Source organism: Rhipicephalus sanguineus, chromosome 3 (assembly GCF_013339695.2).
Source record: "Rhipicephalus sanguineus isolate Rsan-2018 chromosome 3, BIME_Rsan_1.4, whole genome shotgun sequence".
NCBI lineage: Eukaryota > Metazoa > Arthropoda > Arachnida > Ixodida > Ixodidae > Rhipicephalus > Rhipicephalus sanguineus.
Window position 1 is genome coordinate 48,314,843 of NC_051178.1, and position 144,179 is coordinate 48,459,021.

General features: G+C 46.7%; 1 protein-coding gene across 1 annotated transcript; it reads right to left on the minus strand.

Annotated features, from left to right (window-relative positions):
- Positions 1-42,694: 42,694 nt before the first annotated feature.
- Positions 42,695-119,417, minus strand: LOC119386627 (plexin domain-containing protein 2). The gene is made up of 14 exons (XM_037653916.1): positions 119,241-119,417; positions 110,824-111,311; positions 105,596-105,733; positions 103,411-103,480; positions 97,581-97,703; positions 92,825-92,878; positions 87,848-87,912; positions 84,086-84,176; positions 83,580-83,675; positions 71,055-71,197; positions 65,647-65,773; positions 63,364-63,441; positions 55,814-55,968; positions 42,695-50,786 (listed from the first exon to the last, which is right to left on the minus strand). The coding sequence occupies exons 1-14, from the start codon at positions 119,329-119,331 to the stop codon at positions 50,718-50,720; spliced, it is 1,788 nt and encodes a 595-aa protein (XP_037509844.1). The 5' UTR covers positions 119,332-119,417; the 3' UTR covers positions 42,695-50,717.
- Positions 119,418-144,179: the final 24,762 nt, after the last annotated feature.

Genomic DNA, 144,179 nt, shown 5'->3' on the forward strand with positions numbered 1-144,179 from the left:
GCTACCTTCAAGCTTCACGATCCTGAGCAAATCGGTGTTCAAAATTGTGCGTTGTGGGTCAGGAAAGTGCTGGAACGTTAAACACTCAGACCAATCACGTTTACCGTCGCTAGTAGGTGGACGCAGCGAGCGATCATCACAGTATCTTACTGCCTAAGCCGAGAAGTGGGTCATCACATTGCGATATCTGTTACATAATTGGGATCAAATTTAGGTCAATCTTCACCTAACTTCCCCAACCCAGAAAAGTTAGTGAGGGGTCAGTCGATTTTGCTTTACCTGAAAGGCGATAGCGAAATGAAAGCTTTCACAATCATCATTGGGCGCTTCCGGCAAGTGAAAATGCTTTGATGCCACTGGGAATTACAACATACGGTAGCTACCCAATCCAATGGGAATGGGCGTAGCCAGAACGTATTTTCGCGAAGCGGGGCCTGCTCAGCCACCCTTTGAGTAGATGAGAGAGAGAGAGAGAGAATTCATCTTAATAGAAGGCAGAGAGGTCGGCTTGAGCTAGGGCACCCTTGCATGCTGCTCTACAGGGGGAACAAGGAAAGCTGACGAAAAGTGTGATGAATGGTGATCATGGAGAGAGGAAGAAGTGATTCGTACATACAATACCCACGTAACGTAGTGGTTTCGCCGAAGGCTGGAGCCCAGTCTTGTGCTCTTGAGAAAATTTCTATGTATCTTTGTGCTTGTACTCGTATGTGTGCCTGTATATATGCAAATGCGAAATTTTAAATAATCGAGGGAGGGGGTGGGCTACACCCCCCTGGCTGCGCCAATGCTACTGGTTAGCTAAAGCTATGAATGTTGTCGCCTAGCCACTATATCATCTGCTTGACGGCTGGATAACCAGTCGTGAACGCTTCGCCCGTAGAGCGTGTTTGCGAATAAGTGTTCGAAGAGTATAGCGCTTCTGCACTGTCACATTTTTAAATTATTGGCCCTAGCACCGCTGCACAAGGGTTCTCGGCTACTTTCGACTCCCACAACGGTCTCTCCCGCCTGACCGATGAATACTTTTTACGAAGCTGCGGTATTTCTAACCTGTGTTGTGAATGCCGTGTTGTCATGTACACCTATTTACGCTGTCTAGTTGTGTTTATTCGGTGGCAGATGTGCGTCAGTCATGTTTCCTGTATATTTGAAAATGAAGGTTTCATCGAGTGAACTATCGTTTTAAAAAGTCACTGATTTCTGATCGTATAGATATCGTAGAGGCTAATTATTTGAGAAGTCGAGGTGTGGCAGTGGCTTCGGTGTATGCAACGATAGAAGTTGGCTGTCCGGCAATCTTTACAAGGGAGATGACGAAAACACTTCCGATGCATGCAACGGTAATCTGCGATGTGTGGAATTGGAATTGTTGTTAAGTATTCATATGTTAGCCTCCTGAAATGCTCTACTAACGTCTGCAGCAGGCGACGGTGTTATCGACACAAGGCGTTAAAGACAACTCTTTAATAAATATGTATTTCAGTTGGACGTTATCTTGGCTTAAAGCGGTGTAGATGATACTGCGCACATTCATTTGTAGTTCAAGCATGACTTCTGACTTCCATTGTTTGTGTAGGTCTTCGGCATCGATTAGGAAGGCGATAGCCTTTACGTCTGCGAGCATGGCCTGGAACGAAAAGTCGGCGCGTGAGAAGTAAGGCAAAAAGATCACGTGACGTCTAGAAGAGCAACATCCGCGGAGAAGCAAGTGAAAGCATGACTTTGCGTATATATGAGGCTAATCAAAGCAAACGAATTGGTTAGGGAAGTACTTAGTAAAAGCTAAAGAATGAGATTTACCCAGTGATGACTTATTATATATCACAGTAAAAAATGGAATGATGAGCGAGTTAATTAGTGAATTGTATCTACTAAAACTTCAGTATTGAAATTTGGATAATGAAAGCTAATTTCCGTACGTTAATGAGTGCTTGTCGGACGTCGATACCAGCACACGTTCTTCTGTACACCCCAGGCAAATGCAGCTTTGTTCCCACAGGCGCCTTTTACGTGCCCTAACTTGGTGCATTTGGAGGAATGAAGAGGCCTCGGCACGTACTGACGGACTGCGCGGCGGACGTGACCAGATCTGACCTGTGAGGCAAGGCTGACTCCCTCATACACTCGCATGATGTGCGTGATGAATGCGCATTCTATAGCTGGCTTTATTAATAGCGGAAAGTCGCCAGTTGGGATGGAAATATGGGCATCATAAATGGTGCTAACAGTGCCATTATAGTCTCTTGGGACCAATGATTGCCCTTCTACATTGTCGATTTCCTTCACGTCCGAAGGCTTTCCAGCACACTGAGGTGCAGAATGTCTACTGCCAGGGCATATTCCTGTGAGCTTATTCTGACGTCTTTCATCTCAATTGGCGCAGTTCTCTCCAGAAACGTGGATAGAACCTGTTCGTTTAAGAGTCGTAAATTGGACGCAGGGTCTATGTGCATGAAGAGCAATGTGTGCGGTCAGCGCTGTGGTCTAGTCTGTACTTTACCCTCCTCGGTCCCGAACTACCCAAATGGCTACCATTGTTTTAAAGGCTACAGATCACCACAATTTCATATTCGCGACTTCAATTTCATCTTGCCGTAATAGGCACATGTTGCTTTCCCTAAGTCCCGAGAAGTGGCGCGGTGTGTCCAGTCATCTTCGAAAAACGGGCAAACAAAAATGGCTGCGCTCAGCACGAGCGCTCGGCTGCGTTCCTGTGGTAAGTAAACGCTTTTTTTTCTTAGTTGTAGCATGAAAGACGCCATCTACAGTACGTTCCGTTAACTATGAATGCCCGAAAGGTCATATTGGAAGTCATTTCAGTGTGATACTCTTGTTTCACGCAATCATACAGACTTCCAAGTTCAGCATATCCATTTGGGTACTGCGGGTCTCAGTTGTGTTTCTATGGCTTTTCAGCTAGTTACCTGCCTAGCTGACTAGTCACGCTAGCTACTAGCATTTGTCTACTAGTACCGGCCATTGGCATTGCTAGGGGGTGGCACACCGGGCCGTGTCCCCCAACCCCTACCCCCGAATTTTTTTTGCTATGGGATATGAAGCACAAAACGACGCTCGGCTACACTTACCTGCCCGGACTCTACGGCGAATCAAGGGAATGTCCACCCCCGCCCCCCGAAAAAAATTTTTAGCTACGCCACTGGTACCAGTAGCTACCAGTACCTGCCATCACTAGTGGACTGCTAGTGGCTGCTAGTACCTTACGTCACTGGCTGACTAGTACCTGACAAGTCACTTAGCCAGACGTGGTCAGCAAGTACAATACAAACATGGGCGGAGTGGACCTAATTGATCGCTGCATCTTGTACTACGCAATATCCCTCCTGACACGCAAATAGGCACTACGAGTTTTTGCACATTTTTTGGATCTTGGTTGCTGTAACAGCTGGATTAAATACCAGAGACACTGCGAAAAGGCTCTGGCTCTCAAGATACAGAGACAGACTTGATCTTGTGGATTTCCAATCCAACATATCGAATGCGCTCCTCAAAGCTCACAATGAAAGGCAAGTATGGTCAAGCTTCACTTCAAAGACCGATGACCACCATCACCGAGCTCTGTGAAGCGGAGCAAGGTAATCCGGCTTTCACCTGATGAGGTGCAGTACGAGCAGGTTGGACACTTCCCGCAGCATGAAAAGCTGACGTCTCAAATGAAGTGCCGCTACCCAGAATGCGGTGGCAAATCAAGAGTGAGACGCTTGAAGTGCGATATTTTTCGGTGTTCGCCGAAGTGCAACTGCTTCCTCATGTTTCACACTCGTTGAGACCCAGAGTACCCAAATGGGTACCATCAAATTTTGATACAACCGTGTAATATTTGGGGTTCGTAATTTATCTGCGTTTGTTTCTATGGGCAGGAAGCGAAATAAAATAGTTTCACAAAGGTTTTTCTCAATTGTGCATTCTTGGGACTGAGGACGGTAGAGACACCTTCCAGCGATTACGTTCGCAATGGTCCTCTTTTTGGAGTTCGGCTCGTGGCAACAATGAAGTCGTCGTCTTATTAGTCGAAGCTGTCCGAGTGGAACTCGAATGCGTCGTTGTCCGTTTCGCTTGACGCCTTTCCACGTTTCCTGAAGATTCTGGGAGGTGCACCTCCGAGAATCTGCAGGAAAGCGAAGCGGAAAAGAAATCGAGATACTATAAGAGTGCTGGAGATTGGGTGACAAACTACACAGAATCCTAAAGGAGTGAGTCTCGAACCGCAGGGTGCATTGGGAGGAGGCTCTGCTCAGCTCCGCATCAGCACAGCGGTGGGCCGTCCAGCGAGCCGAGAAAGCCTCTAGAGACCAAGGGCTCGCGTCCGATGCTTTGGCCGTCGGTGAGGGCAACCCCGAATCAACTTCTCTGGGCTTTATAATAGAGAGAGAAATGAAGTTTATTTGTGACCAGGCTCTTTGTACTTCAGCCCTAGGGTGGGTGGCCTCCTCAGTCCAGGTAGCCGTGGCTCGCTGCCGCCGCCCGAGCCCTGTTCACTAATCGTGGCTGGTTTAAAAGGGTCTTACATCACCAGCAGAGCCTCCCACTGGTCTTCGAGTTCTTCCTCTAGATCCGGTCCTTCCCCTTCGTTTTCGCTTGGTGGTGATTACTGTGGTACGTCCGAACTGTTCTTGCACTCCCGCACCATGTGGCTCAGGGTGTTGCGCGTGTCCGGAGGCCAAAACTTGCATTCCCGGATGTAGGTCGCTGGATACATTGCGTGCATCAATGTTCCGTGCAGGTAAGTTCCGGCCTGAAGCCTTTTCCAGGTCACCGCTTGCTACCTACTCGTAATCTTGTGTGCCGGCGAGTACCGCTTCCTCTCCTTCCTGTAATGCGCCAAAATGTCTGAATACTTCTTTTGTATGCGTTCAAACTCGTTGTGGCAGCCGTGGGGTTGTGTTCTCTGCGTGTCGGAGATGGTTCGGCGTGCATGATCTCGAGCCGCAGCCCGCGCCGCCTGGTTCCCCACGAGAGACTCGTGTCCCGGTTTCCAGAAAATGGTCGTTTTTTCCACTCTGGTGCTTTTTAAGACATGGAGTGCCGCGTTTCCGATCCTTCCGTTCATTTACCTTCCGCACGGTTCTTGCGAATCCGTTATCACGGTAACCTACGTCTTTTTCCATGTAGTGATGGCCACGCCTATGCCCAGCTCTTCCGCTGTGCTTGCGTCCTTGGCACGTAGAGATGTTACTCTCAGTTTTTTACCGTTTTCATCGACCGCGCTGATTTCAAAACGGTCATTTGTAATGTAAGCCGCTGCGTCCGTGTGTCTGACCTCTTCTTCATTGCTGTTGGTGCGTTCTAGTGTTTGCTTGAGCAGTTTTATCATAGCCTGTCTTCTTCCATTATCGTACTCGGGATGCATGTTTCTTGGTATATTGCTTATACGTAGGTTGTTTGTGATCTCGTGCGGAATACGCTGAGGAAAGCGCATGTCATCTTCGACTTGGTAACCGAGATCTTGGAGTAGGGTTCTCACGTATTCGACAACTTCAGTCTCTCCAGCTAGTTGACATTGTGCGCTTCCACGAGCTGTTCCCATGTGTTGTGCGAACAGCGAATCTGAATATAGTTGCTTAGCATGGAGTTCTTTCCTATTACGCGGTGACTGTAACAGGCACGAGACAGCATGCGCGGCTATTGCTTTATTGCACTAAAGGAGAAAGTAAGCGCCACCATTTACATAGCTCTGGCTCGAAATGCCGGTAAATGTCGTTATCATTGTCCTTTTTTTCTTTGTGTGAAAAAACAACCGAGAAAGAAGGAAAATCTTCGTATCAAAAATCGCCAACCATCAAAAAAAGTCATTGCTTTTCGGCCAATGAATATTTATTGTCTTGAGATTCATGCATCTTGCATTTGTGGCAAGGAAAAAAAAACGCCAGGCCTGCGCGGAAAGCGCAGCACAGTCACATCAAAAGCTGGAAGAGCGGTATTTCTAGAGCCCGTTGTAAGCTCTCTTCTTGGCTACTAATACAAGTTCGCCAGAAACGTACCCACTACTCCACAAATCATCATTTTTGTGAAGTTTGTAAGCACCCACCATGACATTATTCGTCATTCTGCGGGGACGCGAGGTACCATCTGTAGGCATTCTGTGCGCTTTGTTGATGCGACGGTTGATGACGATGAAGAATTCTGGCTGAGCCCGTTGTAATGGGTTGGAAGCTTTAAGCGACCCAACAGTTAGGAAGCTTTAAGCGACCCAACTGTGTGACGCCCGGTCGTTATTTAACTTTCCCACCACGCTTTATAACATATGTTACCGCGAGAAAGAGAGAGAGTGAATTAACTTTATTGATACCCTGAGAATATTGATCATGGGAGCCTTATGGGCTTTCTTGGCAACGAATTGAAGTGCACTTGCGAGGAACACACAACGCTATAAATCATTATTTTTGTGAAGTAGGGAAGCACCCATTATGCAAATTTTCGTCATTCTGCGGAGAACCGTGGTACCCGCTAAACACCCGTACAGCATTATGCACACTTTGTTGATGCTATGGCTGATGACGATGAAGAATTATGGCAGAGTTCTTTGTAATAGTTTGGAAGCATATAACCCACTCGTCGCAATTCGCATCTTGTGATGTCTGGTTACAGAATTCGCGTTGCGTGACGCCTGGTTGTTATTTTGCTCTTCTGCCACACTACATTACAAATGTTAATGTAGTTCCATCCCGACATAAAGCCTGTATAGGGTCTTTTTTGCAAAGCAGTTTCAGGCACCGCCATCGCTATGAGGTAGAATACTGTGCTCCCACGCAGAGGGCTCTCGTTCGAACATCGTTCCATCCCGGATATTTTTTATGATTAATTTCTTTTCATATTTCGCGCGATAGTGGTTACGGACACCGGAAACGGCAGCAGCGGCAGACAATTACGGCGCCACAAAGGGCCCTTGTTATCTCATAACACCTTTCGCTGTACAATTAACGAGCGAACTTTAATCCATATACTGTTATTCTTTTCGTGCCTGTCCCGACTTGACTTATATGATGAAGCGATTATTCTAATTCACGCAGTTGCCTTTAAGTAGAGTCTAGAGCAAATGTTGCAAAGTTCTAGAGTTTTGACACATTTTACGACAATCGTCTTGAATGGTGAAAGTACTGGCTTGTCGATCTCGCATAACTTTTAGTGCAATTATTGCAACACAGAAAGGCATAACGGACAAAGGTAATACACAATAGACAGTCGCCATGCTTTGTTGGAGGGGTTTGTTTCGGGACATCAGCTTCACTCATGTGCTCTCCTCTCTACACTGAAGCCAGCCGACGCGGTGGTACGGCGGTTACGGTGCTTGGCAGTTGACCCAAAGGTCGCGGGTTCGATCCCGGTCTAGGCGGTCGCATTTTCTATGCATGCAAAATGCTAGAGGGCCGTGTACTTAGGTTTAGGTGCTCGGTAAAGAAACCCAGATGGCCGAAATTACCCAAGCCCTCCATTACGGCATGCCTGATAATCGTGTCGTGGTTATGCCACGTAAAATCCCAGATACCATATTTGCTCGAATCTAGGCCGCTCTCGATTGCAGCCCGACCCCTGAAATTCGCGAGGCCAGAAAAAAAATCTTACCTCGAATGCAGGCCGAATGCAGGCCATCGCTTCTGAAGCACCGTTGGTGCAGGCGTTTCGCGAGCACGTGTTTAAGGCACGACTGCACTGCACGATCGCTTCCAGAAAACTGACCAACTCTGCGCTCGCGCTGCTTGCGCCTCTGCCACCTCTGCGTCACGCGACAGGAGGAGAGAGGGTGTCAAAGTGCGTGGCATTCGCCGGCGCCGTCATCACGTGACCCGATCCACCTTCGCCCGCCTTTGCCGGCGTGGTGGTGGTAGAAAACATTTTTATTAGTGAAAATTTACCAAAGAAAATTAACCAAAAATTAACCAAATCAAGCATGCAGTGTGAGACACTGCATGCTTGAGAGGCTAGACCCTATTCCGGGACGCCAATGGAGCTGGCCGCTGCCCGAGCGCACGTCACCAAGGATCGTTGAGCATCCAAGGTGGAGCAGCCGAGCAGGTACTCCTCCCAAGCCTAGATCTCTAGTTGGGATGGGGAAGGGGGATGAGAACGGAAGTGGGTTGGAGGGGCACGAAGCTACGACATGATAGGTGTCGGCGAGGACCTGACAGGTAGAGCAGGTGCCATTGGTTTCCGGCAAAAAGTGCCTGGCGACCGCCGGACTGAGATAGGTGTTCGTCTGGAGGCGGCGTAGCAGTCGTTCGTCCGCTTTCTCCAGACCACGTGCGGGGTTGTGTAGAGGCGGCGCTAAGCACGGTAAGGAGACGTCGTACTCTTAAGGGATAAAGAAGCAACCCGCAACGATTGACCCATCGGTGTTGTCACCCAAAGCCTGCCCAGTGCAGATAGAATGGTACGCAAAGTGTGGGTGAGAATAACAAGGAATGGCGCAATCAAGACATTCTGCCGACCAATATCAGAAGTGGTGCTCTTGTTTTCACCTTCATTCAACAGTGGCGTCCAACAACCGCAGACACCAGACGGGGAGTGTTCTGTCCCCACTTGAAGAGAGCGGCCATCTGCTATGTTTTTCTTTGAGGTGCGGTCGAGGGAGCGTCCTTCCTTCAAATATGTCCCGACTGGGGGGTCCATTCTTATCTTCAAACCTGTCTTCCTTTGTTCCCCACTTCAAACTTCAAACGGGCGACACGTGCGGCCTTCAGAGTGCAGTTCGGCGTCGTCTTTGTCAGCTCATAGAGAGAGAGAGAAAACACTGCCGACGAAGGAAGAAACGCAAGGTTGCGGCAGTCTCACCCCACCAGCCCGAGCAGCAGCACCGCTTTTTTACGGGGACTAACTGAGTGCTTGTGAATGTTTAATGAAATGTAACCACCATTCCTACTACAAAGTTAGTTTTGTTTAAATGTTCATAAGTGTTCGACCGTTAACTGGCTGGATAGCGGACGGTTTGAACCGCCAAATGTGAGCTGCGAGACCAGCACAATGGACAGTACGAAGCAGACGACGCGGTCGGCCTGAGTAGCCATGGGGACCACCACTCTGCCACTGAGCCTGAGCGACCTCGTCACCAGTGTGTCGGAACGGAACGAAAATTGAAAACGAAAAGCGAAAAAAAAAACAATATTTTTAACCGGAACGAAAACGTAACCGAAACGTTATCTATTATTTCGTTCCGGAGTGAAACCGAAATTTTCTCCATCGTTTTTCGGTTCGCGAGAAAACTTCGCAATCCGGAACAACTGAGCTCATGCAATGTCAGCATATTTCAGGGTACAGTATTAGCGCGTACCTCAGGCTGGAATTCCAAAGCAAAGATATGTTAAAATTGTGCGAAAAACGAAAACAGTGGCAACCAGAGATGTTTATATTAACGCAAGTGGACTGTTGCGCGCCTGTCACGCAGGCCAAAGTAGAGAGGGCATTGTCGGCACTACAGCGAAAGCTGTTATGAGATCACAACAGCTGATTTTGGCACCATAGTTGACCGCCGCCGCCGGCGTCCATGACCACTATCGCATGATATTAGAAAAAATTAAATGAGAAGCAAATTTCTAGGATCGGATGGGATTTTAACCCGCGCCCTCTGCATGGCATTCGGGTCTTCCACCACAGTGGCACGCTGGTGCTTGTAACTCCTTCGCAAAAACACTCTATACGGGCGTCGTGTCGGGCAAGGAATCGTGTTAACATATGCAATATAGCGTGGCAGAAGAGTAAAACAACAACCAGTCATCACACAATGCTAATAGCGCAAAGAGTGTGTGGTTTAATGCTTCCCACCAGTGTTGCGGAGTCGCCCCACCACAACTGGAATGACTCCGGAATCATTCCACATTCCACATAACGCTTGGAGGAATGGAATGGAAATGGAATTAAGCGCCTTTTGCACGGAATGGGATAGGAATAAAATTACGTCTTTTTCCGAAAATAGAGCACGTTTTGGTCTACGTGCTGTTTTTCAAACTTCCGACATTAGTAAGTCAGAGCCTCGAAATAACCAAACTACACCTGCGCGTTGGTTTCCATTGATACCCCCACACGAAAGTGGCGAATACTCTATGCACAGCCTGATCTTTATCTCACGAGAAGTTAAGTACCTGACACACGTAAATAACATTTGCGACAAGGAAGACATTGCATACCTACGCACAGGCGAACACAGAAAGTTCTCCTCACCCCATCCTTGCTTGCGAGGTGCCGTGAGTGCTGACGAGCAGAGCGGCCAGGTGTTCCGTATTCGATGCAAAGACACAAGGTGCCCGAGCGGTACACTGTTCCAAATAGTACCAGAAGATATTGAGGGTTTCGTTCCCCATTAACCAAATCTTAGTTTTCTCCATATTCACGACCGCTCCAGACGCGTGGCAAAACTGCTTGGTCTTCTAAATACCACTTTTGTCAGCGTAAAAATACACTATGTGGTCATTTTAGCATTAACACATTTAAGCCTAAACAATATTAAAACACCGCCATTCCTTCAAACATGCTGAGCATGCAAATACTATAGGTATAGCGGGAGAACTGCCCCCATGGGAATTAGTAGGGTAGTTGCACAGCACGATATTCGCAATGCCCACGAACTATAGGTGGCGCGCCGTGCTTTTCAACATGGCGCCAGGAGGAGGGTCAACCCGTTTGTTAGCATAGGAACAGATAGGACGTGCGGACGTACGGACCATGCCACTTTCACCGGATGAAGTCATGAGCTGCGCTGAAATGGTTATGAGACTAAAATGCTTTCCCAAACCATGGAAAGTGCTAAGTACTCGCCACCTAATTATTTGCTGCGCAGTGAAAGGTTATGTTTCAGCTCCGTTACCGTGCATAACGATGCTTTGCGAAATCCTGTGCGTGCTACATAAACCCGTATGAATTAGAATTGACGTATGAGCTGAACGGCACTCCGAGGTAGTACGTACCGAGCCTGCCTGACGGATTTGCCGCAGTAGTAGGCCGCCAACGAGTAGCGCCATCGCTGTTGCGCGTGATGATTGCTTGCAAACATAAAAGTGTTCTGTGATAATACCCCTTCGTCATTACTTGCGCAGTCGGAAACGCGGAGTTACGTCTTCAACGGAACACAAGCATTTAACATGCCATTCAGTAGCGCTTGTGTCACAGCCATGTTGAGACTGTAGCCGTGTGCAATTGACTTCACTCGCATGTTGCAGGCTCGATCAGCACAATTGAGATATGAATATTGAAAAGAATGCACACGTGTCCTTTTCGCAACGTCGAAGAAGTTAGCCGAGAGGCGTGGATTGTGGCCGTGACTGCACGATCCATCGCTCTAACCATTTCGCTTCGCTGGTCGAGCTCGAGCGTGTTGGCGGCATGCGGCGCTCCATAATATCCACAATAATTATGATACATGCAATGCACAAGAGGAACTATGCTTTTATTTCGATCTCGCTCAAGGATATTATGCAATAAATACAATCAAAGTGACTTACGAGTTACGAGCGTGAAAGAACATTAACGCACGAGGGGACGTGGAGTGCAACTCGCTCGTCGTGAGTTAGCAACTGGTGGTTCATCGTCGCTATCACTCTCGGTGCTTTCACAGTCTTCTACGTCCAGTGAAAAATCCTCGTCGTCAAGATGGTTTCTTTCAACATCACTGCTGAAAGCAATCTGAAGAATTTCCTCCGCCGAACGACTTCGACCACTCCGCGTCACCACGTTTACAATTAGAGAGACGTCTGGGCGCGGAGAACGTTTTGCTCTCAGACCGGTCAACAAGCAAATCGCTTGCAGTGTGCTGCCACCTATCAACAAACGTACAAAAACAAGCGGCGCAGCGGTGGCTATGAAACCCAACACACCGGCGAAGGACGGCGTGGATGGAAAGCGTTCGCTGCACGAAAGGCGTCGAGCAGACGCGTCCTCGAATGATTGAAATGTCGCTCGCACGATTCGTAACAGCGCTTTGCTGACAAAGGATAGAGGCCCTATTTTAATGTATCGCCAACTTGAGATCGCTCAGTTATACATGAGCACATCGCCAGCCCGCGCGACCTCCCTCCCGCGTACAGTGTTATGGGACTCATGCAGTACAAGAAACATTGACCAATTATATATGCAAGTAAAACAGGGTGAGCTTCAACTGAATATGTCGGACGATAACATTTAACTTACCTACGTGGCTACAGAAAGCCTCGTGAGGCTGATAGTATGTGTACACTGTGGGCTAGCATTGAAAGCGCGAGTTGCGACGTATTTTCACGAAAACTTCGCGTCTCGCAAGAACGAATCAGATTTATCGTGTCACGGAGGGCCCGGTTTGTTCACTCATGCAGGCTACATGCAAAGTCGTAGTGTTCCTTTCTTGCCAACGCGTTAACACTGAGGCTAGCACAGCCGAACAAGGGAGCGACTGCATAGTGCCGCCATTTTGTCGTCCACTAACCCTCCTCGAGAGGACGCTCCTGAATTCCGCTCGGTGGCGCGACAGTCTATGGGCATTGCGAATATGTCACCAAGCTACTATCCCTGGACCTTGGTGAAGTGTTTTTCGTACTTTTGCAGTTCTTAATGCATATGATGACATCAGCTTTATGAGGCGTTCATTCTTAACTCGATAAAACTATATGGAGACGCCTTTCCTACGTTGAGGAATTACAGGAATTGAATTGAACTGCCCGGCCATTCCCAGAGTGCAAATGGGCTAACATTTTTTTTCATTCCGAGGAATTGAAAGGAATGAAATTGCGGCAAGTTCTAATTCCCCGGAATGGAATTGGAATGGAATAGAGGCGCCCGTTCCGCAACACTGCTTGCCACCCAGTGCAAAGTGCTTAGCCAGAATTCTTCATCATCATCAGCCACAGCACAAAGTGCACATAATGCCTTACAGATGTGTTGCGGGTACCACGATTCTCCGAAGAATGACAAAAAATGGCATAATGGTAACTTCGCTACTTCAGAAAAATTGCGATGATTTATGGCGTAGTGGGTACCTTGCATGTGTACTTGTATTAGTTGCCTCAGGAGACTCTATAACGGGCTCCACAAAGTCCGCTCTTCCAGCTTTCGCTGTGACTGCGCTGCCTGTTCCACACAGGCCTGGCGATCTTTTTATCAGAACAGCGGTCTCGCACATCAGAGAGTACACTCAATGACGTGCTGCTTCTGAGATCGTGCTCACTCCCTTGACACAAAGCATTGAGCCCACTAAATGTTTTTGTCTTTTGGGAAAATAAATATTATGACTCTCTTCACTGCCCCTCCCCCTTTCTCCCTTCCCCCTTTCCCCTTCCTCTCTTAAACGCGGGCTCGACATGCCAAAACGCTGCATCGCATCACCTCATGGTCCCCTTTAGCGAAGATGGTGTGTTTTTTCTCCACGATACTTACCGGCAGCTCGACTTCGGCTTGCTCACTTAGTGGTAGGTGTAAGCAACTTTTCGCAACTGTAGCTTTGGAGGTGCAAAAGTAAATTCTCAATTTAAGGCTAGTGAAACCGCTTCCGCTTTGTAATTTCTTCTTCGCGTTTCATTTGTTCATGACAACGGTCACAATATCGGGAAAATATGAAAAGAAGGTGAATGCACTTATTTACCCAATTACTGAAACGAATTGTTGGGCGCCTGCTAAGTAAGGCTTCATAGACTACAAATTAACGCTGCAGCACATCACACATGCGATAAAAAGACACCTACATTGTAAACGAACGATCGTACCGTCGCTATACTTCAAGCTTTCCGTCGCTATATATACTTCAATGACGGCAGCATTTACTTGGGAGCCTAATTCAAGAACATTTCTGTAAGTATTTTGTTTTAGGTGAACGCTGAAGAACGCAAGAGGTCGCAACTTTTCCGGACTCGCCCCCCACCGGGTACCTTATGGTGGTTTGAACGCGTACAACGGCAATGTTTATTTCGGCATGCTTCCGCCAATCGATGGCGTAAGAAGTTTTCTGACTGTTTCATGAGAATGCCAGCAGAGTTGTTGCTGACAACACTACCCGCGGTCCTAATTAATAATAATCGATCCCTTTCCGTTTCGTTTACAGGTCCCCTTTTGTCGCCACGGTTACAAATTGCAACGAAGTATTTGTTTCCCTCATCGTCCATGTCGTTCATAAACATATAATGACCTGTTTTCACACTGAAGCTTAGTTCCTGTACCGACAATGCATGCCTACACATGGCACTCCATCCCGGTCGCTGGGTTGTAACATTGTCCGCAGAACACATCAAAAGGCTCATTACACCATGTTGCCTAGACGTGATAGCTGGTGCACTTTTTCCAGCAATGAAAAGCAAGTACACTTTCATTCTTGCTGTTGCTAGGCGGATGAGTAAACAGCAAGCTGGTGTTCTGAACGTGGAAATGAATTGATTTGGGTAGGACGATAATAAAGGCAGCTCTGTTTCGAAGACAGCAACAACGGAAAACGCACTAATTGAAAACCAGTGCTGCCGTGTTCATCTCGCCCCCAGACAGTGATCCAAAGTGTTCGACAGCGGTCGAACAATAACGCAACTTCATCGTCGGCTTTGTACGCTGCATAGACAGGACATTGCTATTTATCGTCAACGCGGTGTTCGGGCGTCAGTAATATCGCGTCTGAACACGCTGCTGCTATTTGCCCTGGCGACTTAAACGTAGCGGATAACATACGTCAATGCTAACGATATGATGAGCGCCATTATGACAGCTGCAGCATTGGGCATAATAATGCGCCCATCACTTATGTTTCTGCTGTTTTTTGTCGCCATTGAAACTACCGCCGAATCGCCACTCGCCAAGCCCAGGCATATAAACATGTTGCCACTACCGCACAGGAACATCGAAATCATTCTTGTGACATTTGAGAAACAATGGAAAGAGGCACATACGTTATATTCTCGACGTATTATCGGGAAGGTAATTATGTGGCGCGTCCCAGACAGCCGATTGCGCTGGCATGTTTTGAGAAACGTCCGACAAGGCAGGAGATTCGTGCTGATTGCCGCTGATCCCAGCATGCCTCGCGAAGACATGCCGAACATCTTCAGTGCTACACAGCTCGGCGATGTCTGCGTGTCCTGGCTGTTCGTTCGACCAGAGTCCGAAATCATCTCCCACGCAGTTACCCACTGGAAACCCGCCCTTGCATGCCAAGCGACCGGTCTACTTGCCCCCAACGACACTGAAGTCCGCAAAATGCTGTGGCCTGTCACACCGCATACATTCCTCCATCCTGACTGGGCAGGTTTGCTCCAACGTGAGAAACCTGATGCACCGGCAACAAAACGTCTCAGCGGGGAGAAAATGACAGTGGCCTGCGCCAAGTACACCTCTTTCAGGCACCACAGAGCTTCCTGCGACCTCCCCTCCTCGGTGAGTATTTTTCAGACACTCAAGGACAGTTGCAACCTTTCCGTCAACTTCCATAACGTGTACTCTATCGACGAAATAGCGCGTGGGATCTACCTTCAAAAATGGGACATGACGTACCTTGTCGTTGTTATAGAGGAACATGAAGTCTTCTACTCTCATTTCCCGCGCATCTCTCTTCGCCACGAGACTTTCTTCTCTCGGAAAAGCTCCCTTCGAACCGTCACGCTCTCGGAAGTCAGCTGGCAGTCCCGGAGAATCGTGGCAGCCACGCTCACACTCATCGGCCTCGTCGCCTTGACCCAAGTGCTCATAACGAACGGAGTACGTCCCACTGTTGACCGTGCCAGCGGTGTGGTGTCCCTTCTTCTGGCTGCCGTACTGGCGACTTCGACGACCGAGCCCGCACGTGGAATTCGACGCGGAAGGGACATTCGCAGAGCGCTGTTCGGACTATGGTTCGTGTTTATACTGCCGCTTTCGACTTACCTTCGCAGTGAGCTGACTTCGATTCTGACCCTCAAGCGTCCCCTCGAGAGCATTGACACGCTGGAAGAGTTGGAAGACGCCCTGGACAGAGGAGCGGTGGCACCCTGCGTGCATGCGAACACAATGCCTCACTATCAGCTGATGAACGAATCGGACACGGCAGACGGATCGCTAATGCGCAAGCTTCGAGCTGCGTTCAAACTACACGACCCTGAGCAACTAATCACAAAGAAATACTCTCATTGTCTCGCTTGCGCTTTGAGAAACGACCGAGTCTGTTACGGGAATTCGGAGTTATCCCTTTACTTACGTGAGAGATTTCCGTACGTTTATGAGTTCCGAGAGCACTTCAACATAGTTCTGAGAGGGTTCAGAGTTCGCAAGTCTCTGCCATTTTATGCACCTCTAAGAAGATTCTTTCTAGCTATTGAAGAGGGCCACTTGCTGTGGCCGTTTCACGCCGAACGTAGCTCCAATGATACTGGGATTTTCGAATTTGACCTGAATAATTTGTTTTTGCAGCATGCGATTTTACAGGTAGCAAGCAGTGCTGTCCTGATAGTGGAAATATTGACTGTGTGGTGTTCGCACTTGAACAGACGTCTTCTGCGTGGTTATTAATAAACCACTTAATTCTCAGTATTATTTTTCAATGAGGCGTTCACCTTACACAAACCAGAACAAGTGAGCCGCGGACACCCGATCCCTGCTGAAAGGAATAGCTAGCTCCTGGCAGGTAACAGTGACGTAATTAGTGTTCTTACGTTTCTTCTTTTATGAACTGTGCCTTTACTGTTCAAGAGATGACGAAGATTAAAGGAATGAATAAGGGAAATTTGCATGCCACTTTTGTTTCAAGGCCCGTGTTAAAGTTAATGGCCTCGATACCTCTTTGGAAAGGTGTATTATACATAAGAGCAACCAACAACAAGAACACGCACCTTGAGCACGGTCGTTGGGTTTGGTGTCGCATTCTTAAATTTGAGTCTCTCAGTGGATTCCCACGGGGAGCACGACATTTTTTCGTAAAACTGTGTTTTGTCATTGATATCCGAGAGATGTCAGGATAAGTTTTGCGTGGCTCTAATGAGAAAAGCAGAGATAAAACTATCTGCCAGTCTTGTAAAGGGCTATGTACTATTTCATCAAGTGTAGCAAAAGAAAGAGATGTGGTGAAAGAAAGCCGGAAAACATAACCAGGAAGTTCTCCTGTCTTCAGCACTCTACGTTGTGGGTCAGGGAAATGTCTGTACGGTAAACACTCAGACCAGTCGCGTTTTCTGTCGCTACCAGCTGAACGATGCAAGCGGTCATCACAGTATCTTTCTGGCTAAGCCAAGAAATGTGTCGTCAGATCTCAATCTCTACCCGTAATTGGTATCGAACTTAGGCCAAACTTCACGTAACTTCCCCAACCCAGAAACGTCAGTGAGAGGTTCGTCGATTTTGCTTTACCTGAAAGGCAACGGCGAAATGAAAGCTTTCACTGTATTCATTGGACGTCTGCGGCAACTGGAAATTACAACTTACGGTGGGCACCCATCCCAATGGGAAGGGGCGTTGCCAGAGAGTATTTTCGCGGGGCGGGGGTGGTTCAACCCCTCCTTATGTAGGAGAGAGATAATTTACTTTATTAGAAGGAAGACTGAGCGAGAGTACACTAGCCTGCTTCTCTGCAGAGGGAAAGGGGAACAAAAGAGTGATGAAGGGTGACTATGGGGAGAGGAAGAAGTCATTCGTGCATAAAGTAAACACGTAACATAGTGGAATCGCCACAGGCTGGAGTCGAGTCTTGTGCTCTTAAGAAAATTAATATGCATGTTCGTGCGTGTGCTTGTGAGTGAGTGTAAAAATACAACAGAGAATTTTCAAAATTTCGAGGGGGCTACCCCGCGCCCGGCTACGTCAATGCTAATGAGTAGCTGAAGCTAGGAGTGCTGTCGCGTGGCAACTATACCATTTGCCTGACTATACCAACTATACCATTTGTTTGTTCTTCATTGACGGCACCTAACATGTCATGTACCTTAGAAGTATTTTATTCTCTTGTCCCAAGACATTTACGTTTTATTCGCTTGGTGTGGGTACCAGGTCACAAAGGTTTAACCCTCAATGAATGTGCGGACGCGCTTGCAGTTGCATCACGTGATGGTCCCGTAATTTCTATTTTACCGACGTTGTCCTTTGTCTCTTCGGCGCGATTTGAAAAGCTTGCCACGTCGGTTGACATTGGTAAATAGGCGCTTTTAGCTGACCGTATTTCGCCTCCCGCTCCGCTCAGCCAGTCGGTGGTGGCGTCACTGCGCATGCACCAGACGGTCAGGCGCTGAGCGTGTGACCGGACCGTCGAGCGAGGGATCACGTGACACCAGGAGAAACAACCAAAATGGCAGCCTCTTGTGCCGCGAGTCCGCGCTGCTCGGAAAACAGCGGTTATTCGGCCAACACGCAAAACATGACGGCACTTCAGGATACACGAGGATCTGTGGCTTCTCCGAGAAGTCATCACGGCCAATCCCTTTGAATATCCGCGCATGTGGGATGACGTTCTACGAAGCGTCGTTGCAGCGATACATCGAGAGCTGACACTTCGGGCCATGAAGGAGCGTCTCGAGCTGCTTCTTTGGTGCTTCCGTCAACAGGACTCCGCATACCTTCGCAAGTAAGCGATTTCATGTACAATAGTAACAATTTAGCTTTTAACCGCAGCCACTCTCCCGCCTATTCAGAAACGCTCTTTAGTTTGACTTGCCACAGGGCAACGCGCTGAACGCTGCCCCAGGGCACCGCGTTTGAAACGCGTTTGTGCTGCTTGAAAGCGGTGTCTAAGTTCAAGCGCTTCTGAATACGGGGGTAAGCGTCCATACTGCGTGAGCTCATCTGAGCTAACTCATACTTTGCATTGCTAGGTCTGGAACGGAAGAATTTTCAACAACTATAACGCCGGCCTTTCTCTGCTGCACTTGGTGATAGGACTCTGTTATTGCGTTGCATTGCCTTCGTGATTGGTGCACCGATCACAGAGGCAATGCAAATGACTATGTTATTTGATGAATTCGTAATGTGACGTGATGTAATAGGACAACATAGTGACGCCAGAGAATTTGGCGATGTGTGATGTCATGTTGATGTTCTATTCTTGCGAAAAAACTGCTAACGTTGTGTTGTTCTCATAAATGTTTTTCAGTGTTGTAGTGCTGGCTGCATTCTCATGGCTGTGGGTTATGTGAGCATTACGTTTTGCTTCCCATTTCGTGGTGCCTGTTCGTAGCAGTGTTCAGAGAGTCGAAAGCACTCAATCTAAATTTATGGTTTTTGAAGCGCCGTGAGAAAGGGGGACGAGCAAGTGCGTAGACATTGTTCATTCTCACTTGCTTTTCTCAATGTTTGTCAAACTCAATATCAGCTTAATGCGTTATGCGCAACCTAAATTTTCACACCAGCTCCACACAGGACGAGAAGTATGTTGTACCGGAAGTGATTTCCTCATTGCGAGATTTCATCGCTTATTTGCAATAGTGTTCCGCTGGGTAAGAATTTTTTAAAATTTCACTGCATTGCCCTCTATTTTGCTGCAGAAAACCAGTCACCGGCATCACTCCTCTTGGAAATGACTGGAGATGAGGAACCTGAGCCACCAGTCCAAGGGAGTGGTGACACTGCAGTGCCGGTGGACAACAGACAAGATGAAACCACTGTGCAAGAGCCAGATGATGTCCAGGCATTTGTGCCGCACCGTCACCGTATCTGTACCCTTGTTCACAATAAAGAAAACAACACCTTTGCATCTCCGGGTTCACTCCCACTTTCAGTGATGTCATTGATCGAAGCAAATTAACTCCAACTTCTGGAGCAGATAAAACACCGCTTTGGAGCGGAAAATGAGCTTTTTCCAGCATTATTAATCCAACACCTTCGAATGTCAATATTTATTTCTGTAACAGAAGCAGCTGCTCAGTTTTTAACGAAATGGAATACCCTTCTACTTGGATGCATGTGCACTTCAGGCAGAGAATGACGGGCCTGCTGTATCTCAGCAGTTAAGAAAATTGGTTCAAGAGTTTATAATCGTACTGCTCAGTGTAGTTAACGCAATAAGTCACACAAGATGCTGTCGTTAAATAAGAACTGTAGTTGCACGAAGTATTATGCATAGTGTCTCTACTCCGAACAAAGCTACCCTTTGGGCTGTGTGGATTGTATCCGGTATGAGCAATGCAGCCTTCAGTCTACGAGTACTCGCTATACACAAAGGGTACAGGAGAACACAGCGGAACTTGGGCGGGCACAATGTATACCTAACAGCACGAAGACACCATGCACATAAGATTGGATAATTGTAGCTTACATTGCAGTCCAGCGCTAAGCCAAGGTGACAAAAAAATAAAAAAGGCTGATGCGTCAAGCACCACCGTAAATCGAAAATAAATCAATTCACTCTGTTTTAAAACAGAATTTCCTTTCTTGCTGCAAGACAAGCACAATTTTTATTTCCATTTTCAACGTACTTGTGACTTTCATGCACAGGTGGCGTCGCGCTTGCCTTGACCGAAAGACGCTTGGCTAAAACCAAAAACGCGCGTTGCGCTCCGGTAACGTTGAGCGTTTGAGCGGAACGGGGAACGGACCGCAGAATCGGTCAGCTAAAAGCGCCTAATCTCCTTTGTCAACATCCGAATTCCTTCACCTTGACTTTTCGTGGAAAAATCGATGGTGCTCCAGCAGAAGGGCAGAAATATCTATCACCAGACTACGATGCCGAGTTCCCCCACTGAACTTTTACCTGCACAGGTCTGGTCTGTCTCAGACACATTTATGCCACCACTGCAACGAGAGTGAATCTCTGCACCATTTCTTTATAACATGCAGATTGTACAAAAATCAAAGAAAAAGACTGCTAGAGGAACCCCTCCGAAGGATGGGATTAAATTTATCCCTTCCGATGGTTCTTTCCTTTGGGGCAATTGAATTGGGCCACAGCCACAGGAACGTTTTCGAAGCCGTATGCGATTTTCTACGGGAGACAAAGCGAATTGCTTATTAGGTTATTTAATTTCATTTTATTTTTCATTCATACTGACTTCAAAAAATATATATATTTTTTTTTTCTAATGTTTTTCTAGCCTTGAATATTAGTGTGAGTTTTTCCTTACATATCCTTTTTACAAACATATTTGAAATGTAAAACAATTCTATCTCAAAAATAAGGTGCCGCCCGTTTCATGGCCGATCCCCCACAGTGGGTTGCGCCAGGTTGCCAAGGTCCAACCAACCAACCAACCAACCAACCTCTCTTATTCTAAAGTACTATAACATTTCAAAATACCCATCAATTTTTGGCTAATCCCTCACTGGGTGGGAGCCACAGATGTAGGGGAACAAGAACAAGAACGCCAGATGGAACACGTGCGTGGTTGGCTGTTCGAAGGTGTCTCAAGGCGGTTGAGTTCCGGACCGAACCCAGCAGACCCGGTGGCAATCACTTCGACCGTCAACGACGACGCCGGCTGTACCACGTTGCAGTGGTAGCGGTCTCCAGTGTGCACTTGGAAAAATGTCCAGTGACCGATTGACTGAATCTCCAGAGAGCACCTGCCCTCCTTTCTGCTGCTCTACCGACGCCGACATCACCGACATTCCACCGCAGCATCACCTCGACGTCTACCGAACTGTGAGGCGAAATATCCTTAATTTGTGGGACACTGACTATTGTAGTTTAATTTAGATTCTTCTATAATTTGCTTGTAGAGTCAATGTTTTTACCTCTTCCTATTTGCATCTTCTTTCTTTGATGTAATTTTAGAAATAATAGATAATTTGTCACCTCGCGGTTTCTTTTATTATGCCACACAAATCATTTTTCACTGACAGTACTTAACTTTAAGAAGCCTATGCACGACACATGTGCACCGATTTGCGCTGACTTGTGTTTATTCGATAGTGGATGTTTCCTGCATGTTTGAGAATAAAGGTTTCGTCGAGTGAACCGTAGTTTTATGTCACTGAGTTCCGCTAATTTTGTTCTGCTTCTAGAGCTATCACAGCCCTAATTATGTCATAAATCGATGTGTGATTCTTGCTTTTGTGTGTCTGACGATGCGCTGGCTGTCCGTCAGTCTTTAGAATGGATATGACGAAAAGACCTCCAATGCACGCAACTTTAATCTGGTGGAAGTGGAATTGTTGTTAGGTATTAAAATGTCATCCTCCTGAAATGCTCTACTAACATCTGCAGCAGGCAAAGGTGTTATCATATGTTTTGACTCTTGGTGAAACTTTAAGCTTCCGCCAGACTCCTCGCACCACATCCCATTCAGTTTTTTTTTTTTTTCGAAACATTTTCAAGCACTGGCGTGGCAATGTAGTAGAACACCAGCCTGCCACGTAGAAGGCCTAGGTTCGATTCTCACGTGAGCTGAAGATTTTCATTGTTTTGTTTATTTGCGTATTTCTCGATTTTAACGCGATAGCGTTAAAGAGCTCGTATCGCAGAAATTGCGCTGTCGGCGTCGGGGCCGTTGGTTGTGAGCGAAAAATCATCATCATGTCCGTGACCGAAAAATCGCAAAAGCTGCAAATAAAATAAATAATAAAAATGTTGGGTCCGAATGAGAATCGAACCCAGGCCGTCTGCGTGGCAAGCAGGTGTTCTACCACACAGCCACGCCTCTGCTTGGAGCTGCACTGAAAGTAACTTTCGTGCTTCCCAAAAATACGCGTCCTGTATACAGGTGTCACAGTACGAGATGTAATATCGCAGTAGTATTGCGTGGTACAAGTGTACATTGCCATAGGACGTCACACCATGCCAATATCATAACGACTTCGTGGTTTAAAGACAGCCACCCATTGCAAAAGGCGCACACATTAGTGCGCGTATTCCCTTAAAACCACGTAGTGGGTGCATCACAGCTTCGAAAAAGTTTCTCGCGCACATTTGCTCCTGGTTTAAAGCATGCTACCCATTACATAAGGCACACGCCTTAGTGGGCGCATTCTGTTAAACCCTCGTAGTGTTCGAACTGCGCACTAGGAACAGAATATCGCTATCGCGTTCAGCTCTTAAAGGCGAAGCTTAAGCGTCCCCCAATTTTTTGCGCTCGCGACCAACGACGCCGACACCAGAATTTCTGCGAAACGAGCCCTTTAACGCTGTCACGTTAAAACAGAAGCGCAGCATCTAAGGAAGGGGTACCGGGTGGGTCAGGGAAATGCCGCACTGTCAAACGGGCACATCAATCCCGTTTTCTGACGCCATCACTAGGACAGAGCAAGCGATCACTGTGATTGTGCGCATGATGAGCAACGTGCCGTCACGTCCCGGCCTCTTCCCGGAAAAGGAGGTTAAACTTGGGCCAATTTTCACATAACTCTCCCAACCCGGAAGCATCGGTGCATGACGAAAAAGGGTTTCGTTTTACCCGAAATCCGGCGCTAAAATGAACGATTTTCCCGTGAATTGATAGTCTGCGGAAAGAAGAAATGCTGTGATACCGCTGGCAATAATCACTAAACTGTAGCTAGCGATACTAATTAGCAGCTAACGGTAAGAATGATGCAGCCAAGCGGTTGCACTGTGCGACCTGTCGGACGGCATGACGAACAGCTATGAACGTTTAGCTGTGGAATGAACCTCTTTGAATGGATGTGTGTCCAGCTAGACTGCTACACTTTTAAAATTATTGACCGCACAATCGGCGCACGATGTGTTGTGGGGACACTGTCACCTCGCACAACTGTGTCTCCTATGTAGCTCTTCGCGTAGATACGTCTAACTCTTGATGTTGTGTTGTAGTGTGCACGGATCTTCGCTATTTATTCTCTATTCGATAACAGATTTGCGTGAGTCGTGTTTCCTGCATTTACGAAAATAAGATTTCTGGACTAATTCGTGTGTTTATGTCACTCAGCTCGGTTAATTTCGTTCTGCTGCTAGAGATTCCGTAGCCCTATTTATTTTAAAGGTGGATGAGTGAGTCTAGCTCCTGTCGAGCGCGAACTAACTGTCCCAGTAACTTATTCGTGTTTGGGCGGCGCGCTACAACCCAACGCTTTTAGATATTTTTTGTTTTCTTGAAAACTGCGGCGCGTGGAGTGGCCCTTCCGCGTCTCCTGCCGCGCAGTGGTGTTCGACAGTCGGGGAACCCGGGGAATGAGGAGGCGCATCGTGTATCCCGAGGTCTAACTAACCGGGAGGTGCGACCCTCGGACCCTGTTTTCCCAGGTGAGGCACTGATTTCTTATAACGACGTCACAAAGTACTACGCGAACGAACGGAGGCTTTACCCTCCGCCAGATGACGACCTCACGAGAGCGCAGGCCACAATCCTACGCCGCATACAAACGCACTCTTTCACCAGTCCTCATATACTGGCAATTATCACGAACGGAGAATTCGAACCAAACTGTCAAAATTGTAGTCAAAATGCACTAGCTACCCAAGATCACATCTTGTGGGGATACGGGGGTTTTCCCCCTCCAAAATCGCTCCTACCAGCTCCCTCAAAATTAACATGGGATGAAATTATCAGAACTCCCGACCGGGAGAAACAGCTGGCCATCGTTTCCTGGGCCAAAAGAGTCGCTTCCCGCGTGGAGCCACCCTGAGGCGTCAGTTGACTCTTAGTCAATTAGAGTTGATACCACCACCACCGACGCATTGCCTACTCGGCGTTCCACATCGCGTGTGGGTACAGAAATGGCCCACTTTTTAGTGCGCGTCTCAACGGCACTTTTCAAACAGAAGCCAAATCTATCATTAGGGAGTCGCGCACATGAAGGCTCCCTATCTATCATTAATCTATCATTTCTTTAAAGCGCACCCTGCAGGCAATCTCGTGGGTGACACTGCGCACGCGGAAGCACCTCCGAGATCTGCATACCGCCAGCGTTAAATTTTGTATATAAATAGCTCACCGTTATTGTTCCGCACAACCGGTGGCGCGTGGCCGAGTTGTTTCATCAAACTGTATTTTAATAGAGTTGTTAGTATTACTGATTATACACAGGTCATTAATTTGAATGCCTATTTTGTCAAGAAGGCTTTCTATAAGTAAAATTTGAGGCGTATGGAATCTCGACCAATATAATCTAAAATGCAAGTCGGGACGGGCAATAAAAACTGCTTCGGAACGCCTAACGGGGGATTCATACAGCCTTAGAAATGACTGTACTGCTAACAATTTAAACGGGGTAGCAAGTGAGGGGAGTCTAGCTTCCATATACAAGACCTTTATTGCAACAAATTTAGGAAGACCTAGGAATAATCTCAAAGCTTGTCTCTCCAGAACTACAAGAGAATGAAGCTTGTACGCAGCAGCTCCAGCGTATAAGATGCATCCGAATTCAAGCACTGGACGAACATACATGCAGTATATTGATAAAAGTGTTTGTCTCCTCATACCTAATCGGCAATGGCTGATCTTCCTTAATAGTCCGACTGCCCGAATACCCTTTGCTGCGATGTTTTCAATATGAGCCTTCCACGTCATATGTCGGTCATATATCACACCGAGATATTTTACCTTCTCTACTTGTGGAATAGGCACAAGATGATAGGAGAGTTACATATAGATAGGGTCTTTCAATGGAAATTTAAGCACGGCACATTTACTGACATTCAAATGTAGATGTATACGAATTGGCCAGGTTTCTACTGCTGGCAAGTACGATTGTAATATTTGAAACAGCTCGTGAATATCACCTGCTAATGAAAAAAAATGCGATGTCGTCAGCATATACATAAGTGTGGACATCGTCATGTAGTGGGATAGAACTCATTAGGATATTAAATAATACTGGGGAAAGGACTGCGCCTTGCGGGACACCTCTAGTTTGAGCGTACATAGAAGACGAGACGCCGTTTTGGAAGCAACGGAATGTTCTATTTCTTAAGAATTCCGCAATCCACGCCTGAATATACTTTGGAAAGTTAAGGTTGGGAAGCCGATTGATTAAAACTATGTGTTCAACACTGTCGTATGCTTTTGCGATGTCAAGACTCAAGAGTGACTAACGCCGCATGTTTACTTTCACGCCTAGCTAATAGTATACGACTTTCGAGATCTATATGGGCCTGCCATATAGAGCATCCTGATCTAAAACCAATTTGTGCTGGATTTAATACTTGTCTCTCATTAATGAAATTTATTATGTGGGTGTTTAACAGTGTCTCGATTAATTTTACAAAAATTGAAGCAAGCGAAATGGGCCTAGTGTTGTCCAATACATACCCTTACCGGAACCTTAAGTAATGGTATTACCTTAGCTAATTTCCAATCTGATGGTAGCCATGCCATTCTTAGCGAGTGATTTATTACATTTAATAAAAAGACTTCGAATTCCTTATATAGCATTTTCAGCATTGTCGACGTCACTCCATCCGGGCCAGGAGTAGCTGATGGTAAGCTACCTAACACCTGTGATAATTCCGAACCGGAAATTTCTGAGAAGTCTTCATCAAATAATGCTTGCAAAGGAGGTAGTGATAGTTGAGAAGAAAAACAATGTTCTAGCCCTCTACTAATTGCTTCCAACGATTCTTTTATTTCTTGCGGATACAAACTGAAAGAATCTGTAGGGCGTCGTGTTTGGCTTCTGATAATTAAGATACATGGTCCTACGTAATAACTAATGACATAACCAAGCTACAGCTTGTTTAAGTTGTTTTTATGATCTTTCAGGTATAAGCCAACGCGTACCCTATACCTGAAAGATAATAAAAACAACTTAAGCAAGCTCTAGCTTAATTATGCCGTTAATTATTGCGTAAGTGCATGTATCTCAATAATCAGAAGCCAAACATGACGCCCTAGAGCACCTCTGCAGGCCATTGACTACATTATAATTCTGCCCCTTTGGACGACGAAGCGGTTGAATATTACGTGCCCTTTGATGGTCCAAGGGGGTAGTACCGTTTCATACTTTTGGCGCTATTGCCATTTTTTACGTTATATACAGCAGTATTACTGAAATAGTGGCAAGCAGTTGTATGATTTGCATTATGCGCTGCGAAAAGGCCCCCGCTGGAATCCTGCGCTGACGTGGCATGCAGCGAAGGCGAGGCAAAGGAAAACTTCGCACGACCTTTTGGTTGTTTAGTTAGAAAATTTTTTTCTCGCTCAAAGCAAAAGCTACTCTTTTCAAACCTCCTGTACGCATAGGTCGGCAAAAATGTCGGAACTCCCTCAAACTCACTGAAGAACTATACTTTGCTGTGAGAGCTCACTCGGACTCAGACTCACCTAAATTTTCCTCAACCGGACTCACTCGGACTCAGACTCACTAAACTTTTTCTCAACCTGACTCACTCGGATTCAAATTCACCAGCATATTGCTCAGCCAGACTCACTCAGACTCAGACTCACAGCTCGATCTGAGTCTGAGTGAGTCCACTCAAGAGTGAGTTTGCCGACCTATGCCTGTACGTCATACCCACATAGCATACTACACAACGATGCAAAAGTCATATTTTTACTTGGACTGATACATTGTGAAAATGAAGCCGCAATATGGGCCAAAACGCTATTTTTGCCAACTTTGCCAGAATATTGTGACAACCTTTCTTTTTCTTTCGATCCCGAAGTATTTTTATCGCTTACTATAGGAATCTACAAAGCCCTCAATATGAATATATTACTCGCTGAAAAATCGGCGCTCTTGCATCTTGCGACTTTTCGTCAAGGCCAAAAATAATGAAAGTTGAAACAAAAATGAATAAACCATCATATTCATGAAAGAGCAGCGCCTTGAAATTAAGAAAAAAATTGTTTCGTACTAATGGCTCAAACCAGTCATTTTATATAAGTCGTTATGTACGACACAGTTTCACTTCCGTGCCCCAAGTTCGAAGCGCCCTTTAGGCAACACAATTTTTTCCTCCGAAATATAACGCCTCAGTAACTACTTCTGACATTCACACATACCAGCCCAATTTTTTCAGCATGATCGGAGACGGTCGAAAATTTACCTGGTACACTTGATGTGGAATGACCCAGATGAATGTAGATCAATGGTGGCATATAAAAAAGGAAAAGAAGACAGTAACAGTGCCATATATCACTTCTCAATCGAGAATCGTTGCTGAGAATGGCCCCGCCTTCAGAAGCGAACGTTTGAAGGAATGGGCGGAACAGCGAAATGTAGAACTACGTTTCGCAGCTCCACATCACCCTGAAATAAGCTAACGGTATGCCCGAAAGAGCCATAAGAGGCGCAGCTCATTTCACTTTATCCAGATTTTACAGGGGGTTGAAAATGTGCTCTTGAAGCTGCTGTTAGTCATCATAATCATTCCCATACAGCTGCTTTGAGATGTAGTCCGTACTACGCTTACCTTGGGACGTTAGACTGGCTTCCAGCTGATCATCACTTTGGCCTCACAGATCTGTTAGTACTTCACGAACACAATAAATGCGTACAAGAAAATCAGACGTATACAAGGTGGCCATGAAAAGGAACTACGACCGTGTTCACTCTACAAGGACACCTAACATGAAGGTTGGAGGTTTCGTTCTGGTCCGAAGAGGATTGCAAGGTTCAAAAGCTCCTTTCACCGGACCACATGTTGTAGTGAAGACAGCCCACCAACAGGGAGCACTGAAGTCCATTTGGTACCGCGCCACCACAACACGACTGAAATGGCATCTATCAAGAATGCGGTGCCTTATTGGATCGACTTGGTTGACGATAAAGGGGATCCTGTGTAACGGTCAGAGAAAGACCTAGAGAAAGAAAAGAAATGACTCTCGGCAGAGCAGAAGAGAAGGAGAAGTCTGGTTAGAGATGTTAAAGTTCGATGCCTCAGGCTTAAGTTATTGCCACAGGAATGCCTTTGATGCGGTGTGTAATTTCATTCAAGCTACGGAACGTACACCATTTTAATTTGAATCCAACAAACATATTTGTTAAGTAATTAACAAAAAGCATTAAAATCCAACAAATCTAGTCTAAGTTATTCTGATCAGGTTAATACGTCAGTCTCGTCCACCAGCGCAATCGCGCTGTCATTACAGTATTTATTTCATACGGTATCCACTATTCCACTTTTCGTTTGATTATTTTTTTAAATTCTTCATTTTTCAAATTATCTTCTAAATTTTAAACAACGAATTCTTGGCCAATCCTACGGAGTGGGTATGTGCCATGATGCAAAAGGTAAAAGAAACAAACAAAGAATGAACGTTTATGATGGTGAATTAAAACGAACTTTACAACACACAACACTAAAAGAAAGAAACAAAACACCGAGAGTCACAGCAAAACACAGGAGAACACCGAAGGAACGACCACAGCTCCGCTCTTTCCTCGGATTTCACTTCGTGGAACTGGTTTTTCTTTCAAGCTGCAGTAAAGTAGAGAGGTGGGCGAGTTGGAACTGATGCATTTTGAAAACTTTTCAGCGCGAACGGGTCCTCTTCTTTGTGCTCGGTCCCGTTCGTGCTGAAAAGTTTTCAAAATGCATTCTTTCAAGCGAAGGCTTTATTGACTGACCGACGGCAAAAACCAGCCGGAATCAGCCATGTTTTCCTCAGTCAAAGTATAGTCAATGTAGTCTGTGCGATAGGATATCTGTAGGTAACAGAGATGAAAAAAAAAAAAACTGTCATTTTACAATAACTTAAAGGACTGTTGGACGGGTGGGTAACTCCTTTAGCCAAATAGTCCAACTTGCTATTCAGTTTGCTTTCTACACTCATGCTGCAACTAAACTCGAGTTCAGGGGTCTCAAACAGGACCCGCCACGGTGGTCTAGATATGGTACTCGACTTCTGAACCGAAGGTCGCGGGATCGAATCCCGACCGCGGCGGCCACATTTTCGACGGAGGCGAAAATGCTTGAGGCCCGTGTACTTAGATTTAGGTGCACGCTAAAGAACCCCAGGTGGTAGAAATTTCCGGAGCCCTCCACTACGGCGTCTCTCATAATCATATCGTGGCTTTGGGACTTAAACCCCAACAATTATTATATATCAGGGGTCTCAAACACGCGGCACGCGGCTTCACAAGGAATAAAAAAAACCACAGTTTCGCCGCAAGGGCGAAGCAATGAATGCGATAGCAACAAATTGGAATCTCACGCGAAGAACTGCAAGCAGCTCGAAGCTTGCAGCGCGCTGCACAAGCACAAAAGACGCACGACAGGAACACACACAGGACGAGCGCGAACTAACAACTGTCACAACTCGACACTTGAAGCGCGATGCTCAAACACAAAGGACGCACGAAATCAACGCACAGGTATACACAGGACGAGCGCGAACAACTGTCACAGTTGTTACTTCTCTGTGTTTGAGCAGCGCGCTCCTTTCACAAACGCGGCCGCTGCAGCGAGCGAAGTGACGTTCGTGCACTATGTAACTTCAACGCAAGCTTTCCGGTGTAAGCACAAGACAAACAAACCGCCCCCATCACGACACAAGCGCGCGCGCGGGGGCGACTACACAGCTGTTTGCAGAGCGCGCGCATCGCAACGAGCGGGCGACGACCTTTCAATGCGCGCTCATCGCGCCAACTCGCTGGTAATGCAGATAACACGTTGAAATGCCCCCGAGATTTGCGTACCGCCAGCAGTAAGTGGTGTATATAAATAGCTCACTGTTAAAGGAGTACTGACACAAAATTTCGCGGCCGAGATAGCCTGCTGGATCGATTCCCGTGTACGTGCGTGTACGATCTGCAAAATATCGACAGCGAGCGCTATCCAGCATTATTCGCGATGCGCAGCGCCTATAGGGGCGCCACTGAAAGCCGCGTAGCGGCGGCCGTTGGAACCGCTGGCGGGTCGCGTAGCAGACGCCTCATTTGCGCGCGTGCGATTTGCCGTTTGTGTGCGCGTGCGATTAGCCGCTTGTGCGCGTCCCAGATAATTACTTTTGCGGCGATTGTGTGCGCAAAGGAGCCGCACTTTATAATAGTGGACATGTGTCCGATGTCACAGCTGTGTGGAACGACAATGTCACCATACGCGCCAAGTGTTTGTCACAGACAAGCGTCAACAAGCTTCCCTACGAAGTGTAGCTCATCGTAAGTACACCGCTTTCTCTATAACGTCCCGATCACTAACGCCTGCATGCGTTGACGCGTGAACCAACGTTTTTTCTCTACACAGTAGCTTCGTTTACGTGCCATGTGTTTATATAATAGATTCTGAGGGAGCGCTGTCGCACCGGCGTATAGATTTCACAGGGTCGGCCACGCGAAGGGTCAGCGTTGGTAAAACTTTGAAATCAGCACGATAAACTTGTGAAAAAGTAAACGATAAGGTTGTCGTCATCGGTGCAGAAGCGCACAGCGAACATTCTGCACTGATGATCGCATTCCAGTGCCATCAATACATAGTTTTCACGTGACGTCATATCCGGCGTGCGGGACTTTTGTTGGGCAGTCGCCGCCATCACCGGGCGCCTACGAGCACACGCCGTGGCCGCAAAGCCAGCGTGCGGTTGCGTCAGCGCACGTTCCGGCGGCATTTTCGCAGGCGACACTTGTGCACGAAATGGAATTTTGTCCCGGTTACTTCGACGAGCTCGTAGGACCCACCAGAGTGCGTTATGAAGCGAAAATTGCCATGTGCAGCAGTGTGGACCCGTATAACCTGCGCATAGGAACAGACGCGACCACGGATGCCGAGGTACTGCCACCAACGACGCACGTGGATATTATAAACTACCTGGCACTGTCAACCAGCTACATTTCGTTGCAGCGAAGGAAGTCTTACAAGTCCTTAGATGCGCACAATTATTTGACGAGCGGGTTCGTGAAGAACATTGCAGCGAAGAAGTTGCCGTCACAACGTGTCGTCGTGTTGGTCGATGCGAGTGTGTGAACAGCAGCCCAGGGCGCTTCTTGCGAGTTTGTGCGCGCTTCAGGCCCGTAGCCAGGGCGCAGGGACCCCCCCCCCCCGAAATTTGGATGGTTGTAAGTATTTTACCGAAAAAAATTAATAAAAATGGGTATTTTTTAAGGCCTTCAGCAAGTGCCCCGCTCCCCCCGGAAAGAAAATTCTGGCGACAGGCCTGATATGCTTACGCACGAAAAAAAAAAACAAAAAATAGCGGACTTCTTTTTCTTTTTATCTTCGTAAAAGTATATCGTACTCACTGCTCACGCCAGTTTTACCGTAAACTCGCAAGGCATGCACGAAAGTGCCTTCCTTCTTAAGCGAGAGCGTCGAAAAAAAAAAAAAAGGCTAGCATCTAACAGTGTGCAAGTGTGAACATCTGAAACAAGCTTAAATTGGTTGCTTTAGCAGAAATGCCAGCGGAGACATCATAAACACGCTTTTTTTTTGTTCGTGAAAAAGAAAGGCTCGTCGAGAGTTCAACTACCAAACTACTACCTTCTGGTGGCACATTTGTACTAGCGCAGATCTGCTACTAGCGGCCTACTGCCATTTTGTAATAAAGTGGCGACCACAGATGCGAATGTTGTCCAAGTTCTTCAAGACTTTCCGATTTATGCGGGCCAGCCAAACGCCCCAGCGCCTTTCTGAGAGAGCCCGCGTTTTCTCGCACTGCTTGGTGATAACCTTCGGCAAACAAAACATGCCGGTGCCTGACTCTCTGTGGGTCGGTTTCGCAGAAGCCTTGCTTCTGCTACGACAGCCGAACATCGCACAAATCGTCATGGCTGGGGCGCTAAGTACAACACTGGAAAATGCGCGCGCCAGCTGCCGCAACACGGTAGCCGGGTTAGCCACGTCTCGAAAGGTTCCCGAACATGGCGGCTGAGCAAAGCGGAAGTGGCTGTGGTGACGTCGCGTGACGTCCGTGAAAACTATGTATAGGTAGAATGCAGCCGATTTCGTACAGCACACGTGTGATTCCACGGCGATTTTGTAAATGAGCCGTCACCTTCCCTACATTATCTCGCACTGCGCTTCGCGCCATTCGTTTTTTCAAGAGAGCCTAGGTATCGCGTCTTATCAGTAATAACAACCTCATGTGAATTGTAGCGTCTACAATGCAGGCGAGGCGACCAAGTGGTAAGGTACATTCACACCGAAGGCGGGGCGGCAAAGCGGCAAAGCGGCCAAGCGGGCTTTTCAAGGCGGCGAGCGCGCGTACCTGTTCAGAACGCATAGCTCTCTTGGCTGCCCGCGCGGCCGAGGAGGCGGGGCCTCTCGCGCTTTAGCGCACGTGTAGCTATCACGTGGCACGGCTTCTCCCAAAGAGACACCCGCACCACCGCCGCGCCACCGCCGCAGCGCGTTCTGATTGGCTGCGGCAAAGCGGCGAGTAGCGGCGAGCGGCAAAAAATTGGTCCGAGAGCGATCGGACCTGCCGCCTCGTTTTCCGCCCCGCTTTCGCCGCCTGGAGAGGAGGTTTTCCCGCTTTCCGCCTCACCGCTTTGGCCGCCCCGCCTTAGGTGTGAATGAGCCTTAAACGTAGTAGCGTTCGCTGAAGACGTAGCGACATAAATAGAGAAATAAAAACACGGTAATCGTTCTAACACTGCCGTAAACAAAGCGCGATTACTTAGCTTCTACGTCGTACAGCTGCAATCCACCGCCGCCGTCGCTCTCGCTCATGAAATAGCACCGGAAACCTGTAGAAGTGCGTTCCTGGCGATTTTTTCTGTGTGTTTGAGCAGCCGACAACGCAGCAGTTATTTTTCGACATCGCTGAGGCCTGACAGAGTCGTTAAATCACGACGAAAACACATCCATCCGTGCACTCGCGTAGACGCTCGCGGGAACACTGCTCGCCGGGACCCGTCAGCGCTTCCGAGCCGTGGCGGCAGATGGCGTCGTCGGCGCTTTGCGCATCGCCTATTGGGCGCACCTGGTGCAGACACCCTCGGAGGTGACCCTAGGTGACCCCCCTACTTCCCTACGTAACCGTTGCGGCCGGTACAAGTTATGATGACGTCGTAGCCGCCATTTCTGTTTTGACGCGCTTCCCGACGAATCGCTCCTCGCCAGCGGGTCAAAGCTGAAGTGATTCGCCACGTCGAAAATTCCTTCCATCCCCGCCGCAAGAAAATCGTCGCCATCAGACGACGATGAGCCCGGCGACGACAGACCGCGCGGAAATGCGTCACTGTTCTGTGTGCTCACGTGACCGAGCGTTTCACTCACTAGGTGGTGATAGTTGCACCCGGCGGCTTGTCGTTTTTGGAGCTCTGTCAAACCGAAACTGAGGCTGTGTCGGTAATGAGGAGCTTGTAATTAATTATCTGTCACGCGCTGCAGCAAACGATGTGCCGTGTTATGACTAACAGGCCCCCAGCAACACATTGCAGCAAAAAAACGTGGGGCGAAAATTTTTGTGTCAGGACTCCTTTAAAATGCTGGGGCACGTACGCACCGTGGCCTAGCCGTCTAACGCCGCGCGCTGCGGAGCGAGGGGTCGCCTGTTCGAATCCGCGCGTCGGAAAGTATTTTACTGAATTATTTCTCCTTGCGGGTTATATATTTTACTATTTTTGAACTGGCTTTGCATTCGGGCACTGCAACATGAACTTCACAATTTGGACCTGACTACACAACCCCCCCCCCCCCAAAAAAAAAAAAAAACACTTGTGAAGCGATTGGTGTCGTTGTTCTAAATCCAGCGCTAAAGGCAGCTACACTACCGTGAAACCTGAGGAAGTGCGTAGCACGGGCACTCCACGATTCCCGTTCATAGAGTTCCCACTGCTCTGTTTACCAAACTGCCGATGACGTCAATGTTTGAGGTAAACATGTAGAATCTACCCGGCACGAGTAGAATCTGTTAAGGAGCTTAAGAGACCTTTTTGTTGGGCGAGTTGGTTTACGCTCATAATTGATTTTAAGGCGCGAGAGAACATAATCACAAAAAAGGACACGGGACAGAGTACCACTAACTGATTTATTCGCAGAAATACACGTACTATCGCGCTCAGTATGAGCTACATCCCGCGAGCGCGAGGCCGAGCGCTCTGCAAGGTTGTACAGTGACGCCGATCTTGGCATATTTTCGAGTTATTGGGAGAGAGTTTGGCTGTTCCTGCGAACGCGCATCGCCTCCACTTGCGTTCTCCCTCGCCCTCGCTTTTCCCTGCGGTGATATCAGCTCAGAAAATGATAACTTCGCTGGTAAAAGCAAGCAAGTGGGTGCGATACGCGCTCGCAAGAGCAGCCAAACTCTCTCCCGATAACTTGAAAATATGCCAAGATCGGCACCACTGTACAACCTTGCAGAGCGCTCGGCCACGCGCTCGCATGATGTAGCTCATACTGAGCGCGATAGTACATATGTATCCTTCTCAGTGCGTGCGCAGAAAACATGGTCGCGTCAATGGTGGTCAGGTAACGCATGCTCAATAACCTTTTTCTGGGATTTGTACAATTCTATGATAGTGTCGCTAACGCACATGTCACCTTTTTCGTCGATAAGAACGCTTCCGTCAATTCTCTGGCTGTTTTATCTTTGCTTCTGGCGATAACCCGCACGTCAGAAAAGCGTGGTCCACAGGAGCTTGAAAGGCAATACCTAATATGCTTAGGCAAATTTTGGCCCTCTTTATTTTGCTCGACATATCATTCATTCTCCCTGATCCGCTCATTTAAACATCGACCGGTTTGTCCTATGTAGGAACAGCCGCATGTAAGAGGAATCTCATAGACCACCCCTTCGGCACATCTCGTGTACGATAGCCCATGCTGAGTGTCACATCCTGTTAGATTCCCTGTTTCTTATTCTTTTTCTTTGAGAGCAAAGCCCTCCGAGCTTCCTGGGAGCTGAAAAGACGAGGAGAACACCATGTCTGCTCGCAACCTTCTTCAGGTTATGGGTCAGCTTGTGCACATACGGCACTGCCACCGGTTTGACCTCTTCATGAAGGCCCTCAGCTACAGCACTAGGAGCCCTTATAAGGTCATTAAGGAAGCGCCAAGTTCGCTAGCTTGAATGACCTGATACGCACTGCTTTTCAAGCGCAATATCCTCCGTGGCTAGCGGAAAGGAACATTCGCTCTGTCAAGACGTTGACTGGCCAGATGACGGAACAACTGTGGGTGTTGAACTCGTTGCTCGGTGAAGAACAAGACGAAAGTTGGAAGTGGCCAGAGAAGATGTCGGTATTTCAAAAAGGACCTAAGTCTGGTTTAGAACCGAAGGTGATCGCGCATGAAATAATCGCCGTGAATCGCCGAATCGAAGGCGGAGGCAGAAGAACAGCAAGAAAAATGCCTTCTTGAAGGAGTAGACTACCTCCTCAAATCAGGCCATTCGAAGCCTGCGCGTGGTAAGGAAATGCCTGCCAGATGTATCCTCTCGTTTTTTAGTAATACTTGTTTAACACTGCCTCAAGCTGATAAGGAGGGCGGGTTTGTCGTTATGTCTGATATCGACTTCAAAGAAGAGCGGCTCAGAAAATTGATAAGTATTTTTCACCTATTCCAGTTAAGTCTACGAAGGTAAAAAAGCAAAGCTCCGGCGTTTTGTGAGCGTCTCGGTTTGGCTATAAACTTGCTAAAGAGGTCAACGAATGCAATAGTAGTGCACTCAAAGTGTTCTTTTCAGCCAAAACGCATAAGGATGGCTTGCCGTTTAGAACCATTTTTACGGAGAAGGGGTCATGGCAGAAGCAGCCGAGTCTTTATTTGTTGAAACATTTGCGTACGTTAAACATAGAAGAGCCGTTTTTAACGAAAAGGTCCGCCGATGTCTATGAATTTTTCCAAACAAAACAATGGTGTTGGACGGGCTTTTTCTGTGGATGCGATTGATTTATTTTATTCCGTTCCTCACGAGGCCTTATTTGTTGCAGTTAGAGAGTGCACTGAAAGGAATGACCCCGTGTCCTTTCAAAACACTGCTGGTATTTCTATTGATGACTTTTTAAGTCTTCCAAAGTTTTAACTTAGAGTTTACCTGTATTACATTTGACCAACGGTTTTTTTTTTTTTTCTGCAGAAAAGCTGGTATGTGCATTGGATCCTCTGTCGCGCCAATGTTGTGATATATATATATATATATATATATATATATATATATATATATATATATATATATATATATATCATCATCATCATCAGCCTGTCTACGCCCACTGCAGGGCAAAGGCCTCTCCCATGTTCCGCCAATCAACCCGGTCCTGTGCTTTCTGCTGCCACGTAATACCTGCAAACTTCTTAATCTCATCTACCCACCTGATTTTCTGTCTCCCCCTCACGCGTTTGCCATCTCTTGGAATCCAGTCAGTTACCCTTAATGACCACCGGTTATCCTGCCGACGTGCTACGTGCCCGGCCCATATCCATTTCTTCTTCTTGATTTCAACTATGATGTCATTAACCCCCGTTTGTTCCCTGACCCACTCTGCTCTCTTCCTGTCTCTTAAGGTTACACCTATCATTTTCCTTTCCATCGCTCGCTGCGTCGTATTCGATTTAAGTTGAACCCTCTTTGTAAGTCTCCAGGTTTCTGCTCCGTAGGTAAGTACCGGTAAGATGCAGCTGTTATATACCTTCCTCTTGAGGGATAGTGGTAGATTACCATTCATGATTTGATAATGCTTGCCGAATGAGCCCCAACCCATCCTTATTCTTCTAGTTATTTCACTCTCATGGTTCGGCTCCGCGGTTACTACCTGTCCTAAGTAGACGTACTCCTTTACAACTTCCAGTGTCTCGCCACCTATCGCAAAGCGCTGTTCTCTACCAAGATTGTTCCACATTACTTTAGTTTTATGCATATTAATTTTCAGACCTACTCTTCTACTTTCCGTATCCAGTTCAGTAATCATGAGCTGCAATTCGTCTCCCGCGTTACTCATCAATGCAATGTCATCAGCGAATCGTAGGTTACTGAGATACTCTCCATTAACTCTTATCCCTAGCTCTTCCCAATCTAGGGCCCTGAAAACCTCATGTAAACACGCGGTGAATAACATTGGAGAGATCGTGTCTCCCTGCCGTACGCCCTTCTTTATTGGGATTCTGTCGCTTTCTTTATGGAGGACTATAGTGGCTGTGGATCCGCTGTAGATTTCTTCCATTATGTTTATATAGGCTTCGTCGATGCCTTGATTCCGCAGTGCCTGCATGACTGCTGATGTCTCCACCGAATCAAATGCCTTCTCGTAATCTATGAAGGCTATGTATAGGGGTTGGTTGTATTCCGCGCATTTCTCTATCACCTGATTGATAGTATGAATATGGTCTATTGTTGAGAATCCTGTACGAAATCCTGCCTGGTCCCTTGGTTGATTGAACTCCAATGTCGTATTAATTCTGTTAGCAATTACTTTTGTAAATAGCTTGTAGACAACCGACAGTAAGCTTATGGGCCTGTAATTTTTCAATCGAGGAAACCGACCTTAGCGTTGACGCAATGAATGATAATCTGACTAGTATCATCAAGGAGTGTGCAGTGGAAGTCGGGGGTACAGTTGTTAGACAGGACACTGGTAAGCTATCCCAAGAGACGAAAAACCTCATTAAGAAACGTCAAGCTATGAAAGCCTCAAATGCAACAGACAAAATAGAGCTGGCGGAGCTTTCGAAGTTCATCAATAGGCGTAAAGTAGCCGACATAAGAAAGTATAATATGGAGAAAATTGAGCATGCTCTAAAGAACGGAAGAAGCCTCAAAGCTATGAAGACAAAACTGTGCATAGGAAAAAATCAGATGTATGCATTAAGGGATAAGGAAGGCAAGGTCACAAACAATATGAATAGAATAGTTGAGGTAGCGGAAGAGTTCTACAGAGATCTGTACAGCAGCCGAGTCATTCAGGATGATAACGTAAGAAGGAGTAATAGCACAGAGGAATCTGACATCCCACCAGTATTGACAGGAGAAGTAAAGAAAGCCCTATAGGGAATGCAAAGAGGCAAAGCAGCTGGTGAGGATCACGTAACATCAGACCTGTTGAAAGACGGTGGAGAGATTATGTTAGAGAAACTGGCCACCCTGTATACGAAGTGCCTCTCGACGGGGAGGATACCAGAATCTTGGAAGAATGCCAACATCATCTTGATATATATATATATATATATATATATATATATATATATATATATATATATATATATATATATATATATATATATATATATATATATATATGTGTGTGTGTGTGTGTGTGTGTGTGTGTGTGTGTGTGTGTGTGTGTGTGTGTGTGTGTGTGTGTGTAATTTTTTTTCACAATCTGACCAAGCCCTGCATCAGCATTTAACTGCTAACCATGTTTGTAAAGTGTTTAGATATGTGGACGATTTTTAAATCATTTTAACCGAGCACGGAAGCCTGAACTTCGCAAATGTTGTGGACAATGTTTTATCCCTATTCAGACAGCATGGAAAACGCTTGGAATTTATGATTGAATTGCCTGACGGTTTCTAGATCTGAATATAGAGTTCTGTACTGATCGGGTCTGCTGGGGTTATGCCCTGTGTACAAAGAAGGCACTTCTGCCATATGACGCCTGCAATCCAAAGCGAGTAAAACGCGGTATTGCGTCGATATGTCTTGAATCCGCCCTAAGGAAGCCGGGTATCCACAAGGTGCAGTCCAGTTTTGTCAACCAATTGGTCAGGCTGGCTTCAGCTCGGTTCCCTGGTTCGCTTGTCACAGGTGTCGCTGAAAGCCCCTTACAAAAATTAACACTATCTTCCCAAAGGGAACCCTCATGGGATGCGAAGCAGCAACGTTGCGCACGGGTGGCGTCACGGGTTGAACGGCGCTAACGCGGGTGCTGCGGTGAGCGCTGGAAGATTCGTTTGAAGCGATGGCTAGCGTAGGTCTTGTCGTTTCTTCAGAGTGGACAAGGGCGCTGGACAGGAGCTGGCGCGCATTTCGCCTTGACTACCACGGCCTTGTGATCGGTGAAGTGCACGCTGAGAGGTTCCTGCAGACATTCGACGTCGAAGTTGGCAAAGACCAGATCGATGCACGTTCCCCTTATCGTGGTGGGTAGTTTCCGTTCCGCCGGCACGCACTTCAGCGAGTGCACGTCACGCATGTAATCGACGAGCCATTCCCCTCCTCCTCCGCTGACGTCAACGTTGAAGTCTCCCGCTACTATAAGAGGCGCGCGTCGACACGCCTCGCCGCAATCAGTCAGCGTCTCCTCCAGACAGCACTGAACCTGGTCCTTCGGCAGGTTGGGAGCGAGGTACAGCGCGAGGATCGCGACGTCGCCGACGCGCACGGCAACGCACTCGGAGCAGAAGCGTCTTCTAGAGGTTCCGGATCGTTCTTCCAGGTCGACGTTAAACGCGCGTATCGCACGCCGACTCCGAGCGTAAAACGTTCCGGTAGCGGCAGGTGTTGCGGGCGAACGGACGAGGCGGCAGCTGTGGGCGCTGCGGCGAGTGCGCGGCAGGCGAGGGAGAGAGTGACGACAGCGCCCACTGCGAGGGGAGCGTGACGTCAACGCGCAGCTGCGGCGTGACCTACTTGGCACCGCTCCAACACCTGCGGCGAGGGGAGCGCTTTGCGGCGCGTTCGTACGGACTAGGGACTAGAGCTGTGCACGGGCCGTATTTCCGAGCCCGAGCCCGGCCCGGGCCCGCTGACTTTGTCGAAGGCCCACCCGAGCCCGACGGCAAAGGGCTGCGAGCCCGCCCGGCCCGGCCCGACGTAGGAAAACACAATCCCGGGCCCGGCCCGGCCCGGCCCGGCTTTTTGAAGGTTCGCTGCGAAAACAAAGCATCGTTTTCCGGTAATTTGGCACTTCGTTGAGCATATCAAATATGATCAAACGACACACGAAGAAAAGTCTATAATACACACATTACAAATTTTCGAGCAAAAACAGCAAGCAGTCCAACAATTCCGGCTTCAACGAAGTGCGGCGCTCTTGCTATACAAGTATACGGCCTCATGCTAGCAACAATGGAGTTCGCTCGCCAAAGCCGTCACGTGTATGGGGTATGCCCATGCAAGCGTCAGCTTGCACGAAGGCGATATACATCGGGTCGCTCGTCGCTGTCGCGTGCATTTTCACTCATATGGGATTTGGCCTTAAATCAAACGCGAACAGTCGCGTGGCGCCGTCACTAGCTCAGGTGGTGTTACTTCGCTGTTTGTCGGAGTGCAACAGAGGCAGTGGTTTACCTGCTCCCCCGTTGTTTAAAGTAGCGAATGAAAAGGAAAAGCGGTGAAGGGCGGTCGCGGAAAAGGCGCTCTATGCGTGCTTGAAAACAGTTCCCGCTCATTCTCTATATTTCGGGCTTGAGTCGGGCTTTGCGCCGGGCCCGAGCCCGGCCCGACAAAACTCCAAGTAGCCCGGCCCGGGCCCGAGGTGAAAATACGTCGGCCCGCCCGAGCCCGGCCCGCGGGCCGGGTCGGGCTCGGGCTTTCGGGCTACCCGGAGCCCGTGCACACCTCTACTAGGGACGCACGGAGGCACAGCGTTACACAGGCTAGTCAGAGAGCTGCTTCGCATCTAAAAAATGAAGGGCTTCTAGTGCTGTAGCTGAGGTCCCTCGTGAAAAGGTCAGACCAGTGGCTGTGTTGTATGTGCACAAGCAGACCCATAACCTGAAGAAGGTTGCGAGCAGACATGGTGTTCTGCTCGTCTTTTCAACTCCCAGGAAGCTCGGAGGGCTTTGCTCTCAAATAGAAAAAGAATAACAGGGAATGCAAGAGGATGTGGCACTCAGTATGGGCACACGAGATGTGCCGAAGGGGTGGTCTATGAGATTCTTCTTACATGCGGCTGTTCCTACATAGGACAAACCGGTCGATGTTTAAATGAGCGGATCAGGGAGAATGAACGATACGTTGAGCAAAATAAAGAGGGCCAAAATTTAAGCATATTAGGAATTGCCCTTCAAGCTCTTGTGGACCACACTTCTCTGTCGTGCGGGTTATCGCCAGAAGCAAAGATAAAACAGCCAGAGAATTGATGGAAGCGTTCTGTATCGGCGAAAAAGGTGACATGTTCGTTAGTGACACTTTCGTAATATTGTATAAATCCAGAAAAAGTTTATTGAGCATGCGTTATCTGACCACCATTGATGCGAACATGTTTTCTGCGCTCGCGCTGAGGATACATATGCACGCGTCTTTCTTCAAATAAACCGGTTAGTGGCGCTTTGTCCCGTGTCCTTTCTTGTGATTGTGTTCTCTCGCGCCTTAAAAGCAATTATGAATTTGTTAGGGAGATTCACAAACTCGGTGTGCGACATGCGCGCTACTTTTTGTTGCGCTTTATCGACTTCCTGCCTGTTCCGGCAATTGAGATACGTGTCCTCGGCAGCGAGTTGTTAGCTTGTTTCTCCCTTCAGATGTAGCGACGAAACGCCGGTGGGAGGAGTAATCGCGCGCTTGGCGAAGCGGTGGCGCCCTCTCTTGCGCGGCGTGGGTGTTAGCAGCACGTTTCCGAAGCGTTTTTGGAGATTTTGAGTTTATTGTGATTACTTCTTGGCTATTTCAGTTAACTATATTATTTCAGACCTTGTTCGCTTATTTTGACCTGGTTTTGGGCATTGCCAGCTTTGTTTTAGCCTGTATTGAGCACTTAATCGTGAGCGTGATCACGCCCCATGAGACCTAAGCACGACAAACCGGGCCCCTACAGTGCTACGCACTTTAAAAAATCTTCGTGATAAGGATGTTTGCTGGCATACCTTTGAAATGGATGAACACAGTCGCTTTTGATAAAAACATTATTAGGTATTTTGACGCACTATATCTTCTACTAAACATATATCAGTACATTCTATAGAAGACGCTGCAGATCAAAGGCCACTTAACTAGGAACTGCACAGAGCGATATTGTAGCAGACACTCATTTCGTAGTAGATGCATATGTGACTACATAGAAAATAGGACACAATAATGCTCGCATTGTTTCCAAGTGGGAAAATATTCTCAATGAGCGAGCAAAGAATCCATAACTAACTCGGTGAAACTGGAGGCACGACGTGGGAGCGGTTGTGCCAGTTTTCACAAAGGACCAGTTTAAAGAGCATTCGTTTATTCATACTAAAAAAACGACATCTCAAACGTTACAAAAAAATGCAGAGGGAGGCTCGAACACACAGTATATACCAAATCTTGCATTGCATAAAATCTGTAACTGTAACGAACACACTTTTAAAAATGACCTCTCTCTATATATATATTTATATGTACGTATAAAATAAAAACACTTTTTAGCAATTGCCAAACTTTTTCAACATTTGTTACAAAGGGGCAAGGGCCACAGGGTAAGCTTCATAAGGAGAGCTTTGGAACCGGGTCACTGATTGTCACCTGTTGACAGGCACATCCTACTTGCCTAAACAGTAGCATACTTACACAACACCAGAGCACAACACACAGTGTGAAATGTACTCGCAATGACTGTTGCGACTTCCACTGAATGTTAATATCTCGTGTGCTAGCTACTGCCGAGGTGACAAACAGTGGGGCTACCTCTGGGCAAAGCCTTTATAATGCAGCTATCAAAACAAACAAATTCACTAGGTCCCGAAGTGAGGCCTTTGGCCATGGGTCGGAATGATTTCAATGAAGCGAGCTAAGAAACAGCAAGCTTTCATGCACTGCCCCACTAAAGCAAGGAATTGAGCTTTGCTTGCAAAGGCTTGTGTGTCCCTACTGTGAATGCAAATGTGTGAAAAATTACAAGTGTTAAAATATGGCAGAATAGGTTGCGAGAGGCGATTTTTCTTTTTTTCTATGCTTATATGAAGTGCCTGTCTTACGTTATGGAAAATGCTTGAATCAGTATTTCAATACCACATGCCACACAGGGCAAGTGGTATTGAAATACTGATTATTCGAGCCACCTAAGAAAGAAAAAAGAAACCTGTTGATTTAATTAATTGCTGGGGTTTAACATCCCAAAACCACGATATGATTACGAGGGATGCCGTAGTGGAGGGCTCGTGAAATTTCGACCACCTGGGGTTCTTTAACGTGCACTAAGCACAGGGGCCTCAAGCATTTTTGCCTCCATCGAAAATGCGGCCGCCACGGCCGGGATTCGATCCTGCAACCTTCGGGTCAGCAGTCGAGCACCATGACCACTAGACCACCGTGGCGGGTAAGAAACCTGTTGTATATAGGTAACAGAACAAATCTGGCATATTGATATGTTCTCCGGGACTTGTGCTGTGGCTCCAGGATCCCAAGACTGAGCAAAAATGTGCCACGCACTTGCTTTCCAAGCAGAGACTACTACCGCAGATATTAAAAGAACACGAATTCTACACTGCAAGCAGTCCACTGAAGTATATCTACGATGTTCATCAGACACACCCGACACCTCGCAATGACCCATTCACCCATGGCCAATGTCGGGACCTACTTCACACACGTATCTGCAGACACAGAGAAATCGGAAGGAAAAAAAAAAAAAAGAAAACACTTTTTCACTGTGGGGGCAACAGACTTCAGGTAGATTGAAATCAAGGAGGCACAGTGTTGGGTAACACCGTTTATAACAGTTTACAAGCCAAACAGCATGCTTTGTGGCGGAGAGCACAGTTTTATAGATTAAAACAATGCAAAGTTAAGATTCTTCTCACACAAACACATTGTAAAAGAGAGCAGGAAATGAGGCAAGAGATGCAAGCTGCACCAAGGCAGGAGTGAAATCGCACCGACATACTACCTTAATTACAAAACTTGGTATATATTCCTTGCATAAACATGAAAAAACAATTGGCAATAAAAAAAAGAGGAAAAACGTAAGAAACGCCTTTGAGATTCTGCAGCTACAGATCCAACACTGACTGACGTTTTTTTTTTTTTCTTCCTGTACAACGTGCACCGCTACAGTCATGACTTCTTGCAATAAGCACGAAACTCTGTTTCTCGTCCCTTCACTCATACAAGGCCAAGCCTATAGCCGGGTACAACTTTAGAAGTCTGCGGCATTTCCTCCTCACAGGCGGATGCGCACAAGCCTGCCCCAATGGTGCGCACTCCAGGCTGACGTCACAAGCCGAGCAGTTGGTGACCCTCCTACCTTCAGAGAATGTTGCTAAGCGCACGAGCAGGACTATTTCTTCAGTCACAGAGGTGACTGGCCATCGCACTTCAGTCAATCGGGTGGGGCCTCTCCGGACTTCTTAAGTTGTATCCAACTACAGTGAACTGCATTCCGCGAAGCGTGCGATGCACACTGGAAAGCGCCATTCACCACACGGGGGACTTCCACCTGGTCTTGCCTCACAAGGCTCGGGCGCCACTGTACAAAACAAAGCTATTCCCTGTATGCGGGTCACTCGAATGCTAGCCAACCACACATGTAGGAAGCGAGAAAGTTTACAACACGAAAAAAAAAGTCACACGCGGAGGAATGCTCGGGTATATCGACACATGCAAGCGTGCTTGAGTTCTGAACTGAACAAATATCTACAACGCAAGTACTGGCACAACTGTGAAACTGACAGAAACACAATGCGCTGCGATTTTTAACCAGGTCTCTCGATTAGGCAATGGTAAACGACATCGATGTTCCACCTACACAGCGGTTCACACGGCCACGCTTGTCCCCTTGTTCTATTGCTTTCCTTCTACACTTAGACACACTGCATGAATGATTGTTCATTTCGTCCTTCATACCATACAACGATCATGGAACGAGCCTGTGCACAACACTGCTGTTACACAAGAAAAAGGGGCATACGAAACAGAGCAATGTACAGGTAAGCTATTCTTAGCCAGCTCCAAACAGCATTAATGACTGCCCTGAATCCCATCATTCCAACTCTGTACAAACACACTCGGCAAACTTTAGTGCTTGCCACAAGAGCAAATAGATTTGACAGAAGCTGGCTCGCTGGTCGTTGTTCGTAAAGCTGAGTTAGGTGCACGAGATGCGACATGCTTCGTTAGGAGGGTGAGACGTGAGCACGCAGTGGCCTAGTAGCAACACATTTAACCAACGAGGGAACCCCTTCGACTGCTTCACAGACAAAGCGTAGGCTGAACCTCAATCTATGACTGTTAGGTTTGAACTTTTATCTGCTATGTTCGTTTCAATCCTTCAACACGACAGGAAAGTAAAACTGCATCCAATATGTCACACCCCCACTGGCCATGCAAACTGAATGACACTTGAAGAGACGGCCATGTCTCCGCATAGAAATATTCCGCGGGAAGTTGCGCGTCAAACAGCTCTCAAAATATACAGCAAACTGAACTCTCCCTCTTACACTACAGCACACTGTGGCAAAATGGATCATGACCGTAGTGCGGAAGCTAGTCAACCATATAAAGCTTGGAGCAAGATCCTAAATCGAACAAACCGAAAACTGTAGGGGAATAATGAAGCCATGTTCACCTCATTTCGCTTGTTCCAAAGAGCACTGTTGCACAAGTGTACAAATGTAAGCACAAATAAATGTCAACAATCTAGCAGTGGCAATGAGGCCAGTGCATGCACTGACCATTCAACCAACCTGTCTCCTCAATGCTCGACGGTGCCAGCATCCACCAATCCTAGCTCTCAGACCTGGCAGCTACACAACGTGGCGGCCGGCTTCCACGTACAGACAGGACGGCGTTAACCCTAGAAACGCTTTGGAAATACTCGCAGATAGGCCGTTGCAGGCATCTGTGCATGCAAGGAATTGATTTCATTATGTTGTAGGTTCGACAGATTTGGAAACCTGCGATGACTTCATGCGAGGTATTCAACGATATTCAGCAGAGGCTTTCTTTCAAGCCTTTTTTCTTTTTTTTTACTTGCTGCATAGGCTCACAAAAAACGAAAACTTGACTGAGTTTGAGCATCATTTTTTAGCTTACAGCTCAAGAATTGAACCTTTTCCAGGTGTGCTTCAAGCTGCGTGTGTCTAACTTTTACCAGCAACACAGGGATCTGCTCAATACCAAGCGACACCTAGCAACAGAAACAGATTAATGGATCATGCAATGAACCTGCTTCTGTAAGTCCAGTCTTTCTGTTGTTCCCATCAGCAAAAAAAAGGAAAGAAAGCAGGAATACGCAATAACTAGCATCACAGACATAATGTGGGCGGGAAGAGGGTAACAAGTTGTATTTTAAGCATAACTATAAACTATGATACTTTAACTACATATATCGTCTTATGTACATACTACTTAAAAAACACGCCCAGTAATGTCTTTGTCAAAACGAAGAAGGTAACATTAGGACAGAGAGAAAAAGAGAGAGCACAGACGTAAAACTAGCAGGAATAACCAAGGTAAAATAATGCGCGAGGAGCACTGTCAGAATGCTAGAACACTCCCCCTCAAAGATAAAATAACGGCCAATGTAGGTCATTGACAGCAAAAGCGCCTTAATATGGCAGGACAAGCTAGGACAACAGAAAACCGTTGCAAATAAAGAACAGGATATACTGTTCAGCCAGGTTGCTAGGGCTAGTGTAAATGTAAAAAAACAGAGAACACACCTCAGAAGCTAAACTGCTAGGCCTTTCCTAGAAGAAACTTTCAGGAATGTAAGTGCATGGTGAAGAATGCTAAATAAGCAGAGAGCAGAGGTATACTCAACCCAGCTAAAAACGGACAGAGACAGGTAGACACAGAGGAAGTCGGTTCTGCTAGCAGTTTATGAACATACCGTTCAGCGAGTTGCCAGCTAAACCATCATGTCACACCCTTCTTCCCAGTCGCTGCTGTCTTCAATCCTGTCCATTTTGTGAATGTTTCCATTTTTTTTCAACACAGCGTTTGTCCAGAATGGAACCACGCACAGCAGCTGCTCGAGGCCACGAGTCACCACAGCTGTGTCGTCCTTCGATTATCATGCTCACCGATATCAATCGTATTAGATTGTGGGGAAGTGGAAAATGAGACAAGTTAGGCTTGGGAAAATCAAGTGTGAAGTGCCGACATTCAGCCTGACCAGCAACCCCAGCCTGTAGGGAGAGAGCAAGCTGAAAAGTGCAAAACCCGCTACCTTCAAATGCACAGGCCCAAGGAAAGGAAAAGTGTGACGCGTGCATATGTTCCATGGTAAAGCGGTGAGAAGCTGTGACGGCAGCACGAAACAAGCATTCGCAACCAATGTCGCGAAAGCTGTGCTTTGGCCTACCTACGCTGATAAAGGCACTTTGTCGTGTGAGATCCGAGTAGCAAGAAGAAGAGGTTGTAAGCAAGAAAGAGATTGTCATTCAGCACACCCTCACTTACTGCAGCACCAAAACGTTGCAGATATGTGGATACAACTGGCCGTAAAGAACTCGCAGTTAGTGACTTTCGAAGCTGCACAATTGAGTTCCTCCACACAGGCATACTAGCAGAAGCGTAGCAACATCTTGCCTCGCGAATAAGGCAGACTCATCTCTTAAACTCATCTGTGGCGTCTTGGAATCTAATTTACACGCACTGTGAAGTGGAACAATCTTATGGCCCTGTTTGAAACACAGCTATCATAGCTGCACGTGTACTAAAAGTGGATTCACATGATGAACCAAAAACCAAAGTCAGTTCTATCCAAAAATGAGCACCAAATTGCCTTTGGACAGTGCTGCTGTGCACTTTACAATATACAGTAGACTCTCGTTAAATGGAACCTGAAGGGACCAAGAAATATGCTCCATTTAACAGTAGTTCCATTTACTGAAAGATGAACAGGGTTGCATTATTCAGGTACAAAACCAATCATAGTAGGAGCAGTTGTTCGAATTAAGCAGCAATTTCATTTATATCCGTTTACTGAGAGTCTACTGTTGTGCCAGTGATAGACATAACGTTCTGTCTGCAAGATGACCTTGCAATTTGGTAAGACTGCACTGCCAGCACAACCAGTCCAGGGCTATGGAAGCAGCTTTCTTTGTAAGGCAGGATGTTGCTATGTCTGCAGTAATGACCTATGTAAGGTTAGCTTGCATGCAAAATTTGGATCATCCGAGAAACCAGCATGTTGTATACAGACAGTGCTGTACAACCAAGTTACATGCAATGTGTCAGCATGGTACAACCAAGTTACGTGCACTGTGTCAGCTCGAACCACAGCAAAAGCCGACGAACCATGGTGGTGACTAAAGCTATACACAGCACTGCAGTAGTACATACTGTACCCAACTAATAAAACAGATACAAAGTGCCAGTGAAGTCAGTGCTAGTGCAGCGCTAGTTGTTAAACTAGCACAGAATTGTGACACTTTCTCCAAGCTGAACACATGATATAAAGAGCATGAGGTAACTGTGCTTTTTGATTCGTGTCATCTGCTGCCTGTCAGCGATTGTTGCAAACAGCGACTCGATTTACCTAATCTAGCATGAAACAGAGCCTGTGGCAATTCCCAAGTCTCCATTCCCTGCATCGCTATCACTACATGCTAGTAACAGCTGCACAAAGGAAGCATCAAGAACCGGGAAATAAGAGTAAAATGCAAAGACAAAACATGTAGCTATGACGACGGCCCCGGTAAAGTGTAGAAGCTTATGGGCAAAAAGCTCTGAGCAATCACTGAAGGCACTAGCAGTGGCAGCATGCATCTTGACCTTCGTAAACATATGAAAATCCTTGTCAAGTCTCTCTGTAATGGTCATCCGACTTACACGATACACAGGGAACACCCACATGCAAACCCTCGGGTCAGTCCAAGTGGACGCTAACTGACCACTGAGGTGAAGCTTTTTTTTGTCAGACCACAATGGAATGTAAATGTAGCAGTAGACTGAACAAATTAAGCTTTCCAACGTTGCAGCATTGGTTGCATCTATTTAAGGTCCCACAATGTGTGCCGATTAAGCTCATTGCATCAGTGTAAAGTGACGTTTACGATAAACTGGCGGTAGCACTGTGCCAGACTCAATAACAGCACTGTGACAGTTCTAGCAACAAGTCTGCCTATCCTTCGCACACTAGCAAGCACTCAACGTCACGTGAATAAAGGTGGCCTTGAATCAAAGCGGGCCCCAAGCTTACGAGTAGAAGACAGCGCTGCCTCTCGACTGTGCACTGGTGTTCCCCTGCGATTTTTGCAGGAAAGCATTGCAAAAGAAGTTCCTCCCAATTTTTGTTGTCTAGTACTTCGACATTTGAGCTGACACTACCAGGTTATAAAACATTGAGCAATGTTCTTGAAGTGCAATGTCTTCTTATGACAGGCTGAGCTATCCTCCTCCTTCTACAGTCGAGGACGGGTGCTATATTCGGTACTGGCTGAAGAGCGTAGGGGCCCCAACCTCTTCTACACACAGCGCCGAGTGCGTCAAGGTGTAAATGAAGGGGTGCAATAAGCAGTGTGCTATCTGTGATAACAAAGCAATAAATAGCTGCTGCTGCCAGTGATGTGCACGACTGCTCGGCTCGTCAAGCCTACTGCAATAGGCTTAATTTCTAGCATCAAGACGATTGATGCACAAATTTATTTATCTATTGGGCCTTGTGACAGCAACACTGTGCATTTCTTTCGAGACCAGAAAGTCTCTCGAGTCTCCGGTGCAAGCTTCTAACGCGAGAAAAGTCAAGAGAGCAGACGAGTCCTTTCTGGCCGAGCTACAGGTTGCCACTGGATGACAGATGCTATCAGCCCCACCACAATGAGCACCTGAAGTGTTGAGCCATACTCAACGTGGATCACTACAAAGGGACTTCCATCTCTATATCAACAAACACTTGTTCGCTATAAACTTCAGTTGCCTGCCTCATCAGAGGGCTTGAAAGCGCTGAAAAGAGGGATGCAGGCCCAAAGCTTTCTTTTGTTTGCCTGCTCATGCTGCCCAATAAAACTGCGGATATCCCCAAAACGGGTGATCAATGGAGAAGACGGCCATTGCTAGTGTCTTCCTCAACTGACTGCCCAAAGTAAGATGCACTGCTACATGTTTTCCTGCTGCGCAGAGGAGTCCAAGCACAACAAGAGGGAAGTGATTAGAAGAGGGGGAGGGGGAGAGTTGAACAGATGAGTCAGTGCTCGAAGCCAGTGGAGCCCCATGGGCAAGAACTGGCTCCTTGTTTCGATGTCACGTCTCTGCTCCTCGAGGGGCACGACATTCTTGTCAAAAGTCGTTGGCCACCGGCCAGCTTCCTCAGATATGGACCGATGTGGCGGCCGTATAGCGTGCTTCACCATGGAGCCTCCACTGACTCGGACGATACTGCAGGAAAGCAAAAGGGTTCGGGCACTTAAGGCATGTTCACTGATGAAGGTGAAAAAAAAAAAGTGGTCAGTTTTCATCGGCAATACTTTGATACAGTGACAAGAGGAAACACTACAACATGAGAACACAGTCGATCACGGATAAATAGAACGCAAGGGGGATAGCAAGATAGTTTGAAATATCGATAATTTGCTATACAAATTACCATATTTACCCGCATAATTTGCGCCCTCGATATAATTTGCACAACCCTAATATTTAGCCAGCTTTACTACAAAAAAAATATTTACTCGCATTTTTTGCGTCCCCGTCCCGCTCGAGCCAGCTCGCCGGTGCGCGCGGAGAGACTTTGGACAGGCACGCCCCTCGCCGAGCAGGCGAGCGCAGTTATACAGAAGACGGGCTGCGAGTGCGAAGTCCCTGCTTCCAATTACTTCGTTCTATTCTCCGAAAACCACCGAACTACGGAATTACCGTGCCGATTTGCTCACAATATGCAAAAGAACTATGTGACAACTTATTCTGCAAATTAGTGCACTTTATTTTGGATGAAGATATTCTGTATGCTTGTCTTGCTTGTTGTGAACTGCCAAGTTCATAAATGCATCCTAATTATCATTGAAGCTTTCCAGGCATGCAAATTCAGCACCTTCCATTCCACCACAAAAGCAGTGAATAACGCTGAATGTTGACACAAGCTATGCAGCGTGGTACAAGGCTTTGTAGCGGTGCCTTTGGCATCTGCATCACTGCTTGAATCCACTTCCCCGGCACTGGCAATGTCAGCCATGATCTTGACATCAGTGCGGTCAGAAACAGCTATGTCGCCATCTGCACCGATGAAGTCACTTGCTATGCCTTTGTCCGAGATGGTGCTGTGAATGCTGATAACTTGTGAAATTCACTGAGGCACTGTATGCCACTGTCAGCAGCCATAATGCACCTAAAGTCGTCACCTGACACCAAAACCCACACAGAAAGGGTTCCCGAAAGTGCTTTGACTGATGTCGCTTTAAGTCCAAGTCATCATTTTTACTGTTCCAAGCGGGTCACTATTTAGTTCCGACACCCGACTAAAGGTTTGCCAAGAACCAAGTGAGAAGTACACCAGTCCACAACGTCACAATAGACAATGCAATTCTGCTGTCTGCTCCGCTCCGTCGTAGCCACTGGCTTCCGTCACCTGGAGCATGCGCACATGGAGGCCGATCGGTGAACGATTTCCACTTGCCTGGACAGGTGGCACTACGTGTGTGTGTGTGGTCGGCCAAGAGTACAAGGAAAGGAGAAAGCACGTATGAAGGCATGAAAAGGAGTGGAGGGAGAGAGCACTGGAATGCATAGTGAATGAGCAGTTGAATGCATAGCGCAGCGGCTGAGCCGCCGCTCCTGCATACCGTATTTACCCGCATAATTTTCGCGCCCCTAATATTGAGCCAGCTTTACCAAAAAAAAATATTTAGTACTCACATATTTTGTGCTCCCCACTCCGGCCGCGCCACCTTGCCGGCGCGCGCACAGACAGACTTTGAACGGCTGCACCCCTCGCCGAGCGGGCGAGCGCAGTCATACACAAGACGGGCTGCGAGTGCCAAGTCCCTTCTGATTGCTTCATTCTATTCTCCGGAAACCCCCGAACTACGGTCCCTAGATTATTATATTCTAGAAACTGTACCAACCGTACCCGAACACTCAAACCTGTCCACGGGTTGTCGGAACTGGTCGAGCGTTCTCTCGCCGTGAGAATGCATGCATGCGACATGGCATGGACTATTTTTGGCATCAGAGGCGTGCGAGGGTCAATCGTGCCAAATTTTCCCCTCGCTGCCCCTCCTTCTCTGCGTCTGTGCCATGTCCGGGTTGAAATACAGCCTTCGTTGATTTCAGAAGTTTAGCTTTCACCATCAGCCAGTTGCGCTTTCACTGTTCTCTTGCGCTGGGCTAAAATAACTATTCGGCGAAATTCAAGCTCACTGTAATCGAGTTTGCCGAAGAAAACGGGAACAGTGCCGCCGCCAAGAACTTCAACGTGAATGAGAGTCACGTTCGGTACTGGATAAAGCAGAAGAGTTCGCTTTTTAATACAAGACCCGGAAGGAAAGCGTTCCGAGGACCGAAGCATGGAAAGTTTCCTGCCGTTGTAGAATACCTTTTCAATGTAAGCGAGAGCTTAGGCCCACCGGTATCGCCATGCCGTGGCACCTCGTTTCTCCCAGCATTGTCAAGAAGAGCTTCTTTAGACGGGGCTGTCGAACGCGCTCGACAGAACCGAGGACGATGTGCTTTGGGAGGGTGGTGACAGCGGCCGCGGCAATGATTCTCTGTCGGACTTCTCAACCAGTGATTCTGACTAGACCGTGCATGAGTGGATCTGGCTGGTTAAAGTACGTGCTAATTCTGTTAAGTAAACAAATACCCTTCGTTTGCACTATACTTTATTTTCCTTTTTAATGTATTATACCACGTGCATTAGGACTACAGTCAAATCCCGCTACAACGAAATTGACGGGACGCGCGAAAAAATTCGTTATCGCGGAATTTCGTTGCAGCGAAATTTCATCTATAGACCACAAATGTTAGGAAGATCTGATGATCATGACTCGTCATTTGGTCCCGTCAAGCGCATATGCATTGTCCTTTGCATTTAACTCTCGCTAACTCGGACGCACTTGGCCGCACACCGAGTGAATGTATTTTCTCGCGTATAACACGCGCAAAATATACAGAAAATTTGCGCTAAACTCAGGGTGCGGGTTATACGCGAATGTCGGTGCACAAGTTGGCTTCACGGTAATGCAAGGAAGGCGGCTTTGCGTCAACACGCGAGTTATACACGTGGGTTATACATAAGCAAATACTATATGCAGGCTACCCTCGATGCATGCCGAGCGCGTAGTGCCGTAAAGGAGCGTGCCAAAGTTCGCTAGAGGCTAACTGAAAACGAAGTGCCGAAGCTTCGCACTACCACAGTCATAAGCGAGCGAAGGGAAAGCTGAAACGCTTCGTGCCGTTTTACGACTTTATTGCCTTTAATCTTTCTTCCGGTCTATTAGCTGCGTACTTGAGCGTATTCGCTATCGATGATCGCGACGATAGCGACCGCGGTTTTCTGCGCAGCGGTTGCGGCAAACGGTGGTTCGTTTTCAATCCGTGCGCGCTGGCCGTGCGCGTGCCTTGAGAACTGCGTCGTTGCTATCTGTGATCGCGTCTACCGCAGTTTTGACCGCAGCATTGCTTTGAGTCTGTGCGCGTACGTTGGATGCGCGCGTACTTTCGTGGTCGCTCATGATCGCGTCGACATGATCGCATTTGTGTTCACAGCGTTTGCGGCAGATGTAGTTACGTTTGGACTAGGTGTGCGCTGGCCGCGCGTGTGCCTTCAAAACGCCGTCGATGTCATTCACGATCGCAGGGCATGTGACGACGAGCAGTAGTTTTGTTTTGAGTGCTTCGTGAAAACAATGGCAGGAGTTCTTGAAGAACGATTCTTCCGCGGCCCACACACGCATCAAACTCGCCGGCAGCATCATGGCGGATGGACGATCTGTCACCGGGCATCTCAATGGCGAATAATTTACCGGGATGTGCGTGTGGTGGCAGAAAGCATGTCTCCAATGAAAACACGGGTCTTGCGATGCGGCCACACGGCTCTGGCAACGAGAAATGATCGAGTTTCTAGCGGAATTTCGCGGCAATCCTAGGCAAGCTCCGTTTCCTTATGTGCTGGCACTCGCGAAAACTTCGTTCAAGCGGAAATACCCAGAAAAAGTATTCGTTGTGACGAGACATTTTTCGCATTGTTTTCTATGGGCGGCTGACGGGGAATCGAAAATTATTCGTTGTGGCGGAAATTTCGTTGTAGCGGTATTCGTTATAGCGGGATCCGACTGTATATATTGAGCGTTATTTCAGATGTGTTCCCGAAATCTCCAGTAATTTATGCACCCCCTCTTCGGAGCTCCAAATTCACGAAAGAAAGTGTGCAAATTATGTGGGTAAATACGGCATATTGCTCCATGCGCACTATGTTCAATGCTTTTTCACACAAAGGTGTTTTATGCCAGGGTCCACCAAGACTTCAGCGACGTATTTCCGCCACGGAAATGACGTCGAAAAATTTTACACGATCAGATGGCAGAGAAAAGTTACGTCAATGGGCATCGAACCCACAGCCACTCGGTCCGCAACAACAGAAGCCAGGCACGCTATCCACTGCGCCAAGGTTACAGACTCTAGAAGCTTTACAAACGTGCCCTTTTATATCTACCACTCTCCCGGTCGGCGGGGTGGTGTTGCCCTCTGGGAGCGGTAAAGTAATTCGACATTACTGTGGCCTCCGCGATTAACCCCTGCAACGCATTACACGAGCGTCCCATTCGGCGCATTTTCAATAGAAGTTCAATTTTGTCAATGCCTTATCACACCGCGAGGTGGCGATCTTAGCCCAAGCGTCGTAAAAGCATCGGCGTCGCTCATAGCGTCACGCTATTCCAAACCAAAAATAGCTCTGCGATGCACGCTTTGCTCGACTGGCTGTTACACCGCATTCCCCGCTCGCGCACTCGCCCCGAGAAAAATCGCGGCCAGGGGGCGGCCCGACGCGCTTTGCGTTTCCCTCTAGTCCGGCCGTGGTGTTGAATCACGTTTTAACATGCCGCGGGATGGCGACCAACTTCTGCGTCCAATATGCAACGCTCTTCTGGCTATCACACCTCGTTCTCTGATTACACTTTCACCGTTAACTACTGCAGCTACCACAAGGTTTTGTGTAATCGTTTAACATGGATGTTAGTCGTCGGGATGGAAATGTACCACCAATCATCAAAGTGGGTGCATCCACGTTGATGATAGCTGTCAGACATCAATATACATTGTGCAAACTCTCTTATATCAATGTACAGTAAACATTCAGTTATTTCTGTAAGGGCACGCTTTACTTTCGTGCTATTCAGATTCCTATGACAGAGAGCTCAACCATCTTTTTCATCTGCTTCTTTATTTTATTACGCTAAGGAGTGACTCACCTTGATAAGGAGCTGTCCGGCAGGTGTCTGGGGGTTGCGGTAGGCGTACAGCAACCACACACCGACGGCAACCACGAGCACAAGGATCATGATGACGGCGACCACCGTGCCAGAGCTGACAGCATGCGACGATGAGGAGCCCTCTGATGGCATGGCTGGAATGAAATCCAATCATTGCCTTCACGATCTGCCCTTCTATTTATCATCATGACGGTCTGGTTTTTATTGCAATAGCAACTACCATATTTTCATTGCCATATTTTCATTTAGCATTGTGAACAAGGCTCCTGTTCTGGGTGCCGAAACGTCATTACATTTTTATTCTCTTGTGATTGGCGTCTTCGTCTTTTTATTCAATATTTTCTCGCATATAACCCACACCAAAAAACTGAAAAAAATTCGGCAGATCCCACGCACCGTGGGAGTCAATGTTATGCGAAGCACGCGGCGGGTAGGTGACTGTGGCGTAACTTTTTTTTACTGAGCGACGCGTTACAAAATGACGCTAAAGATTTGTATAAATTTTATACGCACACATATATATGTTGAAGAGCCGCATATGCGTTACATAACAGTTGTTTACGGGTGGGTAACGCTGCCAATGGCAATGTGGGTATTACCAACACCAGAAGCGGTAAGCTGATATGTAGTGCTTATACGTGTCCCGAGAACGCACGCATGTTTCACGAACCCCTGTGCATGTGTGCAAGACGTCCTTGACAGTTATTGAACAAGGACATCATCACCGAGATCAGTGAGCACCAGCAGCTGGTCATGACTTGTTATAGGATCCGGTCGTGATCGTGGTGACGAGGGGTCCATGTGTAGTGAAGTATGTGGTATAGTAGAGCTGTTGGAATTCGTGGATGCCTCGGTCATTTCGTCGACAAATGGTCTGTCGACAGAGCCGGCGACATGTCGGAACCTGAAGCCACCCTTCGCGTTGGTGAAGTATAGGCCGTCGAGGCTGGTAGGCCTGGATAGTGCTACGTAGACCAACATCAGTGGATGGTGTCTGTCGTATTCGTAGACTACTTGGGCGTATGTGGCCTACGTAGCCTAGTCTACAAAGCGGCTGTCAATCAATCTGGCATCATCCTCGGTCAGCATGAGGCCATCGCCCAGCCTCATATAGAAATGTAGAGGACACTGCGTCGTTCTGGTGGACGAAGTGCACTTTACGGTGCGGTGATGTGGATATCATATGTAACTTTCGTTAATGTATTCCTCCGGGGTCGAGCAATGCTTCAATATAGCTTGCTAAATCATAAGAATACAAACGTAATGTTTATTAGACTGCTATAAAAGCGGAGCCAACACTGGAACTACAGACGTTAATCTGATATGACGCCGGTATCGTAGGAGTACACATCGTAGGAGCATCATGTAGTGTTTATTGCTTTCTTGTAAAATTAGATAGCCAGCACCACAACTACAATTGACGTTGCACCGATATTACGCCTGCGTAGGCGGTTTTTCCAAACCAGTTTATAGACCTGGCGTGGCTCAGTGGTAGATTGCCTGATTGCCACGCAGAATGCTTGGGTTCGATTCCTGCTGGGATCCTAATTTTCATTCTTTCCATTCGTTGAGTCAACGCTGCCGATGTTGGTTTTTTTTAACGCTCTAGCATTTAGGTTCCCAATGTCTGTTCTCGCCGTTCCTGGGTAGATATAAACTGTCAATCACCTGTGGCGCATACCCGTACACCGCGGCCCGTGGTAAACGGGTATGTGCCACACGTGTCTAGTGGAAAAGGTTTGACGACGTACGCGACAGGATTTCAACGTTATTCATGTCATGACCCGGCAATCATATTCGTAAAATCTTCTTACCCTCCCATGTAAATTTTGGTCTACACCAAGTTAAGGAGGCGATCATGAGAGCACCCAGACGTAGGCGGCTAGACAGATGGACAGACAGACAGACGGACGGACGGACGGACGGACAGACAGACAGACAGACAGACACAGACAGAGAGATAGATAGATAGATACGTAGATAGAACGCTCAAAGTGCCAGAGGTTCGCTAAGAAATGCTTCACATTTAAACTGTGCTTAAAAGGTGAAGGTGTGCGTTATATGCAGGGGTTACATGTATAGTTTCGTTTCTTTTTGTAGAGTTAAAGTTAGGGCTGAGGATTATATGCAGGCGCGAGTTATATGCGAGGAAATACGGTATATAGACACTCTCGGCGAATTTTTGCCATCGCCGCCATGTTCCGTATATAAAGTGCAGATCAATAACATCGCCCCGCGCATCGTATGTTCTAACAGCGAGTAGAAGTGTGCGAGTGGGAGCAATAAGCATAGCTGAAGAAGAGATGAAGTGAGCCGGCCCATCTCCGTCACACGAAGGGTGCATGCGATAACATCAGCCCACGTGCGAGGCCTGCCGTCGATTGCTCATGAAGCACAGAGGAAACACCCCACCCGCCTTTCCTCGGGCGAAGGACCATGGACACCGAGGAGGGGGATGGCGGGGGGCTGTGTCGCACGCAGCTACTATGAACATTCATCATAAGGGTATGGTCGCGATCTCGGCAGGCATCAGCAAACGGCTCGTCTACGTGCTGTGGTCTCAACGTGAAGAGATTGTATGAAAACCGCTTCTCTCCCTGGAGCAGCCATATTATCTTACACCGGCGTTTTGTAGAGTTACGCAAGATCGGATCCAAAAGAGTAAGCTGCTAGCCTTACTTTGTATAACATTACAATTTGAGGCTATCGTATTCATTGCTTCGCCCTTGCTGTGACACTGTCATTTTTTTTAAACACTGACTCAAGCTTGTGGACATGTGTATGCAGAGCAATAAAACTTTTGCTGTTCACATAGATTTTTACGCAGATTACAAATGTGTAATCTGTTTTATAGTGAGTTGCATAGTTTTCATTTTGTGCCATGAGAATGTGTAAAATTTAGCCTTTTTGCGCCGACTTCTTCCATCACGAAACTTCCATACTTATGTGCCATTAATGGCTCATATTCCTTTATGTCTACTGTAGCATGTCAAAAACTTACTAGAAAGTGTGTATACAGTACATTAATGAAGTGAAAATGCAGAACCTGGGAGGAAATCTTCAAATATTCAAACCCCTGTAGTCGGCGACTTCGAAATTCATAATACAGTTGAACCCCGCTACAATGAACACTGCTTCAATGAAATTTTTGTTCAATGAAGTAGTTCTTATTCCCTGTCAGCTTGCCATAGAAGTCAATGTGTCAAAGTTCTTGCCATAATGAACCATTTCTTGGCCTTATTTTCACTTCAACGAAACTTTCACTCGGTGAAGCTTGGCTTGACAATGCGTTTTATGATAAAGTAAGCAATCGCGAACCGTGTAACTTTTCATGCATTCACGACGCTTTGTTTCACCAAAAATGTGCGCCCATTGCGAAACCTGTAAACAAACTCATAGGAGAGCACCATCGTTGAGTGGTGATGATGATGCAGCTGGCTGCCTTGCTATGGTCGCTAGAGGGGGAGGTGTCAGCATCGGCAGGGCTGCGCCGTGCCAGTCAGTGGCACTTTTAGATGCGAAAGCATCTTATGCTCGGGGCAGTGTCCGTTCTGCAGTGTCCGCCAACTCTCCCCCCTCTCCTTGCGTGAGCGCGATGAGGTGGGAGGAGGTGGCATGAGCGCTGCCTCCACTTCATTTCTCCTCTCCCGTTTCTCTCTCTCTGCCACAGCTGTGTGCTTGTATATAATGCGGCATGCGCTCGCTCCTGTTGCACTCTCCTTCACAACGGCGCTGTGAATGCTCACAAAGCTGAACGTAAATGGCAACGCCAGCGAGCGAATCTCGAAGCTGCGAGGCTGCGAAAGCGCACGCTTGCTGTGCTTCAGTCATTCTCTCTCTGTGCAACACTGTGCGAAACGCCATGAACAACGTCAATGTCGGCGCTAGTTGCAGTGGCAGCGCCACGCCATCGCTGTGGAGCAGAGGAAGGCTCGGGAAGCCGAACGTAAACATCAGCGTCGGCAAGCGGAAATTCAAACGCCTCGACAACCACTGTCTCATAAGTCACATAAGAGAAACGGAAACTCAATGCGCACCCCCCGCGATGCTTTCGCATCCCACCATGGTTGCCCATTGGGGGAGATGATGTGAAATTTTTTCATGACACCGATAGGTGGCGCATTGTCGTCTCCGAAATGCTTTCGCGCTGGAACTGCTTGAACAGCGATAATGTGGCGGCGCTGTTGTCAGGTCCGCGATGCCATTCATGCTGCCACATCGTCATGGAAAAATGCCAAGTCTCCGGCACACCATTGCTGACACCTCCCCCTCTAGCCCCCATAGCCTTGCGACAAGGCACAGGCTCACTTTGCCAAGCCAAAGCCACAGCAAATTCGTATCGATTCTAGATCACGTGACCACAGCATTCACCAAGGCAACCAAAGCGCCTGTAAAAGCGCCGAAGCTATAATTTGAGATTGTGCAATGGCACGCGCTACAGCGACCTAGGCAGCACCTTCGGGATACCAGAAACATTCACACGGACGTGAGAATGGACGAATACATCGCCGTTGACGCACCACAACGTAATTCCCGCCTGAGTGAAATTTTTCGCGTGTCCCGTCAGTTTCTTTGTAACAAGGTTCGACTGTAATCACACAAGTGTTATCAAGGTTTGAAGAAAATAACGGCATCCTTCTTAAAGAAGACATGGGAAAGATTTCATCCAGATCCGAGCATCACAAGTACCAAAAAAAAGTATGTCCAAGCCCAAGAAGTTGCCAAGAATTGTATCTCAAGAAAAATGCATTTAAGAGGTTATATTGAAAACGTGTCTATTCGAAAAGATGTCTTTTTTTATTGTCTTTTCAATTATGAGAACTTTGGAATCATGGTTATTTTGAGAATGCGGCTTTGGCGATTTTAACTGACTTGATGATGAGGAACAAGATTTTAACCGATTTTCAGTTTAAATGCAACATTGATTTTTATTGTCAGGAAAGTAGAGAAACTGAACTTGAATAAACAAGTAAAAAAAAATGTACTTTTTGAAAACAAGAAAGCTTCCAATTTTCTGAGTAACATCTCCCCTTAATCAATGAAAAAATTGCATACGTCGATGTTAAGAACCCATCACCAGGTTTAGAAATAATAAAGAAAGAAGCCTCAAAATCCAAGCTGCACTCTTTTGTGCAATGTATTCTACAGAGGCAAACACTTGAAAAAGAAATACAAAAAGAAAGAAAACCCTAGCATGCAAGAACCTGCGGATGCTTCTCGGCATAGCAGTATCTCATCACTTCTATGACTTCAGAAATGCATTCAGCAGGTTGTGGTGCACTGTTTGCAACAGCCGGAAGCCACTTAAATCTTGCTAGATAATAATAGTTCTCTTGTACCTAATGCCAAGTTATCAATAGCTTCTTGGAGTGTGAGGCAAGTGCTTGTGTAGTTTCTACATGCATGTACCTTGTAGCGACCTACCAGAGTGCAACAACCCCTCTATGTGCGTTTGACCAATAAAACAGCATGCTCCTCATCGCAGTTAACATCCCCTGCATGCTGCGTGTACAACGGTGGCCACACATTGTTTTTGTCTGTGCTGCGAGCTCTTCCAACTCATTGAAGGTGCATTTTGCCATGATTGGAAACTGGTTTGGGTGCATTTAATGGAGTACAGCCACAAAATTTTGAAGCCGAGATAAATTGTGAGATGGATTTGTGTGAACGCACACACATCATCCACAAAATATCAACGGCTTATGCAGCCTGGAACATAACTAAGATCAATTTTTAAGTGTGTTGCACAAATGCATGTGAAACGGAACACCTCTTGACATCAACTTGGTTTGAATGTACAGTCAACGTCTGATTTTTCAGACTCCCTAGGGACTGCGAAATCGCCCGAAAAATCGAATTCATGCTTTTTTTATTGAGCTCAAGCGGTCGAATTGCCACAGCCAGGTACAATATAGCTTTAATGCCTCCCAGTACACTTATCAGGCATTTCGGAGTGCGTCCAGGCTCTTACAAATACATTCGATACCTGCCACGAACCCTGCTTAACTATGTGCCAACTGCCACTTGAAAATTTGCGTCTCGTGATGAGCGCCGCTGATACCAACAAAGCGCGGAATAGATTACAGCTCTGTTGCATGGAGCGTTTGGAAACGATGATGCGGAACACAAAGACTGTGGCGGAAAAGCGGACGACTCGTTCGGCTTTCCCCGATGCGTGTGCGCATTGTAAACGATGCGCACACACATTGCCGAATCTCCGCTGATACGCAGGATTTGCTGCCGTGTGAAGCCGACCGTTTCTAGTTGTGTGCAGCACATCGCCAACTAAGCTGACGTCACTGTACTGTTGCTGTACCGTACGCACGCATTTGTCATGAAAGGGTTCGTGATGACGCGTTCGTGCGGCGCAATTAGCGGTCTCGCACCAAGCGGCAGAACGAATGGCGGCACGGCGCATTTATGTTCTCGTGTGTGCAGTACGCATGCAACTGCATTAGGCCACATGCGCTACCGAGCGGTTAACTGAAGATGCTTATCATAAGGATTGTCAGCGATTAAGCCGTACTGACGCGTTTGCCACCTGCCGCCATCACGCCTCCGTGCATTTCCGCTGCTTATCCGTAAAGATATCGCCGCACGGTGCCGTGACAGCGGCCTCTTTGAATTTCTGGTCTGCTTCACACCATAACACTTCGGCATTGCGGCAAAGCTGACTTTCGGACTCTGTTACTGTCGCAAACAGATCGATTCGCGAAAGTGCTAGTTCGAACCTAAAAGATGATTGACGCGGCAGAGGTGAGGGCTCCAATTAACGCCTTTCGGACCTGCAATTTGGGCAGAAAGTCAGAAAAATCGGATGCCGAAGACTTTTAGCGTCCAAAATTTCCGACGTTCTTATACATTGACGTCTATGGGGCTGGTGATGGTGCCGCGAAAGCGTCCGAATTTTCGAGCATGTCCGGAAAATCGGGCGTCCGAAAAATCGACAGTTGACTGTAAACAACCAATAGCCACCTGCATCACGAGGTTGTGTTGGCTGCCATGCTCCTTGCATGCACTCTCTCCCGCAGTTGTCAATGTAGTGCTCACATGCACGTAATGGTGTGCACATGGTGAGTGCATCACTGTTTTGTGTGCTCACGTGGCCAGCTGTGCTTACAAACAAACCCCGCTGGTTCCCACCTCTCTCACTGCTCTCTGTAACCGAAGCAGCAACCGAGTGCTTTAGGAAGGTCTCCAAATAATGAACTGCAGCATGCTTCAGCAAATGAGATTTCCAGCCATGATAAGCGAGTTGTTAGCTACTTATTGCAACAGAAAAAAAAACAAGGTGTAAAACTTTTCGTTCAGTACTCCTTTAATTTCGGGGTACCCAACTCTGTGCTCTCTATAATCTCACTGCACCAGACAGCCAAACTTCTCTGCCTAAAGCACGCTTCTGCTCAAGAAGTGGCCAAGCCTTTCCAACTGCTATTCAATAGCCTTCAATAGCCTTTCACTAGCCTTTCTAACTGATGAAGCCAACTAATTGCATTTACAATAGTGTCTTGAATAACTGGTGGGCTTACCCGCTGCACTGTGTGCCGCTGCGTCACCGTGCACATCATTGGTGTGAATGGGGACCACCTTTGGTACATCGCTGGTTGCTGCACAGAAAAGGTGAAAACTCGGAGTCACTTGAGTGGGTCGTTAAGTGGCCATACTTGAAGTATTTATAGTATTTTTGATTCCACAATCTGCACTTGATGTCATATCAATGTAATATTGCTCAAATACTTGCGTCAGAGAACATCATCTTGAGTGGCCAGATTCGTAGCAATATGACGTGGCTTTCTTGAGTAATTGTACGTAACAGTTGTGATATCTAAAATTCTGATGGCCTAGCATCAGAACATTAGATATCACAATATGTTGACATTTTGCCTGTGGTCGTTCCCGCAATTCGCTGCCCTCACACCGCCGCGGGTTCTTGCCGGCTCATTCGCCGTAAACAGAAGCATATAGCTCTTGTGATTGGTGCCAGTTACTCCAAGGAAACTGTCGCTGGGATGCGAGTTCGTACCAGTTTGTACAACACCTAGATAAGGGCAACACCCAAGTAAAGCCGTTTTCCCTGACATGTCTCGCTTGATTACTGGATTCCCTGACAATTCCCTGACTTTTCCCGGTGGCTCAAAATTCCCTGATTTTTCCCTGTTTTTCCGGTCGCTAGACACCCTGGATCAGAGCATCCACGCAGCTTCGAAGGCATGCGATGAAGATGAAACTACCGTAAAAACCAGAATACGTATAGGTCGAATTTTTTTTTTTTTCATAAAACAGCCTTAAAAAGTCGACCCCCATCTTATTACAAATCAGTGGCAGAAAAACTTCAGAAATCTGGCCACTATGGGCAAGTGAAGTCAATCGCCTCCATCACCATCACAATCATCGGCGTCGCTTTGTTTACAATAGTCGAACCCACTTATAGCAATCCCAGATATAACGATCTATCGGTTATAACGACCATATTTCAGTGCACTTATGATTTTCCTATGCTACCCATTGAAATTGCGTCCACATATAGCGAACATTTTTGAAAGCCTCCAACTTTTACAATGAACACTTCAGACACGGTCACAGTAAAAATATGGCGTATACGAAGCGAAAAAAGTTAAAGCAGGCTTTCTAAAGCATGAGAGGCATGCGCATGCGCGTGCCCTGCTCCAGTTTACTCGTGACGAAGATACCCTAGATCGGCGAGCACCGCATGCTGATTTCTGACGCTGCGAGTGAGGTCTCTCACTTTCCTGGCATTTCTTCAGTGGCAGAATGGCAGTGACAAATAAATAAAAAAAAGAAAGAAATAGCAGGCAGCATGAAGCCTTGTGGTCAGCTTTCGCATGGCAACCTTTACTGGTGCCGTTCTCCGCAGCTACGACCGCCTACGATGAACCTATGCCTTGGAACGCAAGAAGCCATAAAATGCAATAAGCGATCACGACCGGTGATAACTTTTCGGCGCTTAAAAGTTCACTGCTTCGACGCCACAATGTGCCGCAAAATGTCTTTCGCCTTTTCGGTAACGGCAGAGACCAACCGATCAATAATTACGACTTCCGCGCGATTGCGGCGATTCCTTCACGGATAAGCATCAGAAGAGAGCGAAGGCGATGTGGCGGCCGGCGATGAACATGCCATTATGACTTATCCCCGACATCAGGATCACAGCCATCTGCAACTATCGGCTCGGCTGCACCTGTGGAGTACACTGTTCGATGCTCTGGCGGTCCTGTCCTGCACGACAGGTGCGGCGCGCTTGGTTTGTCTCCTAATAAAAGACGCAGTATACGCTCGCTGTAAGTGCATTGACGCGTCTTGGTGCCCGTGCCGCTCAGCACCAGCAAGCTACACGGGCACTTTATCTCGCACGGCGCGGTGGCGGAGAACTTGCGACCGGCAGCATCACGCGCTTGTACTGCTTATACTGCCGTCACTACGAACATTACATTGAAGTGGAGCTGGGCGAAAAATAAATGAAATTTAAATTTAAAAAAAATATCTATGCAGGCAGGGCATGCACGACAGGCAAAAGCTCTTGCTTTTGCTTTCCAAAATGTATGAATGAGGTTCTACCGTCTTCTCCACGAATTGCAAACTGCACTTTCATTTTTTTGGCTAGATTCTATGACACAAGGTCTGCGATCGAGGTAGTTAATGACGCATTATAAAAACAGTGCGCCAGTGATCAACTGCTTGTGTCGGCACATCTTTAACAAGACTACAAAAGCAACCACATGTAAACAGCTAACGTGTTGTACAACCGAGTAATTGATTACTCAGATATGACATAACAGTCTAGCTTTGCTTACCATTGGCAACAGCGGTGGAAGCATTGGCCACTGCTGAAGTAGCCGAGCTGCTTGGTGCTGTTGGTACAGCCGGTGGTGACACAGTGGTGCGTGGAGGAGCAGTGCACTGCGAGGCATTCTTCTTTTCCTGCATGGAGGAGGACATTGGCTTACAACACACAATTCAAAGTGGTGGTGGTCACACAGCCTTCACCCTGGTGCAGCCTTTTCCAACAAAACGGAAAGTCGGGCTAGTTGGTCTTGATTCATAACGCATGGAATTGCACAGCACGGAATACAGGACGAAACACTTGAAGAACACACGGAACACACACGGACAGTGCTGTCCATGTGTGCTTCTTTAAGTGTTTCATCCTCTTTTCCGTGCTGTGCAATTCCATACGTTATCAGCCTTTTCCAGGTTAATGGAAAGCAATGGTACAACAGCAGTCGCAGGAATGGCCAGAAAGGAATATGCAAGAGTTATTTTAGAACTATCCTACTTAAGATTACAATGAAATTCTACAGCACTGCATTAGTTTCACCGCCCAATATAATAATTCGATTCGACTTTTGCATTCATAGTAGTCATACTTAAGAATACATAACACGACGAATGTCGAGAACGCGGCCACTTTTGAGACTTTGTTAGGGTGCCTAATACTAACCCTAACTCATATTTAGCTTAAATAAATATGAGTTAAGGTTAGGTTTTGTTCTATTGATGGCACAGGCAAGTAAAACCAAATGAGAAGTCTTTTATACAGTTAAACCTGCTTATAATGAACCTCTATATAACGAATTCCTGGAACGAAGTTTTTCTATTCCCCACTGTTACTCTATAGAAGCGCGTGTATTTGAGACCTCTACGTAACGAAGTGGCAGCGGGAGACCCCCTCAAAATAACGAATTTTTCCCGATGACGACCTAAAGATTTTGGCCCAAATTTTGTCATTTTTGTGCGAGCAGCAACCCGAAGCACCTTCTTTGCGAAGCGGCGGCGTCGTGCTTGGCGCGCTCGAAGGCACGGCGACTGCGAGGCGAGAGTGAGCGCACGCGTGCATGCGTGCGTGAGGCGGGCCTGCATCTCTTGACCCGGCGAAGTTGCCGCCGCGGGCGTTTTCCCCCTCTCCTCAAACGTGATCCCGCCACTTGCTGCAGCTGGCCTAGCCCACCAAGCCAGCACGCTCCTTTTTGCCGAAGAGAGAAAGAAAAAAAAAAAACGAGTTTTTTTTTTTTTTTTTCAACGTGCTGGCAACACCACTCTTTGGTTACTGTGCAAGTCTCTGCGCTTCACTTCGCTAACCGGACACTAGGTGACACTACTTAAAAAGAAAAAGAAAAAGGGGGAGCTGCAAGCAGCGCCGGCAGCGCTGTTGGCGCTGTGGCTTTCTGCATTCTCCGGGTCTTTCTTTGTTTGTTTTCTTCGGTACGACGCCATCGTGTTGCTCGCTCTTCGTTTCCGACGCCTCGCGCTTGTGCGAACCGACACGTGGCCACGCATCCAGTACCCGTCATGACAATCCAAGGATGAGTGCTTCGACGAAGAAACGCAAGATACTGACTCTTGAGGAAAAAACGGACATCTTGGACGCCGTTTCTGGAAGTCAAAAAAAGAAGGATGTAGCTGCCAAATTTGGCATCGCAGCTAGTTCTTTGTCAACGATTTTAAACGCGAGAGATGCGATTCGCAGCGCTGTGGAGCATGGCACGGACAGCAAAAAGAAGAAGTTGAAGTCGTCAACATACGCCGACGTTGACAAAGCTGTGTTCACATGGTTTATGGACATGCGGGCACGAAACGTACCCATCAGCGGCGCTGTTTTGCAGCAAAAGGCAAGGGATTATGTTTGCATCCTGGGCTGCGATGACTTAAAAGGCAGTAACGGGTGGCTCGAAGGTTTTAAACGCAGGTACGGGATCGTCGGCAAAGTGATCAGTGGCGAGTCCTCCTCTGCGGATAGAGATGGCGCCGACTCGTGGATACAACACAAACTACAGTATAGACCGCTTATAACGTAAGTCGCCGGAGTCGCGAATATCCGCACTATAAGCGGTACCGCACTATAACCAAAACAACCTTCTTCAAAGTCTGCACTAGCGCAAAACGTGTTGAGCATGTAGCCTCGCGTGTCCGATAATCGACATATGCGATTTGGGGCGCTTACAACCACTTAAATCTCCGAATGTTCAAAAATTAACCGCCAAAGACCCGCATTGCCAACGAAATGAACACGGGGGAAAAAAGCAAACAAAACAAAGTGCCATCGCGGAAATTCACCGACTACCTCGAGGTATGCGCATTACACAGAAACCATGTCGAATCGCGACCGAAATTTCACGTGCTGAGCGGTACCGATCGTTCGATTTCACGGGCGCGCACGCGATGTCCAAGACATTGCAATCGAATCCGGAACCACCATTCGGGAGTTGCATGTGCCAACCATGCCCTCGTTTTCATTAACGATATGATTCCCTTCCCTTCAAGTGCAGCCATCGCAAAAAGTTTCGTTGATTCCGCACCAAACCGCAACTTTTATCGCCCGCGACCGCTACCGAAAAGCAACCAACGCTGATTAGGCCTAGTCTGCGGTTCAGCATGTTGTCGCGAGAAGTTTGTCCAAGACAACAAGATCGGAGGTCGAAAAGATCGCACTCAAGCACTAACCCAAGAACAGCGCGCGTGATACGAAGTTTGTGTTCGCGGCCGGGAGATCAACGGCGACAAAAGCCCGCCAAGCTCGTTTAAGTCCGCGCACTGGCAGAAAAGGCGAAAGCCCGCGTCATGAAGCCGTAAAACTTTTCAATTTGCGGACGAGGTAGCAAACGCGATATCTGTAGCAAGTGTGATAACGACGACGCTTTTCCCGACAGGAAACTTGCTTTAAAGCGCGCTCGATGAGGACGCGATCGTACGTTCCACGCGGAACGCACTGCCAGCAAGCGGCCGCAGAGCCTTGCCGCCGCCGGTGCAAAGGCTACTCCGTCGCCTAGGCAACCACCATCCTTCCCCACTCGGCGAGCCCGCACAGCGCTGCCGCGGTCTTTTTCCTCCCTCCGCCCCTCGTTCGTTCACTGTGCGTGCCCTCGCCCTTCGTAAAGACCTCGTCGCTCCCTCCCCAGCGGCGTACCTCCTTTGAGAACCGCACTCGCTACCGCGTTTGTCGGAAATATTTTCCCGCAACCGCATTATAAACGGTATTTCATCTTGGGGGACTGCACAATAAGCGGTATGCGTATACATGCGGTTCTATGGGAGGGTAAACGGGAGTCGAAAAAGACCGCATTATAACCGGTCCTGCACTATATGCGGTTACGTTATAAGTGGTCTGCACTGTACCGGGTATTTTGGAGCGCTACGAAGCGTCGGATGTGTACAACGCTGACAAAACGGCGCTTTTCTACGAGTTGCTTCCGAACAGTACCCTTACGCTTAAAGGTGACGTCTGCCACGGCAGTAAGCAGAGCAAACGTCGTTTGACTGTGCTACTGTGCACAAATGCAGACGAAAGCGACAAGCGAGTTCCACTGGTCATCGGCAAAAGCGCCCGATCTAGGTGTTTCAAAGGAATCCACAGGATGCCCGTAAAATATGTGGCGAACACGAAAGCCTGGATGACGTCAAGAGGCAAGGACGCAAGATTCGTCTGTTCATAGACAATTGCACTGCTCACCACGTAGAAGGGCTCGAGCTCCAACATTGATCTGGAGTTTTTACCCGCGAACTGTACATCGCTCATTCAGCCCCTTGATAAAGGTATTATTAACAGTGTCAAGTGCTCATACCGTCGGCGACTAATCCAAAAACTGCTCCTGAACATTCGTCTGCAGCGAGATACGAAGGTGGACATGCTTGGTATGTAAAAACAGCGCAAAATATAGACAAGGACAGAGGAAGAGACGACACCGCGCTGAACTCGCAACTAAACTTTATTGGAAAGTACACGCACATATATCCCAAGCATGAACCACATACAGCATGAACGCACATGAACCCAAGCATGAACGCACATACATCCCAAGCATGAACCACCAACTAGCCCAACTTTCGCTATTAATGGAAAGGTGGACATACAGCATGAACGCACATGAACCCAAGCATGAACGCACATACATCCCAAGCATGAACCACCAACTAGCCCAACTTTCGCTATTAATGGAAAGGTGGACATTGTGCAAGCAATTGAGATGCTTGGAGCGTCCTGGCGAGAAACAAACGCTGAAATTATTGCGAATTGCTTCCGCAAGGCCCGAATCTCAAAAGAGGTTCAGGCTGAAGAAATCGACGCCAGAGAGGAGGAGCCTTCGATCTCGCCGAAGCTCGGATTTTGCTGCACACGAATGGAGGAGCCCCGGACGATGCGCAGATTTGTGATTTTTTATATGCGGACAACTGCGCTGTCACAACTGAGGAGATGACGGATGAGGCTCTGGCAGAAACTGTCCGAGACCGCATTGACGACAACGGACCTTTGGAGGACGACTCGGCACGCGCTTTGCCCTCCCCGGAGTAGGTGCTGGATGCCATCGACCTTTTGCGCCGTGCCGCGGGCTCGCTGGATGATGACGGAGCAGCATTGTGTTCACTGATGTCGTACGAACGGTCAGTGCTGCCGTCCATTATGAACGAACAACAGAGCAAAATCATGCAGTTTTTTACCGCGAAATAAATGTTTTGGGTGAGTTCTGCCGTCAGTTACTTTTTGGCTTACTTAAGCTTTTCTTTTTTCGAATTTTCGTGCCGAACCTCCATATAACGAAATCCTCTTTACAACAAAGTTTTTCGGGAATTTGTCAATTTCATTATATCCAGGTTTAACTGTATTCCAAAGCATGCTGTAGTCGCAAACCCTGAAATGGCTGTGAACTGTACCCAGAAGGCTTCACTGACACAGAATCACAACATGCCTTAGAAAGAACTGTCCATCTCTGCATAATGCATGCACGGGAAAAGCCTGTAAGTCTCACTACCTCTGCACTCAACTGAAGGATCTGCGTGCAGGGTACACTCACAGAAAAGATCAAGTAAAAAGGGGGTCTTTTTGTCCCACAACGATATTCATCATTTATCTTGCCTTCCTTTCCTTACATTATCGCCACACGCCTGGCCCTTTCTGGTCACGAATGGCATGTGCGCCATCAGCGTGACATAGCATTCTTGGTAGGAAAGTGGCTAGCGCAGAGTTTTCAAGAAAGGAAACGCATCAAGCCAGATGATGATTACTGTTGTGGGACAAAAAGACACCCTCTTTACTCTATCTTTTCTGTGAGTGTAACTTTACTGCTTGAGTTGTCGTTTGCTTGTGTTATCTTGCTTCTGGACCAGTGAACTGCCACAAGCAACTATTAATGTCGAAGATCACCATGTCAAACCAGCGAACACTACTCCTCCGCTCTCATTTCAGCATCACAGCATGCACGAGACCTACCTCAAGGTCGCATTGGTTCTCCAGCCAGCTCTGACGGTGCCGGTCAACACCACTCGAGCAACGCTGCACTGCATCGCACCAAGAGCAGCTGAATGAGAGCTGCGCTGAGCGGCACTCCGTGCAAGTCTTCAGGCCCAGGCATGCTGCAAGGTGGCAAACAAAGAGTGCATAGTCAGTTGCAGCAGCATTAATGCAGTGATGCAAGCACTACGTATGGTTGACATTTGCGCCTTGCCTCACAAGTTTTGAGAGCAACCACAGTCCCAAATATAACAATGTTCAATCCCAAAAATGCATTTTGGAACAACCAGTTGCTAACATTACGCATAAGAGGAACCGGTTCACTATAAGGTTTCAGAAGAAAGTAATTCTTCATAGCATGTGCTTAAACTGCAAGGGCAAATGTGTCCATGGAACAAATGGTGGTGATAGCGTTACAAAGCCAGAAATGCCTCCTGAAAAATGGCAGCCATAGGTAAGGCAGCCAGACCACACATACTTGGAGCACATAACATTTGTAGCCTGGTCTAAATAGTCAGACATTAATACATATATATGCAGTTATAAATGCAGCGAAAAACCTTGTTATATTGTGAGTTTCATTAAGTCAAGGTTCCTATGTTTCTACAGAAAACCTTATAAGTTTGTAGAATAGAACTGTATCTCAATGATAAGCACAGCGAAGCAAGGCAGCCAGAAAAAAGGACAACGAAGTAGTGTGACTGCTCGCCATGACAGCAGAGACGAAACTGAAAGCAAATAGATAATTATGGCTCTCTAGCATGACCATCCATAGCGCATTATGGTGATACCAAGTGGCCTCTCAAACTATGACAGGGAACACGGTGGCGGAGTGGATGGCTTCTCTGTCTTTCCCCAATACTGGAACACATTTGCACAGCAATTGCCTATTGGGTGAAAACTGGTGCTACTTCATCGAAACATGTTACCTGCCATGGAATGGTGCCAACAGCCCAGACCAATGTCTACGAATCTTTCATTTGTCAACGACAGACAATGTGCATGTGTGCGATGCACGAGGACTACATTATATCAAAACTGCGGCAAAAAACTTATTTCACTAAATCATGAAAACAGACATGGTTTTCAATGAAGCTGAGATCAGGAAATAAAAATACCTTGTTACAATGTAGATTTCGTTTAGCGAAGTTCGTTATATTGTGGTTTGAGTGCACAACAGCTTGCACTATAGCTAAAATGATCACATGCGTTCCAGTATATATATTTGTAATTCACATTGTATTCAACAGCCAGCAACACCTGCTCACTTTTTTACATGTTTGCTACGTAGGGTGCAAAGCACATTACTGTACGAGTGCCCATTTTTGCATTAAACAGCAGGTGACTTGAGAACAAAGTAATATCTAATACAGTGGAACCTCGATCATACGTGCCCCGGTTTTGCGACGACCCGCATTTAACGACGAATCGGTTTGGTCCGGGCAGAATCCCCATAGAAATAGTGTAGTAAATATCTCGATTATTGAAACTTTACGCCGACCACGCGTAGTACAGTGACCCTCTGATACCATCACAGAAAAAAAAAGGAAAGCATTTTTTTTTTACTTGAATCTAATGCCCACCAAATATTAGCAGGTGCAAAAGAAAAACTTACTCGCCCCTAAGTTGACGATTAGAAAAATCACAAGGGAACCATGTGGGAATGCGAAGCAGTGCATGGGTCGACTTAAAGTTCCGTTCATCACGGGCACCTTGCCTGATGTTAACGCGTCCTTGCAAGTGGAGCACACCATGATTTCACTGTAGTCGCTGTTGCTGTTACTCGTCCCGAACTCTTGTTGGAGCACGCCACGCGGGTTCATCACGCATCTGCAGAATCTCGTTCCCTGACGCCACCACATGATTGCTGAGAGAGTGTAAGGGGGAGAGGCCACAGCATCTTAGCCAGCCCCTTGCACAGGCCCGAATGCGCTAGCGTGTGCCAGCACACATGGTTTTGTCTGCGTTACGCCAAGCTAGGACAGCATACAGCAGCCCGGGCCCCTAAAGTGTTCTGCACGTATCATCATCAACGCGGTCGAAGAACAAAAGAAAGAAGACTTCTCCTTGGCGCGAGCGCGCTCAGATGGCTATGCTAGGTGGTAGAAAGCGGACGGTTGCCAATGGAACTAAGGACACAGCCCAGCACAAAAGCTGCTTCGCATCTAAAAAAAAGAGAGAGCGAGACAGGCACAGTACGTTTTCTTAGAACGAAAAATTTATTCTCCTGGCAGTTCATTTTCTTCTGTGATCCAGTTCTCCTGGCTTTGAGATTGCTTCCACATACGCCTAGATCACGGGCATATCCCAGGGCCCTTATCTAGACAAGCTCGATCTTCGAGATCCGGATATTTTCAAGCTTTTGGCCCGTAGAAACTTTTCCTGGTGAATATGCGGCTGAACATCTCCCTTTGTTTGCAACATTCACAGTCACAGGCCTCGAGCACGCAAAAAGGACACGACGAAGCTATCTTCAGAGTGCAAAATAACTTCCCCTTGACGTGAGTGCTCATAACATTGGCGCATCATCAATTGCACTTAACAAGGAAAGAAATACAACGTGCACAGATCAGTCGCACACGAAACCCTACTACTCGAACTTGCAACAAATGGACCTTTCCATAAACTGCAGCACTGCGATAGCCCCTGGCGGGCGCGCAAGGTTCTGTGGGAAAAAAAGAGTGTGGGCGTGCAGGAGGAAAGCGAGCCGCCCTCAGTCACACGCTGTTCCTACCGTGTGCTTGCGCAATTGTGTGCATGTCTTCGAGCGTTTGAATATATAACAGTGCTGCGTGATCACTACAGGCTTGTCCTAGTGACACATGTCCTCCAAGATGAGGAGGTGGACTGATGGGCTGTGTTCCAGGTTGTGATAACCACTTGAAGAATGCACACATTTCGTTCCACTAGTTCCATAAAAACGAGAAGGTGAAGAGGGAATGGGTGTGGCGGATAAACAGACAAGAACGAGGAGGACGGTTTACACTTTGGCAACCCTCTGCGCACCATACTTTGTCCACAGCCTGAAATGGCATGCTTATACCATGCCCGACTTCGCGAGTAGTAATACTGGCCTCAAAGAATGACGACAGAAAATCTCTCAACTGCTTCCTCCAGGCACATTTAGGGACCTTTTGAAACAAATGAGTCGTGGAACTTGCCGAGATATCAAAGCTAGAAAATAATTATGAAATGTATTGTGAAAAACTCACAGGGTCTCTTATGCATTCGCCTAAGACCACTCGAAGGTGAAAGTGACCTTTTTCTTCAGTCGATGTATTGATGCGCCCCTGCCCCCCTCCGGAAGATTTCTGCACCTAACGTTGTTTTGCACTGCCTCCAGAATTGGAGGCATTGCAAGCTTTCTGCACCTCACTTGGTTTCGCACTGCCTCCGTGATCGGTGGGCCGATCATGGAAGCTGTACAAAGCAGTGACCATGTCATGTGATGACGTCGTCACGTGCTGTCACAATGATGACATCATAGTGACATCCTGTTACGCTCGAAGGAGGCCGAGACGTATACGACTGAAGGGGCCGTTTATTTGGTCGCGAAGGTGAGCGCCTCTGAATGCGCCATGTCCGTCGACCGCCTTGTCCTCATGACCTGGTGTCCCGAGCAGGCGAAGATCAAGCAGAAAATGCTGTACTCCAGCAGCTACGACGCGCTCAAGAAGGTCCTCATGGGCGTCTACAAGTACGTCCAGGCGTGCGACTTTGAAGACGTCAGTCAGGAGGCAATAGAGGCCCGCCTTCCACTCTTCGCGCAAGTAGGGACATACACACACTCGTCACGGGCTGAGGCGCCACCCTCCTTTGCTTTTTTTTTCTTCGCCTCCAGAGGGTTTTTTTTTTAAGTACACGAAACAAGGGGGGCAAAAAGGACGAAGTGTCCGCTCCTGATCGACACTGAAAGGATGGAAGCAAGCGGCTGGGGCGACTGCAAGCGTGCGCGCACCCCCTCCGCAGGGATGACGATACCGGTGTTTTTGTGCCATCCTCCATGCCACGGCTGCTCCGAAGCCTACTCCTCATAGCTAATTTTGGCAACGTTAGAAGGGACATGCACTAACGCCCGTATCTCGTCTCGCCTACTTAGCGTGATTCTCTTTAATCGCAACGCGCAAGCTGGGGCAAGTGTTAGCGTTGCCCTCCGGTACACACACTCTCAAGGGGTGTCGGTTCGTATGTGGGGCTTCTTCAACGTAAACCTCGGCGGCTTTTTGTTGTTTTTGCTTCTTCCCTGCCTCCGCGACTCCGTTCGGTCACTGCCATGTCTTCCGGTGTGACAGTTTCCAATGAAGCCAAGACAGTGTATGAGGAGGTGAAGAAGGACAAGAAGTATCGCTACATCATCTACCACATCAAGGACGAGCGGGTCATCGACGTGGAGACCACGGCGGAGCGTTCGGCCACCTATGCGGACTTCTTGGAGCAACTGCAAAACTACAAGAACGAGTGCCGCTACTGTGTCTTCGACTTCCCCGCCTCCATCCGCACTGAAGGGGCCGTTTATTTGGTCGCTGAAGGTGAGCGCAGGAGCGGCCAACAGGTTGAATCTCCGAGCGTCGTCATCTTCCTCTTCAGCTGCCTCGGAGCGGCCAGCACATTCACCGGCCTTCGTTTTCTTTGTCCATATGCGTAACATTCCTCTCCTCGCAGATGAAGGCCGCCGGGCGAGTCAGTCGGGTTGTCGCGACGTGAAAAATTTCAAGCGGGCGACATGGACCACCTGGGTCTTGGCAGCTCGTCTACCACTTGCCGTAAGGCGAGCGATGGTATAGGTGACCTCTGTGAGTATGGTGATAATAACAAATGGTCCATCGTATGTGGCTAAAAACTTTTGACATAAACCGCGTTTCCGAGTAGGAGTCCACAGCCAGACTAAGTCACCGGGTCGATAGGTTACAGGTCGGTGGTGAATGTCGTACCGTGCTTTCGCTCTGTCTTGAGATGCCAAGGTGCGTAATCGTGCTATACGACGCGCCTCTTCAGCAAGGCAGAGGGTCTCGGCAACTGTGACGTTTTCGTGAGTACAGAAAGGGAAAACAGTGTCGATTGTGTGCCGGGGTGGACGTGCGTACAGCAAAAAGAAAGGGCTATAGCCAGTAGTCTCGTGCTTGGCGGTATTGAATGCATATGTGATGAAAGGTAGCACGTCATCCCAGTTCTTATGGTCGGATGAGACATACATAGACAGCACGTTGATAATTGTCCGGTTGGTGCGCTCCGTAAGCCCATTCATTTGTGGATGGTAGGGTGTCGAGTGACGCAAGCGGGATTCACATAAACGCAGAAGCTCCTCCACGGCATCCGCTGTGAATTGTCGTCCGCGGTCGCTGATGATCACGCGAGGTGGGCCATGTCGGAGTATGACGTGTTGCAGCAGGAACAATGACACGTCACTGGCCGTTGCGGAGGGGACGGCCGCCGTCTCACAATAGCGTGTCAGGTAATCGACACAAACAATTATCCAACGGTTGCCCTTGGCCGTTTTTGGAAAAGGGCCCACGAAGTCAATGCCCACTTGTTGGAAAGGTGTGCTTGGATGTGGCATCGGCTGGAGGAGACCAGCTGGAGCAGTAGATGGGCGTTTATGGCGCTGACACTGCATGCAGCTGGCCACATACATCTCAACGGACTTTTGCATTCCAGGCCAATAAAAACGTTTAGTCCGGTGGAGCGTCCGCGCAGAACCTAAATGTCCAGACGTAGGGTCGTCGTGCATGGCACTCATAATGGCTGTGCGAAGGCTCTCCGGCACCACGAGAAGAAAACGTACGCCATTGCCGGAAAGGTTTTTCTTGTACAAGAGTCCATCGCGCATGCAGAAATGGCGCGCATTAGTAGAGGCGGACGTGGTGGTGAAGAGCGGTGCTAATTTTGCGTCCTTTCGCTGCTCTGCTTTGAAACTGTCGAGGTCTGGAAAATAAGGCGATACAGAAGCTATAAGGTGGTCAAAGTCATCGGCGTCACAGTCCGTAGTGCTGAGTGGCATACGTGAGAGGCAGTCCGCATCGGCGTGTCGTCGGCCGCTCTTGTAAGAGATGGTGAAGCTGTATTCTTGCAGCCTAAGCGCCCAGCACGCAAGGCGGCCACAAGGGTCGCGAAGGTTGACAAGCCAACACAGCGAGTGGTGGTCAGTGACTACTGTGAATGGTCGCCCATACAGGTAAGACCGAAACCGCTGGATCGCAAATATTACTGCCAGGCATTCTTGTTCCGTGACAGTGTAATTCTGTTCGGGCCGGCTTAGTGAGCGACTTGCGTATGCAATGACGTGTTCGCGGTCACCATAGCGCTGGACTAGAACGGCACCAATACCTACGCCACTGGCATCCGTGTGAAGTTCTGTTGGGGCCAAAGGATTGAAGTGCTGAAGGACAGGTCGTGACGTGAGCAGAAACTTCAGTTGACGAAAAGAAGACTGACACTCCGGAGTCCACTCAAAGGGAATGCCCTTTCGTAGCAGGCATGTGAGAGGGTGCGCGACGTCAGCAAATTTGGGAATAAAGCGTCGGAAATAGGAACAAAGCCCCAGAAAACTGCGGAGCTCCTTGACAGAGCGCGGTGCACTGAATGCTTCAACGGCTGCTGTCTTCTGTGGATCGGGGCGTGTGCCATCCTTATCGACGAGATGCCCAAGCACGAGGGTTTGGCGGTCTCCGAAGTGGCACTTCTTCGAGTTTAAAACTAGTCCAGCGTTTCGGATGCAGTTCAGAACAATATCCAGACGCGAGTTGTGCTCACTGAATGTCCGGCCAAAGATGACGACGTCGTCGAGGTAGCACATGCAGATGTTCCACTTCAAGCCGCGCAGAATGGTGTCCATAAATCTCTCGAACGTCGCCGGAGCATTGCACAGTCCAAAGGGCATCACATTAAATTCAAAGAGCCCGTCAGGGGTCACAAAGGCAGTCTTTTCCTTGTCCTCAGGATGCATCGGAATTTGCCAGTAGCCGGATCGTAAGTCTACTGAGGAAAAGTAAGAGGCCGAATGTAGGCAGTCTATTGCGTCATCAATACGTGGGAGTGGGTACACGTCTTTTTTTGTCACGGCATTCAACCGGCGATAGTCCACGCAAAATCTCCAAGATCCATCTTTCTTTTTAACGAGAATCACTGGAGCTGCCCACGGACTGGCTGACTCTTGTATGACTCCCTTTTTCACCATCTCCTGCACTTGATCGTTGATAATTTGGCGCTCTGATGGTGAAACACGATATGGCTTTTGTCGAATCGGATTGGCCGAACCCGTGTTGATGGTATGGCGTGTTCGAGACGCAGGGATGGAGGGTATGTTGTCCATCTGCGCAAAGTCAAATACCGAAACGTGCTTCGAAAGCACACCCACTAATGTTCGCCGTTCGCTTGTGCTAAGCGACTTATTTATCATTGACAAAAGGGCCGTTTCCGAACTGTGAACTCCAGGTTCTTCTGTTACATCTGTTAGTTCGGCCACTGATAAGGGCACGTGGTCTCTGCTGACCCAGGCCAATTTCAAACCATCTGGTAACATCACGGGCTCTGAAGAACAGTTTACGGTCCATAAGCCAGTGCGTCCGCTGTTGATAGACACCACACAATGGGGAACCAACACATTCTTCTTCACGCAGTTAACGTGCATCGGCTCTACGCTTGTGTCGAAGCTGTCGCAATCGGCGCCGCAACAGACAACAGGCACACGAACGGTAGATGACGCGGGTATGACAGTATCGCCACAAACACACAATGTAGTTTCGCCTTCCGCAGAGTTTTCCAGGAGCCCTGATGGAAGACCACTCACAAATATCTTCCCTGTGCGGCAGTCGACAGTGGCACCACACTCCCGCAAAAAGTCCATGCCCAGAATAACGTCATGGGTCGACCGAAGAATAATCGTGAATTCCGTTGTAATAACATGACCTCCCAAAAGCACGTCAGCACTGCACACACCAATAGGACGCAACGGCTCGCCACTCACTCCGCAGAACTTTGAAGTTTCGTCCCACTTAAAAACAACTTTGCGCCCTAACACATCTTTAAAAGAAACACTCATTACCGAAATTGTCGCCCCTGTGTCCACCAGGGCCATCACAGGCACATCATCCACAAGAACACGCACTTTGTTTTTGAGCATCCATACAGGAGGTATTTCTGTCAGTAGCACATCACCAGCGACCTCACCTCCATCGGCCGCGCTAGCTAGTTTTCCGGTGGCGAAGAGGACGTGGTGCGACGCAGCGGTGAGGGAGAACGAGGAGCACGTGGTCGCGGTGGAGGCGTCAAACTCCTGTCAGATGCCGGGGAGTGATTCCGGAAGCTGCTTGGCCAATAATCGTTGCCAGATGGTGGTGGCCGCGGGACACCGCGAGGCCGTTCGGAGGGTCGTGAAAATTCTGGTGGTGGGCCGTATCGCGGAGCTACACGACGGTTGCAAAACCGTGATATATGGCCCGGAACACCGCAGGAGTAGCACACCGGCAGAGGTCAAAACCTTGGTTGCTCTTCAGTGAAATGAGCGTCACCATTTGCTCTAGTATAGCGGATGGGGTCGTCGGGGATGTCATGACAATACGTCGGTCGTTGGGGAGGCGTGCGCTGAGCGCGTCGATCATAGCGCGGAGCTGGAACGCGCGTTGTCACCCTTGACTGTGGGGCTGGGTTGTACTCTACAGCCGCTGCGCTAATCGTCGGTTGCCAGGGGCCCGAAAGAGGCGCAGTCATAGCATCACGTGGCGTGTACACCTCATGATGGTCGGCAGTTGAACGCAGCATTTCTTGGCGGGAGAGTTCCTCGCGGACAATCTGTCGAATGGTCGAGGAAATGTCGAGGCAAGGGCTCGTGTCTACACTGGCAACAGTCGTCACGTTAGCCAGCCGACCAAACTTTGGCGTGATCCGACGCATCTTCAACGTTTCAAAAGTTCTGCAGTGCCGAATGAAGTCTGACACAGAACTGAGGGTATCTTTTCCGATTAGAAAAGTGTAGACGTCTTCAGCCACTCCTTTTAGCAAATGCCCGACTTTATCTTCCTCCGACATATTAGCGCTGACTACCTTGCACAGCCTTAATACTTCTTCGATATATGTCGTGCACGTCTCCCCTGGTAGCTGCGCTCTTTGCGACAGCGTCTGCTCAGCACGCTTCTTTTTCGAGACAGAGTCCCCGAAACACGCCTGTAGCTCCTCAACGAAAAGATCCCACGTTGTAAGCGCGTCCTCATGGTTTTCGTACCACACAAGTGCGGTGTCGGTCAGGGAGAAAACCACGTTGGTGAGCTGAGCGGCTGTGTCCCATCCATTGGACTTGCTCACTCGCTTGTACTGGATGAGCCACGCGTCGACGTCTTCACCCGCTTTTCCTCCGAAGGGCGGTGGGACTCAGTAGTACTGCAACGAACCGCAAGGTGCTGCCCTGGGAGCATCTCCTTCTTTGGGCATGTCGGAGACAATCTCGTCAGATGGCGGGAGGCCGGCGAGTCGACGGCTTCGACGAAGCTGCAGCAGTGATGGTTCCGTCGTCGTGAGCGCGTACCCCGCACCTCCACCACGCTGTTACGCTCGAAGGAGGCCGAGACGTATACGACTGAAGGGGCCGTTTATTTGGTCGCGAAGGTGAGCGCAGGAGCGGCCAACAGGTTGAATCTCCGAGCGTCGTCATCTTCCTCTTCAGCTGCCTCGGAGCGGCCAGCACATTCACCGGCCTTCGTTTTCTTTGTCCATATGCGTAACAATCCCTATGACATCACAAATGTGGACGATCTGTGACGTAATGATGACGTCGCAGAGTGACATCATCATGTGATAATTTTTCGTATCACTCATGCTGGCGATTCGTTCAGATTACGAGCCCCCTCTGTGTGAACGTGATATGAGCAAGTGGTTTTCCACAGCTACAGACTCGCATCATGCAATGAAAGCCGTGAGTTGTCAGCAAAGCGATTATTTACACTTTTGGTGCTAACTTCAGTTGCGCTGCATGACATGCTTTGCCAGATAGAATGTAGTTTACTCCGTAGCCTACCACGGCTACCCCGATGCAAGAACAAGTGATAAGCGCAGGATGGTGTCCACAGACGACACCATCATCAAAGTTGTATAATCGGGGTTCCACTACATACAAACTAATGAACTATTTCTGAAGAGGAGAGATTTAACACATCCTTGCGTCAGCTGCGAGGATGGTTTATAGTAATTGAGACATCATAATGCTAAAGCACAGCCATCTTCAAACTCTTCCACTCAACTACGGCAAAATATGTTTAGTTCATCATCACCATCATCAGCCTGACTGCACCCACCACAGGGCAAGGCCTCTCCCATGTTTCTCCAAGCAATCCCGTCCTGTGCTTGCTACGGCCACGTTATATACCCGCAAACTTCTGAATCTCATCTGCCCACCAAACTTTCAGCCTCCCACTCGCATGCTTGCCTTCTCTTGGAATTCAGTCTGTTACTCTTAATGACCAGCGGTTATCTTGCCTACGCACTACGTGCCCTGCCCACCTCATTTCTTCTTGATCTCGACTACGCCTGGTTGTTCCCTGACCCACTCTGCTCTCTTCTTGTCCCTTAAGGTCACACCTATCATTTTCCTTTCCATGGCTCGCTGCGCCATCCTCAATTTAAGTTCAACCCCCTTTGTAAGCCTTCAGGTTACTGCTCTGTAGGTAAGTATACCAGTAAGATGCAGCTGTTATATACCTTTCTCTCGAGGGATAGCGGTAAACTACCATTGATGATTCCTACCATTCACGCACCTATGTACAGCCATGATGACCAGTTATACTTCTGTCACACAGACAGTGTTAACTTCAGTTACGCTCAACTGTGGTTTACAGGATTAACTGCAGTTAATGCTAACGCGGTAGGCCATTGCTACATGGGCTCTGTTAGTTCAGTTCAGCAAACTGACGAAATCATGTGCTGTTCATGTCGTCAGCAAGTTTGGGCACACCCTCGGCAAGTTTCGTGGTACGAGACGGCCCTTCTAAACCTCCGCTACAGGCGCTGAGCCATGCCCCCAAAACAGGAGACAGAAAATAGCACCTTTTTCCATCTTTTCCAAACCGCTATATACACCTCCGCTGGACCTTTGCGATAGTGCACTGAATCGTTCCACCTTCGACTACATATTCAGTGTTTGCAGCTAGACACTAACTAGACATGAACAATGTGAAAAGCAATTCCCCTCAAGAAACATGTAGCAAGAAGGCTGTACCCTCTCGCTGCTCCCGCCGAGGATGGAATAATTTTTGTTTTAGGCTGTTCCATGGCAAACCTTGTTTTCCTCAAGTTTTGCTTGACCATTGTGTGCCAACTGAGGTTGCGTTCCGTGAAAATCCTCAAGCATCGCGAAGCTGTCATTAACTTACGCCAGTTCACAGCTGGTGCACTCGAAGCTTGTCCACTATCTAATCAGCTTCTCGGTTTGTGAGGGTAAACATTGCTTGCCTAGCTCAGTTTGCGATAACCACAGTTAGGGGACTAACTGTGGTTATGTCTGCCGGGTAGCTGCCTCTAACCGTAGTTAGCCATAACGTAACCGTAGTTAGCTTAACAGCAGTTAAGGCCGTCCATGTGACAGGAGTATTAGTTGCAAGCTTCTCTTTAGTTGATGCCTCATTAATTAGACTTTTTCAATCATTCGAACCGAGTGTAATGGTCCAACAAAGCTCCATAGAACTCCATGTATTAGTAAATACTAGCTCATTAATTTGTATGCAAGTAGGATCTATAATAAAAACTATGTGCTGCCATGGCTGGCTATCGTACTGGTGGTCATACTCACAGCTTAGAAACAGGTATAGTATGACTCGCTAGCCACCACCATCATCCTTTCATTACTGTTGTCATTAGTCGACACCTCAGTGACAGTGACTTCGATTCTTGAAGGTTATGCTTTGCGACCGATAACATATCATGGCTGCCCTGCATGTGCATGTTCATTTTTCGAACTAGTTGGGTGCATAAACATCGAAAGTCTTCTTTTTTAAATAAAGGTGATGGTTTCTGAGATGCTTACACTCCTTTAGTCATTAATTACAGCCTTTAATTTATTGCTTTCGTTTTTTAGAATTTCAGAAGGTGTCCCTGGGATATTCACATTAACAAGCTTTTACTGTATACATAATTTCTCCCGTCATATGCCACAGTGACTAATTAGCTAACGCTGTGCGTCACAGGTTCATAAAACCTACCAGAAACAGGCAGCATGTAAAAAACAATGGCAAGCTGGAATGGATAACCGACATTAGTTGCTGAAAAGCTGCAAAGCAGCCGCTAAACAGGAAGTCGGGAGGAATTATCAAATCTAGAGCTTTTACATGCCAACATTTTGCAAGCTTTAGTTTTTTATTGTCTTGGCATGCTGGGCTGCTGGTTTATTAGTGCTGGTAGCATGTGGCCTACATACCAATTGCTGGGTTACTTTTATAATTAAACAGACAAGCCTTTACAATTAAAAGACAATGAGAAAAGTAATATTAAGCAAATGACATACATTCATCGTCACACACTCACTTGGCAGGGCGGTGAACACAATGGCGGTGTTGCTGCGGATGATGTCACTCTTCTTGCTCACCTGGTGGTACTCGTAGATGGTCTTCCGCTTGACGACTGGACGTGCAGGAAACAAGATGGCTGAGTGAGAGACTGCTGGAAGCACAATTTCTAGACATATCGGCAAACAGACCCGTACTTCCATTGTCACCAGAAAACTTCTCTTTACCTTTCTTTCCATCGACAATCGTTATATCCAATGAAACATCACTTCATTTTTACCTTTACTGAATTACCTTATGCCCCCCACTATATGCCCAGTTGACACTGCTATCCTTCAGCCTCTTCACATTACACCGTTCATTTTACACTGTATCGCTCACTGCAATGTTCTTAGCTTTCTTGTACTACTTCTTGCAAAAGGGTCCAATGAGTAAAGTAGCAGATGTAACAAGAATTGCAAATTGACAACTCTACTTCTGCAAACCACATTTGTTCCATCTACAAGTGAAACAATCACCACTCACAGAAAACCATGCGGTCAAACATGTAGGCATCTGAGATTCCAACTTTGACAGGGTGGCTCCGGTCAGGAATTTCGGTCACAGCCATTGGCAGCTGAAAAAATGCACAGGTGTCACCACACAAAATAGACTGAATCCTAATTCTCATACCATCGCATGCGAGATGTAATTTTATAGTACCAAACTTTGCACAATGTTTACATGATGGCAGCGCTATTCAAGTCTCGCATTTATACAGCAGACTCTCGTAAACCAGAACCTGAAGGGACCAGGAAAATACGTTCCGTTTATCGTGTGTTCCATCTACCGAGAGATGAACAGGGGTGCAGAATTCGAGTATAAAACCAATCATCTTAAGGGCAGTTCCATTTAAGCAGCAATTCTGATTTTAATTTCCACTTACTGAGAGTCTAGTACAGTACTTCCTCAAAGTTCCTACATTGATTAAAGTCACGCTTTGTACAAAATGGGGCCCTAATTGTTTAACTCACAGCTGGCATGAATAAAAACAAACCTCAATGTAGTAAACACAGATATTGCAAACTAAATCAGCACCCCATTAGCTATCTTTCTTAGTGAACCATGAAAAACAGTGTATAGTTCAAGAAAACGCACAATAACAATTCTCCAGCAGAAAGTTATTAGGGACTTTTAGCTTGTATGTATACTTTTTAGCGTTACTGTGTTACCGGAATACCGGATTGCGTTTACCGTGTTACCGAAATTAATGTTTTAGAAAAGTTTTAGCTCGCCATACGTAAACGTATACTTTTACATTTGCGTAAACCACTAAATGGTGATCATAACTGCATTTAAACTACATTTAATTAGATAATATTGAATTACTGTTGTGGCAAAATCATGAGAGGTTTTTAGCGTGTGCAGTGTCCCGGTATACACAAAGGGGTGTAGCCATACCAGGTTACCGGACGATGGTGTCGACATCTTGTGACGCTTCATGCAACCAGTCATGGACACGTTTTCACTTAGTGTTTTTGAGAGAAAAAATGATTAAAACGTCAACTCATTCGTAACTATGCCGCTCCAAGGCATTTACATTGGAAGTAGAATGCCCGATGTTTCTGCAATAACAATTTTGTGTTTGCCTGGTTCACCTGGGCCCCGCTAGATGGTGCCACCTATCCAGCCTGTCAGGGGCTTTAGGCTTGTAACATTTATGGATTCGGTATTCTAGGTCACTATAGCCTCGGTAATCCAGCTGAAACAAGGTGATCGTAAGTGGCATTTGCACTTCGGCTTATTTTGACTCGGCAGCTGGAGCCTCCGCAAAGCGGATATTGCAAGTAGCCACAAACAAGGGTGGATTTGCGAAATAGGCCGTAAACGTAAAGCCTATCCGGCGAGTAGTTTACGTTCCATAAAGGTTCACGCAGGTGCAGATTTCATCCGGTATCCGGGAACACAGTAACGTAAAGAAGCACACGTACAAGCTAAAAGTCCCTATTCTTTTTAGAGCGCAGCTCTTAGGCGCCCATTCCTGCGTTGAGCGGCATTGTCATTGCCATCAGTGGCGTAACCAATAGAGATGAAAAAATTATATATAAAACGAGAAAAAAAATGCCCAGGATCGAATGGGATTTGAACCCAGGCCCTCTGCGTGGCAGTCATGTATTCTACCACAGAGCCACGCTGGTGCTTGAAACTCATTTGCAAAAAGACCCTATACAGTGAAACCTCGTTAATGCGTACCTGCCAGGAACGCCGCATAACTACGCACTAAACGGTAGTACGCGTTAACCACCAAGTAAAAATTTGCATCTCCTCGCGTACGCCATCACTGCTAGCAAAGAAATAAATACTGTGCCACAGCAAATATTGCCCAACGTACCCACTGCAAAGCCTTTTCTTTCTTCTTTGTCAAAGTAGAGAAAAGATTCTGGTACTCTCGCACCACCGTCCGACAGTGCCGATAGAGCGCGGGGGCGCCGCCAAGGAGCATTTCGGAACTATTACAGGGCCCGGTATAGGCAGTGACCGACATAGCGACAGAATGGACAGTGTCGGCTTTCCGCGATATATGTCTGTGGTTCTGTACCGCGATCTGCTACTAAACGAAAACTGACACAGTTCTAGTGAAACGCAGTACGGCTGCGTGGAGCCGATCGCCTCCTGGCTAGTTGCGTGCAGCGCGTCGCCTTCTCGGCTCACACCGTCACTGCCGGGCCGCTTGCTGTGCCGCATGCGCGCATTTGTCGTGGGAGTGTTCTTCGTACCCACTTCGCTCAAGACAGTGCACAGATGCGGAGAGTAGCTTGTTCGGTTAACGCGGCGATGACGAATTTACTGCAAGCGATGCGCACTCCGCGACGCTCTAGCGGTCCTGGCAGCGGACGGAAGCGCGTTTGGGTGGACGCCCAATAAAAGCGTGCAGCATGGTTACAACAGCACTACGCTTGCTGTACCGTGCACGTGCGTTTAGCGTATAGCGTCAATGCAAAGAGGTTTCTCGTCGCCCGCGACCAGCAACGCTCAACTCCGCAACAGCGAGCTGCTTTCGTTTCTACAAAGTGGTGCGCGCTTGAACACGGCCCCGCATACGAGGCGGCAGGGATCGGCAGCCCAGCGCGTTCAGGTTCTCGCCTGTCAAAAGCGTGCAGTAGGCTTAAAGTAGTGCTGCGCCACACGTGTGCCCGAGCAGGTATCTGAAGATACTTATTGTGATAAGGTTGTCGGCGATAAGTCATGCTGGCGCGTTTGTCGGTGGCCGCCGCCTAGCCTTCGTTCTTTCCCAATGCTTACCCGCAAAGGCGTCGCCGCAATCGCGCGGAAGTCTGAATCGGTGATGACCGATCTACGCACTTCTTGAAAAGACGGAAAACCTTTGGCGGCACATTGTGGCGTCGGGAAGTTCAGCGGCGCAGTAAAATTTTATGGCACAAAATGTTATCGCGGTACGCAGGGTACGCACTAACCGGTAGGCGTAGGACGAAGCACTACGGCTTAAGCGGTCAGCGAATGCATTAGACTCTACGAGACTCGGTCGGGGATTCGTCGCAACTACGTTTTAACTGTTAGTACGCTTAAAGCGGGTACGTATTAACGAGGTTCAACTGTAAATGCGTCATGTCAGTCAAGGAATCACGTTAACTTATGCAATATAGCGTGACAGAAGAGTAAAGTAACAACCAGACAACACACAATGCTAATTGCGCAATGACTGTGTGGTTTAATGCTTCCCACCCACTGCAAAGTGCTCAGCCATAATTTTCCATCGTCATCAGCCACATATAGCATCAACAAAGTGCGCACAATACCTTACAGATGTCTAGTGGGTACTTTGCTTATCCGCCGAAAGACGAATAATGGCGTAGCGGGCGCTGTCTTACTTCACAAAAATTATGATTTATGGCATAGTGGATACCTCGCATGTGTACTTGAATTATTTGCTCCAAGAGAGTTTAGAATGGGCTCTATAAAGGCTACTCTTCCAGCTTTCGATGGGATTGTGCTGCGATGACAGAGAGAGAACGCGTAGCACTTGAGCGCTGACAATTTCTGTGGCAATATGTAACGAATGTTACGTTGCTATGACTGCGGAAAGCCAAAACTTCAAACACAGTTGGCGTTGCCCCAACATGAAGCTGCGCTCAGAATTCGCATGAGGCAGTATCGTAATCGTCGGTGAATTTTTTTTTAATGTGATAAACTGTATGCAAAAGAAAGTTTTCCACTGCAAGTATGACTTCGTAGTTCCAAGGTTTGACTTAACTTTTGTACGGATACCACGAAAAATAAGTCACTCACATCTTTGTAGATGAAGACGATGTCTCCATTTTTGTGCAGCACTGCCTGGAACGTGTAGTTGCCTCCTGCAAGACATTTCAAGCAATTAGAGATCTTCAAGGGTTGCTGTAATGCTCTGAAGTCCTTTGTGATGCACAACATTTTATTTGAATCTCCACCAGTGAAATTCAAAAAGGCTTACTTTGACTGGAATGGAAGACCTGGTTGTATAATTTTTCAGGCTACAGTCGAACCCGTTTACATCAAATTATCCTGTATATCAAACAACTTCTGAACACGGTATAGTTACAGTTAGAATATATAGCGAAAGTTACGGTTACATCGAACAAGAATAGCAGCGACTCCCGATATATCGAACGTCCAGCAGGGTAAAAGTGCCCCCGAAAGTTGGCTTTCCCTCGTAGCGGCGGGCAAACTGGCGCTTTTCCCCACCGCTCGCTCCAAAAGTGGTTTAACCCGGCGGCGCATGACCCGCCGCCACCCTTTTGCAAAAAATGATCCTGACCCACCCGCACCGCTTGCTGAGACAGCCAATCAGGGCCTCTTGTACTCTCATCGTGTGAGTCTGGTGCGAGCGCGCGGGTCGTGCGAGTTATCTCCCTGCATTTCTCGTTCGTTGTGCTTCGCACCGTGCGCATGTGCCGTGATGGCTGGCACGAAGCGGCAGAATTTGCCTTTCGCCGTGAAGCTTGAAATTATAAATCGAGTCGAACGTGGTGAGAAGAAGTCTGACGTCGCGGCAGCATACAAGATTCCGAGGAGCACTCTCAGCACGGTCTTGAAGAATAAGGCGGAGATTAGGGATAAAGTGGACAAAAGACCCGATGCTCGTGGTGCCGGCCTTGTATGAAGACCTTGAGGCAGCCTTGTACAAGTCGTTCGTCGACGTTCGGTTGCACAACCTCCCCGTGTCCGGCCCCATGATCGAACAAAAAGCAAAAGACATGGCTTTTCTCCTTGGCAGGGAGGATTTTCAAGGTGGCTCTGGTTGGCTACAGCGGTTCAAAGAAAGGCACGAGATTATCGGCAAAGCGGCTACTGGCAAAAGCCGAGCTGTGGACTTCGACAGTGTGAACAAGTGGATGCAAGAAAACTCACCCGATATTACAGCAAGATATGAACCCCGGGATATCTTCAACACTGACGAAAAGAAGCTAGCTTCGTCAATAAAGTGCTTTTATGAATGGTATGTGAATTTATGACATCCAATTCTTTAGCAGGCTTATAGTAAAAGCTCGTTAATTCGACTCTCGTTAATTCGGACACGTCATCTGGTCCCTGTGAATATACGCATCACTCTATGAGACTGGGCGCTCATTATTTCGGACAGATTTGACTGCAAATTGGATTTGACCGCAAACCGGATAATTCGGTGACTTTCGTGCCGCTGGCGAGGCTCGAAACCGAAAAAAGAACAATTCGGAACAAAAGTGAAGCTCAAACGCAGCATCGCCATGGACATCAATTATCGACTTGGCTTGACTTGAGACTGGTTGAACGCCTTTTCTTCGAGTGTGGGTTTGGCGGTGCCATTTTATTGCTTTGTTCCCGTTGGTGTGCTGCATCGTTGAATGCAGTTTTATCGAGGAACGATTCAGTACGGCTCCTTTAGCTTGATCGTTGCTGGTGCTTTTGTGCTGACTTCTCGTGTGAATGCACTGTCCGCCGATGGCAACGCCGGCGAAGCGGCCCAAGTACGAGGCCAAGGACTTCACCACCAAAGTAGAAATTTTGCGTGCCCTGAAAAATGGGCTCTCCCGACAAGAAGTTGCTCCTGTGCCATGACGTCGGCAAACAATACGACGCGAGTCTCCTGAGCGCAGTTAGCATTCTTGCGTATGTGTGGCAGAAGACGCCTGCGCACGCCATTGCCAACTGTTTCAGGCACAGTGGCTTTGTTGTACCCGACTCCATCGATGCCGCAGTGGCCGCAGTGTCGCCGGGCGACAGTGCCGACGACGGGCAGGATTTCGGAAGTGTTATGCCTGATGCAGTGACACTCGACGGTTATATCGGCATTGATGATGGCGTTGCCACTGCCGGCTCTCTGACTGATCAGCGAATCGTCAAGGAAGTGATGCATGGCGACGAATCCGAGAACGAAGAGCCTGAAGAGGAGCAGCCACAACATGAGCCACACAGGCCCCCTCGTACTGCGAAGGAAGCCGCGGAGGCCCTTGTTGTCCTTGAAGAATTTTGTTTTGGCACTGCAGACAGCAGGCGAGCTGCTGAGCACCTTGAAGGGCTCAGAAAAATTGTGTCCGCGCGAATTTCTGCTCGAAAACTTTGTAAAGCTCTACATTTGAATATTCACGCTCCATTTCCTTCGTTCTCCGTCCAGCCTGTCTTCCATGCATACGAATATTTCTTTATACTTTTGGATAAAACATGTACTCTAGCCTGTCTTCCATGCATACGAATATTTCTTTATACTTTTGGATAAAACATGTACTCTAGCCTGTCTTCCATGCATACGAATATTTCTTTATACTTTTGGATAAAACATGTACTCTAGCCTGTCTTCCATGCATACGAATATTTCTTTATACTTTTGGATAAAACATGTACTCTAGCCTGTCTTCCATGCATACGAATATTTCTTTATACTTTTGGATAAAACATGTACTCTAGCCTGTCTTCCATGCATACGAATACCGTATTTACTCGCATAATTTGCGCACTTTTTTTCGCGAATTTGGAGCTCCGAAAAGGGGGTGCGCAAATTACGCGGAGATTTCGCGAGCACATCTGAAATAACGCACAATATATAGTCCTAACACGCGCGATATAATACATTAAAGAAGAAAATAAATTATAGCGCAAACGAACGGTTTTTAACAGAATTAGCACGTACTTTAACCAGCCAGATTCGGTCATGCACGGTCTAGTCAGAATCACTGGTTGAGAAGTCCGACTGAGGATCATCGCCGCGGCCGCTGTCACCGCTTTTCCAAAGCGCGTCGTCATTGGTTCCGTCGAGTGCGTTGAGGCGTTTTCTTGAAGCTCTTCGCAATGCTGGGAGTAACGAGGTGCCACGGCACGGCGATACCGGTGGGCCTACGCTCTCGCACATATTTGAAAAGGTATTCTTCAACGGCAGGAAACTTTCCATGCTTCGGTCCTCGGAACGGTCTCCTTCCCGGTCTTGTATTAAAAAGCGAACTCTTCTGCGGCACGGTTCCCGTTTCCTTTGGCAAATTCTATAACAGTTAGCTTGAATTTTGCCGAATAGTTATTGTAGCCCAGCGCAAGAGAACAGTGAAAACGCAACTGGCTGATCGCGAAACCTAAACTGCCTAAACTTCCGAAATCAACGAAGGCTGCGTCGCAGTGCGGACGCAGAGGAGGAGGGTCAGCGCGGGAAAATGTTGGCGCGACTGGCCCTCGCACGCCTCCGATGCAGAAAGTAGTCCGTGCCGTGTCGCGTGCATGCATTCTCATGGCGGGAGAACGCTCGAATAGTTCCGACAACCGGTGAACAGATTTAGGTGTTCGGGTACGGTTGGTACGGTATCGGCGGTATCCGGAGAATAGAACGAAGTAATCGGAAGAAGGGACTTCGCACTCGCAGCCTGTCTTGTGTATGACTGCGCTCGCCTGCTCGGTGAGGGCCGCGGGGCGCGGCCGTCCCAAAGTTTCCCTGTGCGCGCGCGCCGGCAAGTTGGCTCAAGCGGGGCGGGGAGCGCAAATTATGCGAGGGCGCAAATTATGCGGGTAAATACGGTATTTCTTTATACTTTTGGATAAAACATGTACTCTAGCCTGTCTTCCATGCATACGAATATTTCTTTATACTTTTGGATAAAACATGTACTCTATAGAGTACATGCTTTATCCAAAAGTATAAAGAAATATTCGTATGCATGGAAGACAGGCTGGACGGAGAACGATGGAAATGGAGCATGAACATTCAAATGTAGAGCTGTGCAACTAGGGTTTCCACGCCAAACGTCCCAGCCATTTTGGTGACCATCTCAAATGCTTCCGAAAAAAATCGCGCTGAATTCTTGCATTGAAAACAGCGAATTGCCCGAATATTTCGGAGAGAAGAAATTTTTTGCTCACATGGGATACTTCCGAATTTTGCAGAATGTCGTCTGAGTGTGGTTTGTTAGAAAAATTATTCTGAGGGTATCATTGCTTGCTTCAATACCAAATTTCGTTTAGATACTAAGCAAAAGTGTTTGTGTAAGGTGTTTGAAGCTAAATGATATTACTATAATTTTTCTGCCATATATGCCTTCAGGAAATTTGCTGAAACCTTCTACGTTTGCATTTTTTCCCTCTGTATACAACTGGCACACACTGTCTTTGAATGGCTTGTTCACACAAACATCAAGGGGTGCAGCACCAAAGTGAGTCCACCTAGAATGATGGTGATCTCAGTGCACAGCTCCTCAGTTCCTAGTGTACGTTCTCTCCCAGATGGCCACGAAAACTGTCGAGTGTAAGGAGAGATGGGAGAAGCAGGGCGCCGTCCCCCAGACTGTCCGGAACCAATCAGCCATTAGATCGGCCGACATCCCTCCTTTCTCTTGGGCTTGCACGTGTATGCCGACTGGGAAGTTGGCCTTCGGCACGGTTTTTTGTTTGAAGATAATGTACGGTGGCAACTTCCTGCTGTCTGCCGTGACAGCCCGCATTACTGTGAAACGTTGCTTCTTGGTGCCCGTCGTTTTAACGAGCACGCTGCGTGCTCCTCTCTCATTGACCATCCTGCTCATTGGCATGTCAAAATTGATGGCCGTCTGGTCCGCATTCCCGATTTGCGAGAGAGTATAATTTCCAAGGTGCCTATTAATTTACCTCATCCTAAGTCCTAAAACGTCCTCCCAAAGCTAAGCATGTGGTAATGAAAAAGGTTTCTGGTCATAGAGTCACAGGATTAAGTCCTAGTCTGTGTTCTAAATTACACAGCAAACATTTATTTAAAGCTGGTAGTAACTGCAATAAATGCAAAAAGAAACTCAATCTCACCATTGGGCTTGTCCTGCAATACAACCTGGTGCCACTCCACCACAAAGGATGTGCCTGCAATCCAAAAATGCACAATTTGTTCAATGTACACTGTGTGCAGTTGACTATAAGCAGTTACGTTATAAGTGGCCTGTACTGCATATGGCAATGCAAACCACTTGGAAACCTCATGGAAGAGTTTCTTCTAAACAACTTCCAGCATTCCTTGTGCAAAGTGGTCATATGCATCACTGTGCTTAGTGCCAAGTCTGATGGTATTGCTGCCATGGAAGGAAATGTGGTTGATAACGTTGGGACATCATGGAAGGCACTCTATCACATCGGTGCTGTTGCAGCCAATGAATCATTCTGCGATAATGTCAATGCCGATGCTGACGTAGTGACTGCAGACGAACTGGTGACAAAGCTATTGTGGCAAGCGTTCCTAAATGAACACACTAGAGCACCGATGAAAATGCTACGGGCAGTGATGCGTGGACATTCGACGTGACGACGTTGTCACAAGTGCTTGATGCAGTTCATTACCACGCCTTTTCCTTGGTGCTCATAAAGACTGTCAAAATGGCCTGTAGGGATGGTCGATTTAAATTTTTAATCGATTAATCGTTAATCGATTTAGCCTTTAATCGATTAATTGCTTTTGGTGGAATATTTTAATCGATTAATCGACATTTTTAATGGGTGCTTTAAAACCGATATCTCTTTGTTTGAGAGGCATCGTTCGTGTTTAATATGGGCCCAAATCTTTTCATTAGACGCGCTGACGATAGAAAATTCCCACTTTCGAAAGTGTCGACGACGGGCCCCTTGTGTGCAGTGTGCGAAAATTCACACTTTCGCACATTGGACGCAAGGGGCCCGTCGTCGTTGGTTGATGTCGCGGATTCAAGCATCTGTGGCTATCATCCCTGGACTATTCGGCAGCAGGTCGCATTTTCTCGAAGCCTGCCTACTCGAGCTCATCGAAACCGGAGGCGCGTTCGGGGACCACACTGGTTGGAAAGTCGCAGTTGAAACATACAGTGTGGCGGAGGGTGAGGAAATCCCGAGAAAGGTAAAAGAGAGACGAGGAGAAATTAAATAAGACGCTCGCTCTAGTAAGCAAGTCATCTTTTCTCGGTTTATCGGTTAGATATTGTGGAAGCCCTACATAATACTATAATTGCGGACTGACGCGATCTTTTTCTTGAGGTCACCTATGCAGAGATTACACAGAAATATACTGGCCTCAAGCAGACCATCCGTACAGGCAACTGCGGGAAATAGAAGGAAAGAAGATGACATTTAGGGGCTCGTTTTTCTTTGTTAGACACAATATTGATTAGTACTAAGAGACAATATTGCCAAGAAAAAGTATAGGAGGGGTTATTTGTAATAATTGGGATATAAATCTGAAGAAAGTGAAGTGGACGGAAAGATAACTTGTCGCCGGAAGGGACCGAATCTGCGACCTTCGAATTACTTTTAGGGGCTCGTTTTTCTTTCTTAAACACAATGTTAATTAGAACTAACAGACAATAATGCGAAGGAAAGTATAGGGGAGGTTAAGGGTGTATGACAAAGAAAAACGAGCCCTTCAAAGTCCCCTTCTTTCCCTCATTCATAGCGAGGGTCTCGTTCTGGCAGACTTGGTGCCTTCAGGTAGTACGCGAGGGATTATTGGTCAGCTGCCAGCTCGTAAAAAAAGGTCACTTGCTGCGTGACGCCAAAAGGCAGAAAAAGAGTGTTCCACACTCGCCGCCATGGCTGTGATCGGCGCTGACTAACACTCCTAGGTTTAAATGCACATGTGTACCCTATGAAGTGGACGGGGTATGACTGCCGCCGTAGCTCAGTGGTAGAGCATCGGACGCGTTATTCGAAGGTCGCAAGATCGGTCCCTGCCGGCGGCAAGTTATCTTTTCGTCCACTTTACTTTCTTCACATTGATATCCCAATTATTACAAATAACATCCTCTATACTTTCCTTGGAATTATTGTCTGTTAGTTCTAATTAATATTGCGGGAAATAGAGTGACATGAGTTTCTGTTTCCCGGCTAGAAAAAACAGCAGCTGCGCCAGTATACTCAGCAGGTTTCACCTGATCTTTGCCGTAACACGGCGCCACTCACACCTTTTCAATTGTGCGTACATGCTGAACTGTGAGCGCTATCTAGTGTACCAGACATTACAACATAAATTGCGCGACTGTCCTTTCTTGTCACAGCAGAAGACGGGGGCCTCTAGCTGAAAGCTGTATTTCTCCCTAAGTATGCGACCATACATTACTAAGTGCTACAAGGTCACTTCTTCAATAGTAATGCACTGGATGCTAGACGTTCGGTAAACCGACGCGTAAAGTTGCGGATTACATAAAGGGTCTATAAGGGCCTTTTCACAATTCGCGAGTGCGCATTCCTGCACTACATTTTCTCTCAACTAATCGCAGCAACTTTCGTGCTTCAAGAGAAGAGGAGGTCGTAGTTGCACGTGGTGGCGTTTGTCTATTATGCGTGTTCGTGTCAAGAGAGCCGAGTTTACACTTTCCGCGTCCCAGCGCAAGCAAACCACGCTTGAACACTCTGTTTGAAGAAGTGATTAGCTGCCATTAATTGGGCCAACTGCATCGTAGTTAAGTTAGCTCAACAATTATGAAAGTGGTATATATACCCTATAAGACGGACAGTTGGGCTAGTTGGTATCAAATAAAAGATGGTTACTAGCGTCGTTGTCCTCTTTACGCTAGCAAACGTATCTTATTATGTATATACGGATTACCTAATCATCTCCCCATCATCGTACTTCATCACTCTTTTTGCCCCGTTGCGTTTTCCTCGGTGCAGAGTATCAGGCAGGGGCGTACTAGCTCAGGCCACCCTCTCTGCCTTATAATACATTTTCTCTATCTGTTTCATTGGTACACAATATTTTATTTGCTAAAGAGTAAAACAGAACGGCACTAAGAACCAGTGAGTAAATAAGCAGCGCATATTACAATGCCGCACTTACACAAGAAACGGGTAAAATCTGAGGGTTGAATAAAATACAAAGAAAGTTGCGATTGACACTACAGGTGACGAAAACTACTCGTTTACCAAATGTAAGCATGTTTATGCGGCAACACAATGAAACAGCGCGGCAAAAAACAAACACGAACAAAATAAGCTACAAGACGATGCGCTGGCACGTATGAAATTTACAGAAAAGAATAAACTTCTCTATTGAAAGTTGGCGAATCCACATGCTGCTTACTTTCTCAACAGTCCCCTTTTGTTTCGTTTCATGGGGTTGCTGCTCCGAACCACATGCTTTTTTCTACTGAGCGAAGAAATGTCAGTTGCCCGAGATGCTCGGGCGACAACCGACACATCCTTTGGGTCGCCACACATCCAGCATGCGAAAAAAGGCGCTCGGATGCTACTGACGTTGCAGGAATTGGCAAATACTCCATTGCAACGTCAAACACATGATCTAGGCCAGTTCGCATGCTGTGCCAAGTCTCAAGTGGTTTCGGATTGGTGCGGCGATCGACTACAGGGTTACTATAGTATGTCTTGAACTGAGAAGGCATTTAGTTCATCGGATCGTACTCCAGTGCAACGCAATTGTGTAGAAGTGCGCGATCGACGGCATCCCAAATAGAACCAGAAAAAGTAGTCGTATTCGGCTTTGCAACTTCCTGCGTCTTAGGATAGCGTTCAGGGTCTGCGTCTCAGGATAGCGCGCCTCGCAGTCATGCGCTCCGGCCAAGGGCCGAGGTTGGGGGCGGGTGTGGGTGATGGAGTAATGGATTAATCGAGTAGTTTTAATCGATTAATTCGATTAATCGAAATGCACAAATCGATTATGATTAATCGATTAATTGTGGACATTTAATCGATTAATCGATTAATCGTTCATCGATTTTACCATCCCTAATGGCCTGATGACCTAAATGAATGACCTCAATATGACTTTAAAATGACCTTAATGAAAGGAGGTCCTTCACCTGTGTCATCCGAAACGAAGGCGCGTCTCAGACCTTATTGCTGCAAGGGTTATTGATGAACAAAATAAGGATTGCGTGCCTTGAATGATCTAAAGATTTGTTTTGTACTCAATTTATGATGTATAGTCGTGTAGTGGTGCGATTAGCTGTGAGGTGGCCTTATTTGCTACATGGTTTAAGTTGCACACCCCACTGTGCACAAATTGCAGTACATAAACTCCAGTCGAAGCCAGCAATAACAAAATCCTGGGGCAACGAAATATTTTTAGATCCCCTGGTGAACGCCCAAGGAGTCTATGCATTTTGTACCTCACGACAGAGAAACTTTTTGTTGCAGCAATCCACCATTAATGAAACTTTTCGAAATGGCAGTCCGCATATTATCTGCTGACATAATATTGTGTCCAAAAAGCGCTCAAAGGCGTTCATTGTGCCCTTACACTGTGTAAACAACCACCACAGCACACTTGTGTGGCCACCACCATTATTGTTTACAAACAAACAAAACCGCAGCAGAGCTACTTTTGCATGCAACAAATTGCAGGCAAAATCGCAATAATCGGTTTTGTCCACAACTTCTGCTACCGTAGAAACAACTTTTCATGGTAGGAGAAGTGGTTCATGACTAGTAACTTTTTACAAAGAGTCTGAAAATATTCTTGGTAGACACTATCAAAAGGTATGCTGTGATTTCCAGAGATGAAATAAACTGTACTAGCACACAGCTGCTTTGAAAACAAACGAAAAAGAAAAGAGAGAGATAGAGAGAGGGGAAAGGCTGCACCCACCATTGTCAACATACTTGACTGATGAGTCATTGCTGGAGATGGTCTCGAAGTTGGCCATGAGGGGTGCAATGAACTGTGTTGCAGCCAACCACACGTGCAGCATGTAGCCTGTGAAGAGGAAGCCTAGAAGAGAACGGAGCAAGTCCTCAGAGGGGCGCTACAACACTTTTATCTTGTCGTGAATATCTGAGCGAAACAGATTTCCTGTATGTGCAGATTCCTTCTTTTCTGCGCACAGACGGAACAGAAAAGCTGCCTGCTCTTTCCTTTGTAACTATTTAAAGCTTGCATATTTACATACCCCCCGTCCAACCTGTGGAATTCAGTATTCATAGGATAACTGTATAGACACAACAGCTGGCAGGAATGGAGAGCTTTAAAAGCATGTTATGGCTTTCTAAGTACAGCAAAGCCTTGTTAATTCAAGCCATGACTACAGTAGAACCTTGCTACACTCAAAGCTCAATACTATAACGAAGTTACATTTTACATGAAAATAAGTTCATTATGCCCAAAAAATATATTCATAACACTGTATATATTGTAAGACTATTCTTCATTTACTTCGTTATAACCGATATTTCGTTATATCGAGGTTTGAGTGTAATACGTTTTGATGCGACTGTAAAAAATAAACACAAGAACTGAAAAACAGGAAAAAAAGAAAATTGACTATTGGTGAACCACACAGAAGTTTATTAATATGCTTACACTCGAAAAAACCATGAAACGTTGTCTGGTGCGTCTACTCAAGCCCGATCAGCACAAAGACTTTTTCAAGCACCTGCAGTGTCATATCTTTTTAAAAAATCTACTTCCGCTACAGCCAAAAGCTGGCAAGCGATCACTTTTGGCGATACCTTTGCGAGCTTGTCGCCAGATGCGTTGGCGTTTCCAAGCAATAACACTGCATTTGGGAAAAGTGCCAAAGCATCGCGACTAAAAGTAGACGGCCGAATGCCTCACAAAAGTGAAAGTACCCCCGAAGGCTATTGTCCAAGAAATGTGACTTCTGCTCCAAATCTTAATAAATTTCATTACTGATGCATGTATTGGTCCACTCAGCCACAATACAGGTGACGGATAGAACAGTGGAGTTGAGAACGGCATCATCCACAGGAATGTAATCAACGTATCCGATTCTGTCGGTACCAACAGTTGCAGGTGTGAAAGAACTAAGCCCATGCAGCACGACCACTGTGACGACCTACAAGAAACACAAAAGCAGCACGAGAAGACTTCAGGATCCTCCAATGAATAACGATGACCAGTCCACACTGATGCGATGGCAGAAACAAATGCCGATATCGAGGGCACTACTTTGGCCAGTGCCAAAAACTAGAGCTGTGCGAATAGCAAAATTTTGGGTGCGAAGCGAATTCGAATAATAAAGATTGAGTGCGAATCGAATCGAATAATTTCGAATAATTTTCGAATATTTCTCAAACATTTTTCAAATGATTCGAAGTGAAATTACAGAAAAAGTTGCAAAGAATCCCTAAGTATGTTCTTGTGAGATAGCAACATGAAAGTGTTTCTTTTCGCTAGGTTGATGAAGCGCTGGTGGGGTCATATTTCATAGTTGTCTTTCTTATCAAGAGTGAGGCAATGTAGAGGCCGAATTGTATTTATGTACATGATTTGGTGCAACCAAAGTGTTGCCGACAACACTTTACACGTGATAGGCAGAGATGCCATTTCCTCAGCCTCTCCTCCTCTTTCAACTGCTGTGGAAAGCCAACTGATTTGGCGGACAAGGGTGTGCTCCCTTCAAATCCAGAGTTCTAAATCTGCCTCGTAGACGTCGATATATAAGAACATCTGAAATTTTGGATGCTAAAAAGCTTCGGCGTCCGATTTTTCGGACTTCCTGCCCAAATTTCAGGTCCAAAACAGCATTAATTGAGCCCCCAACTCTGCCACATCTTTGATCTCCATATTGGAACCAGCGTTTTCTTGAGTTAATACATTTGCGACCGTAGCGGAGCTTGAAAGGCAGCCTTGCCGCAATACAGGGGTGTGATGAGGTGAAGCATATTCAAAATCTAGGGACCACTTCCAAACGGACGTTGACTGTCTCTTGGCTAAGTTGGACCGTAACGGACCTTGAAAGGCAGCTTTGCCGCAATACGGGGGTGTGAGGAGGTGAAGCATATTGAAAATCTCGGGATCACTTCTAACCGGACTTTGTCTCTTGGCTAAGTTCGACCGTAACGGAGCTTGAAAGGCAGCTTTGCCGCAATACGAGAGTGTAATGAGGTGAAGCATATTGAAAATCTGAAGGGGTCACTTTCAATCGGACGTTGACAGCATTTGTCTTTGGGAAGTTCGAATAGTTCGAATAGTAAAATTTCAGTGCGAATCGAATCGAATAGCAAACACTATTCGAAAAATATTCGAAATTTCGAATATTCGCACACCCCTACCAAAAACAAGATCAGGATTATGTCATACACACCATGTTTGTAAACACATACCTCGAAGGCTATGCTTTTTTTTTCTAGTTCCTGGGAACAGAAAGCACGTTACGGGTGTCGCTTGCTCCATTCATGTGACTGATCTTACAGTCAAGCCACGCCAAGCTGCATGAAAAGTCAACATGGCCACTTTCTTAGGCGGCTGCATGGCCGGCTCTGAGCACACTCTGGAACGTGATATATACGGGAACGGTCCCACTCTCGTGACGTATCAGTGGGGTTCCCAATACAGAGGATCCTATGGGAGCTGACAGGGAGAATGATTCCCCAAATCATCCCGGGCTTTGTGATGCAGTGTTAAAGCATTGAACTGTTGTGCTCGACGAACATGTGACACAGCGTAGTGGTTACTCGCGCTAGTTGGTTCACATCAACTTTGTGATGCCCGTTTGATTCCACCCAGCTTTACAGAAATTTTTAGGAACTTACTATCGCATTTACTCAAATCTAAGCCGCTCTCAATTGCAGGCCGACCCCCGAAATTCGCAAGGCCAGAAAAAAAAGCCGGCAGATCCCACGCATTGTGGGAATCGATGTAATGCGAAGCAGCCAGCAAAGAGCTGCATACATCGTCTTGTATGTCACTAAGCAAAATGCGTGTCATGATTTTCATGTTAACTCGTGTTATTTATGTTCGTTACACAGTCACGTCACGCAATACCAATTTCGGTGTAGATCAAGCTAGCGAAACGGCCACCAGCGCACCATGAGCGTGGCACGTAAGTCATGCTGTACATGACATGCGTGTCATGATTTTCATGTTAACTCGTGTTTTTATGTTCGTCACACAGTCACGTCGTGCAATACCAATTTCGGGGTAGATCAAGCTAGCGAAACGGCCGCCAGCGCACCATGAGCGTGGCACATAAGTCATGCTGTACATGACATGCGTGTCATGATTTTCATGTTAACTCGTGTCATTTATGTTCATCACACAGTCATCTCGCAAGATACCAATTTTGGTGTATATCAAGCTAGCGAAACGGGCGCCAGCGCACCATGAGCATGGCATGTAAATCATGCTGTACATGACATGCGTGTCATGATTTTCATGTTATGACTTGTCATTTATGTTCGTCATACAATCATGTTATGCCATACCAATTTTGGTGTACATTCGATTAACCAAGCGACCAGGAGAGCACAAAGTCGGAGGCGGCTGGCTAGATAGATAGATAGATTACCGTATAAACGCGTGTAAGGGCCGCACTTTTTTTTCAAGAAATGAGGGCCAATTTTCAGGGTGCGGCCCATACACGCGACATTTTTTTTTTTAAGTAAAAACGCACCAGTTAGCGAACGAAGAGCGTTTATTGCAGTATACGACATTTATTGCGACATACGTGCTCAATCGTCGTCACTCGGCGAGTCCTCAGACTTGGAGTCCGAGATGAGATGACATGCTGCGAAGCGCCGTCACCCCACAAGCAGTCATCTTCCGTGCCATCCAAGCTGTTAGATATCCCGGCGACTTTAAAACTTCGGGACACAATGTCCGTCAACACCGAGCTCCACGCAGATAGGATCCACCCAAGTACAGTCGCCAAGGCTAGTTCCTTCACACGCAGCATGTCCGTTGTGAGCGCAATACCATCATTCCGCACTTCAGTCACATAGCGGAGCAAGTCTTCTTCCAAATCGGGAAACTTCCACTGCTCTCCTCGAAAAGCGCCCTTAGTGCTGTTGGTGTTTCGCAAGGCTCCTTTTTGAGCACACCAACGTCGAACACACTTCTCGTCAACGTCGAATTTTCTGCCGGCGGCACGTTTCCCATGCTCGAGGGCATACTCGATCACCTTCAACTTATAGCCAGCAGTGTAGCTATTCAGGTACTTGCCCATCTTGCCAAAACGTGAACGCCGTGTAGAAAACAAGCTAGCACGAAGGTCATCGAACAGTGCAGAAAACTACAGCAAGTGGCTGGCTGAACTGCACAAACCGAACAACGCAAACGCCATGCCAAAGTTGGTGATGCTAATGCCGATATGGATGGCGCCGATAGCGCGTTTGTATAGAGATGTGAGAAGCTAAAGATAGAATCCTACTTTAACCTTTAGTTGGCGGGTCTATGAATACTAATAAAAAAGTTAAAATTTTTAGCCCACTTCACGAACATCTTAACACGAATAAAATCCAAAAATATATAAATATACTCTGGTGACGATGATGATGGTTGCGTTTTTTTGCGCCATCTATCGACTACGCCTAGAAGCTTACGCGCGCGCGCATTTTGAATACGTATTGGTTGAGGAAAGTGTGGGTGCGGCCCTTACGCGGATTTTTTTTTTTTAGAATATGCACTTCAAAAAAACGGGGTGCGGCCCTTACACGGGTGCGGCCCTTACACGCGTTTATACGATAGATAGATAGATAGATAGATAGATAGATAGATAGATAGATAGATAAGATAGATAAGATAGATAGATAGATAGATAGATAGATAGATAGATAGATAGATAGATAGATAGATAGATAGATAGATAGATAGATAGATAGATAGATAGATAGATAGATACGCTCAAAGTCGCAGAAGTTCGCTAAGGAATGCTTCGCATTTAAAAAACAAGCTTACCTTGAATGCAGGCCGAATTGCAGGCCATCGCTTCTGAAGCATAGTTGGTGCAGGCGTTTCGCGAGCACGTGTTTAAGGCACGACTGCACTGCACGATCGCTTCCAGAAAACTGACCAACTCCGCACTTGCGATGCTCGCGCCTCTGCCACCTCCGTGTCACACGACAGGAGGAGAGAGGGTGTCAAAGTGCGTGGCATTCACTGGCGCCATAATCACATGACCCGATCCATCTTTGCCCGCCTTTGCCGGCGTGAAATCTTGCTGGCTCGACGACCCTCGCTATATGAACATGGGACTGCGAGATTTCGTAACAATGGACAGTACGAAGCAGATGACGTGGTCGGTCTGAGTAGCCATGGGGACCACCACTCTGCCGACCTCGTCACCATGCAGCTACCGTAGGATGTTGCAAAAATGAGCCTCGGACATGCATGCACAGCCGTCTGCATAAGGTCGCCTGAGCTCGGCGCATGATGAGCCGCCATGCCGCTAGCACGGCCGGGCCTTTAGGTAGGCGACAGCAGCGGTCAAATCATTGTACTCGAATCTAAGCTGACCCCCCACTTTCGCCCCACATCGTTTTTTCAAAAAACAAAACATCGGCTTAGATTCGAGTATATACGGTAAAATTGAATGGTGCAAGAGAAGCTAGAAAGGCACAAAGTGGCTTTAGCAGTGCCGAGTACATCAACACCAAGTGAGGTAAGGCTGAATGCAGGACACTCGGGGTAGTCCCTGAGCATCACCTTCTACACCCCTGGAAATATACCGTGAACTCACCTCCTGTGGCAATGGTGATGTTCCGCACTGGGTGACCGTAGAAGGGAAAGTCGAAGCTCAGGTTCACAGTCTAGAAGCACCGAAGAAAGAACATGCAACAAAATGAGGACAACATTCAGCGCATGGCAATTAGCTTCTACTCAAACAACTTGAGGGCTCGAGCTAGTGGGCACTCTTATCATCAATAGTAGTAAGCGCAAAAGCTTTTTGACAAGAGACGGCAACAAACAACACTAGTCCAGGTTTGTTGCCGTCTCTTGTCTAAAAGTTTTTGCGCTTAGTATTACTGAGCATTCTACCGAAAGTTTATTTGAACAGTGAACGAATCTCAGCTTACTGTATTAACTACACAGGTCAATTAATAGGCAACGAACATCTGTTAAGATTGCTGACCATGGCCAGGGACCAGTACTAATACTCACAGCAAAGCTTCAATTTGGGCTAGTTGGTACGGCATAGCAATGTAGATGCGCTGAGTGAAGCACAGACGAGAAACGTAACAAGGGACAGACGTTTCTCGTTTGTGCTTCACTCAGCGCATCTACATTGCTAATACTCACAGATTGCTCTAAAAATGGAAAGTGAGACAGTTGCAACCACAGCTTAAATTAGCTGTGATTGATTAAGCAAGTCTTGCATTCTCTTTTCACTTAATGCTTCTTATGCTTGGAAAAACAACAAATCCAAGGTACCATAAATTCAATACTACATCATAGACACTCTGACAAAATGTTTCAAGCCATGCCTTCTGTGACATCAATGTCAAGCTGATTCCAAAATAAAATATACTGACATCATAATTGCCTTGCAACAATATCATCAAAGGAGAGACATGAACAAAGTGCTCTTATAGAACTTGTATAAGTGTGTCTATTGGGAATGATGCTTCTGCATCTATCCCTACATTGGTCTTGTACATGCAACACAGACACGTAATGGCTTAAAAGTTTACAAGGACCACTGTTAAAAACCGCTTCATTTCAGATCATCTTTAGTGACCAACCAATGGACTGCTGGACAAGATGAATTCGCAGTTTTACTCAAAGTGATACATTAATAGCGATTGAGTAGGATGACTTCTGTCACTTGCGAACCTCTCTTCTTCTTTAGTGTTATTTCTGGCTTCAACAGTTCTTCCTTCTTTAAGTTGTATCCCTGTGTTTGGATTGGTGGGGAGTTCTGACAAGTTGGTAAAATTGGTAATTTAGTAGTTTGTTATATCAAAAAATTCTTATATTGAAGTTTGGCTACTTATGCAAAGTATAAAGTCACAGGCTGATTCATTTTTACGTGTAATGGGACCAAAAAAAAAATGTTTCTATAAAAGGACAGTCCCCACATTCCACTGTTCTGCAAAACAACTCCACAGGTTGCGGGAGGCAGGCTATCCAGAGGACAGCCTGGCATGTTTGTGTGAAAGAGTTCACAGAAAATTGGTCTATGAACAAGGAACCCTCGAGGAGGGAAAAAAAAAACAGTTGCTAGCATTCAGTGGTTCACACCAGCTCAAGGGGAGAAATAGCACTTTTAAGACTTCTTTTTACTTTCTGAATTGGATATGACAAAACTTGCTGAGTGTATGTACATTTGTGTGCCAATTTAAAATATGCAACTATTTTTCTAGTAAAATATGTAGTTTTTAAAATATGAAATAGTTCATGTGCCTTATTGGGATCAAGATTTTTCCTAAACTGAGAGAGTTGCAAAGCAAATTAGCATATGACAATAATCTGGAATCAGAACTGACTGCAGTACAACAAAAATGGATGTTCTAAACCCCTTCGAAGAAAAGTTTTGCCATGTCAAATATTTGTGAGCACAACCGCAGCTTGACATTGACTCCCTTGCGAATGTTCAACATACCAAAACTATTGTTCAAATGGGTTTAGGTTCTTATTAAGAGTCCTTGATGCTACTCTTTGTCTTTTCATTTGTGTGGCGAGTCAATTTACTGCAAATATACATATTTAATGGACCAGCGTAGCTGATTCTGCTTTACAAATGACGAGCGTGACAGTCAATATTTTTACTAACTTTGATCACGGGTGTGGGTAATGTTTCCTTGGTCACAAGTATAGGTTGATGGCTAGTAACATTTCCGGAGAAAAAAAAGGTCAACCTGTATTTGAATAAACACGGTACTCATGAGAATACTTAGGCATGACAGTGCTGACAAATAACTTACAGCTGCCCGTCGGTGTGACACAGAGAGCATGTCGTGGGTGATGACGTGCTCACTGGGCAGTGAGTCCATGTCGGTCCAAAGGCTCCGCACCGTTGCTGGGTCCGCGTAGAACGTGGTGTTGTAGTAGTCGTGGTGATCCTGCAAGCACAACACAGGCAGTCCCATCATCCTTCATTAATGCCACGAGTAATAATTAGCACAAACAACAAGTCTTAGCATCAAACGCACTTGCAGTGTGACATATTGGTCACACTTTTTGCCTAATGCAACTTCACTGATCTGTAACAGTGAAATTCAGAAAGATACAACAACTGCAAGAGTGTGTTTCCCTAAGGCTAAGCTGGTTCGCTAACTGCGAAGTTTTCAATTTTACATTCTGATTTATATCAATAATGCAGAAAACTTGCACTGACTGTTTCCTTCTTCCTTTTTGGCTGTTTTGTTGGGGCTGCTCCTTTAACTCTGAGAAGCTGAAGGAGAATAAGGTACTTTCCTCATTTCCTCATTCGTAAAAGTAGAAAACTTGCATGCTTTGAACTTGCCCTTTGGTCGTGGCAAGCACATACATTGTTAAATAGCAGCAAACATTTGTTAACTTGAGGATGTGTATTTCGATGTGTGCTGGTGAACTGCCGGAATGTGAGCGCAGCACAGTTGGGTGACGCGAGCGCAAAAGCGCTCAAGTTAAACAAAGTGGCAGCAAAGTCCACAGCAACACAAGCAACACAAGCACATGAACAAATGTTCTGAACAAAGGAACAGTTAATGACGGAGCCACCACAGTGTCATACAGGGGCACATGGATAAAAGAACACTTGGTGACACAGCCACCAGTGTCATGCACCAGGCATGACACTATGGAGGCTGCATCACTCATTTAAGATTCTGTGGTAGCCCTCATTTGACAACAGGAACTCCCCTTCAATGTGGGGAGTACAGTAGAACCCCGCTGTTACGTTCCTCACTGCTGCGTTTTCCCGGCTGTTACGTCGTTTTCCGCCGGTCCCGGCATAGCTCCCATAGGATACAATGTATTGGGAACCCCGCTGTTACGTCGTAACTGTCGGACCGTTCCCGTATGATACGTCGCGAAGTGCGCTCGGAGCCGACCGAGTGACTACCAAAGAGAGTGGCCATGGTGCATTTTCACGCAGCTTGGCCTCGTTTGACCGTAATATTAGCCGCATGAGAGGCGCAAGCAACAGAATCTTTCAATTGATGCAAACAAAAGCATGGCCTTCGAGATTCAAATTGCAAAGATGGCGTCTATGACGTAACTGCTCGCGAAAGCAAGGCCTTCGAGATTGGCATTTACTATTGACAAAAGCATAGCCTTTGAGATTTGTATTGCACAAACATGGCGTGTATGACGTAATTGCTTGCGAAAGCAAGGCCTTCGAGATTGGCATTCACTTCTGCCATCGCGTTGGCGTAGACTCATCATCATCGTTATTTGCGGAGAACGGGAGGAGTTCGAGCTGGTTGGAGCTCGCATGGTCGCGCGTGCGGTTCGCGGTCGGACTCGCCGCGCCGGTCGTGATTGCGTGTGCTTAGTTCTTTCATGCCTACAGCTGTTGGTGTTAAAAAAATCACATACGTTGATTACATTTCTGTGGATGAGGCCGTCCTTAGCTCCGCGTTTCTATCCATCGACTAGATCGCGGCTGAGCGCGCCAATTTTCGTGCTGCTCGTAAGAATTGAAATAAAATTCTGTACCACTAAATATTTTGCCGTTTTTCCTGTTTTTCGTCTCTTACGTTTCCCGTCTCTTACGTTTATTTCCTACGGTCCCTTCAAAAACGTATCAGCGGGGTTCTACTGTACTTGGTAGTGAAAATCATGTCTACTACAACAAACACGAGTGTATTGAGCCACTAAGTGCAGTTTGAAGAAAGTATCAAGGTCTTTGCAACTTTGCCCTGCTGATGTACAGAACAGAAATGGGGGTTAAAGATTTCTAAGGTACATAATGCTGACAATGTCACATCAGTTCTGCCACAGCTGACGAACCTAAGATGAAGCAGGTTAATTTTAACTAAATTAACAGCTACTGAGACCCAAAGAAAACAATGTCACACAATAACTTTTCGTTCAAGTAAGCGTTCACTACTGACTGCAAATGCTGCTTTGTGAACATGAAAAGCCAAAACTAAATTTTGGGGTTTTATATGCCTATACTCTGACAAGACTTTTCAGACCTGCTGTAGTTGGGGGCTGTGGGCTAATTTTAACCCTCTGGGGTTCTTTAATGTGTGCTTAAATTTAAGTACATTGATGTTTTTGCAGTTTTTCCCCATTGAAATAGTGCCGCCATGGCTGGAAATTCAACCCACTCCCTCATGCTAAGCCACTGAAGTGTCTTGAACCTGTAGATTCTATTTAGTTTTTTCAAATAATAATGGAGCATCTTCACTTGGTCGAACAAAAAGAAGTAATTGCCTCTTCCTAGATAGTGCTGCTAAATATTCCTTTTGTTTACAAAAAACAGAGCAATGAATATTTTAACATGGTTGCATAGCAGGTTTGCACACTGGACAGTCACACCATCTGAGAGCATTTCAAACACAATGTATTTTCTCGAACCTACAAGCATCTTTTCTTTCCAATAAAAGGAGTCTGAAAATTACCTGCACATTATAATGGGATACCAAACTGAAACCACACTCGCACTGTTGGCAACAGCATCCAATCAGAGGGTCAGATGCAGTGTCATTGTCATCACAAAATGGCGACTAAGCACATTTTGGTGTTGGTTTATACAAGTTCATTTTGTGTTTGACTACGACCTGTGTGCATCGTATCTCTTCACAATAAAGTGCGCATGGCAATGTTCTATTTTCATTATGAAAGATCGTGTAAAGGAAGGTCACTTTGCATGCTTAAGGTAGCTGTGTAAAGTCTTTTTTGCGTGCTGAGACGTGTGTTGTTAAATGGAGCAAGCAAAGCCAGATCTTCAGGTGCATGTTGACCAGAAAACAATTCCCAGGGCTGAAATAGGCTAAATATCCAGGCCTCAAAGACAAGCTTGCAGACTTTCTTAGGCAGCTCCGTGTAGACCGAGCTTCTCAAGGTAACCACTCTTGGGTTGGTATGTGGCAAAGGCACATCCAGAAGTGACCTTAAAGCCAGAAAAACTGAATAACAGAGTTTAACAAACTGCCACAAAAATAAATTTTCAATTTTGTAAGGGCTAAATCTGCTCGTTTTCCTCTATTTTTTAACTGCCAACAAAAGACATGCCCTGTTATTTTTTTTTTTAATCTACTAACATTACACCCAGGTCCATTTCCATATAGAACTCTTGAAAATTGGGTGCGTGTTAGATCCAGTGGCACATTAGATTCAAGCAAATACGGTATTTTTAAGGATGCTGTTCATCATCTTTCACAGTCTACCATTACAGTATCACAAATTAACATCAAGTTTAAGAAAGCTGGAGCTAAGGATACCATCTCGTCACAGCCACATGTATGTCTGGTTTTTAATCCTGAGTGCATATTATCCATTGTTGCTTGCAATTGTTTTTCATAAGATTAAAGCCAACACCCTTCACGTTGTACAGAGGGTCTGGGAAAGATATAAAAAAAGGAAACACTAAGGAAAGGCATGGGGAGCTATGTAGCCTGCATTTATTGAGTGAGCACAACAATGGGATGCAGTGCACTCGAATATGGCAGTCTTGATGCGGTGAGGTGGCACACACTGGTTAATTGACTGATTGGCAGCTCCTAAGCTCACATAATATGCAACAATTGTGGTTACAAGAACATACCACTTGCCTTGCGTGACATTGGCTGACAGTACCAGGTCCTAATTTTGTATTCACACACACAAATATTAAAGAAAGTGGTCATGTGGCAATTTACGAAATTGGCAAAGCATTGCCCGTCTTATCCAGAAGTTGTGAGTTTGATTCCTACCTACGGCAAGTTGCTGTCACATCACTGCATGCAACCCAATGACTGGAGTGCAATGTACACTTTTGGTCACGACACCAACATGCTGGAGTTTATGTTTTTTTATTTTATTTATTCATATACCCTAAGGGCCCATGGGGGCATTACATAGGGGGGGGGGGGGGTAGTTACAATGCTGTAGGGTTATGTTTACAAAGGAAATATTTACACAGAACATGAAAAAAAGGAAAATCCAAAAATCACAAGAAGTCTACACACGAACAAAACATGGTAATACAATGTAGCACTCAGTAAGGCATGAAACAAGGTATGCAATAATACAGGTAATATTGGAACTAAACTAAACAAAAGATAGCTATAAAATTTTACTCTTCGATATTCCACATCTCCTTTAATTTGCTAACAAATGTGTCGTGATCGCGCACACTTACAACATCGCTTGGTAGTTTATTCCAATGATAAATTGCAAGAAAAAGTGGTGAGTCACGAAGGAAGTTAGTACGCGCAAACATGGGTTGTATTTTGTATGCATGATCCAGGCGTGGAAAAATGCGATGAGCTGGTTTAATCTGTGACTGTAAGAACGATGAATCACTGAAATAAAGTCTGTGGAAATGAGACAGTAGTGCGATAAGCCTACGCTTTTCTAGTGCAGGTAATTTCAATGACGTTTTAATTGCTGTTATGCTATAGAACCGTGAATATTTTCCGGTGATAAAGCGGGCTGCCTTGTTTTGGATGGCCTCAAGTTTATGAATTAGGTATTGCTGGTTAGGATTCCAAATAAGGGCGGCGTATTCCATTTTTGAGCGAACTAAAGTTATGTATGCGAGAAGTTTGGTGGACTGGTTGGCAGAGTGTAAGTTACGTTTAATGAATCCTAGGGCTCTTGAAGCCTTACTAGTTATTGCATCAACACGAGCATTCCATGAGAGGTTTTCTGTAAGATGGACGCCTAAGTATTTTATTTTGGACACGTTTTCAACTACCATATTGTTAATCATGTAGGAATGTAGCTCGGGGCTGGTAGTTCTCGTAAATTGAATGCACTTCGTTTTTGAGACATTAACTTCCATTTGCCATTGATAGCACCAGCGGGTGATTTGGTTAATGTCAGACTGCAGTGCACTGACATCGGTATGGTTAGTAATTTGTCTGTAAATGACACAATCATCTGCAAAAAGTCTGATTGGGGATGACAGGTGGTTACCTATATCGTTGACGTAAATGTACCAATGTGTGTACACTGGTTTCTTTGCCAAGTATGAGTGGTCTAAGAATACAGCCTCAGCGATTTGTTGGGTCCTTACCGTCTGGTTCTGGTACCCCGGAGGCAGCGTCACGTTGCCCGACTCAACCAGGCTCTCCAGCTCTTCTTCGCTGAGGAAAGATGTTGCCAACGGTGTCACCTGAGTCGGTGTCGACACATTGCTCGCCTCGGTGTTGGCAGGTGCGGCCGTAACAGCGACATTGGGGGGCATCGCTGGGGCTTCAGTCGTAGTATTGCCCACCAGATGCTGCTGTGGTGCTGGCTGCGGAACAGGCGCGGCTGGCGGTGCCACCGCGACTTGTGTCGGAACTGCGGCTGGCACCACGCCTTCCTCTACAGGAACCTCCTTGTGCTTGGATAGCTCTGGCGTTTTTACGGAGGGTGCCTTGGTTGGCATTTTCTTAGAGTCCAGCGTCGGCTTCTTGGTGGGTTCACTGGCGCCGGAGCCACGTCGGACGCGATGGAGCGACACAATGTCCTCACGTGACAGCTCCGCAGCAGCAACGCCGGGAACATCATAATGCACAGCTGCAAGGCGAACCACACAATTTAAAAAATTTGCAGCCACCAGGAATACAAAAATAAGCGCACAAAAAAGAACAGATTACAATAAGAAATGCAATGCAGCCTGCAGTTACCACAACATAATGCAATAGTTTATGTTGCTTTCTTACTGTGTGTAAATACTACCGTAAAATCCTGAACAAGCCCCCCCCCCCTGCCCTTCCATCATTTTCACTGCTTCATACAGTGTTTTTATTCGCTTGATAAGGGCTAATAACGACAGTGAATACATGCCTATTCAAAAATGCATTTCATTGGAAGTACGCACGGCTTTTCTGCCGCCATCTTGAATTTTGATCCATGGCCGAGCAGGCCCCTTCAAATCTTGTCCGATTATCTTTAACCGTAAGGGGGGCACTTGCTCGGGATTTTATGGTATGTACTTGGTTACAACTTAAGCAAAAATGTCAGCTGCGCCCTTCACCTGTGAAGACAGTCGTGCTAACTGGTTTCCGCTCAAACTGTAAGTACTTTTTCTCAGCTAGTATAAGTGCTACACAAAGGTCCGTCATTACTAATAAAAACATTACGTTTTGCCTAGCAGCGATGTCCTAATCCATGACAGAATTTACTAGGACCTTCAAGTTTCCTATCTAAAACCAGCAACGCAAATACGTGTCAATATACAAAATTCAACTATCTGAAATGCTCGAAAAGTACTTGACGTGACAAAAATGAGCAAGCCCTCCTGGATGGAGCATTTATACAAATTCTCTGTGGAAGGGACAGTGATGGCTGTTGGCGGAGTTGACATTTTTTCTCAGGTTGTAGCCGAGTGTAGCCAGTCAAATATTTTATGGCCCTCATCAACATCTTGGCAAGGCCTGTAGTAGCACAGAGTAAAAAAGCTTTACCTTCAGAAGTCATTACAGCTATCAAATTATTATTTTTTAGTCTTTTTAGATTTGCAAAAGAAAAATGTTTGCAGTATTTGGAGCAGAACACAGCTGCTTTTTATTGCACCTATTTCATATTGTATGTATAACAAAGCTCCATCAGCCAAATTTATGTCAAGAAAGATAGCTTAAGAATAACCACGTGAAAAGCAGCAAGAAGCATCTTGGGGTCACTAAGGGGTGATAAAGCATTGTAGTATGCAGAGGAATTTCTACACAGCAGCATGTCACAGAAGTCTACAGCAGCAACAAGAGCAACAAGAACAAATACTGCTAAATGTGCACAGTAGCTCACTGAGAGCTATAAGGTACATTCTTACAAGATTGCAAGTTATATTCACACAAGAAAAAAAAAATAATCATGGTTGAAACTGGCTGAAACTGGAAAAATGTGAAACAACCAGGCTGCAAGCTTGCAAGGGATTACAGTGGCATTCCATCATGAAACATTTTCCGATAAGCTTCCATCGTGCAGCAAGAGACGAAGCTAACCGGAACTTGTGTATTTTTTCAACGGTTTAAGAGAGGACATCTCAAAACTTGTACTAGCCTTGAAATTTATAATGAGTAAGACATGTCTTGACCCCTGATATGCTTTCATTTCGCAAATGCAACAGTGATTAAATAAGTAAGTCTAGTATTATGAGGCAGTGTGATGTCAAGCAGATAAGGTTGAATGTCAAACCCAGTACCTCCACTGAGATGGCATAGACAGAAACCAGAAAATAGTATAGACAGAAACAATGTGGAGCATAACAAAACAACAGACATTTAGTACACTGTTGGAAGGGGGCGAATGGTGTACTCTGAGGAACAACACGAGAACACATGGCAAGCTTTCAAATTAAAGTGACATGAGAATAGAAGCAACACTGTGATTATGGTGGTGCAACGTTGTGCTCACTCATAGAAACGGGGAAATACAGCTGCCTTGGTGGCGAGGCAATGGTCAGCCTAATTTGTGGCCTAATTATTTGAAAGTTTTCTAGCTTCAAACTGAGGCAGAGCCCTGCTCATCTGCGACTTACAAGCACTAAAAAATGTTTTCTAGCTGCTGCCGTAGCACAGTACTGAGATTCCCATTAAGATCAGCATGAATTCTCATAAGCTTCGACCAGTGTCTGCATATAGGTATGCTAGCTATGAAGCGTTCGCTCCATTCGAAATCTCTACATCATGCATTCACAAATCGAATGGGCAAATAGCGAAAAAGTGGGAGAATTGCAGGGGCTCCCCCGAGGATTGCATACTGAGTCTGCGCTATCACATACGTTACACAAGAGCAGGCTGTGCCAGCTGCTTCAAAAGAGTCACGTGAGGACTCGCAGGTGCCGGCCTGTGCCTCGCTGCCCACTCGCACGTGTCATGCCACATGTGTGCATGCTCCGGCAAGCTTTATGCTCCACTTGTGTTCCTGTCTATTTGTAGATATAGTTTTACAGAGAAAGTGTTTCTTCTGGACCAAGTATAGGACATAGCTTTTACCACAGGCTACCAGCAAAAAAATAAATAATAATAATAATTGAAACGTGCTCCGTGCAGGAGGTGCGCTGGAAAGGTGACAGTTGAATGAAGCAAACAAGGACACACACAGGAACCCCCTCCCATGCATTCTGATGATTAAGACCTATCGTAAAAAGATTAGCACGTGGGACCGGCGACCGGACTGACAAAACCGTGACTTGCATTCTAAATTTGGCCTTTAGGGTGGGCTATCCTGCTGGCCACCCTTACGCTTAAAACATGCATTGTGCCGAGTGCTTGTTGGCATGTTTGGTAAGAACAGCGCCACATGTCATGATTTTGCATTTCCATCATTGGTCACCCGTGCTAAACATTTTTGGCTGCAGTTGTACAAGCCCGTCTTTTAGAAGTGCATCTTTTCTCATATGATAGCCCAGCTGGACTGACATGACTGTGTTCTACAGTGAGTGCAGATGAAAGATGAGAAGAGATTGTAAAGATTTCCAAAAAAACAAACAGACAAAAGAAAGACAGACATTTCATGTGTTGTTACATGAAGCAATGTTGATTACCTGAAAGCAAAAGTGTGGCCAAAAATGTGTCTGAACACAATGTCCCTATGGAGACCAGGACTGGCTGGATGTGTATGGGGAACTATGGTCGATGCAAAGCAGCAATATGTAACACCTCCCAAAGTATTCATAAAACACACAAATGTAGTGTATAATGGAGACCTTGGGGGTACAGCAACATCCCTGATATCCAATTAAACAGGCTTTGAGGAGTAGAATAGCTATTGTGATGTAAGCTTCAGCAATGTTCTTGTTTGAGGTTATGCTAAGAATCCTTAAGGTCACTGGTCTTCCACTTTTTGCTGTTTCTTTTCTATTCACCAAAACGGAGACCAGTTAATTGACAGGAAGGATGAAAGTCCGTATCTGAAGACATGCTACAGGTGCCAACACACAGAGCCACACTCATCAGTGGTACTGATGCAATGGAACATGTAGATCTGAAAGAACACAGGGAAAATTTACTGTCCTAGCCTCTCGCAGGATGGTGCACCACCAGCATGACAAACATTTCTATTGCTTGTAGTTTTTTAGCATGATTACTGGCATCCAGGAAATAAAGTACTTGAGCAGAATTTATGATAAAAATTGTGTGGAGTCTGCTGTGTTCCAAGAGGCAGCAACAGCAGTAGCAAGAATGGCACTCCGGAGAGGAAGGAAGATCCCCCTAAGCTGTAGATCAACACTTAACAAAGCAAAAACTTAGAAAAATCAAGGTTTACAAATAATCTGACATAAATGTTGAAGCTATCAATTAGTCAATCAAACCTAACATCATCAAATTTTAAAGAAACCTGCACTAGTAAGAGTTCTCAAAAATTTGCTCTAACTTTTAGGCCAACGTTTCAAATTGTTTGTCTATAGTTCTGATATTTGCAAGTTGTCTGCAATTCAAATCTCCATCTGCCCAGTCATATAGCATACCTGCAACTGCATGCTGTATTATACATGACACACAACTTGAGCTCATAAAACTAGAACTATATGCGTTTCTTAGGAAAAGTGAGGTTCACTGACTCTGGCATAAACGGAGGCATATATGCTTTTTTCGCAAGGAATAAATTTCATGGAGTTGTGTTTTTCGTATTAAAAACCTTGATATTTTTGTCTGCAAGCACCATGACCTAGGTGAAATTTATACATTACCTTCGCTATTGCAAGTTATTGTTGTTCTCTGAAGCCTCAATTTTACATTTTGCCTAGCATATGTGCTTTGTGTATGTTGTTTTGCTACTGCCAAAACGTGTTTAAAAAGCAGCTGCGAGATTAAAGGAGTACTGACAGAATATTTCGCGGCCGAGACAGCCTGTGGGATCGATTCCGGTTAACATGCATATATCATCTGCAAAATATGAACAGCGAATATATCTTAGAAGTTATTTTAAATGAATTTTGAAGTTTGCATGAGTGATCGACATCCTCGCGCTACTGACACCCTCAAAGGGGACCCTAGGGGGACCCCCTGCTTCTCTCACGTGACCACGCTGCAACAAGTTATGATGACATCATAGCCGCCATGTTTTTTGCCACGTTTGTTTTAGCAGCCTATTTCTCAGCGGCTGCTCGCGAACCGTACGGAAGTTCGTCAGTCACAGTTCTGTGTGCTGACGTGATCGAGCACTGTACCCGCTAGGTGGCGATAGTTGCACCCGGAGGCTTGTCGTTTTTGAGACCGAAACTGACACTGCTCAGTAATGAGAAGCCTGTAATTAATCATATGTGGCGCGCTGCAGCAAACGATGTGCCACGTTATGACTAACAGGCCCCCAGCAACACATTGCAGCAAAAAAATGCGAGGCCAAAATTTTTGTGTCAGTACCCCTTTAAGTTGCACAGGTGTGGCTTTTATATGCTATCATCTTGTTACATGCTGTGTGTGGTTGTCACTGATCCCGTTAATCGGGTTGGCAATCGCCGGGCGGATTCTAAGGGCTGGCGTCACGGCCCTCCGAAAACGCACCACGAAAGCGCGGACAATTTAGGGTTGGTCCTTTGGTGCGCCAGCGAACGCCGGTTGTGGTCCAAAGACCGAGTCAGAGCCGAGAGTCGATAACACAAACGAAAACGAAATATATTCTCAGTTAAGGCAATACAAATAACACAAACACGTGCACACTCGGCTGGTACCAGTTACAACTTCACAATATAATTCAGATGATGTTTACACAACGGGAGCTAAACAAACAGATCACACGCTACGAATGCAATCGCATGCATTACAACTATTCAACGACAGTTAAAGTCCTGAATAGATAATGGCGTATCCAGTCCACAATACTTGGACGGTAATCGAATGCTTCTCTTCAAGGAAACACTCACGCCACCTCCAGCGTTGATCGTCATAGCTCAACCGTCGTCGTGACTTGTCACGGCTCACACTGTGTCGTCATCGGATTCTTCCAGATCGACGAGCGACTGACCACACACCATCATAAACACGTCTTCTTTGGCTAACGGAGCCACACTTAGCGTAACTTCACCATCACCGGGCCGACTGACTCGCTCACTGACTTCACTACCGTCAATTGCACGCTTTTATCCCTTCTCCCCCGGGTTCTAGAAGCGTCGGGATGTTTCTTCTGCGTGCAGTACAGCTAAGCCTGGGGAAAGGGCGAGAGCTTTCTCGTAGGTTCGAATCGCGGCGGCATCGCTCGCGGATGCGTCCCCCCTTCCTTCTAGAAACATCCAGGATTTGCTGGGCGTTTGATCGCGTCGTCTGCGCCTGGCTCGATTGGGTGAGGAGGATGCGGCGCGCCGGCGTCTTTTGATGCTTGTTTTTTCGTCTTTTCGCGCTTCTTGGCGAGCGGTTCGCACCGTTCTGTCTCGTAGCAGTTTGAAAGCGGCCTCGCGCGCGCTTTATAACACGCTAATTTGTGACAGTGGTAGGAAAGTAAAATCAATAGATGATGAAATGAATCTTCAATGCCACTGCTTAAAACAGAAGCAGAATGAAGCTAAGCTAAAGCATTTGCATTTAAATAAGCACAGACTAAATGGCTTACGGCAACCTGCTGCGCTGCATCTGAATAATAGGTTTCACATCGTGCAGAGCAATAGTCACAGATTGGAGCACAGCCTTTGAATCATCGCTCAAATGTGCCAAGAGCTCAATTGCTGCTTTGCAGAACTAGCGTGGCAGAGCCAATAAATTCAAAATGCTCTCTCCATTTCATTCCCGACAGATTATGCCACTCTGTTTCTTCCAAATAAAAGGCCTCCTGCAGTTATGGAAGGCACTACCTCAAGTCTGCAATGCATCAACACGGAGGGGAGTCTATGCAAAGGACTAATGAATCAATACAAGGTACTGTGTTATCCCGTACATTGTCGCGGCTGCTTCAGCCAGATTTAGATTGATGACTCCATAGATGGAATGAAATCACACTGCCAAAGGAGAAACATTGAAATTCAATGTATGAGCGCACAAAACTAGTGAACAGTTCTTGTAGCAGAGGCACTTTGGTGAAGTGCTGGACCACCCGTTGGCGAAGAAAACGAAAACTGCAGATCCTCGTCTGGCAGCAATGAAAAGGGCAAGCAGAGCAGCGCAGCCGACGACGTCACGAGCGGCAGTGCACCGCGCTTATCTCCGTCGAGAATCGTCCCCTCGACTCTTTTGAAGAGAGAAGTCCGACAAGCGCTGCGGGTCAGTAGCCCGCCGTTGTAAGACAAGAGAAGCAGGAAGGATGCGACACTTCGCGTCGCCCAGGCGCACGAGTCGCGCCAACGAGCCTCAATTAAACGGCCTGATAGGGGGGCGCAAAAGAAAACGTAAGCAGGCGATAGCGAAACTTTTCTTCGCAGTTCCGAAAGCGGCCGCTCGACGCGTATTGGGTTTCGGCGGCAGATAGCGCAGCTCGCGCTTAGTTCTGCCTTTTTTTATCCTTCCATCCGTGGCGAAGCCAACCAAATGAGGCACGGATTCGCGACAAAGGAAACGAGGGCGACTCGAGCACGCGCATCGAGGAAAAGGCGCACGGGAGCGCGCGGCTTCAGCGACAACACGAAGGGCGACAGCAGAAGTGGAAAAAAATATGAAGAGCGAGAAAAAAACACACAAAAAAAAAACGACGACGCCAAGGCGCTCGCGCAGGTAGCTACTGCGCTGCCAAAGCTACTACGCCCTCACGACAACGTCTTTTTCGTGAAGGGACAAGCAAGGCCACTCGTGCCAAAGCGCCTCATCGCCGCCACTACGAGAGGAGCCGCCGAAATCGACAGCAAGTTGCGCGCCTTCCGTTTTCATTTCGTCAGAAGCACGCTTTGCGCGCCCCGCATCGAACAGCAGTGGCGACTGGGCGACGCACGCCGTTTTGTGTAGACAAACAGCTGTTGACAAAAAGGAAGCACGGCGCAGTCGTTCACCGCGTCCCCGAAGGCCGTATCGCTACTCAGCGGCGCCGCCAGTGCCGATTTCGAGGTCGAAAACGCGAGCGGCCGACGGGAAATTAGCATCCGTGGTGACGCGCAACTAAACGCCAAGCGAAGATCGCAGTCGACGGAATCGCGGTCGCAAGATCAATCCGCGAGCAAACGGCCTTGTAGCAAAGGCATGGGGCTGTGCGCACAGAGGAAGACTCAAATAAAGGAAGAAAAAGAAAGCACGAACACGATACCGAGCGCGTTTCATACGAATCTTGTGACACCAATACGGAAATGACACTGCTACAGGAAACGGCCTTTCCGGTCTCGATCTGGTTAGTGCGACAACCGTATCACGTATACTCGTGCAGCAGAAGCAGGGCGCAAATCCTCAGACACAGCAATTTATGGAGTTTATTGCTGAAACATGAAAAGCTTTGACAGAATCCATAGGTGCACGGAAATCGGACCGACTGCTTTGAAAGGAAGCTCTTCAGTCCACACGATGAGTTTTCCTTAGGCTATAAAAGTTACTCGACTGACCCAAGCGTCATGAAAGCTCGTAACTTGTCACCTGCTAGATTCACGAATTCTCTTACCTGAAGTTTCTACGATGAGAAGCACGCAAAGGCTTGAAATCGTGATAATACCCATTGACGAAAATGACACAGTACACAGACGGGACGCCATCTTCGAAAGTTCACTCCTGCGCTGACTGACTGTGGCGCAGGATAGCGTCAAGTGCGACGACCAAGCGCAAGAATGAGCTTTCGTTGACATCCGCGAGATGGCCGCTGCCCGCCAACTTTTAGTTGATGGCGATGATAATGCGGTTTACGAGCAACTTCTAGCTTCGCTCTATTCGGCGCAGATTGCAGTAGCTCCACAGCACAGCAACATTGCAGTCTGTAGATCTAGTAGGACATTGCGCAAAGTATAGCCTCCGAGACTATACACCACACATCTTTGCGTCAGCCTTCAAAAGTAATCTAGAAAGTAGTTGCACCGCTCAGGAAGCACACATGTGCACAGGACAAACCGTCGCCGATTGTTTCCGGCACCCATCGTTTCACTTGTGTTGAGGCGGATTGAGTATTTGGTATGCAAATTCCAAGTAGTTTCTGTTCAATTCACGGAGGTGATATTGACTGCATAACAACCGTGGCTAATCCACGCATCAGTCACAGCAAAATGCATCGATTGATCTGTGGACTGCATACGCCAGAAGCGAGTGCTTTTGATGCCAAAAAAATACACGCAAAGAATATGCGATGGCAGCCATGTTTTAGGAGAACTCGGCGGATATTCTTGTAGACTGTGGAATAAACTCGCGGTTTGTCGTGCCTTTCAGATTATATCAAAATGTGCAGTGGCTTTAGTTTGTTTGGGGGGCATTATGTTTGCTTGATGAAGACGGCAGAATGATGGCCTCTGAGACTGACGTACTGAGAAGTATAGCAACAATAGTGCTCTGCAACTTCAAATTTTGAAGGGAAACTAACGCACATAAAAATAAAGATGTTTTGAGGTCGGATAATGCTGAATAAGAACAGTATTCGCTGGGAAAGAAAAGCGTAATTCAGTTTACTTGGTCCGTTTACCACTTCCCGCTTGCATGCGGATGACTGGTCACCGGAGAAGTGTACTGGAACAACAACGCTGAGCAACAACAATCACCTTTTATGATTCAGAGCCTAACCATGCAAAGGCACGCAAACTTGATATTGTAGTTACTCGCATCGTCCTGTCGTCACTTTCTTTGTCCATGTCTTTTTTGTGCGCCACAAGTCTCAGCTTCTATTTTAGAATCTTAAATGTTTGTGTTTTTGCATTCTCCACCATTCATGCATATCTCATACAACGGAAAGCAGACGCTGCTGTGAAGAGCTCAGCCAAATATCGCTGTCGTGCGCGGTTAGGAGAGTTCGATCGCAAGCGGACCGAGAAGTTACCGGCCAGCGGCCATCTTGCTAGGGACAATATTCACCGTGCATACGTCAGGAGCCGCCACAGTCGCGCGCGGCCTCGAGCGCCACAGCGGCCACGGCAGCAAACTTGACGGGATATGGGAGCAGACGCAAGCGGCAGCAAGCCTCTGCGCCGTGTACTGCTGCTTCGCTCGACGCGTTTTCTTTTCCGTTCGCTTTCAAAAGACGTTAAATTGTTAGCAGCTGCCACAGACCCTTGATATTAGAGGGTATGCTTCTTTTCGTCAGACCTCATGCACCCTCAGGCGAACGCGGCAGCATAAAATGCATGAGGAGGGGAAGACGACACGGAGGCTACGGGCTCGTTGAGCGAAACTGCGCGCCGCTTCGTTCACTTAACAATTACAGCTTGTCACCCTCAGGCTAACGTGGCAGCAGACTTGGCGGCTGCTTGACAGAGACGACAAGACCGGCGATTGCATTGCGTTCACTGCGCCGATTTCAACCAGTGCAGCCGAGCGGTCGTCACAGCGGCTGTTAGCTAGCCATGGCACTGCGTGTCAATTATTATTACATTTGGGTTCAGAGAGCTACGTGCTATAGATGGTTTCTTCCGAGGAGATAATCTAAATAAGGGCAGAGAGCTTCTCGATCGAAGCGAGGCTGGCGAGGCATGTTCACGGCTTCGTGGAAGAGGCACGGTGGATCGTCAGTCACGGGGAAGTGCGCACCACAGATGCGAATGAACGCGCCGGGAAGATCCGTGAAAATCGAGGTATGTCGCTTAAGTTTGCTTTTTCTTAGTTGCAGGTCATATGTAATGTTTTCTTATCACTTAAAAGGGACATCCGTGCGGCCAACTGGGAGTGCCGTGCCGGAGTCGCAGGAAAGTATCAAACCGCCGCGGCATTTCCATTATGCCTGAATAAAATTACTTGCGCATCGAGGACAAGCAAACCGCGATAATGGGGCTTTCCTTTAATTAAAAACGTCTACCCGAAACACTCAACTGTGACAATCACAAAAAAAAAAAAAAAAAAAGTGAGCGAGTTCGTTTTTTTTTTTCTCCTTTCGTCAGCTAAATAATCTGGAGGAACTTCTGCGTCTGCAGTTAGGGCAAAGAGCATCGACGTCGAGCACGTGGTGAGGTTTTTCGGCAGCACTGAGTGCACTTTGTCTGACGTGCTCCGGGCAGAGGCCAGCGACGCGGCATCGCAGTCCCACCTCATGCTCCTTCCTGCCTCTACTCAAACGCTGAGCTTGTTTTGAAACGGATTATTTGCTCATTTTTATGTAGGCTCTCAGGCAAGCTGCTGAGTATATGCAAGCAGTATGTCGAAGTGCCACATCGGGAAGTGGCCGAACTGTCAGCACGCATGTTATTAAACAGAAATGCTTCGGCAAATGAGTATTTCTGCATAATTACTGCGACAAAGGTGTGAAGTAATACCTTTTGACACTTCGTCTTGGAAATGAGTCTGCTCTGCGATGTGCATTTAGTGCACTTATTTAGGCCGGCACATTTTTTTTTCTTTTTTGTATCTCCAAGGCGCACAGGGTAATTGACATGCTAGGCAAACGTGCAGATTGCGTATGGTCTCTGATTGGAAACCAGTAAAATCGCGTACCTGGAGAATTTCTGTAGTTGTTACTGCACCCAACAACGCAGCAATTATTCTTAGAGTTTGGCATAACCGACACAAAACGAACAGCCCGCGAGAAGGCCGCGCGCCGTCATCGCGGAACCGTTGAGAGAGCAGGGCGAGCGGGTGAGAGTATCCCGTCAAGTCTGCGCTTGTTGCCGCTAGGGCCACCTTCATTGGCGGCGGAGTTACGTCTGCACGGAGCCTATACGGAAAGCTGAATGCGCGCTTACGGCCTAATATAACGAACCTATTTCCTACTCATTTTTAAAGTAAACTCCGCTTACGATAAAGGAATGTATCTGGCGAGCTCGTACTTGTTTTGTGTTCCAACAAACTGTACGGCTTTGCAACCAGCTCTGGGAACGACAACCAATTTTTATGGTACCTGTTTTCTTTAGCACAACAGAAAGATTATCAGGCAGAGTGTCTAATCATGGAATGGTAAGGAAGAAAACGCCGTGAAACATTGTATTATAAAATGTTTCACGGCGTTTTCTGCCGATCTGCGGCGAGGCGACTATGAAGCTGTAAACACAGCACGTACATATGCTGCAAACAGTGGGAGGTGAGCGCGAGAGTACGCGAGAGCGGTTCATGTTTGCATGGAGTTAATATATTCATTCTAAAAAGACAGGGCGTGCAAACACGGACACAAGAGAGAAGTGGTGTCCGACTTCTTTCTTGTGTCCGTGTTTGCACGCCCTGTCTTTATGAACACTTACCAACTAGCTCAGCTCTTTGTTATTCTGAGGTAATACACTAACTTTACGACATCAACACTCGAGAGTGCGCGAGTGTGTGCGCTCGTGGCCGATTGCGCGTCGTGTATATCGTAATTTTCGTTTTGTCTCGTCGTGCGAGTTTTCTGTCACCACGTACCGACAACACGACTTCATGTGGCAGATGGTGAAAACTCTCGAGGTGAAAACTTCAGTGCAAACCACCCCAACAACACAAAGCTTCCCAGGGATGTCCCAAAAACACACCAATATTCATTGTCCCGCACAAAATGTCCGACGGACACACTATACGGACATCCCGGGTGGGATTGTGCAATAAAGGTTCCGAAAGACGTCCTTTCAAGGACGTAAATTGGACACTGCACACTTTTTTTGTTTACATGTGCAGAAAATAGCATCTGCGTCAGTGCGCGAATTACATGTCATCACTTAAGATGATTTTGCATCACGTTCAGCAAGCACTACAACGAAAAAAAGAGAGAGAAAAAAGCGACCACAAAGCCGTCCTCATCAGCAAAGTGCACACCTCAAGTAATACACGCTGCTAAATAAAGACCTTTGTTAACCGTTTCACCTTCGTCTACAACGTTAATAGCACCGTTAATACAACGTTATTAACACCGTTAATAACGATTCGAGGTCGGTAGCATGCCCGATGCCGGTGCCATATGCCCAACGAACGCCAACGGAACGCGATCATGCAAGTGCTCCGGCTTCGCATCGCCTCATGGTCCCCTTTAGCGGGAGATGGTGTAATTTTTAAAATTCTGCTTCGGCCAGTGAGCGCGGAGCTAGGTAATGGCGGCAGCCAGGTGTAGTTTGACCCCAGCGATGTCGACGTCATTTATTCGAGCGATGCTTTGCAGTGGTTCTGCGCGGATTTCACACGTACAGAACTATGGGGCCTCGATGGCTTTGATGACATGGTACATTTCTACTCACTGGCACCCTCCCACCTGCTCTTCGGATGCGTGCCGCATTCCACGGGCGGATTGAGTGGCCCTGCCATGCTCTCAGTGCTCTGCCTCGCCTCTCCTCACTGCCACTTCTCCCAAAGGAAATCGCCATCATGTATGATAAAAATACAAAATGAAATATGCGTGTACACAAACAGTATTCGGCAACTGGACGCCTCGCTTGCCGTCGACGAAAACGAGGCTTCGCTTTCTGTCTGTTGCTGCCGCTGCCGCGAGAGCACGGGGATCATTTCAGACTCACTGAAATGCAATCCTGCTTCCATGGCGAGATCTTCGCTGCGAGGACGAAAGTCTGCAACAACATCCATCGCGGCAATCACGAAAGCCGCGGCTATGCAGCGGTCATTTGCACACATGGTGACGTATCATCGCGCCTTCTAATTCGCTGAGAGCGATGAGATTCGTGACGACATCGCTTCAGCACCGAATCTGCGGCGACAGAAATCGAATAAGAGATATTCGGTCTTTGCTTACAAATATTTCCACTAATAAGTCATCTTTTCACACCCAACCCAGGTGAAAATTTCCTGCTGGTTTTCTGCTGGTTTGTGCTGGTTTCTGGTGGAACCAGCAGAACAGCTGCTCGTTTCCTGCTGGTTCCAGCAGGATGCTTACTGGTCTTCCGCTGGTTCCAGCAGGGTGCTTGCTGGTTTTATGCTGGTCCCAGCAGGTATCCTGCTGACTGTACTAATTTCAGCAGGGTGCCTACTGGTTTTGTGTACTGCATGGTTCCAGCAAGATACTGGTTTTCTCCTGGGATGCAGCATACGATCACTGCCTACGACAGCCCGGCCCCCTAAAGTGATCTGCACTTAAAATCTTCGATTCGAGTGAAAATCAAACCGAATATCGAACCGAATATCGTCGCTCTGTGGTAGGACACCTGCTTGCCACGCAGACGGCCTGTCTGCGTGGCAAGCAGGTGTTTTAAAGGCCCAGCCACTACACAGTGCTCAGACATAGTTCTTCATCATTTTTTCGAGGTGGTGGGTGGGGGGGGTATCTCATGGGAAAAAATTTCGGGGGATGGGGGGGGCACGGGCCTGGTGGGCCACCCCCTGGATACGACACTGAGCAGCTTCGTAGGTTCGCGTGTTGCCTTACGGACACGTAGTGGGCCCTTCGCTGATTTGTAAAAGGAAGAATTGTGGCGTAGTGGGCAGTTAACAACTGTACTAGCAGTAAATTGCAGTAGGCATTCTAGGATCGTTTGAAACGGCCAATGTTACGCGCACACTCGTTCGTTTTATACGGCACGCTTGAAGCATGCCCCGAGAAGCGATGCGAGGCTAGCAATTGAGAAGGCGATGCGCACGGGGCCCGATTACGCTATCGCGTGCTTCTATTGAAGGCGAAGCTCAAGCGTCCTCCAAGTCTTTTGCCCATTGGTTCTGCCATTGGTCCAACATTTTCGGTATAGCCTAAAATCGCCGGTTTGTGACGCGATGTCACAAATGTGCGAAAGCTCGCGGCGTGAAAATGACGTGTGCACACTTAACTGCGCATTATATGCTTCTGAACAGAATTCAAAATGGCTACCCGCTGATCACTTTGGCAGCGGCTACTTATAGCAGCTGGCGAAATAGATTCATATGCGCATAATAAATATTTTCAGTTATAAGATAAGGATGTTTAGCTTTGCGCGTATACAACTCTCTATGAAATCCTCTTTGCGGAGTGAGAGAGAAATAAGCATTATTGTCAAGATGCAAAAACCTTTGTAGCTGGGCAGTATTCCTAGTCCGGAAAACCGTGGACCCTGACCACCTATCTAGTCCGGTCGATTAAGTGGCTGGAAAGCTTGAAAGCTGAGCTTCCCACTGTGCTCGATTCGACTGCCTTATTAGGGGCGAAGCTCCTTAAAGCGGCACCCGTTCGTCCCCGTCGTAGTGCGTAACCAGTCTTAACGCTAGTACCAGATCCTGACCTCCATAGTGGTGCCGGTGGGAGATTTCTCCTGTGCGTTGTTGAACAATAAAAAATTCGCAGCGTGCGCGTTAACTAAAAGCCGAATTCTTCTGTCTCTCATTCCCCATTAGCAGCCATTGGCATGTTCCAGTAGGAAACGTTAGTAGAAGTAGAAGTGTAAGTGTTACCTAAAAGCCGACTTCTTCTGTCTCTCATTGCCATTAGCAGCCATTGTTTACCTCCAAGGTAGTGCCTGGTGAGATTTCTCCTGTGCGTGATTAAACAATAAAAATTTTGTTCAAAACGCCGTTGATTGATGAAATAAACCAACGAAAGACGCCAGATGTTTTCTAAAAGCAAAACGAAAAGACGCCAGATGTTTCTAAAGCAAAACGAAAAGACGCCAGCTGCTTAACGAAAGACGCCAGATGTTTTCTAAAGCAATGGTTTTGTAAACAATGAAAATTCACAGCGTACATGTAAAATTAAAGTGAGCTGCAAGTCGTCATAGCTCTCACCGAACCTTTAGTATAAACGCACCCGATCTCACGTCGGTGATGATGTACTGGGCAGAATTCACGGAAGATTCACGGTTTACCGATGAACCTCCGCAGCTTCGCCCACTCATCATCATTCACTCCGTGGATATGCTGTGATTTTTTTATCGCCTTGATGCAGGCCGCCACGATTGCTGTAAGCTACCATATGGTAAGCAAAGCAAAGAAGGTTAACCGAAGACCTAAGCGGATACCTTTTTTAGCTCTCCCGGCTCGGTCCAAGTGAAACTCTCAACACTTCTGCGCACTGATGGGCTCACAATAGCAGAGATATAGAGCAGCGGCGATGCTATTCTTTTTTCGAAGGAAGAAAATGAATTTCTTTAAAGGGACACTAAAGGCAAATATTAAGTCGATGTTGATTGTTGAAATAACGGTCCAGAAACCTCGCAGTGCTACTTTTGTGCCAAGGAAGTGCTTATTTTGAAATAAAATCACGTTTTAGTGGTCCGCATCGCGTTAGCGCACTTCAAATCACCCGCCTGAAAGCGGTGTTTCTCACGTCAGTGCTGCCGTGCCCAAGGTTGCCCGCCTTTACTGTGCGGCAGCGTGCACTGGCGGCGTGCGCCATTCGAGCATCCGGCAACATCACATGCATGCGGTATTTTGTCGAACTTTCTGTCAGAGCGACTTCCACGAGCGCGTAAAACACACGCGGCAGTACGCGATACCGAAGCTACCATAGACGCGACCGCGTGAGCGAAGCAGGGTGCCGGGTGAAGCGCAGTTCGGCGAAAACAGAACCTTTGAACCACGCGCGCCGTTCCTCATGGCAACGTTAAAGAGGTTCTTTTTTGCATGAATCAAACAGAAACGCATAAGCAGCATTTTATTACGTATCTTGATGCACGGAAGGTTCTTTTTTTATTGCAGCTAGTTTGATCACGAGTGATTAATTGTAGTCGAACTCTCTCACGTCGTCGGGATCATTTCCAAAATGTGCTGCTCGTGGCGCTCATCGTGAGATACATTTAGCTTAATTTCTCGGTCTGTTGATAATATTGCCGTTTTAGACGTTGTCATTCATTGAGCTTTTACTATGGCATAAATTGTTATTTGCCTTTAGTGTCCCTCATAGGAAGGCTGTTTGACCGGTTTATATGATCTTCTCTAGATCCCGCCAGTACGTAAGTCGCCGGTGATGTAAATTTCAGGTCAGGCAGAACAGAATCAAACCATGACAGAGTGTTCAACGTTACAGAGCCCCTGGTCAGCGGTATCCTTCTCTGCAGTGCTGGAGTGCAAGGCGCGAAAGCGTCGCATAGGCGGTCCGCACCGCACAGAGCCTAGAGTACATGGTCGTGGCTCGTGGGACACGGAAGACAATCTGAACAGCAGAATCGTAGGATCGATACGTTATAAAATTTCATCATATAATTACGTGATTGCTGTGTTGAAGGAAAACTTCACCTCACTTGTTGGTTTCTCACTGTGCAGCCGACAGGGATTAGCGTCGAAAGAGGGAAGGGAGGCTAGCCTTTCCCTTGTCCTCCACCCCCCCCCCCCCCCCCCCCCCCGAAAGGAGAAAGGACACACGACAAGCACTGTCCTGTGTCTTTCTCACTCTCGTGCGTTCCGTTATTTTCGTGCTGGTTTTTTCAAGTACGCTAAGGTGATTGTTTGGGAATGTTTGTAAGACATGATAAAGAGCACAAGGCGAGGGCAGAAAAGAGGCTTACGACACATGAGCGCTGTGCGTCTGAAGCCTCTGACCTCGCCTTGTGCGCTTTTAGTTTCTTTCAAATATGCATCAATTTCAACGCGCCCAACTTTCTAACTCACTGAAAAACCGTATACGCGCTGGTGTTCTATGCGGCGTTGCAAATCTATCATGCTGTTCTGGGCCCTCAAACGCTGAGGAAAGCAACTCATATATGCTGGAAGAACCTTGCTATCCTCATTTCACCATGCCAGCCGAACACAGATAAGCTTCTGCATTAGCTTTGTATACGCAATGGTCGATATGATGTCAGGTCTGCCCTGTCTTCACCGGGCTTAAGCACCGACACTATACTAGGCCACTTTCCGTGCTGGAAGTATGTTTTAAGACCCCCCCCCCCTCACACAGTTGAAGTACGTGTACGCCATTTCCCGTAACGTCATTTCTCGTAACGTGAAAGGTGCATCAACGACAGATGTAGTAAGAGCAGAAGTGAGGAAGGCGTTGAACTTTCTCTTCCAAGTATGTAAACCCCAGCAAAGGCCTCGGCTGGGGATGACATAGACGTATCCCTGAATTAGGCAGGTGGAATAAACAGCCTCAAAGACTTCCGACATCATTCACTACTCAGCATACCCTTGACAACGGAGCTAAAACAATCAACTTCGCACATAACGCTCTCCATTTGCGTCCCCTAAAGTTCTTTGGCGTGTCGCCGTATTGCGGCATTGAGCCTGTTGAACTGCGTCTCGAGGGGTGGCTCACCCCGTTTTCTCATGAGCTTTTTCTCAGCCCTTCTTCGGACAGCACGCAAGTTAAGAAGCTTTAGGTTCGGGATGAAAAATGTGCAGGGAGCTAGAGTGCTGTGGCTGCCGCCGCTAAGTTCGATAAGATGTCCTGAAATATGCCCCTTGACCGGTGGTCCGAGATGCTTACAGTATCGATTCCATGTCCAAGTCTTGGACAATTCGTGTCCGTCCATCCATCTAACCAATAATCCATCCACCCACACACCTACCTACCTATCTAGCTGCCTACGTCTTGGCGCTCTCGTGGTCGTGTCTTTAACCTGGCATTTACCAAAATTGTCAAGAGGACATGAGTGCATGACGAACACGATTCACAGGTCATGACATGAATAACGTGACGTCATGAAACCCTGTCCATCAGTCACGTGTGACACATGCCCGATTGCCACGACCCTTGGTATGCGAGTATGAGCCGCGGGTGATTCATAGTCAGTATCTTCAGTCATAGGCGAACGTCATCCTAAAACACTTCTTAGTGAACTACGGACTAGATAAGCGCTTGTTTTGAATTGCTATGTGTTACTATAAAGAAAATGATGTGTTAGTCCGTGTACTGTGGGCAGAACTGAAAATGTGTGCGTCTGAACGTCCTACTGAAATGCGAACTCCTGTTAGCGAATTGTACAAAACCATGTTATTTGTTAACTTTTTTTTTCAGTTTGCTATACGTTTCTTTTCTTTACTTAATTGTTAATTATTTATTTTGGGTAACCACTTTTTTTTTTGCTGCAGAATTTATAGAAACGGAGCAGCCGATGTGATGTAAACCTCAACCCTCCACAGTAAACAGAGCAGACAAACTCAGGGAAAGCGAGAATACAGTTTGGAAATCTGAAAGCGATGACCCACTGAGCGAAAAATCCTACAATAAAAATCATGACTCGAGTCGAAATTGAATCCCAGCATTCTGCATGGTACTCAAGTATTCTACCAGAGAGCCGCGCTAGTGCTTCGAACTGCTCCGGAAAAACACGCTATAAAGCATCATTTCGGGGCAACGCCAGTTGTGGTTGCAGTGTTGCGTAGCCGTGTTTATAACAATGAATTGAACATGACATATCAGCATCTATGACTCCGCAAGCTATAGTCAAGCGTTGCCGAATATGCCGACGACCGCACTTACGATAAGCACATCACCGCACCGCAGGGGGCTCTTCGTTGCGATTAAACTGACGTCTCAGCTTTAACGTGACTGCCGACCTTACGTCAGGTCATGAGCTACCCTTTACACGCTAGTGTAGCTGACGCGCCTAGCAAGCCCACGATATGAGCACAACTAATATATTCACAGAAAGAAGCCGATTCCCCTCGTAGCGCTTGGCTCAAGGCAAAACATCACACAGGCTGCCGCTCGCTGACAGCTTCGCATGAAATCAATTCCCACAATGCGTGGGATCAGCCGGAAGTTTTCGTTGTTTCTCCGTTTGAGCTCTTACATGTCCTATTCATTCCTATTTCTTTACTTTAGGAAGGTGTTCTTTACGCGAGGTCAATTGTTGCTGGCGGATTCTACGCACATTTCTAGAGTCGATACCATAGTTGCCGATTTCTTGCAATTGCTCTTCCTACTTTCTTCCTCTCGCATTGAAGCAGCCCATGACTATGGTGCAATACTTGGTTCTCACGTATTGCAGTGCTAGTTCAACATCCTTGTAGAACTGTTATGTTTCCTCGTAGTAATGGCAGGAGGTCGGAGAGAGCCCTCGTTTAAATCTTATTTTATCTGTCGTACTTAGTTTCTTGACGGGGAACGCCGACCTTTCAGTGTTCTACGATGCTGAAGAATTCATCGATGTTGCCCGCAGTATGTTTATTATTACACTACCCGGTTATTTCTTATCTCTTTTCTGACCCCGCTGCACAAAGCTGTAACTGGCATCAGACCGGCTTAGTCTTTTTCCCATTGCTTGATGATTTACTTCTCATCTAGCTATCATGACAACAATCAGAGGCTGCGAAGTTGTTGGTGAATGAGGATTATGACTAAAAATGAGCAGTTCGGAATAAATTTAAGCCTATAGTGGCAGCTGTATCTTGCTGTGTACTATGAAAAGGCTGAGAATTGCGAGTTGCCCCACTATTATTCTAGCGGCTCCGAACGGGCAACTCACTTACATATATACGCTGCTTTGGCACAGTAAAAATCTCGCTTTTTAAATGTAGATAATCTAGCATTCATAATACTGCTTATTGTTGGTTCTCGCTATATATAGTAGCTCATACGCGAGTTCATTGCTGAAAAGATTCGTGTAATGCCATTTGGCGGAAGGAAAGACCACTGTACATGCGTCACAATTAATTCTCCGAATCCGTATCTGATTCCTATTTTTTTACAAAAACTTTTCGTTTGCGTAGACTTGGAAGTTCATAAGCTATTCCACCATGTCCCACTTATATCTGACAAGATGCTGACATTTCTTGGCATTGAGTTCGCCAGATCCCCGTCGTGCCGGCTCCCAGCGACTTTGTGTGACTCTAAATGCCAAGGCACAAGAAACAGCTCTAAAGAAGTTCCTGTCATTATACCCAGGGTTACTTGTCATACTTGTACACGTGATTGGCATGACCTACTGAACACGAACTACGAGGCTACGCGACACTTTCTTTCAAGGCAAAACAATGTAACTGCCTGACAAAGTTTTGCTCGTGATCTAGAGTTTGCAGATGCTGAAACAGTTCTTTCGAACGGACGTATTGCGGTAGAGATCATTGTCAACAGCCAATGACCGACACATTTTTAAGGCTTCAGGATCGAGGGCTCTGCGAGTTAACACATTTTAGATGGCTATAAACCGCGCGCAGGCGAAGAAGGATTGCGAAAACTAGAATCCATGTTGTTTTCGGTGTCCCTCGTCAATTGTGCGCCATCTACTTTCTCAACTCTTGAAACCTCCCCGACTATTACGTCCATAGTATTTTGCAGCATAAATAAATTGACACGCAAAAATATTAATGCGATAGAACGGCAACACACGTATCCATTTCATTTTAGCACTCGGTTTATACAAAACGGAGGGCATATATAATTGAAAAGCTTGCGATTCTTCATACGTAACGCTTCATGATAGTCTGCTGGAGAGTAGGAAAAATGCTATACATTATACTAATCCACAGATAGGTAGACGTTAAAGAGTCGATGTAGAGGCACATCAGCTTTCTTTCAGTACTGCATCAAATATTGCCACGCGTGTTTCTTGCCTTGTTTTGATGTATTCGGGTTTCACGCACAGACTGTTTGCAACGCTCGACGCAGACCGAGTCACAGTGTTTGAGAAGCTTCGCGACTGTTTGATACCATTCTGTTAAGATTACGCGCAGGACGCGAATAGTCAAGTTTATTCGAGAGCTTACGCGAGCACCAGTGATAACGCTAAAAGGTTCGATTACTACGACGCATTCCGCCGGTGATCAGATTGCCGACGACCGTAGCTCTGTTCGCCGCTATCAATGTACAGCGCAAATTGCTTGTGCCTTCAATTTTCATTTTACGGGCACAGGTTCGCCCAAATAAAGAGTTTCGTCTTGAAGACACCGACTAATGTCTTCGTCAACGTCGCTACCACGTGACAATATTCGCCAATGTAGGCGTCGTTTCCGATAAGCTCCTCTGAACAAAATTCGGCAGATTCCACGCGTTGTGGGAATCGGTTTCATGCGAAGCAGTCAGCGAGAACTTCTATGCTGTACTTTATGGCTTTGAGCCAAGCGTTACGAGGTGGATCGACGTGTTTTTGCAAGTGTAGTAACTATGTGCACATCATGGGCTTCCCAGGCACGTCGACAAAACTGGCGTTTAAAAGGGCGGTGCAACGTAACGTCACCCCTCACGTTAGAGTACATACGTCAGTATTATCGAAACTAAGCGCACTTTATGGCGCAATCATGTGAATATCACATGTAACTTTCTTTAATGTATTCCTCTGGGGTCTAGCAATGCTTCAATATACCTTGCTGAATCATAGGAATAGAAATGTATTGTTTATTAGGCTGCTATAAAAGTGGAGCGCCCCGCCACGGTGGTCTAGTGGTTATGGCGCTCGACTGCTGACCCGAAGGTCGCGGGATCGAATCCCGGCCGCGGCGGCTGCATTTTCGATGGAGGCGAAAACGTCTGAGGCTCGTGTACTTAGATTTAGGTGCACGTTAAAGAACCCCAGGTGGTCAAAATTTCCGGAGCCCTCCACTACGGCGTCTCTCATAATCATATCGTGGTTTTGGGACGTTAAACCCCAGATATTATTATTATTATATAAAAGCGGAGCCAACACTGGAACCACAGACGTTAATATGATATGACGCCTCTATCGTAGGAGTACATATGTAGTGTTTATTGCTTTTTGTAAAATGAGATAGCCAGCTCCACAAACACAATTGACGTTGCACCGCCATTACGCCTGCATAGGCTGTTTTACAGCGAAAGCTGTTATGAGATCATTTCACCGGCCGTTTTTGGCGCCGTAGTTGTCCGCCGCCGCCGCCGCCGCCGGTGTCCGTAACCACTATCGCTCGAAATAAAAAAAACGAAAAAAAAAATCCAGGATGGAACGAGGTTCGAACCTGCGCCCTCTGCGTGGGAGCCCAGTATTCAACCTCTGAGCCATGGCGGTGCTTGAAACTGCCTTGCAGAAAGACCCTATACAGTTTTCATGTCGGGAAGGAACCACATTAACATATGTAATGCAGCGTGGTAGAACAGTAAAATAACAACCAAGTGTCACACAATGCGAATTATGTAACCAGGCGTCACACAATGAGAATTGCGCAACGAGTGAGTTGTTGAATGCTTCCAACCCATTACAAAGGGCTCTGCCATAATTCTTCATCGTCATTAGCGACAGCATCAACAAAGTGCACATAATGCCTTACATGTGTTTAGCAGATACCACGGTTCTGCGCAGAATGACAAAAAATTGCGTAGTGGCTGCTTCCTTCCTTCACAAAAATTATGATTTATAGCGTAGTGGGTTCCGCAGAAGTGCACTTCTATTGGTTGATTCTAAAAAGACAGGGCGTGCAAACACGGACACAAGAAAGAAGTCAGGACACCACAAACGCGTTTGTGGTGTCCTGACTTCTTTCTTGTGTCCGTGTTTGCACGCCCTGTCTTTTAAATGAGAAGCATTTCTTAGCGAACCTCAGGCACTTTGGCCGTTTCTATCTACGTATCTATCTATCTATCTAGCCGCCTACGTCTGGGGGCTCTCGTGGTCGTCTCCATAACTTGTAATTCATCAAAATTGGCCTAGCAGGCGATCAGTGTATGACAAACACGATTCACTGGTCGTGACATGAATAACGCAGAATACCTGTCGCGTACGTCATGAAACCCTTTCTCTCAGTCACGTGTGGCACATACCCGCATATCAGAGTTCATGTTATGCGGGTATGTGCCACAGCTGATACACTCTCAACAAACACAGTAACGGCGAACACACACATTGACACGCCTGGAAAGTGATAATAATAATAATTGTTGGGGTTTTATGACCCAAAACTACGATATGATTATGAGAGACACCATAGCGAAGGGCTCCGGAAATTTTGACCATCCGGTATTCTTTAACGTGCACCGACATCGCACAGTACGCATGCATCTATCATTTTGCCACCATCGAAATCCGACCGCCGCGGCCGGTATCGAACCCGCGACCTTCGGATCACCAGCTGAGCACCGTAACCGCTACACCACCGCGGCCGACGAAAGGAGAGTGAGGGAGCTGAAGACAGAACACCCCTGGAAGACGCTCAACTACAATTTATCGTCCACATGGTCCGAAACGTGAACTACGTGGATTACAAAAAAAAAAAAAAAACGGGGTAATTGCTTCCCTACAATAAATATGCCGAGAGAAGCAGGCCTCTCATCAATACCTGTGACTTCAACCTTGACGTATCAAGACCCAACAACGTCTGATCCTTAAACTGCGAGAAAGACGGCTTGGATGTGGACAGGGTATCAAAAGACCTCGCTGCCACGTCCAGGACAGGAGGCATCATAGATCATTTCATAGTAAGAGGCATCCAGGATTTCCAGCAGCTGCACTATACCTCGCACTTCACTACACTACCCCTCGTAGCCGCGATTACCAACGGACCCGATAACAAGTCCGGTCCAGCTGCTGGTGCTCCCTGATCACGGTGATGATGACCTTGTTCAAGAACTGTCAAGAACTCCTCCTATAGATACACACAGGTTCATGAAACGTTCGTGCGTTCTCCGCCCTAACGGACGAATATAAGCATAACAACTGTAACGCAACTGTAACAACTGCAACTGTGGCTTAACGTATGTGCAGTGCGCCTGCGCGTGCCACTCGGCTGCGTGCCATATATCTTGGAACACTTTCCTAAATGGTGCTCAGTTGCGAGTAACGCCTGTCCTGTGCATTTGTGGTCCTTCTTTGTGCTGTTCGGATTCGCGCTATCCAGTACTGAAGAATATAAGCAGTACATATCAGCTTACCGCGTCTGGTGTTGTTTACACTCATGTTGTTGTTGGCATCGTTACGCAACTATAAATAACTGGTTATATAATACATATGGACTCTTCAGCATAGAAGTGTGCGTATACCACTTCCACATTTCTCTTGCGTTGTTCTGTAACGTTTAGCTCAATGTGAAAAATTACGCCACAGTCACGATCCCGCGCGTGCTTCGCATAATATCGATTCCTACGGTACGTGGGATCTGCGGAATTTTTTAGAATGAACACTTACCAACTAGCTCAGCTCTCTGTTATTCTATTGGTTGCCAAGGAAGCCCATAAGGCTCCCATGATCCATTTCCTCAGGGTCTCAATAAAGTTAATTCTCTTTCTCTATCTCTTTCTCACGTTAGCGTATGTTATAAAGCGTGGTGGAAGAATGAAATAACGACCGGGCGGCACACACTGCGAAGTACTTAACAAGTGGGTCATTTAAAGCTTCCAACCCATTACGAAAGGCTCAGTCATAATTCTTCATCGTCATCAGTCGTCGCATCAAGAAACTGCACATAATGCCTTAAAGATGGTACCTAGCTTCTCCGCAGAATGACGAGTAATGTCGTGGTGGGTGCTTCCAACTTCGCAAAAATTATCATTTGTGGCGTACTGGGTACGTTGCTATTGTAGTTGTATTAGTAGCCACAAGAGAGTTTATAACGGGCTCTAGAAATGCCGCTCTTCGAGCTTTCGCTGTGACTGTGCTGCGCTTTCCGCGCAGGCCTGGCGTTTTTTTCCAAACCAGTTTATATACCTGGCGTGGCTCTGTGGTAGAATACCTGATTGCCCCGCAGAATGCTTGGGTTCGATTCCTGCTGGGATCCTTATTCTTTCCATTGGTCGGGTCAACGCTATGTCGTTTCTTTCTTAACGCTCTCTCATTTAAATTACCAATATCTGTTCTCGCCGTTCCTGGGTAGATATAAACTGTCAATCATCTGTGGCGCATACCCGTACACCATGACCCGTGGTAAACGGGTATGTGCCACAGGTGCCTGGAGGAAAGAGTTTGACGATGTACGCGACAGGATTTTCATGTTATTCATGTCATGACCAGACAGTCATATTCATCAAATCCTCTTACCCTCCCTTGCCAATTTTGTCTACACCAAGTTAAGGAGGCGATCTTGAGAGCAACCAGACGTAGGCGGCTAGATAGATAGATAGAAACGCTCAAAGTGCCAAAGGTTCGCTAAGAAATGTTTCGCATTTATTAAAATAAATATGCCGTTCCAATAAAGTATGTGCGGCACTTGACTTCGATCATCGAAGGGAAAATGAGCGTGGCACGTAAGTCATGCTGTACATGACATACGTGTCATGATTTTCATTTTAACTCGTGTTATTTATGGTCGTTACACAGTCACGTCGCGCAATACCAATTTCGGGGTAGATCAAGCTAGCGAAGCCGCCGCCAGCGCCCCATGAGCGTGGCACGTAAGTCATGCTGTGCATGACATGCGAGTCATGATTGTCCTGTTAACTCGTGTTTTTATGTTCGTCACACAGTCACGTCACAGGATACCAATTTTGGTGTATATAAATCTAGCGAAACCGCCGCCAGCGCCCCATGAGCGTGGCACGTAAGTCAAGCTGTACATGACATGCGTGTCATGATTGTCATGTTAACTCGTGTTTTTATGTTTGTCACACAGTCACGTCGCGCAATACCAATTTCGTGGTACATCAAGCTAGCGAAACGGCCGCCAGCGCTCCATGAGCGTGGCACGGAAGTCATGCTGTACATGACATGCGTGTCATGATTTTCATGTTATTTCGAGTTTTTATGTTCGTCACACAGTCACGTCGCGCAATACCAATTTCGGGGTAGATCAAGCTAGCGTGGCACGTAAGTCATGCTGTACATGACATGCGTGTCATGATTTTCATGTTAACTCGTGTTATTTATGTTCATTACACAGTCACGTCACAAGATACCAATTTTGGTGTATATCAAGCTAGCGAAACTGCCGCCAGCGCTCCATGAGCGTGGCACGTAAGTCATGCTGTACATGACATGCGTGTCATGATTTTCATGTTAACTCGAGTTTTTATGTTCGTCATACAGTCACGTCGCGCAATACCAATTTCGGGGTAGATCAAGCTAGCGAAGCTGCCGCCAGCGCCCCATGAGCGTGCCACGTAAGTCATGCTGTACATGACATGCGTGTCATGATTTGCATGTTATCTCGTGTTATTTATGTTCGTTACACGGTCACATCGCAAGATACCAATTTTGGTGTATGTAAAGCTAGCGAAACGGACCCCAGCGCACCATGAGCGTGGCACGTAAGTCATGCTGTACATGACATGCGTGTCATGATTTTCATGTTATAACTTGTCATTTATGTTCGTCATACAGTCATGTTACGCCATACCAATTTTGGTGCACATTCGATGAACCAAGCGACCAGGAGAGGACAAAGTCGTAGGCGGCTAAGATAGACAGATAGATAGATAGATAGATCGATAGATAGATAGATAGATAGATAGATAGATAGATAGATAGATAGATAGATAGATAGATAGATAGATAGATAGATAGATAGATAGATAGATAGATAGATAGATACGCTCAAAGTCGCAGAAGTTCGCTAAGAAATGCTTCGCATTTAAAAAAATACTTTGTGCTAGACTTTGCACATAATAAATGCGTTCGCGGAAAAAAACAGTCGCTTACATTGCACAACATTTGTATGACACCTAGCTCGGACAGCTGTAGCTCAGAAAAGCAAAGCCTAACTGGCTCACATGCACTGTTTCTCATGATATTTTTATGGACATGTCAGCTTCCTCGCTGTCACCTACGTCACAAAAGGCTGCACTATGAACTATAAAATAATCTTCTGTTACTTTACCCAACAATATATATATATATATATATATATATATATATATATATATATATATATATATATATATATATATATATATATATATATATATATATATATATATATATGAAGAGATCGTGCATTTTTAACGCCACACCCGGTACTACGCTGCAGAGACTTTACTCAGGACGCCTGCATAGCATCTAGCATGACGATGCTAACAATTTTCGTCATATTCGCACATGTTTTGGGCGTATTTTCTGTGGAGGATACCAGGACAATGATGCCAAGTGCGACAAATCGAACATTCAAAACTCTTGATGGATGGCAGGTAAGTACGTAACCTTGCCCGTAAATTACACTTTTGAAAAATCTGCTGTTGTGTATCAGCCTGGATCATTCTGGCTACGGCATCGAGTGAGAAACTGGTTGTCGTGTTGACGAAGGTTGAACTTTAACGCTAGATGGGATGGAAAGTGCAAACCTCTAATTCGTCGAGAGAAGTGATAGTGGCAAGCGACATGCCTACCGTAATTAGTTGAGATGAGGCAATGAAATTGAACAGGGAAACGAACCGCAGCGGTCAGTGGCATTCACGAGCGTATAAGGAACTGCTACATTGTTAGCTAGTAGAATGTCCGCTGCCGAAGATGATCACGTGTACTTTCTATCGGGGACAGAAGGGCGGGAGGTAACGGCTATCTGCAGGGTGTTTCGCGTAACTAGAACAAATTATTTAAAAAAAGCGGTTAACTGCGACTGAATTAAACCAATGACACTTGGTGTGCTGTCATGTGGTGCTCGTTGGGGAATTTTTATATGATGTTTTATTAGTTAATTAACTAGGATCAATCATGCAAAATTTTTAATTTTCACTTGAGGGCCAAGTGCGTTTGGTTACGTTGTAGAGGACATTCCAAAACGACTGACCCAATTTTTTTTTGTGGCAACGTGCACGCTGCGTGGTGTTTTTTTTTCCCCGGCGTTTAAAGAAAGCGCTTGCAATATGAAATAAAACAATGTGACTGCACCCATGTGCCACAGTACTGCAGCGCTCTCAAACGACTTCCAGCGAAACAGCCGGCGCGCGGACTGAGCGGCTCTAGACATCGGCTTCCGAGCGAGTCAGCATTTTCGACGGTCGCACATGGCAAGGAAGCGCCATCGTCCCTGATAAGGGATAGGCTGACATTACGCGCCTGTTGTTTCTCTAATATATATAATAATGTCTAGGATTTCACGTGCGAAAACCACGATATCATTATGAGCCACGCCGTAGGGGAGAGCTCCGGAAATTTCGACCATTCGGTGTTCTTTAGCGTGCACTGACGTCGCATAGTGCACGGGTCTCTGGAATTTTGCCTCAATCAAAATATGACCACCGCGCCTTGGATCGAACCCGCGACCTTCGGGTCAGCAGCCGAGCACCGTAACCGCTACGCCACCGCGGCGCACTTGTTAAAAGAATGGCTGGCTCTCCTGCAATCGAGAGTAGATGTAAGCATGGAATGGTCACCAGCAAAGCAGACTGGTTGGAGATGATACTAGCCACTATCTTAAAATGGGTATATTGCACGTTCGTAAAGGCACACCACCCTACGTTTGTGACGTCGCCCTCATTGGGATGAACGATGCAGAAGTGCGTGCGGCCACGACGCCATGCAGGCCTGAAAGCTTACTGAGGCGGAATGAACATGTTTTGTACTTTACTACTGCTTCTCTTGTTGCAGTTCACCACCCTGTGGGACATGACTTTCGCGGAGTACGCGCACGCGAGATCGAAAGAAAACGATTCGGCAGCGCATCGCCAGCGTCCCAAATGACAGATTCTGAAGAAATGAAGAAACTACTTTCTCTCGCGTCACTCGAAGCAGCCTTCGGTATTTCTCGATGTCACTGACCAACAGCTCTTGGTACAAGTGCTGTTGCATACCGAGATGCTTGTTGGCCACATTGCCTGCAAGACGTGAATCAAACACTCTTCATACCCCATTTCAGACAAAACAACATCGATTGCGACCAAGCGTCTCTTCCTTTTAATATGCATACTGCATTCATAGCAATAATTTATTGTACCATTGGCGCCATCTAGAAATATTACAAACAAGCAGACATTCACAATGTATGACCTTCAAGATGGGCTAGAACTAGTGGCTCTTCGAGTCTATGTTCACTTAGTACTTTACTCTCGCTAAGCCTCCAGCTCAAAAAAAATTTAGTGCGGCTCTCGGGAGCGGTGCAAATTCGACACGAGTATTTTGCTGTTGAAGCTTAGTGAGACAAGTGTAAAGCAAATAGCAACGTCAATTTGGAACTTACAGGTCACACAGTGCATGACGATGACTTGAAAGGTGCCGCCATGTTTATTTTTTTCTGGCGCTGTCGTTTGCTCGCCTCTTCCGCCTTGTGGATGGGCTGCGTAGCTCGACGGGCGGCGAAATTACCGTCCGCGGAACATATTTCTGCGTCGCCATATCCCTTACAAAAATCCCATATATGGACATATATAAAAATTCCCATATATGGCCACATCAGGAATTGGGCATATCAGGCCCATATATGAATATTCGCCATATATGTGACATATAGAGCCATATATGGCTTGATATGCCCAATTCCTGATATGTGCCATATATGGCCATATATGGCCTGATATGCCCAATTCCTGATATACCCATATATGGATGAGGCCTGTATATGAATGCAAGCCATATATGGCTTTATATGGGTACTTTTATATATAGCCATATATGGATGACTGCTACATATGAATTCCGCTTGTGAGGACGGCATAAATTAAAGCTGCAGAAATCATTCTACAGCTAAAATAATGCTCCCTGATTATTGATGCCACCCAACGGTCTGCAATAGCAGTCGTGTTTTCAACGCGAGGGATGGGAGCTGTTTCACTGCCCTGCCAAAAAAAAATTACAGTTATCCTCAAAGCTTTATTGCTAAAACTGTCATTTTGCTGTTTATTACTGTTTGGGGTCAGCACATGACTGTTAGTCAAGTTTTTTAATGTATGGAGACATTCACTGCACAACAACAGTATGGCAAGGCAGCTAATATTCAGATCAGTTATATTCTTTTAACATGCACGATCGAAGCATTCTGTGCCCATGTAGCTAAAAAGCATGCAAATAAGTTGCTCTCTTGTTTCTTTTTAGTGATTTCATTCAGGCTACATCAACTTTTCACGAAAAGAGACATAGTGTGTAAATTGAGTGCTTATCGACATATTCTATTCAGTTTCAACAGGGTGGCTACTTGGGCTGGTTGGTACTGCATTCTAAAAGGGAAAATACGTTCTTTGTGTGCAAAACGTTTCAGAAAAGACAGATAGGAGTGCGCTCTGTCCTATCTGTATTTTCTGAAACGTTTTGCGCACAAAGAACGTATTTTTACTATTCAGTTTCATAAACACATTGTCCACCGTGTTTTTATTGAGAATATTTTTGCGTGTCAATTGGGATTCTTTTGCGAGACAAATTAAATTATCTACTTGCCACTGACCATGTGGACTGCGTGTGCATTGAATGATTTAGGGGACATGATATTTAACCTTTATGGAGTTCGACCAATAGCGGCTGGTATGCAAGCTTGTGATGTGCAAGTATATTGGAAAAAATGGCGGCTGTACAAGTCTCTGTGCGAGTAGAAATGGAGTGACATTTCTTGAAAACCAGACGCTAAAAAATTGTTTTTTCAAAACTTGCCTGCTTTTGATACAGCTACTAAAACATTAATATTTTAATCAGTTGCAAGCCCTAAGCAGATCAGTCGGGCTTAATTTGTCGACTTATACAAAATTACGTACAGTGCTCACGGATTCAAAGGCGACATCACATTTTTTAGTATAACGACTGGTATGCGCCACTGCTGGAGATAACCACATCATATCACGACTAATCTGGTCTCTACATATGATGTTGCTCTGGTCTACGCGTTCGAGTCGAAATTACGCCGATATGACCCGAACTGAAGACGGTGGAGATGAAAGTATGTGCGTTAATTGGTCCTAAATTGTCCCGTTTCAATCCGTGAGTACTGTACACCTTCTTCTAGAATTGCCCTCGCAAGAAGTTTTAGCCGTGTGCACTTATCTTCAAGACAAGCGTAATTCTAAAAACAAGGTAAAAGCTGGGCGAGAACTGACAAATTAAGACACGGGCACATAAATGTCATGACACATACTTGGGGATGCGGATTGCCGACTGTTTTTCATTTGTGAATTGCGTAAGTTGTAATTGACTTTTGGTGTTCTCTCAAATGTCAAAGCAAAAAAAAAAATATCCAGATATATTTATGTTTTCTTTATTTTTACGAAAACTACAATAACACGAAAGCCATAATTTAGTTGGTACAGCGCTTGCTTCCGATAAATTGGGCGAGCCATGTCTGGAAGAAATAGAAACAACAAAACAAAATGGAGTTGTAAAAATAAAATAGCTAGAATACGACGGCTTCATCACGTAACCACAATTATTATGCAGTCATATACTAATCAAAACATGCAATGCACTACGCTCTGTGAGTTTTCATAATTTTCGAGTACAGCGTAAGAAGGCAATGAAAACGATAAACTTACCTTAAAATTTAGCAGAGGCTGTGATGTACAGAGCCAGTAAATCCAGAGGAACTTAATCACAACTTAAGACGACCACACTTAACCGTACAGCTTTTCAGAAAGGAAGATGCGAGGAAAACTTGCACGCAAGCTTAGGCGTCCATTTTTGCGCACCAAAAGTTAACGATGGTCAAACCAACGGCCTCTCCACAAAAACACACTTGCCTCTGCATCCACAATTGCACCACATGCAGAGAAGTAAATTCTTCAGGTCTGCGTTGAAGTCAGTGCAAAATCAAAGCAGTCGCTGAACACGAAATAAGAGCAAGAGAGATCACAAGTCACGAACACGAGACGCGCATGCTGCTCCGGTCAGCAAATAAGCAACAGCGGCGCGGATGGATACAGCCTTGATCATGATGCATCGCTAAGGTGTGCGTGAGATCACCAATTTACACAGTTGTCGCTGCAGTAAATTTTGCGAAGCTTATTGGCAAACAAAGTTTCAACTCTTCATAATTATTAACGCGATATTAACACCTTACAAGTTAAACTTTTCGTGTGCTATTTTCTTTATCGCAACCGTAGATGGGCCTACGTGCCTTCTGGTCGTCTGTGTTCCTGCGTGCAGTGGAAGTTTCCAGTATGCATTCGCCGAATCGCTCACCCCTCAGACCGGAATCGCTCGTCCTCGCTTGTAGCAAGGTCGACAGTTGGGCTAGTTGGTAAGGTTCCATAATATTTTAGAGCAGCGCAAAAGACGGGACAAAGGACAAGAAGTTCACAGACGTCTGTGAAGAAGTTCGTCTGTGAACTTCTTGTCCTTTGTCCCGTCTTTTGCGCTGCTCTAAAATATTATGGATCCTCGCTGGTGTTCGCCGCGAGCAAGCAGCCCCGCGTTTAACTAGTCACGCGGGTTCGGGACAATAGGGCTCGCTCTATCCCCGCTGGCTGCCACGACGTGTTCGATCCGGATATTTATCTTACTTGTCATGCTTTAATAATAATAATAATAATAATAATAATAATAATAATAATAATAATAATAATAATAATAATAATAATAATAATAATAATAATAATAATAGTAATAATAATAATAATAATAATAATAATAATAATAATAATGGTAATAATAAATGTACTGTTCCTACAACCCCTACATGAACGTTGAATCGACGATATTACTCCCATGGCAAAAATTATATGGCCCCATTGAAACAAACGGGTGTGTCCGCGTACCCATGAGCCGCTGCGCGCGAGCGTGTAATTATGCATGTGCGCGCATATGTATACGTATTCGCGTATAGTTCACAAGCATATGCGCCACACTGTTAGTGTTGAAAGGATATAGCCCCATGTAGTTTTATTTATTACGTGGCTGCTCTACGGAGCGCTGTAAATAGAATGGCCAGTCTGGTTTATGTA

Bases quoted from the DNA above. Each gene is read 5' to 3' on its own strand.
- LOC119386627 (XM_037653916.1), bottom strand. From the start codon at position 119,331: ATGGCGTCCCGTCTGTGTACTGTGTCATTTTCGTCAATGGGTATTATC. The intron at 92,879-97,580 runs GTGGGTGCAGCC...TTTGGATTGCAG, and splicing joins AGTCAAGTATGTTGACAATG to GCACATCCTTTGTGGTGGAG. The intron at 55,969-63,363 runs GTAAGCCCACCA...ATTTCATTCCAG, and splicing joins AGCGGCACACAGTGCAGCGG to CCATGCCATCAGAGGGCTCC.